General features: G+C 37.3%; 1 long non-coding RNA gene across 1 annotated transcript; it reads right to left on the bottom strand.

The window, feature by feature from the left end:
- Positions 1-86,843: 86,843 nt before the first annotated feature.
- Positions 86,844-142,361, bottom strand: LOC141419240 (uncharacterized). The gene is made up of 3 exons (XR_012443992.1): positions 142,261-142,361; positions 88,494-88,606; positions 86,844-87,322 (listed from the first exon to the last, which is right to left on the bottom strand). It is a non-coding gene; the product is annotated as an uncharacterized lncRNA (long non-coding RNA).
- Positions 142,362-144,179: the final 1,818 nt, after the last annotated feature.

Raw genomic sequence — 144,179 nt, 5'->3', positions numbered from 1 at the left:
CAGAAGGAGGTACATGATGAAAAAATAGATGCTGATAACATTAAGCTACTAAGATATGGGAGTTATTACTAAAAAATAATTTTTCCCAGATAATACAATAACTGTTCAAAGCTGAACAACATTCCAACGTATTAGACAATAAGTAGAATACTCAAGATTGAATTAAAAACATGAAACTTTGCTTAAACCTAAAGATTTAATAAATGGAAAATCACACCACACAATTAGAAGGGAAGATAATTTTATAAACCTGTCTAGCTACTTTTAAGGATCATTGATGAGTTTAATCATTTCTTGTTAAAGCTCCAAATAACTTTTTCTAAATTTTAACTTCAGAATTCATCTGAAGAAATAAATAGTTGAGAAGAAATGATAAACCTTTGAAAATAATGATGACTTGAGCTACTAAATTCTCGGAGAAGACATTTGTTACGTATATATATAACAAAGAACACATACCCAGAATTTATATTTTTAAAAAAACTTCTTATGACTCAATAGTAAAAAGACAATACCATTGCATCAAAAAAAAAAAAGGCAAAATTTTGAACAGATATGTCACAAAAACAATGGAACAATGTTCAACTTGGTACATTGTAGATGCAGAGGTAGAACTTGTATCTACAAGCCATAAGATATCACTACACACACTAAAACATTTCTAGTTTTAAAAGCAAATCTTCCCACAGTACAAATGGCACTGATGTATAAAATGATAAAAATCACCTGGAAAAGAGACAGTGATATCTTAGAAAGTTAAAAACACACTTAACATGAAACCCTGCAATCTTCTCCACCCAAAACTTCTATACAGTAACGTTTATGATAGCTCTTTTTATGACAACCGAAAATAAGTCAAATGCCCACCAACAGATGAAAGGATAAACAGATTGCACTTCAACCATTCAATGGAATAGCGTTCAGCAATAAAAAGGAATGAACTCCTGACAAATGCAACATGAATGAGTCACAGGACCATAAGCTGAGGCAAAGATATCAGACACAAAAGAGCACTGGGTATTAAATGCCATTTACAGCAAACGCCAGGGAGGTGTATGAATCCAACTGTTGAGGTCATTGAAATGTTATCTGTCTTTACTGTTTACATTGTCACAATGCATCAAAGCATACACTTAAAATGATTACATTTAATGCATAAGTTATCATATGTAAATATGAAGTTGAGTGTTTTTTAGTGTGAAAGTCTACTGAGATGATGTCAGCTGTCTCAACCCTACCATACTATAATATATGGCCAATAAATTATAATAAGTAAACAAAGGTTGAAAAAAAGTTACCCTGCCCAGGATTCCCTCCATTCTCCCTGATTTTACAAGGAACAAGACACTTTCTTGAGTCAAATGAGAAACATATCCTATGGTGGACCTATGAACTAGAAGGGCAGAAATGCTTTCTGGGACTGCAAACAGCCCACCCAAAAGAGATGAGGCTCTCACTGACCCAACACAAGAAGAACCCAGCTCTACTCTTCCCTCTGTTGATTCTTTGAGACTTAAAATTTTCTAACTGAAAGAAAAGTAAATGAATGTGACCAAGACAGGGCAATCGGAATCAGATATCAAGCGAAAAAATGAGGAAGAAGATAGAGAGTGGAAGAGGAGTAGAGGAGAAGGGAGGAAAAGTTTGAAAAAGATAAGACATCAAAAAAAGGAGAATCTTTTTCAAGAACTATTCTGTTTGGTTAGTTTAAGGTCACACTTGGCCATCCATCATTGTTTATCTGAGAACTTTAATGATGACATCAGTCAGAGGCCAGTGGGAGAAGCCAATTCTTTGCAGATACAGAATTGATGACTGCTTTCTTTGAAGTTTAATATTTAGAAAGAACAAATTAGGGCCGGATATTGTGATGCTCATCTGTAATTCCAGCTACGTGGGATGTAGGGATAGGATTCTTTATGTTTATTTTTATTTTTGGTGGAACTGGGGTTTGAACTCCAGGCTTCAAACTTTCAAAGCAGGTACTCTACCACTTGAGTCACACATCCAGTCCAAGACTGGGCTGGACAAAAATGTGAGACCCTATCTGAAAAATAAATTAACAGTAAAAGGGCTAGGTGCATGGATTAAGTGATAGAGTGCTTGCCTAGCAAGTCTGAGGCCCTGAGTTGAAACTCCAGGACCACTCCCTCTAAAATTTTTTAATTAATTAATTAAAAGCAGAATTAGGGAGCAGGAAGCCCATTCTCTAAGGGTCAGATTATCTTAAGGTTTTCCTAACTCTCTCCTAACTACATTTTTACATTGAACAAATTGAATAGGACACCATTTATAAGAAAGTCTCTTTTAATTAAAAAAAAAATTCAAATGTTTTAAATGTTATTTATTAGCTATAGTCAAGTTGAATGGTAACTGCAAGACATGCACAGGTCACCCTCCCCTTGTTCTTTGTGCAAACTAAAGATGAACCGAAACTATTCTCCTAGATTTGGGGGAATTTTCTGCTATAGTAGAAGCACTGCGAAGTCCAAGGAGGCCATAAGGAAGAAGTTAAGGGTAGGGGTGGAGAGGATTTCAGGTGAATGCTCTTGATAGACAGGTCAGAATTAAGTTTCTTGTAATACTCAAGTACCTGTTTCTAATGGCATTGCTAGATTCTGGTGTACATCACACCACAGCCCAGGCGGAGGCCTGCAGCATCATAAACCTGTGTATGTCTTGAGGCAATTAGAAGATCAAACACAGGAGAGAGGCAAGGGGCTCTGGCTGGGTCTGCAATTGAAACATAGGCCATAAAGATCTGGAAATGAAGGTTTCTCGGCTATCAAGTCAATGATTGCCACATGCCAAAACATAAACCAGATTGCATAATGAGTAGGTTTTTCATAATTTCCTCAAATTAGGTTTTTATTAATGCCTGTCAACAGCAAATGATAGGCATGTGTTGTATTAACAGCTGCCATCAGTCATGCCGGCTCTGATATCACAGCTAATCTAATCGAAAGCTTACAATAAGCTGAGGGCCCTTGGCCCCATCTGCATGAAACTTCAAATAGTTTGTAATAAAGAAGAAATAGCCCAGTTAGCATTTCACCAATAGTGGCGAGTAATTGTTTATGAATGTGGTTTAAAATACATGAAAATTAATTTTCATCCCCACATGAACAACCTCTCTTTTCTCCATTGTTTGCAGACAAGTTGATTTAGTGCAAAGCGTGTTGCTGGGATATTTCAAGGGTTCTGGTCTATTTAAGTTCCACCCTTCTTTAGCTTCTCACACATAATCATGAAAGACTTGTTGCCTCCAAAGGAGGATGTTGATGATGTCATTGGTTTCAGAGACGCAACCCAGTGGAGGACTTATAGAGGAAAGAGATAGAATGTAACCATGTTTTTTTAAGAGCAAGACATTAGTTGAACAATCAATGTATTTAATGATTACTGGAGAACAGAATGAAAGGAAGACAAAGATAATATATTTACTAAAAACTAAACATTTTTTTTATTTGTACCATAAATTTAAGATTTCTCATGATAGGAAACATTTTCCTTAGAGAAAAGAGTTCCATCCTAAGGATTCAACTTAGTAAAACCTAGATCTCTCTGGGATGAAGGATTTGAGGAAGCCAGGCCTCTAGGCAAAAGGATCCAGTTCATAGGATGTGATCAGGCCAAGAAATGGAAAAAACTATGGAAGCCGGAGTACTGATGGTGAATTTAATACAATGGAAAACGTCCAAGGTAAATTCCTAACTGTCCCAAAGTCATGGTGGTAATGGAATTTTTAGCTGATAACTTGAAAGTATGACAAAAATGGAGAAGATGAAAACAGGACAAGGTGTCTGGGAAGTAAATCTGATAATGTAGAGAGGTAGGGAAGGAGGGAATGAATTAGGGTAAGGTTCTGAAAAGAGAGGGGATAAAATAAATCTATGTGACCTTTTCAAAGGATTATGATATATATTGATAAACTAACAAGGGATTATGGGCCAAGATGGATTCAAATCACTGGGATCTTAAACTTGAGAATGGAGGACGTTCTGCTGTTTATTGCTGATTTATTTTTTCTTTTCGTAGAAATGAGAAAGGTGGACAGAATTGTCTGTTGAAGGTACAAAGATGGTAAATTCCATCCATATTGATTATAACACAGTTTACTCTTGATAATCTGCACAAGATTAAGCCTAAGGACCACCCCCTTGAATTCCAAAAATCACAGATCCTCAAGTTCCTTATATAAAATGGCTTAGTATTTTCATATCACCCACACACATCCTCTTTACTTTAAATCATCTGCTGAGTACTTATACTACTAATAAAATGAAAATACAGTATAAATAATTGTACTATACTATTTTGAGAAAATGAAAATATGTTCAGTACAGACATTTTTTTTCAATGAATATTTTCAATCTACAGTTGGTTAAATTCATGGGTCTGGAACCCCTGGAAAAAGAGGGCTGACTATATTTTAATACTTGAATATGGGTGAAAGAGCTAACTTTGGGATGTTTGAGACGTTCATTTTGATGGTATACTCAGGTTAGCAATCTCCTCTATCACACGGAAGGCCTCCTAGCAGATGTCTCTGTAATGCACTTAATTCACAGCACTGGTCACAGTGGACTGAGTCATCCAAGGGCTTAGATTTGGGGGTCCAGCAATGCAAGTTAATATCTGTGGTTGGCCTGAACTGAGGATAGGTAAATTCAAAACCACACCAAACTCCACAAAACAAACTCACAGAAACAGAAGCGTGGTAAGGGATGGATGGATACCTAGAAATTAGACAATGAAGTCGATCCTCAGAGAGGGGTCTCAGTAAGTGATAGAGCTCAGAAAGAGGCCATCTTGGGTCCTGTTCTCATTCCCAGCTCTTACATCAAACCCGTATCCTAAGAGCTACCACTTCTCTCCACTTTTTTCTCCTCTTTCTCCTCCTTCTTCCTTTTGGTTGAAGTGGTTTCCATTTGTTACTATTTCTGGTTAGAAGAGAATCTTGATTGAGACAAGCTTAGAGTTATCAAGGTTTGAGATGTCATCAGCTTATGAGCAATGAGTAAAGATGTAAATAATGCCAGAAAGAAAAAGAGAAAAGCACTCTTGAGAGAACAACAAAAAAAAAATAATAGCTATAATAGCCATAGTTAGAATGCCTAGAGAGAAAAGAGGCTGTGTTTTATGAACCTAAAAAAGTAGTAATTATAACAAAGAGGCAGGTAAGATTCCGATGGGAAAAGTATCTAGGCATATGAACCAGGGCCTCTCTTTTTCTTTTTGGTGCTGGTAGAAGACATGTACAGGATCAGAAGAATGACATTATTCCCCAAGTACTGCAGAATTGCAAGTGCTGGCAGAAGTCCCCATTCTCCATCAGAGTGGAATACTCAAGGGGGCTGTATTGCTTTACAACCAGATTTCTTCTCTTTCACAGTCAATGTCTGTATGTCTCATTATTACTTAGAGAACATTTCTCAGGTAGGTCCTTATTTCCCTCCATCCCTTTTGCCTTCTACATTGCTGACCATCATAGAAGTCAAAAATCCATCAGACCTTTAAAACTTTTGGTAGGGAAAGACATTGAAATGAATGGCTGAACAAACTTATTTAATCACTCTCCTGTTTTCCAGTAATACAGAAAATCATGAGTTGGCTATAATAGGCTTGACATCATTTAAAATATATAGAAAAACATATTTGTATGCACTAAATAACTTGGATTCAACATCAAATTTAATTTTTTTTATACTGAATGAAGCTGATATATTTTCAACTGCCAGATATTCATATAAACACATTCTTACCTCACTTTAAAGCAGAATAAAATTTTCTGAAGCAGGAATGGTTCATCTTTATAGATCCGATATGTTGATCATTTAAGGGCTCAATCAGCAGTTGCTAGATTGAAAGAGACATACTAACATCCCTCACTTCATCAAATGGCCACCACACTATAACATCCAAATATTTTTCAAATATTTTAAAATGCTAACATTTCCAAAGGTGGATGAGTTAATTTTCAAGCCATGTAAGCAAAGTTAAAAAAAAAAAAAGTATATTATCCAAATTAATTTCTTCTCTTTTTTGTTAGCTTTTGCTGGAAACCTTGCAACTTTTGCTATGCTAAACCAGTATTTATAACAATGGTTAATTTTATGTCTATGATTACAGCTCTTTTAACTGATAAAAGTAATCCAAATTACTAACAAGTAAAGAAACTCGGAGGGATGGGGGAGGTAGGTAATAAGTTTTTAAGTGCCTGGAAAATGGAGTTACTTTTTAAATAGAGCTTCTTTTTAAATGTGCAAAGCGTGTATGGCATTTGGATGTAATAACAAATTAGACTTGAAATGCAGGTAGTTTAGAATGTTTGGGGAAATAAGTGAGTTTAGGAAGCACAAGGCCTCTTTATAGATTAGAAACTATCCAGTTGAAAAGCTTTTAAAATGCTGAAATACTCATCCCAGCTTCATGTACTAGTAGGAAAGTAAGCTTCCCAGAATCCTCAAACCTTTCCAAATTCCCTTGCAATTTTTTTTTCAAAGGAAAATCTCAAAGTGAGATTTTGATACCAGCTGTATCATTCTTCTACACTTGATCACCTCTCACTTTCATGTTTCATGACGGCTGTGGCCATAAGAAGTCTAATGAGGCAACAAAAATGGTGAATGGTGATCTGGCATAAATTGTATCTAAGGATTGGATCATATCTAGCAAAAATTAAAAGGTCAAGGTTTTAAATGGTCACACACATGCACACACACATGCATGTACTCACCCACAGAGCAGAAACGGTCTCTTCCAAGAGCACCATCAAGCTGTCCTGGTTGTGTGGGAACTTGTGTTCTTGTATGGGAGGGAGTATGTGTGGTACCACAGCTAACTGACAGGAAGTACCTTTCCTCAGCACCCTTGGGAGAATGTAACTCACTTATCTACTATGCTGCTAGGAAATTTCAGCAGATTTGAGTTTTTCTCTAGAGAACCTTGTATTGCAACTTGACTCCACTGAGCTCCGTGTGCACAACAGAATGTTCTCCAGGGAATACACAACTGTGCCTTTAAATACTTATTGATATCTACAATCAACTCAGCAGATTTTGCATGAAGACCCCCAGTGTGAAATAATAGTGTATTTTAACAAATGACAGTATGGATGGATATCTCATCACAACAAACCTTGAATCAAGTTAAAAATGAAAAACGGTGGAGCCTGGCACATGGCACATGCCTGTAACTCCAGCTACTCAGGAGGTACAGGTAGGACCATCATGGTCTGAGGCCAGTACCAAGCAGAAGCAGGAGAATTCACCAGAAAATAGCTAAAGCAAAAAGAACTGGAGTTGTAGCTCAAGTTGTAGAACACCTGCCCAGCAAACTTGAGGTACAGAGTTCAAACCCCAGTACTGCTAAAAACAAAAACAAAATGTCTAGCTCTTCCTTATATCTGGTGCCATGACAGAAAATGTACAGTCCATTTCCAGTGCTCATTTCAATGATGAATGAAGGTGGCATTGCTCTAATTTATAATAGGAAATGGAGGTTAAGATAAATAGCTATGCACAAGTGGTACTCAGCCAGCAAACAGGCAAATTGGACCCAGGGTCCTACTGGTGAGAAAAGCTGCCCTGTTCTCCCTAACCAGTGCCACCTTCCATACATAACCTGGATGCACTTACTCCCTACAACAAACCCATCTCAGAGAACCACAGCATTTCAGACGTTGCAGAGAAATTCACGGTCATCTCATCATCCTCTTTGGTAAATACAATTCTCTTCGAAACTCTTGCACCCTGAACCAAGTTCATGATTATTTCCCAGAAATCTTGTCCTTTTCCAGTGTTCCTGCCCTGAGAGTGGTGTGACCATCAATCAAATCATGTCAGCCACAAAACAAGGAATGTGATCTCCTGTCATCCTAAGCCCAACTCATCTCCAAGAGCTGTCTTCTGCCTCCTCCCTCCAACTCATCCTCCATCCATGGTTCTAGTGCAGGGAACCATCAGACTGGACCTGTCTACTACTTTAACTGCCCCCAGCTTGACCCATTTCCCACACTCCGTCTTCTCTACCAAGTTCTCTGCTAATCTGTGTCTCCATTCAGATCTGATTGCCCACTCCCTTACCTCTACCTACCTCTGCAAACTTCTCTCAGCCTAAGCTTCCCTTTGCTCATTTCTCTGCACTTCCATCCCTATTCCCATACCTTGCTGCCTCCCCTACCCATTCCCTCCCTTCTGCATGGCACATGAATTTGTCATATCTCTAGACAGGAACAGTGGCTCATGCCTGTTTAATCCCAGCTACTTGGGAGGTGGTGATCAAAGGAATCTCAGTTCAAGACCAACCAGGCAAAAAGTTAGGAAGACTCCATCTCAACAAATAAATTGGCCATGGTGTCAGGCATCTGTGGTCTCACCTATGTAGGAGGATCACAGTTCAAAACTGTTCTGGCAAAAAGTGTGAGACCCTACCTGAAAAATACTGAAAAACCAAAAAGGGCTAGGGCGTGACTCAAGAGGTATAGCATCTGCCTAGCAAATGTGAAGCCCTGAGTTCAAACCCCAGTGCTGCCAAAAAAATTGTCACATCTCAGCTCACCTTTTTTTTTTCCCCCTCACTTTTAAATTCTCAGAACTACCACAATGGTGGTGGTATACAGTGAATATGTTCAATAAATATTTACTGAGTCAATGAGAAAATTGGATCCCTTTGAGAATAAGAAAGTCTTCCAAGGTATCCTCTGATTGATAGCAGAACGGGCACTCCAACCCACACCTCTTCACTCCAGGTTAAGTGTTCCCTCCCCTTTGTGCCCACTCCCCTCTCACCAGTGCACACACAGACACTCTGCCAGCCCCTATTCTTCTCATGCCTCCTCCTCACCCACTGAAGCGCGTACTGGCTAAATTTAGAAGACACAGTGCAGCCAACTCTGCAGAGCGAAGGTGGCAATGACTGAAGGACTCCATCTTCAAAGTCACAAGTACAATAAACAACTCCAGCTCGAAAATAAATCGTCAATGACCTCCTTGATCCAGACTTTCCCTCATCTTGGCAGGAGGAGGATCTTAACCAACCGGCCACTAGCCAATCAATTATTGGCCTCAGCAGGGAGGGGGATGATAAGTGTGTCCCTCTAACACACAATGGAAATTGAAATTAATCTAATTAGTTTGAAGGAGCACTTCAATGCCATAGTGATCAGCCCTAGATGTAGAGATGAAAGATAGAAATACAGATGAAAATTGATGGTTATTTTCTGTCTAGTTTTAGGCTAGAGGTAATTTTTGAACATTTGTTTAATCATTAAAATTCTATACAGTGATGAGACCCAACTGCTTAACTCTTTAAACACTTCTGAAGAAACTGGTGCATACACACACATACCACACACACACACCCACACACACATACACAACTATATAAGAGGTAGATGAAAGGTCACAAACATTGCAAATACCCAGTTTAACATTTATGGTCCTTCTTCAGTTTTGGTGACCATTCAAGGCGGTTTTTTTTGTTGTTGTTGTTTTGTTTTGTTTTTTTAACCAATGTAAAATATTTAACCAGAAAAGTGAAGATTTTTTTTTGGTGGCTTGTGATGAATACTTGGGGTTAGAAGAATATGGTTTCTGTCAAAGGCTAACTTTTTCAAAGAATTATCAAATCTGGTTTATGGGTCTCTTTTCAATGTGTTAAAAATACAATAAGTACTCAACCTCTGTTTCTAACTAACAAGGTACTTCCAAATATTTCAGAAAGACGCTATCAGGACATTATTAAGAAACTGACTGTATTTCAAACAGCCGGAGCTCAAGAGACAATATAGCAGAGCTGCTTAATAATAGTTTATATAATGAAATATTCATATTATCATATACTTCCCATCATGGAGGATGGATCTCAATGTCATTTTAATATTTTTCCTTCTAAAATAAAATTTTAATTAAGGCAAAAGATATATTGCCTGAGGTAAGCTAAACTGTTTAAAATTATTAACTGCTTGAATACTTGTTGCTGTACTACAAGCCGGCATAAAAGAAAAGAAATTAAGTACTCCAGGGATTAGCGCAATTTTGAAAGCCGGACTCCTCCTCCCTTGGCCTTTTAGATACGCCTAACTGAACTATAACTATTTTTCTCCACTCAGCCAGACTCCAGCTTTGTGGCTTTTTTAATAACCTGGCTTTTCAAGGCCTTGTTCCTGAGAGCCTTCTCATTTCTACCACACTACCTACAAGCAAAATTTCTTCCAGTTGCTCAACAGTGGAATGCCTCCTTCTTTTCTTCGTTGCTGAAGCATTTCATTGCGGGTTCATTGACAGGGTGGTGTTTTGTTACAGTGGAATCAATAGCTCAGCCCTTCCCAGCACACCGATTAGCTTGTCAGTCAGGGCCTGGGGGAGGTAGTGTAAATCCCAGAATACCAGGGGCCAGGAGTTTGAAAACAGAAGAATGTACCCAGGCCCTGTGGTTGTCCACCACCTGTTGCTCTGTGACATGTGCAAAGTGAATTAACTTTTCTGCTACAACATGCCTTCCAGGTCAACTGCAATGGAACCCCTAGGCTTTTGGAATATTTTAACTCATTCCAAAAATCCTCCTCTCCTGATTTGTTACTGCTTCTGGGACAGAAAGGGAGGAATTGACTCTTGGAGAGACAAATTTGGACAAAAAGGTTGGTGATGGAGCCAGGGAGAGCAGGCTTAATTGGGGAGAAACTGGTTTCTTATTTTATTTTTCAAAGTAAATGGTCTGCCTGCCTCTGGATTACACATTAATAGAAAACACTTTCCAGAGTTAATGTAGGCATGCTGTGGGTTGTGTGTATGTGTGTGTGTGTGTGTGTGTGTGTGTGTGTGTTTCTCAAACTCTTTGCAAGACTTTTTGTGACATCTGAGGACTAATAAGATTGGATTTTCCCTATCCAAAAGTTAAAAACACAGATGATGATGAAAAAGTAAGAAAGAAATGCAAATTTATGCAGAGGACACTATTCACACCACACACATCCAGCAAACTTGTAAGTATTAGAGTTAATAAGATGAGATGAAAAATTGTCTATTAGAAGATGATTGCAAAAGCCATTGTGTAGATATATATACAGATGCATCTATATATATATAGATATAGATATATATGTATATATATACATTTTTAAAGTGCTCCAGTTCCACTACGGAAAGCTGTGAAAGCAGCCACTTACAGCATCAATGGTGCCTTCCTGTCAACCTCAGGAAAACTTTTTACAGATATTTATTATCCAAAACCACATTGCCCCAGACCACAGAAGGAAATTCTGTGCTTAATACATGAAGGCACTATGGTCTGAGCCACATTTGCTTTCAGCGCTTGGAGTTTTCTCACAAAACCTCCATAAACTCACCACAAACCACAATGTAAACTAGGCCACTTCAGTTATGATTTGTTAACCTGATTCCACCAAATTAATCTGCCCATCTTAAAAGGGATGTCTACTGATGCAAACGAAAGCTCCAAAGACGTCAGAACAACCCATTTGAATTCAAAAGTTGGCAGAGAAAATGTTAATCTTTTGGAAAAAAATAAACACACCTAAGGAAAACATTGAATCTTACAGTGGCAAATACAATTTGGCCCATGAACAGTTGTTTAACCTAATTTGATCTGAGAAATAAAGTTAGAGTTCATCCCCCAACTTGATTTCCCTGTTGTGATAAAAAGATGTGTATTCTGTTCTAAGTGGCTTGGTAGCTTGTCTTTCTACTATTCTATAAAAATGACAGTGAAGTTTAATTTCGATAGACTGTGTAAGTCAGCTTTCTGTTACTATAGCTAATTAAGCTAATCAATTTAATATGCAAAAGTTTTCTTTTGGCTCATAGTTTTAGAGATTTCAGTCCATTGTCAGTTGGCTCGTTGCTTTAAGGCATATGGTGAGACAGCATACAACTAAGGAAACATACGATGAAGGAAGCTACTCACCTCATGACCAGGCAGTAATAAGACAGAGAAGAAGAGACCAGCATCCCATAATCCCCTTCATGGCAATCCCCTAGTGACCTAACTTCCTTTCACTAGGCTCTGACTCTTAAAGATTCTACCATCTTCCAATAACACCACAATCTAGGGGCAAGTCTTCAATATGGAATGCCCTTTGGGAGGACATTCTTGATCTAAACTATAGCATAGGTATTTTTAAATGTGAGTGTGTCTTTCTGCCCTTCTGCCCTTAGTTTTGTCAGGATGGGATTTTTTTCCCCTACCAACAGCATACTTACCCCCCCCCACCCCGCCACCCAGCTGACCTCCTTCCAAAATAATTCCTCTTCTACTTCCAGGTCTTTTTTATTTTAATTTAGATTCCACATATGAGAGAAAACATATGTCCTTTTGAGTCTACCTTATTTAGGTTAACATGATAATTTTCAGTTCCATCCATTTTCCTGTAGATGACATAATTTCGTTGTTTTTTATGGCTAAATAACACTGTGTTGTGTATCTATGTAACCTTGTCTTTCTCCATTCTGTTGATGGGCATCTACACAGATAACGTCTGTGTTGCTGGTGTCTCTGTTGTATGCTGACATTGACTCCTTGGGTATATTCCCAGAAGTGGTATAGCTGGATCATACGATAGTTCTATTTTTAGTTTTTTGAGGAACCTCCATACTGCTTTCAGTAGTAGTTACACTAATTTACACTCTCACCACAGAGTATAAGCTTTCCTTTTATCTCTGCATCCTCTCCAGCATTTGTTTTTGTTCGTATTCTTGATGATAGCCATTCGTACTGGGGTGACATGGAATCTTGATGCAATTTGGATTTGCATTTCCTTGATGGCTGAGAAGGTAGAACGTTTTTTCTTCTTGTATTTATTGGACATTTGTGCTTTTTTTAAGAACTGTCCAATTCATTTGTGCATTTATGGATTGGATCATTTGTCTTTTAGCGTTTAAATTTTTAGGTTCTTTATATAGTCTAGATATTAATCCCTTGTTCAGTGAATAGCTGCAAAGATTTTCTCCAGTTCTGTAGAATGTCTCTCTGGTAATTGTTTCCTTTGCTGCGCAGAAGCTTTTTAATTTGATGTGATCCCCTTTGTCAGTTCTTGCTCTTATTTCCTCAGTTACTAGAGTCCTATTCAGAAAGTCTTTGCCTGTACATGTATCTTGAAGTGTTTCCCCTATGTTTTCCTTCAGGTTTCAAGGTTTCAGGTCTTATGTTAAGGTCTTTAATCCATTTTGGATTGATTTTTTATACAGGATGAGAGATAGAGAACTAGCTTCAATCTTCTATATGTGGATATCCAGTACATTTGTTGAAGAGACATTCTTTTCTCAAATGTATGCTTTTGGCACCTTTGTTGAGAATGAAGTTCCTGTAGCTCCACTGGTTTATTTCTATTCTATTCCATTGGTGATTGTGTCTGTTTTTAGACCAGTACAATGCTGTTTTTATAACTCTGGCTTTGTAGTATAATTTGAAATTAGATATTGTGATACCTCCAGCATTGCTCCTTTTTGCTCAGGATTGCTTTGGCTATTTGTTGACTTTGGCTTATTCCTGTTTTTCTAGGACCCTGAGGTACATCTTTGGGTATTTGTTTGTGACCTCTCTTATTTTTTTTTTTTAATGTAGGCACTCATAGCTATAAACTTTCCTCTTAGAATGGTCTTTGCTGTATTCCAAAGGTTCTGCTGTTATGTTTTCATTCTCTTTTGATGCTAGGAATTTTTACATTTCTCCCTGATTTCTTCAATGACTTAATGATCATTCAAGCATTCAATCTCCATGTGTTTGTATAGTTTCTATAGTTTCTCTTGCTATTGATTTATAATTTTGTTCTGTCATACTCTGATAAGATATAAGATATTGTTTCAGTTTTGTATGTGTGTTTGTTAATTGTTGCCTTTTGGCACAAAATACCTATTTTGGAGAAAATTTCATAGGCTGCTATGAACAATGTATGTTCTTCATCTGTTGGATGGAATAGTCTACAGATATCTAAATCCATGTGATTTGATCTATGGAATAGTTTAACTCTGAAGTTTCTTTGTTGATTTTTTTGGTGTGGATGATCTATCTGCTGATGAGAGTGGAGTATTGAAGTCATACACCATTACTGTATTGGGATCTATCTGTTCCTTTATGTCCAGTAGTGTTTGTTTTATAAAATTGGGTACACTGACATACAGTGAATACATATTTACAATTATATCTTCTTGATGGATTTATCTCTTTATTAATATGCAGTAACCTTCTTATCTCTTCTGATTAATTTTGGCTTGTTGGCTATTTTGTCAGATATGAATATAGCTATTCCTTATTCCTTTCTGCTTCCATTTTCTTAGTGAATTATTTTCTATCCTTTCACTTTCAGTCTGTGTATGTCTTTGCCAGTGAGGTATGTTTCTTGTAGACAATAAACAGATCTTGTTTCTAATCCAATCAGCCAGTGTGAATCTCTTACATTTACATTTAGGGTTGTTATTGAGAGATATTTTCTGATTCCTATGATTTTGTTGGATTTTTTTGTCCTGGTTGATTTAATTACTGCTAGTTCTTTTTTTCCTCCCTTATTAACCTATGGAGTTTTCTAGTTTCCTGTGTTGAACAAAATTGATTCTTTCCTAATTTTCATTTGTTCATCCATTTCTCTCATGATATTTATTCTTTCCTGAGCTCTTGTGTTTTTGACTACCTTTTTTCTTCATCTCTTTGTAAAATTCTGCAATTATGGCTTAATAGTCATGAATTGGTTCAGTTTGTGCTTATCAAAAATCTTTATTTCTTCATCAATTTTAAAGGATAATTTTGCTGGATATAGTAATCTTGTTTGGCAGTTATTAACTCTCAGGACTTGAAAGTTATCGTTCCATGCTTTTCTTACTTTTAGCGTTTCTGTGCAGAGGTCCAAGTGAATTCTGGTAAGTCTGTATTTGTAAGTAACTTGTGTTTTTCTCTGTCAGATTTCAATATTCTTTATTTGTTCTGCATTTTAACTATACTGTGATATGGATTGTTTTTGATTTGTTTTTCCTAGTTATATCTATTTGGGATTCTAAGTGCCTCCTGTACTTGCAGGTCAATTTTTTTTCCCTAGATTTGGGAAAATTTTTGCAACAATTTCATTGAATAAGTTTTCTATGCCTTTAATTTGTATTTAAGTTCCTTCCTTGCTCCAAAGGACTCTTAGATTTGGTCTTTTGATCATGTCTTAAAAGTTATGGTCATGCTTGGGATTTTTCATCTTTATTGCTGTCTGAATACATTTCTTTGACCTTGTCTTCAATCCCTGATATTATTTCCTCTGCTTGATCTAATCAGTTGGTGATTCTTTTCACTGCATTTTAATCGATATACTAAGATTTTCATTTCCAACATTTCTGGGTTTTTTTTTTCTTTTTTACAATTTCATTTTTCTTGATGAATTTCTCATCCATGTTGCTAACTTTCTTATCCAGGTATTGAATTGACTTCTTTACTTCATTTGTCTGTCTGTTTGAGTCCCCTTTGAGGTCATTGATCATTTTTAAAGCTAGACTTTTGAATTCTTTGGCATGTTAACCATTTCAGTATCTTTCAATTTGGTTATCAAGTAGCTATGAGCTTTTGAAGAAGGTATATTGCCTTGCTATTTCATGTTTCTTATGTTTCTACATTGCAATTTGCACATCAGAGATGAGGCTGCAGCTCCCCTTATGTGTTCACCCTTGGCTTGGCTTCCCACCTATCCCACTCACACTTCCCACCTAAGTAGATTTGTGTTCTTGAACCTAAGTCCAACTCACAACTAGTTTTCTGGGGCTATACTGATTCTTGGGGTGGCCACTTGCTTGCCAATAGGGTGGGAGGCTCTGGGGTTTGGAGATATAAAAATGTAGTCTTTTCTGCTCTCCCTGGGAGAAAGGTTTGAGGGTAAGTCCTCTCAGAAATGACTCCCCTCCATAGCACTAGTTAGCAAGCTATGATGCTCAGGGGGCATTTCTCCTGTGTATCCTTGCTGCATGGCACATGATTCTCCCATTTTCAATACTCGCTAATTTGACACATGCTTTCAGAAACAGATTTGGTGATCTGAATTCAAAGGAAATTTCTCACTTGAATAAATTCACAAGCACTGGAAAACTGAGCATCGTTTCCCCTGCAAGTGTTCGACTTGTCGATAGCTGCTTTTCTCAAATCCTGTATCTACCTTTAGCAGCAAATGACTTTAGGAGCTAGAAGTAGAGACCCCTTAAAACTTCTACCACAAAAACAAGTGATTCATTGGAGCATTGTGATTCCATCTCTCATAATTTTGCCTAGCAGTCCCACATCAGTCCGCATCTCTCTGTGTCTCCAAAGTTGACAAGTGACATGTATTACATAGACATATTTATGAATCTGACAAGTGAAAACCACACTGAGAGGAAATGGAGAATAATATTTTAAATTGCTCTATTGGTGGCCTCTTCAAATTTCTACTTTAATTAAAAATTTCCAGCTGTGTACATTTCACACTTTGTCCTCTATTGTCTTTACTGCTCTGAGTGAGTGTAACTTTGCTTTATTTCATAAGGATGTATGAATAGCAGCTCCTGACATCTCCTAACTGCAATAGGAAACCTCTGAAGTCATAGCATCTTATTGAGCTCATAAAAGATTTTATTTCACTGGATCATTACTCCTTGCTGCCTAGCACTTGCTTATTGTGCATGTCAGCCAAAGTTTCTCAGTACCTGTGCTCATGGTGGCCCACCTTGTAGCAGCCCCCCTCAAACACACACAAAGAATGCTCATTTGAAGGCAGGCAGATTTCTCCATGAATGTCCAGGTGGGCCCTGCAAGATCAAATATACTTACAAAAAGCTTTGAAAGAATGGTTCTAATGAAGCTTCTATCAACTAAACTTGAGATACTGCAAGGATTCACCAGATGGTTATACAGAGGATTTGCTTTCCCAGATCCTGGAAACCATGAACTTGGGCCTAATTGACTGTTATATTTATTTATTTAATTTTAATTTATTCTGGTGCTGAGAAATCAAATCTGGGGCCTTCTGCATGCTAAGCACATGCTGTACCACTGAACCACACCCTTATCTTCCAACTGGCCATTTTAAATGGGAACAGCTACAGAGAAATACACCTGGAATATGATCAATGGATATATATGTGTGTGCTCATTTACATGATGATACCAGAACATAAGAAATTCAATAAATGAGGTAGTTAAACTCAATCATCTTTTGTGGATGGGATTAAAATCTTGTCCAGCTCTTTGGTTATCCATGAAGACTTGGACACAAAAGGGGTATTCAATACTTAGAAATTTGGCTTCTGCCTTTCCCCAAGACCCTTGCTTACCCCAGCTTGTAAGATTCCTTCTGATCTGTAGTAAAAATAACTGAAAGAACAACTAAAGTATGGAGGATGGAGGCTGGGACCCCTCACTATGCCTGCCCTTGCTCACCGTCGAGGAGGAATGCAACTCTCAATGTAAATATATTGCAAGTCTCTAAGACTTCTGGAACACAAGTTCTATCACAGTACCTATTAAGTTATATTTTTATTTTATTTTACTCTATTATATTCTTAAAGGAGTCAATAGTAGTTATAGTAATAATGCAAAAAGATAACATAACAATTAGAATAAATAGGAAAGAGCAAGTGAAAAAGAGAACATGTTCAGATGTTTTCGTGCACCAAGTGGAAGGTAGAGCTTTGAGTTCAGATCCAAGTGACTACAGAGTTCTCTCAACTGCCACCCACCAAGATCTGAGGAGGATATTGCCAGTAATTAAAAAATAATAAATAAATGATTACTTGGGGGTTGTAGCAAATACCTGAGGTAAAAATTTATTTTGCCACCCCAAGCCCATATTGAAAGAAAACAGGCAGTACTTTTTCCTTCTTCTTCTTTAAAAATTGACATATAAAAACATGCTAATTGTCTGATTAAATATAAATTATGTTTATCCAATTATCTGAATGACTTAAGGCTGAATTAATTTTAACTTCAATGTTATAATTGGCTTTACATTAAGCATTGCAAATGTGAATTTCTTATCCTCTGTAACATTCTTCTTGTCATTAATGAATTTTCAAAACATTTGTTATATAGGCTAGATTTTCAGGAGCAAGATATAAATATATATTATGATCATAATTCTGTAAGTTCTAATCAATAAGGTAAAGATTTCTTAACTCTTGAAGAATCTTCTCCAAATTCTTCTAGTAGCCAACACATTCAATTCCTATTTCTTTGTATAAACTAGAACTTCATGTTTTATTATTTTCTTTAGTCATCTGTGGTCAGGAAGAGAGAGAGCAGGAAGAATGATAGGACAAAAGAGTGGGAAAGGATAGGAGAAGGAATTAAGTTTATTAATGGTGCCCGTTGGTCCTAGCAGAATTTCCTGTTTACATATCAAACATTTGAGCTAACAAGTATAGCAATTCCTTGCATTTTAGAGGTAATGTGATGAGGAAGAAACAAAAAGAGAAGCAGAAGTCAGGTTGACCTGGTGTTAAATTCTGTCTTTGCTCCTAAATCTCCTTGAGAACTTATATCAATCAATTACTATCTCTGGGCTTCAATTTTGCTTCATCTCTAAAATAGAAATAATAGTTTCAACTTTTGGGTTATCATTAGGATTAGAAAAAAAATATGTGTCCAATAATAAGTGTCTGAGATATGTTAGGCTCTCGTTAAAAAGTAAGAGATATTATTACAAGTCCAGTTCAAAAATGTGGATCCTTAGGAAATTATTATACAGCTATTCATAGAATTTGAGTTTCACAGGGATATTTGTTAAACTAAAACCATACCATTCATGGGAAGCTATATACTTGATTCCTCTTAATTACCAGTTTAAAGGCTAGGGTCAAGACTTCCCACTGGAATCTGTTTAACACAGTTTTGTTTTATTTTCTGAAAAATTGTGGTCTTATGTATATACATATGTTATATAGAATAATACCACATATTACTATACAAATATACAATTATATATTGATATTTAATAGTATAAAATATATAATATTAATATATGGAATATATCAATATTTTATTATAATATATAAGGTATACACTTAATACATTGAGTATACCTGTAAGGGCATACCTGTATAATATATATGTATATAGTATATATGGTATTATACATAGTAATATAACATAGAATATTATATCATATATTATAATAGTAATAGTATACTATATATAATATCATATATACATTCCCAGAATTCAATTTACAGCATAACAAATAAATAAATTAGCTAATTCACATGATTTTCAGAAGCTGTGAATTGATTCCCAATGCCTTTAAAGATCTTCCTGCTGATAGTATTTTAAGGATACTGAGAATGAAATTGTCTAGAACTTAACAGGATACCTAGATGGGATGACCATATTGTCAGTCTAAGAAGAATATCATTCAAAGAAAGAGACAAGACATTTTAAAGCACTTTACAATAAGCCCTAAACATTAGGTTAAATAACTAATGTGTTACCTTATTTAATACAACTATAATATATGTATGTACATACAATACATCTAAGAGACAAAAAAATATAGACATAGCCATTCAACAAATAAGAAACCCAGGCATGGGGAGGTAAATTTCCCAAGGTTCTACAGCTGCTAAGTGGAGTTGAAGAGATTCTTCACCTCCTAGTGCAACTCAGAAGCATGGACTGTTAACTTTTATGGAGGGTTGATTATAGGAACAAAGCTACAGAACAGTCTGTAAACCTGGAACCTCACGTGCTCATTCTGTAGACATTGGCATCTGGAAAAATGTGTGCTGTTCGTTTCAAGACCAAGGACAGCTCTCAAAGACACCAGACTGGGCTAGAAAGATTTTTGTAACTTAAACATGATTATAATCCCTTTTTCTTTGAAACTTTGAAAACTTTTCCCCAAAAGAAAAGATAATAAAAATGGTCAAGCAGCACATTTAAAAGAGGTTCACCATAATTACCCCTTGGGAAAGTACAAATCAATGTTATAGTGAGATATTGTTTCACACACAATAGGATAGCATTAAAAAGATGAACAATAACAAATCTTGGCAAGGATGTGGGAAAATTGGGACTGTATTGCATTGATGGCAGGAATGTAAAATGGTGTAACCACCATGGAAAGTAGTCTGGCTATTCCTGAATGACTTCAACAGAGAATTACCATAAGACCCAGAAAATCTACACCTGGCTATTGAAACCATTATGGAAGGTGAAAGAACACAGACGCTTAATATATAATTTCAATTATATAACAAATAAAATCCAGGATTGGCAATCCCATAATGACAGAATGCAGACTGGTGGCTACCAAAGTGTGGGGGTAAACGGGAGAGAGAGTGACTGCTTAATGTAAGTGGAGTTTCCTTTTGGAATAAAGAAAATATTTAGCACTAATAATGGAACTATAACTTTGTAAATGTACTAAATGTCATCAATGAAAATTTTGTTATGTATATTTTACTACAATTTGAAAAAAGAAAATATTTCAATATTGAAACAGATAAACAAAAAGGGTATCCCTGGTGAAATCTGTCCTAGATGGTAGCCCAGCCATGCTACCTCTACTTCCCTAACTACAGCACCATTACAGCAGAGAAGGTCAAATATATTCCCCTAACCCCATCATGAAACTCTTAGGAGAAGAAGAACTGAATTTTGTCTGTGGCCTACACAGAAGTACCATCAACACTTTGACCTAATGCTGAAGGAGAATTTTCACAATATAGAGCTTATAGAAGCTACACTTCCATTTTAATTTGCATGAAAAAAATTCAAACCCCTCAAAAACAAAAACAAGTTAATATTCGTCCAACTTTCTGGTTAATCCCCTGGGGAAAACATCCAAGTGTCTTATGTTATAACAGCACAAATTGCCATTCTCTATCATTTTTGCCAAGCTAAGCAAAATTAGGATGATAAAAATGTTCATATTATTTAATTTTGGGGTATGTCTCTCAAGTGGAATCTAGCATTCCATTGGTGACCTTTAAAGTTCTGTCAAGTGATGGAATCATCTTTTTGTCTATTTGGTTGATGAAAAGCGATGCTCTTGGTGTCCTGAGCCAAGATATAGCATCCCTCCCGGCCCTACAAATGTCTATATGGTTGTGGCCTGAGCACTCCAGATCTGGTATGGAGAGCACTGGCTTCTTTCAGTCTGAATCTCTTCTGTCTTTCACCCTCAGAGCAGTGGCCTGCAGCTAGAGTTGAATGTCCATGTGCTGTAGCCCAACATGGTGAAGGAGGTGTGGATTAAGGTTCTTTCTTCTTCTCTAAGGAACAGATTTTCTCAAGAGCAACATGGGAAATACTAAATGAATTCTGAAGCTAGACTTTCTTGGCACTGTTTGTATGGGGGAGGCAAGAAAGAGGCTCTCCACATGTTGGTAAAAAGTCTTAAATCCAGATTACAGCACCTCTCTCTCCAGATGGAGTGCTCTTTGGAGGTAAAAGGTGAAAGGTCATCCTCTTAGACTGGATAGTTGTACTCAACCAATTGTAAGCTCCTCATGTTTCTATAAAAGTGATCTTTGAAACTACATCAAAAGATTTTATGAAAGATGACTTGATGGAAGAGGTAGCATATTAAAACTTTAGAGTGATTATTAGCAGCAAAAAATCAATTTAAAAATTATAAATAAACCATGAATTATCTAACCTACTCTAATAGACTACATATTATCTCCATTTATTCTATCAAAGCCCAAAAATAAACACAGTACTGTTGAAATTCTAGACCTGATGAACTCTGACCACATACCTAGTCAATGCTCAGCTGAAAAGCAATGGATGGCCTTGTACTCACAATTATACTTCATTTTCTCTGTTTTAAATTGGAGAAGTAAAACTGTTTACATGAAAAAGGAGTTCAGTTTTTAACATTTTTTTTGTTTGTTGTTTGTTTTCTTTCCTTTTCTCTGTGTCATTCAACCAAACATCTTGATTTGCTGGAATTTTCCCCACCCTTGAAGGACAATTGTCAAATATGACCCTTCAGCATAAAAAGGAGATGAGTCGGTGTGTTTCTATGTCAAAGACTGCAGAGCCAATTACAGGTCTAAAATGCCCTCCTTTGGTCTTAAGACAATCAGAGGTGATGTAGGTCAACCCTTGTGTCATAATGAGTAAGCTTATCCAGAGCTAATAATGGGTTTCGCAGAGTTTCTTTAGAGCACTGTGTGTAGTTTTTAAGAGATTGCTGCTTTCTTCTACCCAGAAATACATATCATGTTGAGAGGAAAATGATTTTAAGAAAAAGAATTTCAAAATTGGAAACAAATGGTCTATTATAGGAAATATATTCACTCTATCATTTTTGTTATTTCATCATACAGCAAAACAATCATTTTCTTCTAAGACATATTCTATTATCTTGCAAGATGTTCCAAATAGTTTTTAGCAATGTGTTACCATACTCTAGATTTTGACTTGGAAGTTAAGAAGTTTAGACTATTATGCTGTAAAATTGGGGCCCAGATAATCACTCATCTTGTTTACACATATTGATTGAAAACTTACTTGAAGTTTTCTGTGACCTCATGAGAAAGCAGAGCAGTGCAGAACTGGCCTAAAAGAAACCATAAAATGTAACCACAAAGTGCAAAGGTAAGAATATTGCAATAAAAGAAAAGTGAAAAGAGTCAAATGATTTAAATTATTTGCATATTTTTTAATTAAACCTAAAAGAGACAAAATTTTAAAAATAATATTTAAATGAAAAACTTTCCAGGAAAGATTCCAAGTATCTACTGTCACCTAGATCTGGAAAGGCAAATAAGTAGAGTTGAAGTGGGGGCAGAAATGTCCTCATGTAAGTTCAGCTCTTGAGCAAATCAAAGTGCATTTAAGTATCACTTCGGACAACAGGGATGTAGCATCTCCATTAATCATTTCTTCCTAATGCAATGACTAGCTGAAAGCCTATTTTATTCATTTTAAAGTAGTGGCAAGAGACTGGTGCATGGTGGCTCAAGCCTGAAATTTTAGCTCCATGGGAGACAGAGATTAGAAGCATCCTGGTTTGAGACCAGCACAGTTAAAAAGTTAGCAAGCTCAAAGCCCTGAGTTCAATCCCCAGTACCAGCAAAAATGAAAAAAACAAAACAGAAGAAGCAAGAAAACAAAATCCTTGTCTTGTTCTGATCATGACTGTTTGCTATGAAAACATATGCTAATAGCTTGGTTACTCCATTCTCACCTAATTCTATAGGAAAGTAGATATTGTGAACAGAAAACTAAGATTCTCAACAATATCCATACAATATGAGCACATCTTTTATAAGCCACATAAGAACATAAGCAAAAATAGTAATTGTGTTTGCTCATCCAAGCATTTGTTGAGTCAGTGTTCAACTTGTGTTAGGTAAGGTTCTAGGCCCTGGATCGATGGAAAGAAAGAAAACAGACACAGCCCCTACCCTCATGGAGTTTTAGATTCTCTTAGGAAAGACAGAGAAGATCAATTAAGCAAATAATTATTTGGTATGCCAGGGGAGTAATTAAAATGGTAACCCAAGAGAAAAATAAATCAGGAATTTGTTAGGCTATTGATAATTTTACCTAAAGTGGGGGAAAAAAAAGATTTTTCCAAAGCATTAACTCTTGGGAATGTGTGAGAGTCATGGGAATATGTAGGGAAGAACATTTTGGATAAAAAGAACAAAAGAGGCAACGATCTCACCCACTCAACCACCTGCCTGCTCATTCAAGCGGATGAATGCAAACCATATTTGAGTAGAATGGAGAAAGTGTGGTTGGAGCACAGTGAGCTAATTAGGAGAGCAAGACAGCAGCCCAGAAAGGTGAAAAAAACTGAATCAGAGTTAAGCAAGAAAAGATTATGACACTAATGAAAAGATTTGTTTTTGTAAAATTCCTTGCTCTAAGCAAAATGAGAAAACATTTCAGGTTTAGTAGCACGCAGCAGGATTCCAGAGCAAACACTTAAGAGAAGAGAACAGGAGTTCAAATGTGAAATGGAGGGTGTGGTATTGGTGGCTTGGACAGAATTACAAGGTAACACCTCCAGAAAGACCCACAGTTTCCTCCTGTACTAACTCATCTTTAAGAGAATAGAAAGAGTTGCATTAGGCTAATCAGAAACTGTGGTAGGTATTTTGGAACTCAGCATGTTCTACATAAAATCCCAGCCAAAATGTTCCCCACTGCCCCACCTCAGTTAGGTGACCCCACACATAACCAGGATAGTGGGCAAACAGCTTAGTCCCCATTTCCTAGTGAAAGAAAATCAGGATTCTATGAGTCAATTATTCTTCACGTCTTGAAATTGCCAGGAATGAAAGAACTTCCTCTGCCCCCTCAAAACATCTGGATGTGGCCTACCAAGGCCTCACATCTGGGTATCATTGAAGAGGGAGAAATGGGTGGCATCTTCGTTGAGTAAAAGAATTGCAAAAAGAAGAATTTTTTTTTTTAAGTTTAGCCATAAGTTGATAATAAAAAAATGTAACTTTGTGATGAAGTAAGTTTTTCCCAGCTCCTTGAATGCTCACGGCGGCTGAATGTATAGTCCTTTTTTGTTCTTTGCACTGGGGAAGTTAGGTTCCCCTCTGTGACTCTTAAAATCTGGAATCTGTGGGTGATTTTGGCCCTGCCCAATTGGAACTCCTACTCAGCATGCTTTTTGAATGACTCCCTTTCACCCTAGAGGTTCGCTAAATAGGAGGAGTGTGTTTGAAAGGGAGAAGTGTGTGCATTTGTCATTTTGTTCAGTGCATACTACATTGTCATCACTGTCAAACATAATAAAAGTGCGACTAAAACACTTGACCACATATTAGTCTGCTCTGACACCTCACGTGGTGTATGTAAAGTACAATCCCCTCCTCATTCCCCTCACGCTTTAATGAACAGGGCACCCAGCTTCCTGTAAGTGTTTATGTTGGAAGCAATCAAAGAAGCCTAGACCTCAAACTTTTCCATTGTTCAGCTATTGCATATAATCCTTTGTGTGAGCTGAAATGTCTTATAAGAAACATTAAGATGAACTTGGGTGACTTGGATCGATTCTGGTTTATTAGGAGGACTATTATTATTATTATTGGCATTATGACTTTTGTTCATAAGTGGCTTATTTTTCTTTCTCAGACCATATACTTTCAGTTTTATTTCTAGTAACTGGAATGAAAGTCTGCCTATATTGAATGCTCACTACAGTGTAAAAGCATCATGCCAAGGGTTTTACACATATGCTTGTTCAAATTCTTGTCACATACCTCTATGGTATGTAATATTATTTGAATTTCACAGATAAGAAAGTTCAAGTACAGTTAAGAAAGAAAATGAGGAGAAGTGACTTGCCCACAGTAACTCAGAGAGCAACATGAATCCATGCCTGATTCATTCTGCAGTGCATGTTCTTAACCCCTCTCTGGGTTGCAAGTTCACGTCTAGAACTAGAAAGGCATTTTGCAGCTGAATGAATGTACGTGGGAGAAACGAAGATAGGAAATCTATACTATACCCATAAGACACAATAAGAGTCAATGGAGAAATCAAAACTCCAGTTTCCAGCTTCCCTTGCATTTCCCAAGGTGCCAAATGCATGAGACATACTGCTTGAAAACTGGATTTAGACTCCTCCTGGACCTTCCATTTTGCTGGTCTGTGTGGGGATGTACATCTCTGGCTTTGATTTGCAATGCTAAGCTTCCCGTGGAGGCTTAGCACCCATTAGTGCAGGCAGCAACGGTGGTTGCAGGAAATTCCCAGAGTCTTTTGCTCAGTTACGGAGCAATGGCAACTCCTTGCTCCTGTGCAGTTTTGTGGCATGTTCTGAAGCTTAGCCTCAAATCTGTTTGTCCAGTCCCCTAATGGTTCTGTGAGCCACCTAATTTCCTTCATTAAGTCCATTTTCTGCAAACTAGCTAAAGCAGGGTCTGTTGTTTGCAATTTATAACCCTGAATGATACAGACAGGAAAGACAAATAAAGGGAATTCATATACTCCCCCTTTCCTTGGAGTTGTTTCTCTTTTTGAGCCATGTATTAGTTAGATTTCTGTCTCTGTGGAAAAATGCCTGTGATATTCCATTTAATAAAGGAAAAGTCTTATTTTACTTCACAGTTGCAGAAGTTTAAATCCATGACCAGTTGACTCAGTTGCTTTTGGGCCTGTGGTGAATGAACACATGGTTGAAGCAAAACTATTCACTTCATGGTGGCCAAGAAGCAAAGAAAGAATGAAGAAGGATCCAGGATCCCAATATCCCCTTCATGGGCATGCCCCCTAATGACTTAGCTTCCTCCAAGTAGGCCCCTCCTCGAAAGGTTCCACCACCTCCCAATAGCACCACAGCCTGGGAATAAGCCTTTTCACAAGGGTCTTTGGGAGACATTTTAAATCCAAACTATAAAAGGCTATAATTTTATGCTACCATCCTCCATCATAAGAACTGTTTGATGCCCTACAGAAGGGGTGAAACTATTCTGGGTGAACTCTGTCCACCATTTCCCAGGATGGTAGGGGAGAAGGTAGCAATACTTGAAGCTGTAAAAAACTTCTTTATGTGGGCAAAAAGGAGCTTCAACTTTCTCAAAGGAATTCCAGTTCACAGTAAATACAGATCTGTTCTGTGATTGGCAGGCTTCACAACATCATTCTTTACACTAATGTCCCATATCCCTGGGAGTGAAAAAGCTCAATGTGACACAGTGGTTTTCCATTTCCCCAAAGTTGTGATTACTTCTACAGATAAATTCAGATTCCTTCTACTTCATCTCATTAGAGCAAGATCTGTTCAACTATGTCATCATTAAGCAGAGAAATATTCCACTCAAATGTTGTTTTTGTCCAGGAGCACAGGATTAGGTCAAGAACCGAAGAAGTGAAGTGTGCAGTGACCTTGAGCAGGTCCAGGCAATCTGAAAAAACCCAATCACAGCTAATGCAAAGAGGTATAGGCAGGCAGCACAGGGTATTAGGGTTAATGGTGAGCAACCTGAAGACCAAGGTCTAGGTAGGTAGTTGGGGTAACAGGTAGGCATATTTGATTGAGATCTCAATCAAATACAGGTAAGCAGGTAGGTAGTTGGGGGGTGGGAGGTGATCCAAATATTCTGAAAACAGGAGGTACCCTTTTATACCCACCATAGAAAAAGTCATATTGAATATTGTCAAATGTAACTGCAATTTCAAGTAGTGATACAAATTCATTCAAACATTAAACAAGAGAAAGCTGGATGCCTTAGAAATTCATATGTGTCTTTTGGGCCACCATATTATATACTACACACCCTTATTACTCCAGAATTTAAAATTTTTGTAAAAGTTTTATAATCTTCTGCTCTTTTTAGCTTGTGTTCTTGAAAAATAAGTCTGGATATTTCACAAACAGGAACTTCTAAATTCCCTTACAACAATTTCAAGCCACAGTAAAAAGTATATTAAGTTCTATCAACCCCACCATGTACCTTTTTCCTTCCTTACAGACAGAAATCAAATCATAGCAGCAGCAACCTGGAAGCTTCAGAGTGAAATGAAGAAAATGTTTCAGCAAAATTTTCAGTTTTTAACAAAAAAGTATACTTTATTTTTATTTACATATAAAATTTTACATTAATTAATGATAATAAGCCAAAATTTCAGCAGCTCAACTTTTCAATCTCCTCCTAACCCACTCAGGCTATAGATGTTCAGTGTCTTAATGTAACTACAAGAATTAATGTTTTTGATTCAATAACTGTACTTCTAAGGAACTGACCAAAGAACAATCACATGGGTATGAAAAGTATATACAAAAGATTATTTATAATAGCAACATGTACAGATAACCTTCATGTACAAGAAAAGGATGATTAATAAACCTCTGTCATGTAACACTATAAAAATACTTATAATAAAATTATATCAGCATTAAAAATAAATTTTTTAAAGAATATTTGTAATAGTGGAACTATTCTATGGAACTCGGGGGAGGAAGAAGAGAAAAGAGAATGATAGAGCATCAACAATGTTGAACTACATTACATCTGTGTAAGTAGAGGATATAATGATATGTACTGAAAACGGTTAAATAATGGGGAGTGAGAGGGAAGGGTTGAACTGACCAAAGTAAAGTATACTCACAGTGGGAATACATTGAGAAACTCCTTTTAACATTGACTTTGGAATTAATAATGAAAGGCTATTAATAATGAAAGCTATTGTAAAATAGCTACAGTGTGTGGGGAAGTTACTTGTGGAAGTGAGGAGGGTGAATGGAGGAGATGAAGGAGAAGGAATACGGTTGATGGACGTCATATACAAATATGAACTAGAACAACAAAATTTCCTACAATTGCTTTAAGTGGGGCAGAGAGAAGGTTGAGGGTGAGGAAATGATGGAGGCAATGTAAAACAATGTACAATGTAAGGCTATCAGGAATTATCACAATGAGTCTCCCCTGTACAAAGAAGACATCAGAATAAAATTGGGGAAAAATAAGTTCATTACAAGCAAAAATTGTATGACAGATAGGTATGGTGGCATACCTATGAATGCTGTAATCCTAGCATTCAGGAGAATGAGGCTGTAGGCTCAAAAATTCAAGACCAGCCTGAGATACATGGTGGAACTCAATCAGAAAGAAAAGAAAGGAAGGAAGGAGAGTGGAAAGAAGGAAGGAAAGAAGGAAGGAATGGACAAAGAGAGAGAGAGAAAGAAGGAGAGCGAGAGAGAGAGAGAGAGAGAGAGAAAGAGAAACCAGAGGTTAAAAAAAAAACCACTGCATGATAATGATCCTAAATCATTGGGATGGTTAATTTTGACTGTCAATTTGATTGGGTTAAGAAGCATGAAGGAAATTCATAATGCACACATCGCTGTGCATCTGTGAGAGGTTTCCAGAGACAAGTTAATTAAGGGGAGAAGACTCACTCTGAATGTGGATGACACCACCCAACAGACTGAAGGCCTTGGTGGAATAAGCAGGTTAGAAGGAGGAAGCCCTTAGTGCAGACATTCTTTTCTCCCTCTGCTTCCTGGCCACCATGATGTGAGCTGCTCTTTGTTGTCACCCAGTGCATGCTGTGATAGTTTGAAACATCTAAAGCTGTGAGCCAAAATAAATCCTCCCTCCTTTAGGTTATTTTGCTCAAGTATATTACCTCAATGGTGAAAACCTGACTAAAAACCATGTATGTATTTAGGCAGAGTTTCCCCTTAAAATTCATGTGTTAATTAAAAACTGAAGAAAAAAAATAGTGCCCAAAACATTTGCATTAATGTAGTGTTCAGGGACTTTTAATAGTTTTCCCAATTTTCTTTATTATTATTATTTATTATACTTTATATAGTTCAGTATAATATTATACATATTATATAACAAGAAGGTTTTATAAAATAATATATTATTATAAAATTCATATTATATATGATATTAACATTATATAATCAGAAACATCAGTAGATATAACTTATAAAAAAAAGAAACAAAACCTAACAGTGACCAGACAACACCTCTTACGTCTTTCCTTGGTTCAGGTTCTCAGAAGCAGTTTGACCTTTGATCCCAAGATGTGTTTATTGGTGTTGAGGTGGGTGGACGATATACTTGCAGCTAAGGACAAAGTAGAAATCGGGAGTGCAAAGTGGAGAATACCTTAAGAAAAAAATTTTCTGTTGTGAAGCAGTTTGCCCCATATTCTGAAAGCAGCTACCAGAAGGTAACAGAAACCTCCTTGCTCTGAAGAAGGCCTGCTACAGGATTAGCTAGAAATTACCTCTTGATTTAATGATTCTTCTGTGTTGCAATCTCTGTAAAATCTCTGTGTTCGGTAAAGATATCCATTTCATTATTGGCCTGTCTTACTCGCTGTGTACTTTCCACCTCAGCATCTGTGTCTTCTAGTTCCAAACAAAAACCTTGGGAATTTATTCTTTGCTGTAGAAAAGACAATTTGAATTCTTTACTACCCTAGAACATCTGATACCTCTAAAGATTTAATTTCAATCAGTGTATTTAATATAATGAAGAGAAAGTTGATGGTCCTGCTGACACAATGGTGACAATGACAATGAATGGCCCTGTTTGGGTACCTATAGCATGAGTAGTACTAGGGGAGAAGATAGGGAGATGATTGTAAAGGAAGCCCATAAAACTATCTGACTATGGGTAACTTTTAAATGTCTGTGTTCCTCTGGGATGATCAGAACCTAAACAACAGGGTGTTGGGAAAAAGAAAAGTCATCTATGGCTACACCAGTCCACAACAGCCTGGGATTGAGTCACATTGCTTGGGTTTGAATTTCTTCTTTGTGAAATCTTGGCCAGTATCTCAGTTTCCCCACATGTCAAGTGGAGAGCATCACAGTTCTAGCTTCATTGGGTTATTACATTTATGCATTTAGGACAAACCTAGTCTGATAGTAATCACTATATGTAAGCAAAGCTAACTGTCTTTCTATCCTGACTTGTTTCACAACACAAACAATTGCCTAGGATGCACTTGCCTTCGAAGTCACCCATGGTGCCTCCTACCCTATAATCCATTTACCCATAGTGGGTCCTTAACTAATCTCCTTCCCGATCATGTCTTATCCATCTTCAAGTCCCTAAAAGCTAGCGCTCTGGATATCTACACTAAATATTTCATGTACTATCCATGAGAAACAGATTTTATTAATGCTAGGTTATTTGGGGTTTCCCCCAACAAAATGTACCCTTTAGGTAGATTTTAGAAGGAAGGAAATATTTTACCTAAAGCATTAAAAAGTGTTAAGTAACAAATCCATATTTGAACATATTTTAATAAAATTGATATAAAAATGTTAGGATTTTAGTAATTAAACTATACTGATTACTGGTATTATTTTACTCTGCTTATTTATAGAGACATTTCCATTATTTCCATTTGAGCTGCTAAGAAAAGCCTGGGAATGAGGAGTTACTTTAGGAGGATTTCCATGCTGCTAAGAGTTAAGACAACTTTCTTGCACCTGTAGCTCATGTGTGCTATCTGGGTAGATAGAGGACTCCATAGGAAACCAGCAATAGCAGCATCCACAGACGACTTTAAAGGGCCTGGAGATTCAGACCCTGAGGGTGTCACTTAACCTCTGCAGGTCCCACTTCCTTATTTGCATAGCAACAGGGTTGACAATCCCTCCAGTTTAGGTAACACAAAGAAGACTCCAGAATAATTTTGCCCTCTTCCGGCATGACAGATAGCAAAGACAGGGTGAGTCCAGCTCTCATTTATACCTTCATTAAATGAGTAACTGACCTGTGTTTCGTTTGAAGTTGTTAGATGAAGTTTCTAGATGCTTCCAAAGCAGGACTATGTACCTAAATTTTCCTCAGCAATACCAAACTATCCCTAAAGTGTTTTCCAAGTGGCCATTCAAAGGCAGAGTCATTTGCAAGCCTGTATAACTCTGCTTCTCATATCAAAGGGGACTTCCTGCTGAGCTGGTTTACACCACTCAATTTCCTCACTTGGAAAGCCAGAAGGATTTTTCCAGGTGTCACATTCTTAGAGGGTGGGTAAAAAAAAAAAAAAAACAGGCCCTATATATTAAAGCAATACCACCTAGAATAAAACACACACACAAATCTTTTTTTTTTTTTCATTTTACTATGTTGCCTCTTCTGGAGATCTCTATTTTGGGGGCAGCTTTGGCAGAGCTCACAAGACCTTCTGTCACTCTGCTGGGACAAACCAGCTACCCATGCAGGGCAGTCCCTGGGGCTCCTGGTCTTGGCAGCAGACCCACTGTCCCTGGTCACAAACTCCAGCTGACTTGAACAATGGGAAAGGTGGTCAGACAGGGGACATCTAGTACTTCCATCAGTTCTTGTCCCCCTTTGGTGGGAAGGGGTCACAGGGCAAGGAACCAATCAACTCCTCCAGAAGCTCTATTTAAATGAGAAGCGAAAGAGAATCCTAGGAGAGCCTTGGCTCTTGCCAGCCAGGTGAAGAGAGCTGGCAAGGTCACCCATTCAGTCACCAGGTGGTGCATTTAATTTAAAAGGAGTTTTAACCTTGTTTATACAAAATAACACCAATATGCAGAGAAGCAGTAAATCCATTGTCGTTAAACACCGGGGAGCCGCTGGCGCTGGCAGCCTGCCCACCAGTGACGTGAACTCGGTTGGCACCGAGCTTGCAAACCTGGCCAGCCTCGCAAGAGAAGGTCCAAGCTGCACCCTCTCTGCCCACCGAATGACTCTTTGCGTTCCTGTCAAATATATTTAGAACAAGAGGTGTCTGCTTAAAGAGAAACATTTGTTAATCACTTAAATGCAGGCGCTTGGCGGCTCTCCAGTTTCACCTTTATAAATATGTACGATCGGTTTCCAGCTAAGCAGAGAAGACCCGGGCAAGTTCCCTGTCTCTGCGCAGTGTCCCCTCAAATTGACCTCAGATGAATGTCCCTAGCACCTTATTAATTTTCCCTCCCTGCGGGGTTCCCTAAGTCAGTGCCAGTCTTCTATCTGAAAGCTGACGGAGATAAATAAATGATACCCAGTGGAGAGAGAGAGGAGAGTGGTGTATCTTTAAGTAAGGGGCAGATTAAAGTTGAATTCCTGTTGACTGAGGCGCTGGTGTCGACATCTTTCTTGTTTACCAGCAGCTGTCCCGTTAATGACACTCTGATAACTTGTGGGCTGCCCTACTGCTAGGGGGTGAGGCAGATAAAGAGGCCTCTGTTTAAATAGTCCAGGCCTCCACCCCACTCTTTCACTCTCCTTCATTAAGAACCAGTGGAAACTGTTCAAAAAGAGGCAAATCCTGGGTGCAGAGGGGCTTGCTCCCCAACTTTCGAGTTCATGGTATAAACTCTCTGGCTGTTCCTGGCGGCTGAAGCAGAGCTGATGAAAATTCCAGAAGTGGGAGACTGGAGGAGGGGCGAGGAGGAGGAAGAAGGAAGGAGGAGAAAGGGCAGCTGCTGGGCCAGGTCAGAAGGTCAGCTGTAGGCATCTTGAAGAACTCTTCCTCTGGCTTTAAAAGCACTGTCACTTCCCTGCCCCCAACAAGTCTTAGGGAGGTAGCTAAATGGGTTGCAGAACTGCAGAATTACAGAATTACAGTTCTTCCAACTCATCGTTAGCATTAACCACACGAAAATCACTTTTAATGCTGGGAACTTAATGTCGTGGGGGACCTTGCCAGGCAGCTAGGCTAATACCCTGACTGCACAGCTGAGAAAGCAGATGCTCAGGGTAAGACACTTGCCTAAAGTCACTTAGCAAGTTTAGTGGCAGGATGGGGGCTGGACACCCACTCACTGCCTACCATTCTTTTCAGACAGGCAGATACACTGTAGCTTTAAATTTCTTCTTCCTATCCTGATGTAGCAGGCAGACAGCTACACTGTCTCTTCCTGGAGAAGAAACCAAAGCCCTCACTTGGCCCAACTCCCAGCCTGGTAGATCCTTGGGTTTCCCTCTACACCCACCTCCACCCTGATTAATTCCTGAATACAATCCATTTAAAGACCAACAAAGCTAGAATCCCATAATCTCTTTCATGTTCTAACCAGTCAAGCAGACATGCCTCCAATAAACAGGTAGAAAACAAATTTATTTCTGCTTGTTTGAAAGCATAGATGGTGTGAGACAAATGATCTGACTTCCTTTCACCTCACTGTTGGCACAAGAAGCCAACATAATTTAATTAGATTATTATCTCTTTATGGCAATTTTTAAATTACCCACTGTTATGGGTTGAATTGTGTCCCCAAAATTGATATGTGTAAATCCTAAACTCACATCCTCAGAGTGGAATCTTATTTGGAATAGGGCTATTACAAAGGTTATCAAATTAAGGTGAGTTTATTAGGATGGGCTCTACTCCAAAATAATTGAAGTCCTCATAAAAGGGAAATTTGGACACAGACCTGCCTGGGAAGAGATGTAAGGGAAAAACAGCTATCTCCAAGCCAAAGAGGCCTGGAACAGAGTCTCCCTAAACCTTCAGAAGATGCCAGTGCTACTGTAGGCACTCTGACTTTGAACTTTCAGCCTCCAGAAGTGTGATAAACAGATTTCTGTTCTTTAAGTCATCTACCGTATGGCAGCATGTTAAGGGAGCCAGCCATTCTTAACCATTTTAGTAATTTTAAATATTACCTGTTATCAATACTTCAAAACTTACTAAATCAATGTAAGTGCATTAAAATTATTTTTAGTTTTCCACATAATGGAAAGACAAGAAGAACTAATATTTATTACATATCTATGTTCTGAACAGTGCTTGGAGAAATTTATACATTTTTGCTCACTTTACATATGTAAACCATTCTCTCAACAATAAAATTTCTCTAATTTCACAGAAGCACATTTTCTACAGTAAGAACATTTACAATAAACATGAGTAATTTAAATGACTACCAATTTAGGGATTGTACTTTGCTTAGCATCTTTCATCTAATTACATAGCATAGGAGGTAGAATCACCTTCACATTTTGAGCAATGGTACTTGTCGAATTCTTCTCCATTGTTTTACCCACATTTTTTATGTATAGTATAATTGATGGTTGAAAAGTTTATGGTAGGTTTTGTCAAGGATCCAATGGGGAACAGAGATTATAAATAAGTATATTCAGTCAAGAAGTTTTATCTAGCAGGTACACTGTATAAAGTACTAGAAGGTGGAAGGAAAAATTTAAAAGTCACACTAATCACCTTTGGTGGTTAAGAATATATAAGTGGTAGGAAAGGCTATAGCAAGTCAAGAAGGCAAATTAAAACTACACTTATGGGCAATATTTCAGCAGTCCAAAAGAAAACACATTCAAGATAGGGGACTATAGATCCTGCATGTCAATAATGGTCCCAATTTATACTTATAAGTCTTAGATTAATTATTAAGCATGCTTGCTTTGACTCTTCATGATGTCTAGGATTGACTGAAAAATTCCAGCTCAAATTTTTCCAAGTTGGCAGCATGAACAGCCAAGTTGATGGATGAATGATTTTTGTTATGGGAGCTGTCCTATACATTTCAGGATATTTTGCAGTATCCCTGGCCACTATTCACTGCATACTCTTAACAATGCCCCCATCCAGTTGTGTTGACCAAAAAATGTCTCCAAACATTGTCAAATGTCCCCTGGAAAGAAAAAAAAATCCCATTTGAAAACCACTATACAAGAATGGTGATTAAATGATGCAAAACTATGTTGAAAATGCTAGCTTTCACCATCTGTAGATAAGGAAGCTGAACTGGCTGAAGAAGAATGAGGATATTGTGATATAAAGATGAAAATGGGAAATGACAAGTTGCAAGTCTAATGTCAGAAATACAAGGAAAGGCAACAATCCTAAGTAAAGACAAAGCTATAATCTCCTACCCCTTAAGAAGGTTTAAAGAGGTAAGTTACTGAAATCTCTAATTTCTGTGTATCTGCCATGCTTGGCTTAAGTATGTAAGAATTAGGCCAGTTACATTTCTTAGCTCTTTAAATATAAACATGGAGGCAAAAGGTGGAAGGTTCCCCTCAATCTTTGAGAAAAGAACAATTAAGACCATGATAACAACAACATAAGCAGCTGCTTGCTATTTATTTGGTGACTCCTATGTCTCAGATCTTCTGTGGACATCATGTAGTTTAATGCCCTCAAACCTTTTCAAGGTCAGAAGTTTATACCAGCCTTGTTTCCTAAAATATAATATGAATGATGGTATGCATCAACAGAGTGACAAGATCATGATACAATCCAAGTCCAGCTTCTCCAATCCCCTGGGAGTTCTCCTTACCCTGTGGTATGAGGAAATTCTATGTAAGAGAGTCAACTAAGAATGTAGGAAATGTGGCCTTTATTTGTACAGAGACTCAAGAATGGGAGGAGTGGGGATAAGATTTATTCTTTCTTACTTTCAAATTAAACTTTGATTATTATAGTCCTTATTTATCAAAATGACAGGGAATTTGGTGTCCTTCATTTAGATGTTAGGTGATCATTTGGGATTAAGATTCTAGACTGGTTGGAATTCAACAGAAGGATCACAATATGGTTCTGACTACTGGTGTGTGGGAAAAATCATTTATTTATAGTTTTGCATCATTTGTACAAAAGAAAATTATGAATACCTCCACGGAGAGAGGTAGGATTTAAGCTGCGCCAAAAAGTATGCTGTTTGCCTATCTATCTTGGAGCAAGCAGCATGGTGCCTTACATCTACAAAGCCATTGTAAAAAAACAAAACAAAACAAAACAAAAAACCCAAACCCAGATGTACAAGAGATATTATAAACTCCTGTGATTTGGGTGAAATTAAGGAGAACCAGGAGAAATTTCGCAACTTACCAAAGTTTCATGGCTGGGAAGTAATGTGGCCACAATTCAAATCCAGGTCTATCTGAACTCAAAACCCGTATTCTTTCCACTAGCACAGATAAAGAAAAAATTATCTATTTAAACTTAAGGAAATGAGATCAAATTTCCAACCTACCCCAGAGAAGACAAGTTGAACCCTAAGTCATAAGACAGGTACCCAAGGACTTTGGGCTCCAAGGAGCCATTTCCCATCAGCACCCTGCAGTGAACTAAGTATCACCCCCTCTTAGAAGAACAGTGGTTGAACATTGCCTTGTTTTCTGAAAGACTTAATGACCCTCCATTTCAACCCTTGGGATGTAAACACTGTGCTAGACTGTGGCTTTAAATGATCTTCTCCAGCATAGATGATAGTGCAAAAAGTTCACAGAGTAGCAGATGAGTTCAGTGGGAACTGAGTGCAGGCTTTCTCTATTGTCAAGCTATTGTGCCATTTACCAGGCCTCTCGGAGAAGGGCACCTCCAGTACTCCCCAGCTAGACAGAGTCTTAGTCCTGGATAGTTTGTGGCCACTGTAGTTTCATAGTAGTACTTAGGAGAGCAACCCATGAAGGAGTCACAACTGGCAGGCTGACCTCATGCCCTTCATCTCACCTACTCATTTAATATTGGGAGAAGATTCACAATAGGGAGGATCCACTGGGTCTTGCCTCTGCAAGAAAACAGACTGCAAGGAAGACTGGGATATTGTGAAGTGAGCTTCATAAACTTTCACATACTTGTAGATAACTTTGCTTGTTTTGTTTTAAAAAAAAAATAGATGTCTAACATCCATCATCTGAGTGCCAAATGTTTTTCTAGAGCTGAGAATGCAGTCATAAACACAGTAAGCACTGCCCCATGCATTATATCTCCTTGGAGGGTAAAAAGGATACCAGAAAGCAGATACAGAAGGTTGGAAGATGATGAGGGTAGCAAGGTGCAGTGTTCTATGGTGTTTGTACACAAGTTCTTTCCAAAGTGGTGAAATGAAAGCAGAAAAGAAAATAAAGCTAAAAAATGAACCACAAGGATCTCTGAGGAAAAGAATGTTCCAAAGAAATACCCTAAAGGAGGCCAGGGTAGTGGGGGAATGGAGAATATAGAAGACCAGGGAACTACTGGGAGACCTACTTCATTAATTTTAGTAGCTGTGTAGTAGTCCTTATAAGAATCTACTATACACATTGGTTCTTCTATTAACAAACATTTGGGTTATTTTCAGTTATTCACTGTCACAAGCAATGGTGCATGCAGTAAGGTTTTCTCTAACGTGTTCACATGGAGGTAAAGTTTCTTGTCTTAGTGGATGAGCAGTCTCATCTTTGTTACATGTTTTCAAGTTATTCTCCAGAGTGATTGCTGTAATTTACCTATGGTAAATTATAATACCTATAGAAGTTTATGGGAGCTCCCTATTCCTCACATTTTCTCCAATATTTGGTGTCTTGAGGGGTTTTTTTTTCTCTAATCTGATGTGTTGAAAACTATTCATCCTCATTATTCTAATCTCTATTTCCCTGATCACAAAGCAGGGAGGTATGCATGGTTTTTTTTTCTAACATTTATTATTGACTCAAGTTTCCTCTTTTATGACTGGTCTTTCATAACTTTTGTTCATTTTTCTACTGGACAATTTGTCTTTGGCCAACTTGTAGGCCTTTTTACATATTTTTTATATGAACTCTACTGTAAGTAGTAAAATATGTTATCTTGGAATGTAAGATTTTAAAAATATTTTAAGTTAGATGTAAGCAAGGGAGATAATTTCAATGGAAGAATCTTAATTTGGTTTAATCAAATATATTAATCTATGATTTGCACTTTTGTATATTAAAAAAGTTTTCTTACAATTATGTCATTAACATTTTCTCCTCCCTTTTTTGTCAAAGAATTTTAAAGTTTTTCTTCTTGATTTAGTATTGGAAGTTCATAAACACACACATTAGATACAGTAATAAAGGAACTGGTCTTATTGCTTGCTTTTTGGGGTGTTTACACATGGAAGATGGATTTTCTCCCACAATTTTTAAGACCACATCATGGCCACTCCTCACATCTGTGTAGGACTCTTTCTGGGATTTTTATACTGCCACCAATGCACCACCAACACACTGTTTTGGATATGATAGCTTTAAAATAGCTCAGTGTCTTGGTGGGCATGTGTATCTTCACTCTTCCTTTGCAAAATCACCTGAGCTCTTTTGAGCCCTTGATTCTTCCAGATGAATTAACTAGTTCAGAGTGGGGAGGATGTTTTGAGGTGTTAATTAAAAATTTTAGATTAGTTTGGGGAGAACTGAACTCTTTAAGAATATAAATCTTACCATTATGAAATTTATCCATTATGTAAGTCTTTTGGGGTCCTTTTGATACTATTATGCAATATTCTCCATCCAGGTCATCCACTTCTTAGATTTCTTCTTAGTACCTGATGAGAACTGACATGGAATTCTTTGAAGATTACATTTCTCCTTGGTCATTATGATAGTTAGGGACACAATCAGTTACATGTATTGACACATACATATTGACCTTGCATCAATAAAATTTCCATAATCCCTTGAAATTTTCTGTCAAAAATTATCCTGTCTATAATTATGGAATTTTCTTATTTAAATAAGTTTAGCTCATATTTCTTTATATATATATATATATATTGCACTGTCTAAGATCTAGATACAGTAATAAAGGAACTGGTCTTATTGCTCACTTTTTAGGAAAGTTTCTAAAATTTTAGCACCAAATATTTTTTTTTAATTCTCATAAATGCTTTATCAAATTAAGAAATGTCCCTTTTATTTCCAAAGAGCCCAAAGAATTCTGATATTTCTTTAGAAATCCAATTGCTGTTCCTGGCTTGATACCAAGCATGTATGAATGTAGTCCATCCTACATGAGTAGAATGGTGTGTTAATCACATAAATGTCTAAGTGTACATAGAGTTTATAGTGGGCCTCCCTGCAATTGCACTCTTGTGGGTTAGAATGTGGGTCTTAAGGGGTAGGAAAATGTAGCATTTTCTATAAAAACAGGTTCTTTGCATTTAAGATAATCTCTCTTCTTCAGCATTGCAAGCATTTGGTTTTAGCTCTCTAGAGTGATAGGATCCTACCTCTTGCTTCACAAGAGAAAAAATATGCTGAAAGCTCAAAATGTAGGAAATTACATATTAGGAAATTCTTACAAAAGTATGAAACTAGAAGACTACACTAAGTTCAATTTTCAAATCTCTTATTCTGGTAGAATTTTAGAAATAATTTGGTGGTTAAGATGGTTTATCAAGGTGACATCCACTTTTTAGATTAATTTACTTGAATGTTTTGAATTAAATGAATGTATTTTTCAAGAACTTTGTTAATTTAATAGACATGTAGATGAATGGATTAAGAAAATATGGTATCTATACACAATGGAATTTTATGCTGCCATGAAGAAGAACGAAATGTTATCATTCACTGGTAAATGGATGGAGTTGGAGAACATCATTCTGAGTGAGGTTAGCCTGGCCCAAAAGACCAAAAATCATATGTTCTCCCTCATATGTGGACATTAGATCAAGGGAAAACACAACAAGGGGATTGGACTTTGAGCATATGATAAAAGCGAGAGCATACAAGGGAGGGGTGAGGATAGGTAAGACACCTAAAAAATTAGTTAGCATTTGTTGCCCTTAATGCAGAGAAACTAAAGCAGATACCTTAAAAGCAACTGAGGCCAATAGGAAAAGGGGACCAGGAACTAGAGAAAAGGTTAGATCAAAAAGAATTAACCTAGAAGGTAACACACACGCACAGGAAATTAATGTGAGTCAACTCCCTGTTTGGCTATCCTTATCTCAACCAGCAAAAACACATATAAAAAATATATTATTGATTATATTCTCTCTTCAATAAAATTAGAGATAAGGGCAAAATAGTTTCTGCTGGGTATTGAGGGGGTGGGGAGGAGAGGGAGGGGGTGGTGTGGGTGGTAAGGGAGGGGGTGGGGGCAGGAGGGAGAAATGACCCAAGCCTTGTCTGCACATATGAATAATAAAACAATAAAAATAAAAAAAAATTTAAAAAGTAAAAAGACTAAGAAAAAAAAGAACTTTGTTAATTTAGTACAAAAATATTTACAAGGATTTATTTTATTAGAGTTTTACTCTAATTACATCTACTTCTTAAGACCAAAGAATATATTTTTCTAACTAAATATAAATGAAATTGAAAAATGATATGTAATAATTGAAAGCCTTTCATGAATACAAGGTGGACAATCTGAAGGAGAGAGAAAGGAAGAGAAAGAATTATTGGAACTATTCCTGGGTAATTCATAAATTCAAAGCTATAACTAAAGGAGTAATGCATCATCAGAGGTCTCAAGGATAAAGAGTTAGACACAATGTTAGTCTTGCTCTCCATCTGTCTTTCTCTTCTTCCACCCATCTATCCTCTCTCTTGCTCTCTGATTCTCTCTCTAAGCCTTTTGTAGAAGTAGAGGAACAGGTGTCTAGTATAATGCTCAGAAAGTCCTTAAGCCCATCCCATGTCAATAATTCACTAGTAAGACTCACAGAACTCAGACTCAACATTGTACTTCTGTATGGTTTGTCCTGGTGAAAGGTAAAAATGCAAATCAGCAAGGGGGTAAAGTGCAAAGGACAGAATCCAGAAGAGAAGCTGATATGGAGCTTCCAGTTATCTGTCCCTAATAGAATAATGTGGATGGCACATATTCCTCCCAGCAACACACTAAGAATATTGACAACTATGAGATTTTTTTTTAATGGGAACTGACCATATTGAAACACTGATCACTCATGTGATTAACCTTAATCTTTAGTCCCCCACAACTTGAGTGGTACCATGTGACACATGCCCCCACCAAAAATTGTTAGCATAGACTCAAGACCCCCAGTCCTATAAGCAGGATATCCCCAGGGCTGAGCAATTACCATCCTGGATCTATTTATAAGCAAAGATCCAAACTTTTTCTTGCACAAAGAAAGATAATCCTCTCCTGCATATGTAGAGTTCTGGGGTCACATCCTCATCAACTTGAGAAGGAAGAATTGTATTTCCTGTTAGATGCAGTAGAAATAAAACCCAGAAAAGAATTTTAGCACCTAGTTTGGACCAATGGCTATCTCCGAATCAACCACCCACCATGCTCCTGGTGATGTAATTGGTCCAACCAGCATCATAAGCTCAGCTTCAAGGTCAGAGAACTCAGCAATTACTAGAGAACTCTCATGATTGTCTTTTAAAACAACTGCAACAGTAGTAACAAATACACTACTACAACCTTAGATGCTAAAAAGAAGAAAACACGATGAAAGTTCTGATTCTAGATCAGGGTACGTATAGCTCTAAGAAAGTTAATCTTAAGTTGAATGATTATATCTGCATGAGTTGGAAACATCAGTGCTTTAATATTTAGGTAATCACTGGGAAAAATAAAAGTCAAAACAATCAAGTGAGTGAGATTTTTATTTAGTTATTTTGAGAGTTTTAAAAAATTTTATTTCTAATTGATATATAGAAACTTTAAAATTATACAATTTGTAGGATACTATGTAATGTTTTGATACATGCATATATGTATAATAATGTTCAAGCTAGAGTTAACATATCATTTCCTCAAACATTTATCATTTCTTTATGGTAAAAACATTCAAAGTTCTTTCTTTTAGCTTTTTAACATATACAGTACATTATTGTTGTCTATAATCATCCCATTGCACAATAATATACCAGAAAGTTCTACTCTTCTCTAAGTATATTGTAATACCCATTGATCAACCTCTTCTTATCCTTCCCTACCCCCTTATCTCCCCAGTCTCTGGTAACCACCATGTTACTCCTAACTTCTATGAGAACATAGAACATTTTCAGATTTCAAATGCTTTTCAGAATCTGGCTTATTTAATTTACAATGATCCATGTCCACCCATGTTACAAATGACAGGATTTCATTCTTCTTTATGGCTGAGTATTATTCTATCGCATATAGGTGCCACAATTTTTTTTGTCTGCTCATCAGCTGATAGACTCTTAGGTTATTTCCTTTTCTTGGTTATTGTCAGGATTTTTGTGAATGATATTTGCCACTTTGAATATAATCTAAACAAAATTTTAAAAAATGTTGCTCTGTGTATGATGATTCCTACTTCAACTGTGATTACTTGTAGTGAGAAACAAACTTCCAGCTTCATTATTATAACTCAAAAATATTGTAAGCTTTAAGACAATAGGAAATTATTAGAAGTGGAAAATTTTTTTTTTAAATTGTTATCCCAAATGTAATTTCATAAGTCAGTTAAATTATTATACTGTGGTTCCTCTTCATTTTCTTATACTTTTATAGGAAATAACTCTTCATATGAAAAATACTAGATACTGGAAAGTTGTATAAAATTTAAAAGAAATATGTCCTTAAAAACATTTTCTAAAACCCATTTGCTGTAAACAAAACAGTCACAATAATATAATATTTCTCAAATTGAGTCTCCCAATTAAATTCTAGTATTAGAGGTTACTGGGATTTTTATTAAAAAAATGTTTCTGACTGTCCTAGATTTAATAGACTGTATTAGGAGACATGGAGCTATGTCATTTATGATATTCATTGCTTATTGTTTTTTTGGCAGTACTTGGGATTGAACTCAGGACCCCAAGCTTGCTAAGCAAGTGCTTTACCACTTGACCCAGGCCCCCAGGCTTTCTTTTAGTTTGTTTTTTAGATAGAGTCTAGCTAACATTTTGCCTGGACCTTCCTCATACCTCCACCTCCCAAGTAGCTGGGATTACAGATAAACACCAACATGACTGTCCCACACCTATGGTTTTTTAGTAGAGCTCACTAGAAAATGAGGCATGAAATAAGTATTAGTACATAAAGATAATATTAGTACCTAAACACCTGTCAGGGTAATGTTCTTGACATACTGCACACTAAAAAAAATGAAAGTTATAGTTATTTCAGGGAGGCTCAAAAAATTTAATTGATATATGCTTATTTTACAACTATCAAAGATGCATGACAAGGAGTAACATACATGACCCCAATTCCAGAGATGACTTCAAGTCTAATTCCAGAACTCTATATTACTGAACATTTAATCACTCAATAGCACACAAGACATCCAGAAGCAGACCAGGTCAACTCACAAACTCATTATTAGTCTCAGTCTCCCCCTTAGGTATACTTGTTTTGCTCTGCTCACTCTTTCAATGCTGTTCATCAGAATTTTCTCATGATCACTGGTCCTATGTGATTTCCCTTGGCTTCCTAACTTATGGAAACTGATGTCATGGAGAAGATGGAAAGGAGAAAAGAAAGAAGTCATTTTGCCTATAGGGGATAGTATAGTATAATCCCATCTGTGATGGTTAACCTTGTTTGTGAACAAGGAAAGACACCTGGAAAATTGGTAAAGCACACTACTGGGTGTATCTGTAAGGGGTGTTTCCAGAGACAATTGGCCTGTGGGTCAGTGGATTGAATGGGGAAGACCCACCCCGGATGTGGTGGCACTGTCCCACAGGCTTGGGGGCAAGGAAATAGAAAGTGGAAGAAGGGGGAAACTTCAACACTGAGCACATGCTCAACTCTTCTTGCTGTTCCCATGTCCCAGAGACATCAGACTCCAGATTCTTTAGTCTTTGAATGCAGACTTGTAACTCTATAGTGGGCAACTCCGTAGAGGGCTTCAAGGCCTTCAGCCTTGGGCTGGGACTGCATCATTGGTTACCATTGTTTTGAGGCTCCCAGCTTCTTGGACTGAGTAGCTAATAGTTTCCCTGGCTTTCCAGCTTACAGATAATCATTGGGGGACAATTTAGCCTCTGATCATGTGAACCAGTGTAATAAATCCCCTCTAATAATTTTGTGTGCATTTGATAAGTTCTGCTCCTTTGGAGAATCCTAATACACCATCCAAACCCATCCAAACATTCTCTAAGGCTCTGTTCAAACTTTACCTGCTCCCCAAGCCATTCTGATTGTACGCATATGCTCTTAACCTGCTTGTCAAAGACCTGCCAAGTTTTAGACACCAAATATCCAAATTATGGGTCTCTCCATAACTTGCTCCCAACTGCTTGTAGATGCTAAGCCTCATCTACCCCCAAACTAGACAGTCCTCTGGACTGTTGTGTGGTCACACCACTAGAAATAAATTTAATATATGGGTACCATCTAATTTAAAACTTATTGACAATAAAGATATTTCTGGTAACATTTTGTAAAACCATCTAGCTATTTGTATGTTTTCAAGAAGTTGTGTTTATTTTAGTTTAGTTTTTGCTTGCTTAAATTCAAGTATTCCTATTTATCTTGGAATAAGACTAAATATTTTTAAATTTAGAATGACAAAGCTATATGGCCCAAATTATTTTTAAAAAATAAGGATACACTTTATAAATTTATTTTGGAAAGGCCAGTTGCCTCAGAAAATAATTTTTAAACAAAGTGGATTTACAAAGCCTACATTATTTTTAGACAGCCTTATCCTTTTTCCAATTCCCTTATAGTCAAATGTATAAAAAAAAACCCCTGCAAAATAAATGGGCCCAAGATATGTCAAAAGTAACAAGCAAAGGGTTCGATTTTTTAGAAACCATCTACCTTCTTACTAGTGTCGTTTTAAAAAGTTTTAATTTAAGGAAGGAAAATAATTCTATCACCAATGATACTTTGAATTCATAAAGCAACTTTATAAAGTACTCAAATAACTTTTCATTTAGTTTCAAAACAAGGAAATAAAATGGATGATAATAATAGCAAGTGTGTCTCACTCAGTATGTGCAAGACATTTTGTATGTAACTCATTTAAATCCTCACAAAGCTATTTTAAATAACTACTAGGAAAAGAAGATTTATATACGTGGAATAACTGATTAACACTGCACAGCAATGAAGAGAGTTAGCCTAGCTATGAACTCTAACCTACAGCACTGTGCTCTGCTGATTCTGACACAAGGACTTATGATCCTCACTGAAGGATGCAGCCTGAAGCAAAGCCTCAGGCTCCTTTTCCAACTGACCTCACACCATCAAAGGCAAAGGGTCACCACACTGTAGCTCTCCTGCTCATGTTCACCTGGGAGAGTAGTAGAATGTGTTGCTGTTCACGTAAATCTTTCTTTGTCTGCTAGATACACTTGTAATAGCAATGCAACTGTACTCATTATTTCATTTCCAGTAGTTCGAATTAGAACTTCTTTTTCAAAACATGAATTGAACATGAAACACTGTGTCTTAAGGCCAAAATGGATTCACTCCTAACAAGGACTACACCACTCATCTACTCCCAATATAACATTCGCTTAATTTGCTTGACACAGAATCATAGTGTATAGTTTTGAAAAAAAAAAAAGCTATTAGATTCATACTGCTGGTTCCTGCAGAAGTGATCCAACTAGTTAAAATCTACTATTCCCTTTTGAAGGCATTTTTAGACTAGATATAAACTGGTTTATATTTACCAAGCTCTATGTAACCAATGTCATTCTTAACCTACACACAAATTTATCACCTGTGATCAATTTTCCCCATATACATGGTATACTCACTCACAATGTATTTCAACCCCAAAGAAAAAGAAAGATAGCATACATTAAGCATACTGTCTCCATAACTCAGCTTTTCAAGCTTGTGTATTTCTCTGACTGCTGGCAGGAGACATGCTTAGGTGAAATCTCTTCCTTCAGTTCAGACTTATAAACAAGTGGGAGAATTATCGGCTTCACCACTAAACACCAGCTTTGTGGCTCACAGATGCCACCTGCTCTCTAAACACAAGTTTGTTGAAATGATGGAAGCCACCAGGGAGTATCAAGATCTATTGTTTCCAAAATATCTTTGGAATGTAACATGGTTTTAGTTCAATAACAACCAAGAAAAACCCTTGGACTCAATACCATGTTTTCAGAAATAGTTAAGTCATGATAACAGGTATCATAGACCTACAACATAGTCCCACACCCTGATTTGTTTGCCTTTGATGTACCTATTTGAAAAGCCATTTAATCATGAAGAGCTGTACTCAGGGTAAGTGTGAGTTGCTAGTCATGAACACTTCTCACAGGTTCTCCATGTTGGCAGAGCCCAGAGAGCTGATTCAATTAAAGAGAAAATGGCTTTATGTTGCAAAGAAGATTTTAGTTCTAGTCCTGGCTTCCCTCCTACATAACTCTGGCATCTCCTTTGGGGTTTTCCAGGGCTCTTCTGGTCTGTACTCCTAGGATGGGAAGCAATGAGAAAAGAGCTACATATGCACAGCAGAGGAAAAAGCTACATGCTCACTCTAACCAAGATCATACATAGATAGTTATCCTAGATAGATATCCAAGAGATGCAAAAGGAAGACTCCAGAAGCAGCCTTGGACTTCAATTCATTCTTGTACTGCACTTTACAGAGAAGGAAATAGAGGTTCTCAGAGCAGGGTCTCTGCTGTGGCTGCCCCATCATCCAGATCCCTGGGTTTCTTTGCCAGCTCACGGTCATCCATAACAGTAGCCAACAAAACAGGTCCTCATATCTCCTTAGAATTCCCAAAGAGAGCAACAGAAATACTACGATTAATTCTCACATTTCAAAAAGTCAAAGAAACCCCACATTAACTATCGGCCAAGCCATACAATGTACTTACTAAGTGCAGTCGGGTAGTCTTCAATTATGATCTTCATGGGGTTTTAGAAGCACATAATTAAAGGGACTTTAAGAGCTGTAGGAGAACACATGGTTCCATGCACGTGTTCAACATGGCCACACTGGGAGATGCCCGTGTGTATTGCCAATTTCACAGGGTCAATAACTGCAGGTCTGTGTGGCTTCAGGCACTCCCCTCCAGGGAAAGCGTGCATTTAATGAAGGCCCAATGGCTCTCAGATTTCCATTATACAACCTCAAGAGAAATAAAAGGCAAAGGAGAAGATGAGAAAAAGAAGAGACAAAGGAAAAAAAAAAAGAAGACCTGAGAATTCTTCAGGTACTCCCTGCTTCTCTTTAGCTTTATGACACCAGACCCACTATTCCTCTAACCCAGTGAGACATGAAGGTTCAGTTACAAATCGGGGTTTTTGGGGAACCCACAACCCACATGTTGGGGAACCAGAGAAAGTGCTTCCCCTCCTATGCAAATGAAGAAGAAATGGAAACCATTTGTTCTTTTTCAAATTAGGATATAAGCAAGTAGGGAATTCCCTAGCAACTCCTAGTCAGACAGGCTATGTGATCAGAAGGGAGATGAATTGGGAAATGGAGCACGTGACCTGGATGTTTGCTGATTATTTTTTATCCACAAATGTGATCTCTTATAACCACCATGTGTTCCCACTCAGTGACTTCTTGGCACAGGGGGGAAATCTTCATGTTGACTCCCCGTGCCACTGGCTCTCAGTGAGGCCCCATTCATTTGGCATGGTGCTCCTGAACAGATGAGCACGAAACCATCCTGCCAGGAAAACAGTATGTGCATCATGTTAGTAGTTTAGGGGGTGGATTACCATCCCAGAATTCCAGCTGAGAAGTTTGGATCAAATAGTTTCACAGTCTAGGGGAAGAAAATACTTGCCTTCTTAAACCTTCCCATTTTTTTATCTTCTCTGAGTAAGAAAAACCCTACAACTTATTGTAGGAAATTCAGAAAAAATAATAGATGCTTTTAAAAAATGACTTAGAATTTAATTTTTCCAAATATCTTCCTTATTTCAACAGAATTCTCCCCCTTAAAAAAAAAAAAAAAGAAGTATTTAGAGCCTCCAGTATAAGACAAACAGCAAAGGAGGCTGTTGAGACATGGTAGGTAGAGGAACGGTGTTTCCCCATTGAGAGCTCAGAAGTGCGTCTCTCAAAGCTACTGAAAGACCCTAACCACTGTCAAAATGAAAATACTCTTTCCAAGGTGGCCACTTACATTATTATCAAGCATTGATAGAGGAATACCTATATTCATAGGAAAGCTTGAAGATACTACATAAATAATTGGAGCTGGGTCCTGTGCTCCAGAGTGGCACAGGGACAAGAAGAGAATCAAGTGACTCCCATTTCCCTGACTGCAGGTCTAGCTCACTATTCAGTTTTATCAGCATTGATGAAGAGCTGGGGTGCAGCTCAGTGTTACAGTGTTTGATTAGCATGCAGAAGGTTCCAGCTTCAATTCACAGCACTAAAAATGTCTTTTTTAAAAACATTAAATAACAGCATTGATTGGCTCCCTAATTTTTCAATAAACCCTAGTTATGCACAGCTAAAGCACAAAGGAGCATTGTTTAGCTGATAGTGTACCGCTAGCCACTATCACAACCCAGGACCTGATGTGACAATGAAATGAATAGCCAGTTGTCCTGTCAGGCAATAGCTCCTCAAACTCTGGACTGTCTTCACCAACCCTGATTAGACTGTGGACTTCAGAGATTGTTCACTGAGCCCAGAAGTTGCAACCAGCTCACACTGTATGATATAATTATAATATGATATACTTAATATAATGTATATAAATAAGTATATATATTATGTATACATACATATATTGTACTGTACTGCATTATATATATACATTAAATAGATAGATAGATAGATAGATAGATAGATAGATAGATATAGATATATGCCTCATATATATGTATTTCCACGTAGAAACTTGTAGACTGGAACATGGCTACTTCTTCAGTTGTTCAAATGTTTATATTTGCCTCACCAAGGCTGTTATACCAGTTGCTTTTGTGAGGATTAAATTAAGTCACATATTGGAAATTTTAAAATATTCTTGTCAACACCAACAATAAATGTTGGTGAGGATGTGGGGGGAAAAAGGAACCCTCATACACTGCTGGTGGGAACATAAGCTAGTACAACCACTATGGCTCCTTAAAAAAACTAGAAATAGATCTGCCATACAATACAGCAATACCACTCCTAGGCATACACCAGAAAGAATGTGGGTCAGGTTACAGCAAAGGCACCTGCATGCCCTTGTTTATTACAGCATTATTCACAATAGCTAAGCTGTTTCTGTAGCTAAAATGCCCTACTACTGATGAATGGATTAAGAAAATGTGGTATTTATACACAATGGAATTCTATTCAGCCACAAAGAAGAATGAAATGTTGTCATTCACAGGTACATGGATGGAACTGGAGAATGTCATCTTAAGTGAAGTTAGCCAGGTTCAGAAGGCCAAAGGCAGCATGTTCTCCCTCAGATGCAGATTAAGGAGAGGCTGTGCAAGGGAGGGATAGGGCAAGAGAAGGAAACAAACTTGAATGAGGTTGATATGCTTACTATACAGGAATGAATAGAGAAATTTTAAACTGGTCAAGGCCACCAGGGGAAGCGGACTAGGGACAAGTGAAGAGAACTGGAAGAAGTGAATCAATTGGGGCTGTAATACATATATGCACGGAAACAAGGAAACTACCTGCGTAGCCATCTTTATCTGAAACTAGCAAAATGTCATGTTTCTTGTTTTATCTTTTGTTTTTTCTCCTACGAAAACAGAGCTTGGCGGGGGGACGGGAAGGGGATAGGAGGATGAATATGGTACAAACAATGTATATACATGTATGTAAATGCAAAAATGATACCTGTTGAAACTTTTCCAAGAATCAGGGGAGGGAAGATAGGGGAGAAGAGTAGAGGGTGGGAATTCAAATATGATATATTTGACACATTGCAAGAAACTTTGTAAATGCTACAATGTTCCCACACCCAGCACAACAATAAAAAAATAAACTATTCTTGTCAAATAGTAGGGGTGCATAAAAGGGTAGCTAGTATAATTTATTTACTTGCCTAGCCAGTATCTTTTAAAGAACCTCTTTATAATACGCATGTGGAAAGCACCATCCAGGGTCTGGGTATGTTTAAAATGATCTTTCATCATAAGAAAGTGGAACACACATGAACTATAACCAGAAAAAATGTGTGCTCCTGCTAGAGATAAGCGTAGGAGCTGGGCCTACTTCCAGACCTTTCAATAGCTTTGCCTCCACCCTCAGAGAACAGATGTTCAGGAGTCTCTTAGTACCAATAACCAAACTCAATGATGAAGGTCCAAAACGTACCCAAACCACCCTGTCAACCATGCATGTAGTCACCAAAAGGTATCGCCAGTGTTATGGAAGAAATACAGTAAAAACCATCCAGTGAAGAGTTTGTCACCTTGCCCATGTCTAATCAGCCAACTCAAATACTTTTGGAGTACAGACAAGGACGAGATAAAAAGATAAATCTAAATGCCTATGAAAAATATCTCCACCTGTGACAAAAATGTCCCAAGTAAAGCAACACAACGAGCTTAGCTTATAAATTAAATCTAGGAAATACCAGGGTATGAATATCAGTTTTCATACCTATGAATATATTCAGTATTTAGTAACTGTAGAAAGATCAAGCATTATAAACACAAAACTCGGCAGGTATGATTTCCTTATGGACCCTTAAAATCTGTTCCTAAAAAATAAGACACTCAGTAGTGGGACTGTCTGATTGAAGACAAATGTGAAGTGAATTTCCCATGTTGTTTTCCCAAACAGTGGTAAAGTCCCTAAAAGAATCATCCTGGAGGACCTGAGGGGGAACGTAGGGGAGAAATAGAGCTGCAGGGTGTGGGTGTGGTGGTGGTATTGACCCAGTAAAAAGGAAGTTGGAAAAACCTCAAAGTTCTTAGGAAACTCGATGGTAAGTCTAACTAGGACTAAATTAAGATTCCCTTCTCTCTTCCCTTCCACCATTCCAGGGTCTCTGTCTCCCCCCACAACACACACACACACAAGTGCCTTTATACCAACAAAATCACCTTCCCATCAACCAGGGGCATGGTCTGAAGCAATTTCTTTCATTTTGTTCCTGAAGCACATTAAGTATGAGCATGGCTTTTTATAGGTTCTCAAGTTATGCACCCCTCAAGTCCATGGTAGAAAGTAGTCAACGTGGTGACTCCCAGGGGAAGGGAATCAACAGGATTGAGAAATCAATCCACCAGTCTGGGTTGCTTTGCTGAGACATTAGATCACAGATTGCAGTATTGAAAGTCTAGAGAAGAAAAGAAAATCAAGCTACAAAATTGCATCATAAACATTTACATTTCTTTTTTTCCCACAGTAGATGGTGAGTCTTCATTATATATATAGCTCCACCACAATGCTTTTCCAGAATATGTACTCAATTAGATGTTTCTGTGATTGGACAAATACAACGTGGAGATCCTGGGTCCCTCATAAATAGTGCCCAGCCATTCCATACCTGTTGTTCCTTCCCAACTCCCTTTTCTAGATGCACTTTTCTTGTTTCACCTCTACTTGTTGGACTATCCCTGGCCCTTCTATAGAAGTCTTCTATGACTTCTTATTTACACTAAATGGTATAACTCAGTTTCTTGGTTATAAACACTGTCCATCTGCATCTGACTCACATGGTTCTAGCTCTAAACTTTGCCTTTCTCCTGAGCTCCAGACTTACATATCTAAATATCTGCAGGTCACTTTTTACTTATATCAGATATATAGCCTAAATTTAATATGCCCAAATCAGAGCTCATGATTTCCCCACATAACGAACCTCCACCCTCCCTCATCTTAGCTTTAAGAAAGCATACTCAATATATTTAGTATTTAGTAAATGACTTTAGCAAAGATCTAGAAGTGTCCTTGGTTCTTCTTTTTCCTACACCACCACCATTAAATCCTTCAAAAGTCTTTCTGTTGTCATCATCTCTTCTATCTGTTTCTACTTAACTCCATCTCCCCCTGAACTCACAGAGTTGCCTACTAACTGGTTTTCCTGCTGCCACTATTGTTATTTTAGAAGCCATGGTATTCAGTGTCATCTTTAAACCACATAGTAAGACCATGTCATTCCCCAGCTTAGAAATCTATCTCAACTTCCATGAAATGAAAATTTATCATGAAATTCAATCTTTTGCTTATTCCATTACTTTGATCCTTCTGCCATAGTTGTTCCTATTTTTCCTTAAACATGGCATCTGAGTGTCTGTGATGGTTAATCTTTAATCTTTTTTTTTTTTTTTTTGGTTCACAATTGCAAAGGAAGCACTCTACCACTTGGGTCACACCTCCCATATGTTTAGGAGATGGGGGTCTCACAAACCACTTGTCTAGGCTGACCTCAAACTGAGATCCTCCTGATCTCAGCATCCCAAGAAGTCAGGATTATAGGCGTGAGTCACTGCCTGTGATAGTTAGTCTTGATTGTCAACTTGATTGTGTTGAGAGACTTAGGAGATCAGTAAATAAAGCACACCTCAGAGTATATTTGAGAGGGTATTTCCAGAGAGTAATTAAGAGGGAGAAACCTGGCTTGCATGTGGACAGCACCATCTCTTAGGCTGAGGATCTAGATACAATAAAATGGAAGAAAGGAGAAAGCCACCTAGTGCAGTCATTTTTGTTCTCTCTGCTTCCTGCCCTCCGTGAGGTGAGTAGTATCTGCCATATAATTCTTCACCGCGATGTTTTGTCTCACCACAGGCCCAGAATCAGTGGAGCCAAGGATTGTGGACTGAAACTTCTGTAACTATGAGCCAAAATAAATTCTTCCTTCCTTAAGTCAGTTATTTGTCACAGTGGCTAAAAAGCTGACTAATACAGAATACTAGAACTACTCTGAAATTCTCTGTTCTATATTTTCAACTGGAGTACTTTATACAACTCCACTTTTTACTCAAATACTACATCTTCAGAGATACTTGTTTTGCATCATTTCCCTTTAGAATATGACTTTCCATTCTACTAGCGCTTGTCTATCTTATTTACCAGTGAGTCCTCACAACCTAGGATAATGCCTCTTCAAGAAGTGGTAACTCCCCGGTCCCCTGTGGAATGAGTACTCTGCATATCACCACCACACTGGACCTAATGTGAAGATGGTGTCCATGACAGAGGAAACATAAACTTTTATCCTGTTCATCCCGGTCTCCTTGACGTGTGCAAATTACTTTGATTTTTCCTGACTTTGAACTTGGAATTCAGGAAACTGAGTATAGTACCTTTGATGACATTGAAAAGCAAACACCTCAAATAAAAGAAATAACACAGAGAAAAGAATAGAGTTTTGGAAATGGGAATGGGGGAGGAAAAAAGGATACTCTATCTTGGGAGTAAAGCTTTGGTATGTAGGTGATAGGAATGATAAGTGAAGATGAAAGTCACTACATCTTAAGAAATGGTAAAACTCTATAGTTGTGTGAGAAAGATTTACTCTTTAGTATTTAGAAGTGCTTTCTGTGTCCTAACCATTCCATTAGCATAGAATACCCTGGTCTGTCACATCTATGAAGCAGTCCACAATGACTCTGAAGAACAGGCAAGAGTTCACCCAGTGGGGGAACACCAAAACAAGACTAGAATGACAATTAATAGTTTTTACCTTTTTTTAATAGCTATTTTGTCTATATTTTATGCATATAATATTTTATTATAGTAACACATCCATAGCACATAAATGCATTACACAGAGCAAGAATACATGCAGCTCCTTTTTTGTTTTTCTAACTGGAGGGGTTTTCTGCCAAAGTTTTAGGTATGTGTCACATTAATGACATGTGACTCTATACTCAACTTTGTATTTCCATCACATTTCTTAACTGGATACATTATATTTCCAGCATCTGATCATGTGCTTGTTAAAGTTAGAGCCCATGCCTCACACAGCTTTGCAGACAGACAACTGCTTGATGAGTTCTGGTTGTCTGAAAAGAGAGAATAAACCAGTCCTTCACAGTCCACACCACAGAGGAAGACATAGAACTGGAGGGTTTGTTCTCGTTCAACTGCCTTCACAAAAAAAAAAAAAAGGAAGAAAAGTATCTTTTTAAGTTAAGATTTGAAAATGTTTCTTAGTTTCAAAGATCTCATGATGAGGGCTGAACGTGTGGCTCAAGTATACACATGACACTGAGTTCACCAGTACCGCCGACAACTACAAAAATCTTAGGACAAAATTGTACAGTTTGAGTCTTTTAAACTGAAGAGAACTAAGAATGAGTCCAAAAAGAACTACAGTTCTTTTTTTTATAACTTATTTTTTTCATTAACTTTTTTACGATATATTCATTGTACAGGGGAATTCATTGTGACATTTCCAAATAAGTTTATATTGTACATTAGTTAGATCACCCCCCCACTCTCTCTCCCTCTCAACCCCCTCCCTACCCACTTAAAACTATTGCCTGAGGTTTCTTTGTTCTATTTTGTGTAAGTATATGAAATACATCAGCCATATTTCCTCACCTTAATCTCCTTTGTCCATGCTCCCTCCACCAACAACGACCCCTCATACACAGTGTACCTATTTTACAGTGCTATCTCTCATTATTAATATCTGAGTCAATGTTCAAATGGTTTTTCAATATATCCCCACTCTTTGTATACTTTACTTCTGTTCATTCAACCCCTTCTATTACTCTCCCTTACCCCTTTACCTCCCACCCCCCAGTTTTCAACAGCTTTCAATATACATTCTTATATCTTCTACCATCACAGATGTTATGTTTTTATGATGCTGTTGATGTTTTCATTCTTTTCCTTTCTCTCCTTCCCTGAGTTCCATAGAGTGAAAAAATAAAATTCTTATAAACTATGAAATCATCATTTTACCATCATTATACACATATGTGTGATACATGCATATATGTGTGTTTTATGTATCTCTTTATATATAATCTATGTATCATATATATAAACACATATGTATGTTTTACTGTGTGTGTATTATGTACATGCAGAGGTAATCTGCATTACACACACACACACAAAAGACAAATGACTGAGAGTTTGCTATCTTTTAGTCTGACAATAAATAAATTTGTAATTCAGCAGGAAAGGCCTATGTGACATCACTGTAGGTCTGATAATGTCCCAGGTTTTTTCTATTAAAACACTTTGATCTACTTACATTGTACTCCAGGTAGTGCTAATTTAATTACTCTAATGTAAATATAATTTAATGAGTGGTTTTTCCAATGGTCATTTTAAGGATTACAAAAATGTTATAGCATTTCTTCTGCACATCCATAATTATTTAATGATAGCTACATAAAGGCTTTTAATTATATGGGAATGGGGATAATAATTATAAAGGTCCATTCTCAGCTGATAAAAGATATATGGCTCCAGAAAAATATATTACACCTATTAAAAATGAATTGTTTCTACCAGTGAATGGTTCAAATGACATTTTCAACAATTAAAACATATGGTTTTTTCTGTTTTTATACTTATTGGGGGGAAATTGCTAGTTTGTACAATAAGAAAGATTTTTTTCTGCTCTACTGTTTAATCCCTCTAAGACTTTTACTTATTATTTTTTAGTGCAAAGTATGTGCCTACAGAGTTGAAAGAGAAGTATAAAGAAAAGTCAGAGTTTATTTTCCATGTTGAAATTTAGGTAAAATTGATATTGCAGAAGAGTTGATTTAAGTACTAATCTCATGTTTTTGTCACTGTGCCTTTACCAACAACCAAATTATACCTATCTGTGTACAGACTTGTCAAATCTTTTCATGACTTATCTAAAACATCAACAACCAGGTTTCTATAATTTTTCATATATATTCACCAATATTTGTAAAATCAAGATGAAATGAAACTCCAGTATTTATACTTGTGATACTTGTAAAATAGTGCTCTGGTGTCTAACATGCACTAAAATTATAATAAATCATTCAACAAAGATCATTTTTTAAAAAGCTGGCAACTAACTAAACTATCTTTGGGACATTATTGCAATGTCAATAACATAGTCTTACCATAATTTCTTTTTTTTCTGAAAACTTAAAAGGTAGCATGAGTTTTCACAAACCATTTACCTTTTTTTGGTTTTGCATAAGGAAATAATACTGTGATACCTCCTAAAATTGGAATACTTCTATAATCCATTTTAAAGTTTGAATTGAGGGTATGGAGATAGAGGAATTTAAGGCTGGTCAATGAGATTAGTGTTTCAAAAATAAAAGACACAGAATGTAAGAGAGAGAGAGAGAGAGAGAGAGAGACTCCAATTAGAAGTATCCTGGGGTTATTAGCGATAACAGTGCTCATATCCAATTAAGATGAAAACCATTTTACCAGCTTAATGTGCCACCTCTGGCAGTGCACGTTTATTAGTTTTATCAGACTTGAGAACTGAAACTTGAAATGCTACGTATCCTGGGTACCAAAGAGACACTGTTAAAGACTTAGAGATAATTTGTATAAAATGAGATGCCTAGAAAGTTGTTGATTAACAAGCAGTGTGGATTTTGGTGAAAGAAAGAGACTGGTCATCTCAGAAAATATTTGCAAAGGAAAGACTCATTGAGTCATTCAATGGCATTCTGAAGTCAAGAAGTTACAACATCATTCTTTGATATCCAAAATGCAGTTATTTGATGTATTCATGTAGAACATGACAAACTTCAAAATTCCTACTGTGTCTTCTCTATGAAACAAAAGTGAACAAATAAAATCATTTATGATGACTGTCAGGAGTTTTTGCTAGTTTGTTTTCCCTTCCAGATCAAAGGATATAATGAATAATGTTTGGTATTATAATTAATAAGAAAATCTCTTATATTACATCCAAGTCTTTCAAGATAGGCTGTATAATTGGTAAACTTTTTTTTTATTGTTTTTTATTTTTGGCCATACTAGAGTTGAACTCAGGGCCTTATGCTTGCTAAGCAGGTGTTCTACCACTTGAACCATTCTGTAAGCTCCTTTTTGTTGTTTTAAAAAAAATGTTTTTAAACAATCATTTCAAAGTTTCAAAATTTATGTTTATATTTTCATACAATCCATATGAGTACTACAAATGATTAAGAAACAAGCAAATTCATAAATAATGCCTCCTACTCAGGCAGAAACAAAATCACTGTTGTATTTGCTCAGTAGCTATCTCCTATAAAATTCTTGTCACCAATCCCTGAAGTGGCTGGAGAAAACCTTCAGCCTGCAGGCACAGTGTTCTGGATGCTTCTCTTGGTGTTCACTGCATGGCCAGTAACGTGACTGGTATCCTGATATAAGTCATTCTCCTAGGAGGCACACGGGTATTTTCCCTGCTGAAGAGATTAAGCTTACATATATGGGCCCCATTCCATGAGTCTAAGGAGACAAGTGTGATCTACTCTGGTTGTGGGAAATGGCATGGTCCAATCTGGTAAAGCAGTACAGGCCATGTCAGTGGCATCATGAAATAGATAGAATATTCTCAGTCGTAGACATCAGGCTCATCAGATGAGCTTTGTGTTGGTAAAGGCTTTAGGATCAAATTTCGATCATGTCTGTTTCATGTGAGTTTCAACTCTGTGAAGGAGTGAATTGCATTGGCAGTATGTTTGGTTCAGCCAAATAGATAAACAAGATTTGCTTAAGGATAAATCTTAAACTAGCAGTGTTCACATGAAATCCTTCTGAAAAGCAAAGTAAAAATTAGGATTTAAAAAAGTTCATAGTTTTTTTTCAAGTGTGTATATATATATTTCGTGGACTTTTCTGAACAATGAATTATAAAGTCAAAAGCAATGATTTGTCAATTGATAATTTGGAAAGGACGCTGGGAATATGGTTTATTGGATAGAATGTTTAACAGTTTCTAAAGGTACATATATTTGGTGGGTACAGCAGACAGATTGCGTAACTAGTATATGTCACCTTGTGGGTAGAGATCAAGATCAAGATGGTATTTGCATTACTGAAGACACATCTTGAATGAGTAAGTGGAGTAACCATACTTAAACACAATTAAATTATATAAAGCAAGCATATACCTTTGGATTTCCCACATATAACTTTTATTTCCAGAAAAATACTTCAAGTTAGCCACAGGTTAAATTCTTCTAGTTGAATTCTAGAAGAATACTAGTTTAATTCTTCCAGATAGCTACATCACAGAAAGGATAATAGCATAATAGATAATACACAATAATTCCAAGATTATTTGATGCCATCAGTAAATTTAAACTGGAATACATGTAAGCTTTCAATAAATTAAGGAAGTTACATGTGCAAAAAACGTCATTGTAAGAAACAGGGACTAATGATAGAGGTCATATTAAGTGATAAATCTTCTAATTACTATCAATCTCCTATTTCATACCAGCTTTATACTATTTTTCCTATTTTACAATGCTTTTGGATTCCCACAGCTGAAAGTCCATCCCTACAAAGATATAACCTGGGGTTGCATAGCAGATGGAGCTTAAGGATGTCACCTTCCCCAAATTGCCCTTTAATTGACATAATCAACAAATTTAATTATTGATCTAATAGAAATGTGTTCTGTCTCCTAACCAATCAGTGTCTTCCCATTTTGCTTTCTTTTTTTTTAAGAAGCTAAAACCATGATAAATTAGTGACTTCTAAAAAAGGCTATGCAGAAACTGAAACATTTGTGAGTAAATGGAACTTAAGATAGAGTACAGACTGCTTCATTCTCATTAGAGAGGAAAGTATTTATGTACCTAGTAAAGGTTTAAAAATAACTAAGCAGCCAGGAGTACAGACTGAGAGTTGGGAATAATGAATCTGCAAATCATTATTGATTAAGCTGTGAATTCAAGATTGCTTCTTAACCTAAGAAAATTCTGTGACCCATACCTTTTTATTTTATTTTATTTTCTCAAATGGATTCAATTCAATTAGTAGTTATCAAACACTTATCCAATGCACAGTACTCTGCAAAAGTGAAAAATACTCAGACTCAATCTTTGGCCTGTGTGTCAGGGAGCAGTTTCCCTAAGCATTGCCAAAGCACTCTTCCCACACCACCATGCTCTCTCTTGAAGGTAGAAGCCAAGGTTATTCACTTGTAGAACATTTTGCTCTGTGGCATGTGAATGTAGAGTAGGTAGAGGTCCTTTGTGACACTCCTGGACCCCTTCAGGAGGGTGGTTCTCAATCAAGTAGTAAGAATAGCTCCCAGCCCTGATGGCAGAGCCAGACTGATAGAACAGGGGAAGAAGGCAGAAGTCTCCATTCATAAAGTAACTACAAGAGCAGAGGGCCTTGCCCTTAAGCAACTGCTAGGAATTCTGGGATGTCATACTCTGGAAAAATCAAATGCAAGAAAACCCTAGGGTACCTTGTACACATGGAGAAGACACCCAGAGCAGGGACCTTCAGGTTTAAATTCTGGCTTTGCCTCTTGTTCACAAGTTCTATGTCCTTGGGCACATTTTTAATGTTTCTTCACTTCCTCAGATAAAAACTGGGAATGATATTTTACATAGCCATTGAGAGGATAAAATGAGATGACAATAAACAAAATCCAAATTGCATGTGAACCCTGATTTGTTTTCTTAATAAATGTAGTTTAATAAATATATAGCCCTCTTTTTGAAGTTACTTGAATTTTCTCAGAGTGAAAAGACAGAGAGGTTGGATCCTATCTAAACCCTAAGGAAGTAGGGACAAGGTGGAATATGAGCCATTTCTTTTCTTTTGTTTTGTTTTCATTTGTATGGTTCTGGGGATTGAACCCAGGTCCTCAGACATACTAGACAAGTGCTCTACCACTAAGTCACATTCCCTAGCCACTTGGCTGTAATTTTCATAGTTCCCAGGATCCAAAATTCTAGAAAATGACTATTTGCTTTAACTACCCAATGGCTTGCTCTTTTCAATACTATAAATGTGAAGAAGACCATCAGTCTATATTAATTCTTTAAATCTTTTCAGTAAACTATAGCTGTAGGTATATGGACTAGGAAAAATGCTTTTTGACTAAAAATGTCAAAATCTTCAGCAACAGTTGCATACCTTGTATTAGCCTTATACATATTACTTTGTTTACAAGAAGGAAAATCTATTTTTTTCTTGCACATTTGCTACATGTCTGACATCTGGTGATACACATTTTTATTGTTAAAATTAATTAAGGGCTTATATGGGCCAGGCATTGGTGCTATTTACAGACCATATCATTTCACATTCCCAGCAACTCTGTGACTAGATACCAATCTTGCTTTGCAAATGACAAGAAAAATCTACAGTAGGAAGACAAGGGCTCTTGCTCAAAGTTATACAAAGTGTATGAGTAAGATCCACCAAACATCATGGCCTCCCTTCCTCACCACCAGGGTGTTGAAATAACAACGACTGTACTATACTCTCTCTGGATCTTCCTACTAACCCACGTGTCAGAAGCAGTTATTTCCATACAAAACAAAAAAGGAAACAGAAGCAAAGTCTTACCCAGGTAAGTGCAAAAAAATCTGACTTCAACGATCATTTTCCTTCCACCATCCACTTCATGGAAATAAGATATTCCTAAAACTCTTTACAATATTGGCTTTAAAACTTCTCCATATAATATTAGGTCTTTGACCAAGTTTCAAAGACTTCTGTGTATGTACTAAATACTCTTTTAGTCCAACCCAATACAAACCATAGCAGTCTTTCCCTCTGTCTCTTCTAAACAGTTCCTCTAGTACCAGGAATTTGCTGCCATTTCATCACATGCCCAGCTGACCTTCTAGAACTACCCTTGTCCACCTGTAGGTCCTTGAATACTCTCCAACCACAATCCCTGGAACATCCTAGGAGCAAAATGGCGGCCATGTGAGGCACAGCAGGAAAACATATGCTTCAGAGTTTCACTTGATTCCACTTGAAAAACACTTCAGAAAAAAAAAAAAATCCCCCTCTTGATTTAATATTGGGAAGAATGAAGTTCTTTAAAAACAAACATGCCTTTCAAAAAAGCAAATTTATACTTTGAATAAAATTTTATAAAAAACAAAAAGAAAACATTTCCCATAGTCACCATCCTTATTTACATAAAATGTAGGAAGGTTTTTATAGGAATCTTTTTAATTTTTAAAACCACGACCTACCAGAACCTATGGGACACAGCAAAGGCAGTCCTAAGAGGAAAGTTTATAGCCGTGAGTGCATATATGAAAAGGACAGAAAGATCTCAACTCAATGACCTAATTCTACAGCTCAAACTCTTAGAAAAACAAGAACAAGTAAATCCCAAAACAAGCAGAAGGAAAGAAATAATTAAAATAAGGGCTGAAATCAATGAAACAGAAACAAACAAACAAACAAAAAAATACAAAGAATCAGTGAAGCAAAAAGCTGGTTCTTTGAAAAAATAAGACTGACAGACCCCTGGCAAACCTGACTAAAATGAGGAGAGAAAAAAACCCAAATCAGTAAAATCAGAAATGCAAAAAGGGAGATAACAACAAACACTACAGAAATCCAGGAAATTATCAGAGACTACTTTGAGAACCTATATTCTAATAAATTTGAAAATCTTGAACAAATGGACAGATGTCTAGAAACTTACAACCACCCAAAACTGAACCTAGAGGATATTTATCATCTGAATAGATCTATAACACAAAAAGAAATTGAAGCAGCTATCAAGAGCCTCCCAAAAAAGAAAAGAACAGGACCTGATGGATTCACAGCTGAATTCTATCAGATGTTTAAAGAAGAACTAATACTAACTCTCCTTAAACTGTTCCACAAAATAGAAAGGGAAGGAAAACTGCCTAACTCATTTTATGAAGACAATATTACTCTCATCCCAAAACCAGACAAAGATACCTCCAAAAAGGAGAACTACAGGGCAATTTCCTTAATGAATATCAATGCAAAAATCCTTAATAAAATAATGGCAAACCAAATCCAACAACCCATCAGAAAGATCATATACCATGATCAAGTCGGCTTCATCCCAGGGATGCAGGGGTGGTTCAACATACGCAAATCTATAAATGTAATATGGCTCATTAATAGGAGCAAAGACAAAAACCACTTTGCATCTCAATAGATGCAGAAAAAGGCTTTGATAAGATCCAACACCACTTCATGATAAAAGCTCTAAGAAAACTAGGAATAGAAGGAATGCACCTCAACTTTATAAAGGTTATATGTGACAAACCTACAGCCAACATCATACTTAATGGTGAAAAACTGAAACCATTTCCCTTAAAATCAGCAATAAGACAAGGGTGCCCACTATCCCCACTCTTATTCAACATAGTACTGGAATTCCTAGCCAGAGCAATTAGGCAAGAAGAAGGAATAAAAGGAATACAAATAGGTAAAGAAACTGTCAAAATATCCTTATTTGCAGACAATATGATCCAATACCTTAAAGACCCAAAAAACTCTGCCCCAAAACTCTTAGACACCATAAACAGCTGTAGTAAGGTGGCAGGATACAAAATCAACTTACAAAAATCATTAGCTTTTCTATCCACCAACAATGAACAAACTGAGAGGAATAAATGGAAACAATTCCATTCACAATAGCCTCAAAAAAAATCAAATACCTAGGAGTAAACTTAACAAAAGATGTGAAAGACCTCTACAAGGAGAATTACAAACCCCTGAAGAAAGAGATCAAGGAAGACTACAGAAGATGGAAAGATCTCCTGTGCACATGGATCAGTAGAATCAACATAGTAAAAATGGCTATACTACCGAAAGCAGTCTACATGTTTAATGCAATTCCCATCAAAATCCCAATGACTTTCATCACAGAGATTGAAAAATCTACCCTAAAGTTCATTTGGAAACACAAAATATGGCGACCAGCCAAGCCAATACTCAGCAAAAAGAGCAATGCTGGAGGTATCACAATACCTGACTTCAAACTATATTACAAAGAGACAGCAATAAAAACAGCATGGTACTGGCACAAAAATAGACATGAAGACCAGTGGAACAGAATAGAGGACCAGGATATGAATCCACACAACTATACCCATCTCATTTTTGACAAAGATGTCAAAAATATACAATGGAGAAAAGACAGCCTCTTCAACAAATGTTGCTGGGAAAAGTGGTTATTCATCTACAAGAAACTGAAACTAGATCCATGTCTATCACCCTGTACTAGTATCAACTCAAAATGGATCAAGGACCTTAATATCAGACCTGAAACTCTGAAATTACTACAGGAAGGAGCAGGAACACTCTGGAACAAATAGGTATAGGCAAAGACTTCCTCAATACAACCCCAGCAGTTCAGCAACTAAGAGAAAGAATGGACAAATGGGACTTCATAAAATTAAAAAGCTTCTGCACAACAAAAGAAATGGTCTCTAAACTGAAAAGACCACCCACAGAGTGGGAGAAAATATTTGCTAGCTATACATCAGACAAGGGACTGATAACCAGAATATACAGGAAACTTAAGAAACTAAACTCTCTTAAAATCAATGAACCAATTAAGAAATGGGCAACTGAACAAAACAGAACTTTTTTAAAAGAAAAAATTCAAATGGCCAAAAAACACATGAAAAAAATGCTCACCATTTCTAGCCATAAAGGAATGCAAATCAAAACCACACTAAGATTCCACCTCATCCGTTAGAATAGCCATCATTAGCAACACCACTAACAACAGGTGTTGGCGAGGATGTGGGGAAAAAGGAACCCTTATCCACTGCTGATGGGAATGCAAGCTGGTGCAACCGCTCTGGAAAAAAATTTGGAGACTTCTTAAAAATCTAAACACAGACCTGCCACATGATCCAGCAATCCCACTCCTGGGGATATACCCAAAAGAATGCGACACAGGTTACTCCAGAGGCACCTGCACACCCATGTTTATTGCAGTGCTATTCACAATAGCCAAGTTATGGAAACAACCAAAATGCCCCACTATTAATGAATGGATCAAGAAAATGTGGTATTTATACACAATGGAATTTTACTTAGCCATGAAGAAGAATGAAATCTTATTATTCTCAAGTAAATGGATGGAACTAGAGAACATCATTCTGAGCAAAGTCAGCCAGGCTCAGAAGACCAAAAATCGTATATTCTCCCTCATATGCGGACTTTAGATCTAGGACAAATGCAGCAATGTGGTTGGACTTGGATCACATGACAAGGGGAGAGCACATACGGAAGACATAGGAATAGGTAGAAAACCCAAAACATGAAAGCATTTGATGTCCCCACTCCAGAGGAACTAATACAGAAATCTTAAAGCGACAGAGGTTATCATGAGCAGGGGATCAGTAACCAGTGCAAAGATCAGTTAGAGATGAATCAACATGGGTCGTAACACACGGGTACACGAAAGCAATGTTAGGAATCTCTCTGTATAGCTGTCCTTAACTCAACTAGCAAAAACTCTTTGTCTTCCTTATTATGCTTATGTCTTTTCTTCAACAAAGTGATAAGGGCAGAACAAGACCTGCCTGGAACTGAGGGGTGGAAGGGGGAGAGGGTGGGGAGGGGGTCAGGGTGGAGAAATGACCCAAACAATGTATGCACTTGTGAATAAATGAATAATAAAACAAAATCTTCTTATAAAAATATTTTAACAATAGCAATATTCAAATCTCTCAAGGGGGAAACTGTATGACCAATACAATGAAAATGTCCTCAGATATGGTTAAAAAAAAACAGAATTTTAAATCAGGTGTTTTAGACTAATTCTCTTATAAATGAAATACTTTGTCTTATTACCTATGGGAAATGATTAAGAATCTTTGAAAATTAAAGCCAGACTATAAATGTAAAACTGTGACTGAATAACTGTAGCACCTAACTGTGGAGAAAATTTGCGGTAAATTCTGTGTGCATTGAACATATTATGAGGGAGAGATAATTGAATACACCCTTCATCAACAAATTCATTTTTCTGTGAAATCAAGTGATTTCAAATTGTATAATTATTGAGTCACAGGGTTATTTCTCTCATGACAGTAAACCATTTTTTTTAAATCAAAAGGATTAGTAAACTGTCCAATGAGGAATTTAGTTAATATGGTAGATCTTCCGTCCTTCCATCTGAATATTTAATTTCAGAGAATAGTCCTGCTCTATTTTTCAGCTAGAGTCACAGCAGTTTCTGTTTCTAACCTGGGAAGAATGTGGTTGGGACTGAAAAGCCCCTGTCCTTTTGTTAAGACTCCCGGGCAGTGATCCCTGCTTTTAACATCATAATGAAGGATGGTCTTTAGTGGATTATCTTGAGAAGGGATTAACTCCTTCAAGTCTTCTTAGGGGGCAAGGTGTTTTGAGCCCTAAATACACACCAATTGCCTGCTTAACTTTTCATCTTATTTTGAAAACTGCCCAGCTGGAATTCAAATTCTTTTCCATAGAGCTGAATTTTATTAGTAGCAAAGTTGGAGTTGGGGGCAGCAGATGCTAACTATAAGCACTGTTCTTTTAATCTCGTGGGGCCAAATGTTTCAGATATTTCACTGAGACAGGCACGTCAGGATAAGACTCAATCTAAACTGCTGTAAACTCTGCAATCCTTGCCCCCTCTCCCAGGCGCAGGACTTAAGCCTCCTACAATTCCCCCACTTTTTTTTTTTAACCGTGACTCTACCTTTAAACTCCACTTGTCTATATGGCTCTTCTACTAAAGCTTTTAACGTTATTATCGGCATTGTTTTAAGTCACACTCCAAGGAGATTCTGACGCCTAATAAACACACAGGCACTCTTGAAAAGAGGACTAATTGCTCTATAATTTATAATCAAGTAGTTTCCTTCTCCTCTGCTTCTTTATCTTAATAACCATTTACTTCTGTCTGCCTCGTACATTAATACTGAAACCTTGTGTTTCTTTCATGTTCATCTAACTCTTCTCAACCTCTTTCCTATTAACCAGTATAGCCAGGAAACTAGATATTTCCAAATTTGTCCCTTCTCCTTTTCTGTTAATTCAAACTTCTTAATAGATTACGGCAACTTTCCTTTTGCTCAACCCCCAAAATACTTTAGCCCCTGAAAACATTCATTAAAAAAAGTCTGATAGATATAGAAAATTACTTTTACACACACATACTGCACAGACAACTTTTGCTGAGAACTTTGTCTTTCAGGATTATTATTATTTTTTTAATCAAACAGCCAAAACACACTTCACTTGCAGCTTTTTAATAAAAAGTTATAAGCTAATCAGAGAATTCTATGCTGTGTATGTTTTACATATGTGTAACAAAAACTACAGTAAAAAGATTTTTCATAATTTCTTTTTTGTACATCGATGGAATCCAGGTGCAATTTTCTGGTGAACAAAATCAAATGAACTCTCACTCTTTTGATATCTATCTCTTTCTCTATATATAATAACTATCCTAGAGGGCTACACTTTAATTGTAAATAATCCTACACATTCTTTCAGTGTAAACTCTTTAAGGAGTCATGAATTTTATTTATACTCTCTCTCTCTTTGAGAGTCTTTTGTTTATTTGCTGTTTCGTTCTTTGTGAAATAACACTCCCAGAGGAAAATCCCCCTCTCTGCTTAAGGAATTAGGCCAGAGACAAAAGCAGAGAATTCTTTAAGCCTTGTTTTGTACTAAGAGAAATGTTTGACATTTCTGTGGAGAGGTGTTTAGTTTGCATTCATTAGGTCTTAGGGACTCTTTTCTGGCCTTTCCGTTTCTGTCACTGTTTTTTGGGTGTTTTTTTTTTTTCCCCTGAGTTTGGTACACTGAAGAGAATTTACCAGAGTGTAATTAGGTTTCCTACATGCAAAAAGTAAAAATCCAGTTGTTTTAAATAGATGGACTACTAAGTCCTCTTGCTCAGGGGTCCAAACCCAAGTCCTGTTTTCTTATACCCATGTGGTCAAGAGGAGGCTCAGCGGCAGAAGTAAGGAAGAGAAGAGTGTCCTGGGAAGTTTGTGTCCTGATTAAAATAAATACCATTCATTAGCATCTTTACTACTCTCAATTACTTGACAACCCACCATGTCCACTTTCATTCCTTAAGGACAAGACTTTTGGTTTCCCTGTGTTGCCTCTAGGAACAATAAATAAATATAGCTTTAACATAATTTTTTTTAACACAAAGGGAAAATTTTTAAATATTTTTATTTTCCAACATACTGGCTGGCCTCTTTCTTCCCACAGTCACTTAAAGGGTGTTTGTTGCTGACCTAGGAATGGCACACTCTTGACCGGGCATGATCATGGTGGAAGCATTTCTTTTTCACTAAATAACTAAGGTACGTTGCTAGATTTTTAGGTTCACTGACTGAAATAGGAGAAACATAAATATTTGGTAATTCCCCAAGTTCTCAGGCCAGAAACAAAGCTTGGTCAGATTCTTCCTTTTCTTCTTGGATGTGACATTAAATCAGGAGGATTTGCTCCTTGCTTTTCCTACTGCTGGTATCAAAGCATGGGAGGAGTAGGGCTAGAAAACTTTGAAGGTCGTGCTAAACGTACTTTGGAGATTAGCAAACACTGGCCAAGCAGTCTGGACAGGCTGCTTCCCAGCTAAGCCCAGTAGATGTTCCCAAGCTTGGCTGGCTCAGCCTGTGGGCCTCTGACTTTGAGCTTAAAAATATGCCCCCCAGGACTGCTGGGTTGTGAGTTCATGTCACATTTCAGAGAGGAATGAAGTTAACAGGGTGTCCAGGGAGAGCCTGGACACCAGTGACATCCTTATTGGGACACAAGCTTTCTTAGGCTAGCTGACAATAACTTTGGCAGATATGGCTGGGGAGGAATTAATAAGAAAAAAGAATGAATAGGAGGAGAAGGAGAAGAGAAGAAGGGAAGAAGAAGGAGGAGGAGGAAGAGAGAGAGAGTGAGGGAGGAAGGAGAGAGAGGGTGGGAAAGAGAGAGAGAAAGAGAAACAAACAAACTAGGGTCCATGATTAAATGTGGAGAGGGCTGATTATAAAATCTTCAACTACTGAATTGTGTCCTTGTCAAATGTGCCTCCCCAGTTCTCCCTCCCTCTTTCCAAAATACTGACTTGTCTTTATTTAAATTGTTATGACCCGGATGCTTTCTTTGTCAGTCCATCTCTATGAATAACGATATGACTAAAGTGCTGTCTTCCTTCAGCCTTCCATCTCTAGGGTAAAGTTTTCAGTGTGTACCTCTGTGGCTCTTTTGTCACTGGATGCTGAACCCTATCATGCTTGTAACAATTCTTTCTAAACAAAATATCACTTAATAGAGTGAAAAATTCAGGCTATTGTTTTTTTCCCTTCTTTTTAAAACCCTGTATTGTAAATTGTAGTTCAAATTCTATGAGGATCTAGAGGTGCACATCAAAAATCATTTTGTGTTTCTACATTATTTAGAGGCCTTTGAGGAAAAAATAATGTAAAGGTAAAAAAAAATCACTGATTCTTTAAGAATGGTAAAAGGTAAGTCCATTAGATTTTGTTCACTGATGAATAAGTGGGAAGGTATAATAAAGTAAACTTCTGAAAAAGTAGGAATGCCAAGAAATGAAATTACTTATTTAGGGCATCAGAAGAAAAACTAATAATCTAAATTAAATTAATGAACTTTGGGTTAAATTTTAAATTTTCTCTTTTCCTAAAAGAAAGACTATCATAATCCCTGGGCATGAAAGAGGAATAGAAAGAAAAGGGGAAGGCCATGAACCAAATATCAACTTTTAATTAAGAATTGAAAAATAGTATCTGCTGGGTATTGAGGGGGTTGGGGGGAGAGGGAGGGGGCGGAGTGGGTGGTAAGGGAGGGGATGAGGGCATGGGGGAGAAATGACCCAAGCATTGTATGCACATACGAATAATAAAAGAAAAAAAAAAGAATTGAAAAACCTGTCAGGCAGGGAATTGCAATAATGGAAAATATCCCCAGTCCCTGAGACAAAGATGGCACATTATTTAGTCCCCTTGGGTAAAATCTATCACTTTTAACTATGAGCCCTGTGTTTCAGTTTTGGATCTCCATCCCTGGCACTGTTCCTGAAGAGAAGAGGCAGGAAAGGTAGTCAAGGAAGAAATTTCAACCTCCTCCGTTTGACAGGGCCAAGAAGAAGAAAACCAGTGCCATTGTCCTTACAGCAAGTCTACTTTGAGTAATAACAGATAAACTTTTGTGAGAACTCAATTTGGGGTTTCACTATACAGAATAAATTTGAGTTGACCAGAAGTATTTAAGGAATCTTATTTTCTCTTTTATTTTTTTTTCTGTTAAAAACTCAAAGATAGTAGAAAGGAACTCTTCTTGAGTACTTAAAAAACACTTAAAATATGCCTTGGTATATTAATAATTCAATGGAAAGTAGATTGGGCTGTTTGCCACTGGAATGCCATTAAACAAAAAGCCAATGATAAGGACATAGCGATGATGGAATTGGTTTTGCAAATATGCATCTAATCATACCATATAAAATCAATTACTATAAGTCCCACATGACTTTTTTCCCTAAATCCACCAACTATAATGTGTTCTAGTGTGCAAAGAATGTTATAAAGAACAATTTCTATTCTAAACCCAGAACCTTGACCCCTAACACCTCAAGGTGAAGATTCCACTTCTTCATTAATTATAATTACTTAAAACCAAACATGTTTCTGTATTTTAAATCTTTGTGTAAATACCCTTCTTATATCCTAAACATAAAAAGGCTACTACCCCTGCATAACATTCCTGTTATTTATTCATTACTGTGCAGATTATAACTTTAAATAAACATGACCCTTAAACTTCTTAATAAAGACAAATTGCCTTCTTCAGCCATTATTAAAAGAGACATATTTTGTGATTACACGGGCATGTATAGTTCTGAAACACTGTAAAAATTAACATTTCTTTTCGACAGTGGCTCATATCTTTCTTAGAGTGACCAAATCGTGTCTCATCCTCCCCTACCCTTTCTTGCAGATAAGGGAAAATGACTTGAGGCATTAAAGATGTGATTATGTCCCATATATATTCAGTTGCTTCCTAACTCTTGTCTCTGTGTGAGGTCTAAGATGCTCATCCAAATTATAAGAAAATGTGATTGATTCCAAAGGGAATTGTTGCAGCAAAAGGAGATGCATTTATTTTTGCGATGTTATTTTGTTGAGCCATTTCTAGAAATAAGCAAACATCCTCAGAAAATTGCTATAAGTACATTATGGTTCTTTACATAATGAATTTCATTTAGACCTTTCAACATTTTGTGTCATAGTATTTAACAGGATAGCACGAAAGCTAATGGCATTTTTCTAACAACTACAAACACTGCTATTTCCCCCAATAAAAGCACATTATCCATCAACTTTTGAAAAGATTTTTTTCATTTTTCTCACAGATTTCAACAAAATGTAAAAACTAATGTCTCCTAAGAGGCATTAGCAGGAAGTTTTGATACAATATAAAGGCAAACAAAACCCCAATATAAGACAATTTTCCATATTTGATGTGAATTTTCAGGGTTACATTGTTTTAAATGTAATTATCTCTCCTCCTTTTTTTTCTTGCTACAAAATAAAGACTTTTTTCCCTTAGGTTGCCTGTCACTTTTGAAATGGGAACCATGATGAATTATGGCACATTTGCCTTGCTATGCTTTATCAAGCTCATTAGAAATGATGTATGATCTGAACTTTACAGAAGGTAAAAAAAAAAAAAAAGATGGACATCCTCTTTCTTATCTTCTCTGTTTACCTCTGGAACCATTTTGGTGAACTTGTTGCACAAACTGACCACCTATTAAGAAAACAAAAAGTCTTGTCTATAAAATGCATGGTTTTCTTCATGAATAGCCCTAAATTTCAGTTGTAAATTCTCAAAGAACGATAGCATCTTTAAACTTTTAGTACAGAATGCTTGATTTTATTTTTCCTTTGTCATGCTATGCAAACAACTTCATGTGTATGAACAGATACAGTGGAAAAGGTTATTTTTAATTCAATTTTCCAATGAGATAGCCTTACAATAAAAATCTTCAGTGAAAAAAAAAAACCTTCAGTTTAATAAAGCCAACTTTTATCCATAAACTTAAGCAAATCTTATTTTGCCTTAGAATTAAAATGGTATACTGAATATTCATTTTTAAAGAATATTTAAAGGTAAAGTTTTAAACTGACTTACACCACATATGTTTTAAACAAGTCCTGAAAATCCAAAAATTATTACAGAGATAGCTATAATCTTTGTAGTCATAGCTTCTTACACCTCTTTCGACAGTACTTTGATCATTTGATTTGAATGGAAACCTAGACAAACTCAACAGGACGAAGGTCATCAGACAAAAAATGTATCTCCAAATTTAATTCAATACTTTTCAGTTAGACCCATGCCACCCTAATGTTTCAGATGTGAAAGGAAAATGCAAATGAATATTGTCTTTAATACTGAGTTGGAAAAAACATTTGGTTATGAAATAAGGAAGGTGACTACCTTGATAGCAAATAAACATTTCACTTGAATTTCTGTTTCATTAATAAATCTTTCATTTCTGCACTTATGTTAAAAAGACAACCAAGCCGGTGCCTGGTGGCTGTGATCTTAGCTACTTGGGAGGCTGAGATCAGGAGGATCATGCCTGGGCAAATAGTGAGACCCCTTCTCTACAGCAAAACAGACTCGAGGTGTAGCTCAAGCAGTAGAGTGCCTGCTTTGCAAGTGCCAAGTCCTGAGTTCAAACCTCAGTCCCATCAACAGAAAAAAGAAAAATAAAGCCAACCAAATTCCAAATTTGTACAGAATTGTGCATTAATGTATTACCTCTGAAACTCTTCTAGGTGGTGCATAAGTCAATCTCCATTTATAGAGATGTTTTTAAAAATGGCATCTATATTTTTGCTTTTGTGATCAATTGGTTCAGGTGCATAAAATTAATGTTTTGTGCATAAGCAGTGCACAAAAACTGGGTATTGTCAGTGTCGTCTTACTCTTTTCTGTTACTCACTTAAGAAACATTCTGTGTCAGGCACAGTAATCTATCCTTCTGTGCTTTCGGTTTTCTGTGGTCAAACATGGTCCAAAAATATTAAGAGGAAAATTTCAGAAATAAACTGCTGATGAAATTTCACACAGTTCTGCTCCATCCCACCTGAGAAGTAAAATCATCCCTTTCCCAGAGTGCGTATGCTGTGTAGGTTATTCTCTTGTTAGTCACCTAGCAGCCAACCTGGTTATCAGATTGACTGTCACATTATCACAGTGCTTATTTTAGTAAATAATGACCCCAAAATGCACGAGGAGCGATGCTGGGAATTTGGATATACCAAAGAGAAACCATATGGTGTTTAAGTGAAAAAGTTAATGTTTTTTATTTCCTCATAAGCATATATGTATAGGGAAAAATATATTATATATATGGTTCAATATTATCCACGATTTGAGGTATCCACTGGGAGTCTGGAAACACATTTCCCATGGATCAGAAGGGACTAGTGTACTCTGCTGAGTTCTACAGGACAGTGGTCAATGAATCAGATCTAAGCCTGGCCCTGGTAGAGATGACAGTCTGCAGAAAAGTCAATCTTAATCTAATATCATTTAATCAGGCAAAGAATTAAGCTATAATTGAGATGAGTTCTGTGAATGAGGGCAGCAGGAAGCTCTTCTAGCACATGTCAAGGGAGATGGGACTTAGGGTACGATGTTTAGAGAACAGGCCTAACATAGAACTGGGGTAGTGAGGGAGCATGAACCTAGAGTGGAATGCCAAGGAGCCTCTCATAGAAAGTTTTGATAAGGCAAATTCATATTTCTTAAAGAAGCTAGTGGGGTTGAAAGAAAGTAGTTACCAAGAAGATTTGTAAGATAGGAGACCAGCTAGGAAGAAGACAGATCAAAGACTTACAGAGAGCCAAAAAAGAGACTCAGGGAAGACATCAATGCAAGGGAGGGGATGCTACCTGACTTGTATTATTTACAAATGATCCACACAGAACTATGAGGTACATAAAGAAAGTGCCATAAACTCCATTAAATAAACACAGAAACTAAAGTCCCAAAATGGAGTTCATTGACAAACAAGGGATGTGCAAGAAAAATTTAGTATATCCATGTACATGCTTTGTGTGCAAGTGTGTGTACAATTCTATTCTTTCTAGTTTCATCTTTAATCTCTGTCCACTACTACATACAGTCAAAATCATTGCAATACTTCTTATTTCATGTTAAGGCCAAGTTGCAAGTGTTAAGCTATGCATTTTATGAACCAAAAATGTCTAAGAGAAAAGTTACTTTAACATTTCTCTTTCATGTGTGTCTATTGGTTTGTCTAAGAAATTCACTGGGTAAGTTCTCTTTTTTTGTATAATTTTGTAAGCATTTCAGCTCAAGGACTAAAATGGCATGAAATAGTAGCAACATCATCCATTCTAAAACACAGATTAAATAGACTATTACAGCCACATCATAGTCACCATATCACATAACATTTATTGCATACTAAACAATAATTAAAAGTAGGTTTTCTAACAGTGAAGTAGTATAAACCTGAGATCTGAGAAAAATATGGTTTATAATATTCTGCTCAGTGTTGACAAGTGAGCAAGTACTAGTTGAAAGAAGAAAGCCAGAGAGTTGTAGAATCACCTCTCATATTTTATAGCAAGAACCATAAATGAATTTTGTGCTTTCTTAAAAAATCTCAATTTTGCCTCTATATGATTCTATTCTTTGTACAATCATTTCTTTCCATTCTGTTTTTTTAGTAAAAAGAAATTCTTTGAATATTTTCAGATTTTCAGATAATAAACATTCCTCAACCCCCACCCAAAAAAAAGAAGAAAGAAAGCCCATTACAGTAGAGAAAAGCCCCTCTGCTGCTTTTTTTTTTGGAGGGGAGCATATTGGGGGCTTCTTGTTGTTTAGACTCATATACTGGATAAGAAGCCAGCTCTGGGTCTTTTTTTCTTCAAGATTTGGTTTCACATCTAAGAATTAGAAGGAAACATTTGGACATCCCCCTCCCCCCCAAAAAAAAGAAGAATGAAGAGGTCAGAGAAAGGACATCACATTTTGTAAGTAGAATCAGTGAAAAGAGCAACCCAGCATTAAGGCCTCTGCAGTGATTCAGCAGACAATTTCTACCTTGTATTATAAGCTTCATCAAAAGCACTTTGGCTAAGTTAACTTGTTAAGATACAGCAGCAGACAAAAGCTGGAACACCTACAGCCACATTTGCAAACAGACTGACTTAGGTGAAAGCCAAATGGCCCCAGAAGTGTGGTAACCCCTATTATCTCATAGCACAGAGTAAGAAAGAAAAATCTAGCACAACAGTTTGGGCCTTCATAGATTCTTGAGTTCAAGATGGTACTGATTAGTATACTAGTATATAAAAGAATATCAAGATCAAGGGAAAGAAGTCTGAACAATTACACAGATTTTAGAAGCCAATGAAAAGTTATAAAAGGAGGAGAACCAAGTGCCACACACAGGTTCTAGGGAGCAATAACTCTTCTTTGTTCTGCTTTAGCATCAAATTGTGCATCATCTTGAATTGTTAATTCCTTTTACAGACAACTTTTACCTTGAAAACTAGACAGGAGAGTATAATGTAAAACTCTTATATCTCATTATTGGCCTAAAATAGAAGCCAGGAATTGAGGAATTTATCCAAGTTTTACTACCAATATCCAACCCAATCAAACCACATTGATCTAAATATTTCATTATACACATCACTCTATTTCATTTTGTTGAGAGAACTGTCTGAATCATTGTCCATTTCTTAACATAGGTGAGGTATTCTTCATTGGAGTAGGGGCAGGGCAAGGCAATGAGGGGATAACAGGTAACACCAAGAGGTTCGCTTGGATGCTCCAGAATTCAGGTCCCCAAATGGAATGGGCTACTTGGGTGAAAACTGGCCTTTCCAAGACATAGTGAATCATTGCAAGTTTGAAAAATCCTCTGGAGGCATGAACTACCACAGGTGTAGAGGATTTTCCCTGTTACCTCATAGAGTGATGCAGTAATGTGTAATTGATGCTGAAATGTACTTTTAGTTGTACTTATCATTCCAAAAAAAACTGCATTTCCAAGACCATATTCACATCCTGGTTTTGTTTATTTTTTAAACCATTCTCTCTCTGATAGAAACTGTCATTGTCCTAGTGTAGATGTCTATGAGCAGACCAAACAATGCTACAAAACAAAGTTCACTTTAAACTATTTTTATATTTGAAGTTGATGAGAGCATCTAATATGGGACATTTAAAATATTTGATCACTTGGAGTAATTTAGAAGAGTTTACATGACATCATTAATGAACATATTCCTTAATAGTCAAATTAATTTCATAGGAATTCTGCTTTTCTTGGTGATGCAACTTAATTTTCAAGATATTATCCTATAACTTAGTTGAAGAAATTTTGTGTCTGATATAAATATATAGATTTCTCTGATTAAAACAAATGCTACACCAAGACTATCATATGGTATTATGTCTATTCTATTAAAAAATTCTACACCAAGACTATCATATGGTATTATACCTTCTCTATTAAAAAATTAAATGTTTCCAATTTGGAAGATGAACTAATTATAAATTCCTGAAATTTTAAAGTTGGTTTCATATCCAGATTCTTGTTGGGATACCTGGTATAGTCCCCTGAAGTCTGTCTACATCAGAGTATTGGTACAACTGTTTCTTTAGTAAATCTACTTGGAAACACAGAAGAGGTTGTTATTTAAAAGCTGGTGAAAGGTGATTGCTAGCCTTGAAATAAAAAAGCCTAGTTTCATTTTTTAAAAAAGACAAGAGCCTTCTCGGTTTGACTGAAATACTTATGCAAGACAGAGAGGTGATCTCTTGTAATTGTCAGCAGTTTGGCAATCTGACATATAATTCTGGCAAACCTGAACTTAATTGCTAAAATATGACTTCCTAGCAACTACAAGGATGTTCTGGCAATGTCAAGTTATCCCAAGCCACATGACTTGACTTCTGCTTGAGAATTAAAATTGAAGATTTATCCCAGGCTGAAACTGCGCCCTGTGCATTCTGCAGGAGCTCTATAGACTGCAGACAGGAAAACGGGATATCTTGAAAGCATTGCAGTGCCCCAGGGGTCAATGTCAGATACAATCTAATTTAACATCTTTATTAAGGATCTCGAAGAGGGAGTAAGCCACATATTAATGAAATGTGCAAATGATATTAAACTGGGAGCTGGTGTAACCACCAGTAAGGACAAAGAAATAATAGAAATGCACCAAAAGAGGTTAAAACTATGCACAGAAAATTATTACATGAAAATCACCTTCTAGGGTTCATCGCTTTGGAGATGAGCCCTGGGAGTCAGAAATCTCCAAGTTTTCTGGGCTGCATTCACCTGGGAACCAAGAGAAAGAAAAAGAGGGCAAGCCCGAGTCAAGATCTAATTTAGACACTAACATAAACAGTTTACATTATGTAAATATATACAATCTTGAAAATCAGAAAGATGACCAACTCTAAAATTTTATATATGAATCAATTCAAATATAGTAGTTTAACTAACATAATACAGATAGCTATTAAAAATGATTAGTACGTGAACAGCATTCCCAAAAAATGAATGTACTGCTATAGGATGAAATGAAGGCAGAACGTAATGTTATCTGCACACAGATAGCACATCAAATATATACAGGTACATTAATAAATGTGCGGTCTCCACCCCCAAACCACTTTTCAAATGTACACTAATTTAGAAAAACAGATTTTTTTAAAGAAAAAAAAAGTAGTGAAACAATTTAGAAGTCCTGATCCTTTAACCTCTTCTGTTTTACCATGTCTCCCTTTTTCCCACCCAAAAACTGTTGAGGCAATTCTAAAACAGACTCTGCCACACTGTTACTAAAATAAGAGACCCTTAAGGCAGCATCTGATAACTTTTCAGGTGACAAGTAGGAGTTCTCTGGCTGCTAGAAATTTCTGGGTTTTTTTATTTTTTTATTTTTTTCTGGTTGGACTGGGATTTGAATTCAGGGTTTCACACTTAGAAAGCAGGCACTCTAACTGCTTTAACCACACCTCCAGCCCTGCTTGTAACTTCTTGAGACCTTCTAACCTTCTTCTCTTTCCTCTCACCTCTGCTTCTACTTCCTTGCCAACAACCTTGGTCACCTATAGTTATCCAACAGTTTGGACAAGAAATTTTAAACTAGCAAGCCCCTTGCATTTTAGGATTGCTGCCACTTATCCTTGGAATTGCTCATGGGACTGATCTTAGCTGAACTACACACAGTGGCATGCCACCTGGAAAAGGAGACCTTACTTAACCAAGATGTCCGTGGAATACCTGACTCCACCATTTTCTACGGTGCCTATGTAATAAAAGGTAGCTTCCACTTGTCTAATTCCTGTAGTGGTCCTTTACCTCCTTTCAGAGCCCAGGAGGCAAAGAAACAAGGAAAACTGTCTGATACTCTAGATGCACCAAAAGGCAATCCACAAACCAAGCACATAACTCATCAGTGGTCTCTTCTACACAGCATGACTTTAGCAGTAACCCCTCTAAAATGCAGGTATAAATAGATTCAAAGTTTCTAAAGTGAGGCGTGGTGGTGCACGCTGTAATCCCAGCTACCAAGGAGACAGAGACCCAGAGGATCACATTTTGAGGCTAAACTAGCCAAAAAGTTAGCAAGATTCTGTCTCAACAAACAAGCTGGGTGTGGTGCTTCATATCTGAAATCCCACCTACACAGGAAGAATAAGTAGGATTGTGATCCAAGACCAGCCCAGCCAAAAGTATGAGACCCTGCCAGAAAAATAAGTGAAGCAAAAATAACTAGGAACATGGCTCCAGTGGGAGAGTGCCTGCTTAGCAAGACCAAGGCTCTGAGTTCAAACTCTAGAACTTCCAAAAAACAAAAAAGACAGATTTCAACTAATAGGGATAGACATTTAAATGCTTTCTAAGAGTACCCTTAGCAATGAGGAAGAGGAATTAGTTTAAAAGTGCTAAAAGAAATGAGTAGAACGCTGAGAAAAAAAAAATTTAAGGAGAACACAGTGGACTCCATCTTAAGCATTTTATTAATGAAACTTTTTTTGACAGTACTGGGATTTGAACTCAGGGTGTCCAGCTCTCTAAGCAGGTGCTCTACTGCTTGAGCCCCACGCCCAGCCCAGGATTAATGAACCTTAAATATACTGAAAGATAGTTTCATTAATGTTTCCTGAGAAACAATAAATTAGAATCTACTCCACATGAAATATAAGGTTCCTAGAGTTGGTTAGTTGAGTTAATTTGCAAAGTAGGATTTCCATGTAACCTCCCACAATAAGCCCGATGAACTTCACTCCCCCCCACACACTAAAGCAACCTTTCAAAAACTTCCTATTTTGATTCCTTCCTGTTTTTTTCCGGTACTAGAAATTGAGCCTGGAGTCTTGTGCATTCCAAATGAAATTTCTCCCACTGAACTATCTCCCCAGCCCATGTGCTGGGATTACAGTTGTGTGCCATCACACCTGGCAACTTTTTCTTAATGTATAATTAAAAAACATATCAAAAGTCCAACTATGTAAAATTTTTAAGTACTTTCTAAGGTGATAAAATAGGACTAAAATAAGACATGTTTCTTTTTTTGGGGGAAAATCCACTTAGCTTACCCTCCTATCCTTTTTTCTGAGTGCATACAAAGTAAAAACTATTGCTATCACAATATAAAAGATTTTTATTACCTGCACTGTGTCTGCCTTTTTTAGGTAGTAAGATTGCAGAAAAAAAGAAAACCTAGTCCCTACCCTTAAATAGTTCACCACTAGGGCTGGCGGAGTGGCTCAAGTGGTAGAGCACCTGCCTACCAAGTGAGACCCTCAGTTCAAACCCTGGTACTGCAAAAAAAGAAAAAAAAATCACCATTAAATAAAAGACACTAACCAGTAACAGTTTCATATTGCAGTGCACAGTTAAGCAATAGCATTAATAATATCACAAATACCCAAAGAATAAATTACTTGATTTTCCAATATTAACATACAAGTTTCCTAAATGGTAATAATGTGTGTGTGTGGGGGGGGGTGGTTTCCAATGGATAACATATTAGCTTTTAACAGCTTATAAAAGCCTGCATGAAACATTATATTGTAGACTAATAAATGGTTCTCCTTGTAGGCACAAGGAAGAATTATAATTGATGTTCCCTCAAAATTAAGCATGACTGTGTGACTTGCTTTGGTCAACGAAACGTGAGTAGACATGATGAGGGGAAGTTCTCGGAAGCTTTTCATTGCCACCACGTGAATTCTCTCTAACTCCACTTTAGCAATCAATCACTGAAGTGCATGTTGAGAGGAAAGTGAGTTTAGAGCTGTGGCCTAGGGGTCGGCACTCTGGAAAATCACTCAGATCTGCCATGAACTTTCCATGAGCCAGAATTAAACCTTTATCACTCAAGCCATTGATGCCCAGAGATGTTTCTTACTGCAGCATAACCTTGCCTATCCTAATTTATACACACATTGTACTTAAGAACAAATAAGATATATTCTGTATAATACCAGTGTTGCTCAGAAAATATATACATTTAAAATGAATCAATTGCCAGATAGTAAGGAAGTGTTTACTGTATGTCAAAAAGGCACGGAATTGTTGAACCAGCCATGTGTCAGGATTTAAATTGTGCAGAATATTTTGGATTTGTGACTTTTCTCAACTCACTGACTTCCAGGAATAGTAAAGATAAGGGGATTTGTACAAAATAGCCATCATTCTGACACCAAGTGCACCCACCTCTTCCATTCCACCAGTAGCCTGTGAATCTGTATCCCCTCACATCTGAAAAACATTTTGAGAACTTTTAATACAGCAAAGTGAATTTTCTTTTTTCTCTGTCAGACACTTAAAAGTCATTTTGACAAGAAAAAAAAAAGTACAAGCGATCAGAAAACCATTCTTAAAATTTATTCTGTAGTTATAAGCATGGGTAAAAATAAAAATAAATATGTCTAATCACAGAATAATTAACCACGTGAAATAAAAATGAACACTCTTTTGCATTGAAGATCATTCTCTTGTATCTAATTTGAAGAGATACTTAATAAACACTGCAACAAAAGCTTACTTTCTATTATAATAAGTAATTGATGTAGGCTTAACTGTTTTGCCTAATGGATTCCAAAGCAGAAGACTGACAGTCACTCACAGTACTATCATTGAAAAGCTGGGTTGTAGAGCAATTGTTTTCTGATTTTTTTTAAGACAGTTGTATGCTTCTTGTAATAAGAAAACATACTAGCCATGAAAGGGCACGCTTATAGCTGTTTTCTTGAAGTTCCACTTGTAGAATTACAAACAACATTGAATTATAAAACAACATTCTTCTCTAAAACTACTGAGAAGAATGACCCAGGGACTGGTATGGATTTTGAGTCAGGAAACTGTTCTCCTGGTTTCTGAACTGGCTCACTTCTACATCAAAACCTTCTCATACTCAGCCACCAGAGCTAATTTTCTCAATGTGCAGTAGGCTTCCTTTTTCCCTGGGGAACACATTATAAAACACCTCCCCCAAGGAAGTCTAAAACTAAAGATAGTACCCTAAGGGATCAATAGCAAAAACTAATAATAAATAGAAAACTTGTAACCATATACTTTGTATGTTTTTTTTCTTTTTCTCTCAAAATATCTCATTATACTATATTCACCCTTCTTCTTGTGATAGCAGATGATCCTTAAAAGAAAATACTTTCTGGCCTCTTTTGGACATACCCACATGACAAATGTCAGTACTCATGTGCTTTGGGGCCACTATTAAATAATAATAAATCCTTGAACACAACAGCGCAATATCATCATAACCAAGATAGCCACCAAGAGACCAATGGGCAGGTAGTGTATATACAGCATGGCTACTCTAGGCAAAGAGATTACGCATTTCCCTCATGGGACAGAGCAGGATGGTGCAAAGTTTCATCACACTATTCAGAAAGTCATGCAACGTAAAGCATGAGTTATTTCTGGAATTTTCCATTTACTATTTTCAAACCACAATTGACAACATATACTGGAAACCATAGAAAGTAAAACTTTAAATAAGGGAAGACTACTGTAAAGGTAAAGCTGACCTCATTCTTTCTCCTTGACCAACCTCCAATGTTTCTCAACTGCCTTGCACACATAAGGTTCAAATTTCTTAGGTCCTTCTTTTTCTTAAAAGCCCTTTGGTCACACCCTGCCAAGTAGGTCTCTCTCCCCAGATTTATCATGCTCCCTCATTCCTTTATTTGAGATATGTTTCTTCAACTTGTTTTCTATTGGAGAACTCGTCACTCACCTGATATCTCTTTGATTAAAGCCAAATTACTACTTTCTTTCTTTTTACCTCCTTTGAATGCATGCTTGCTCCTATAAGGTGATTGCTGTATTTTATTATCATTACTTATTTACCAGTTCAGGTGGACAAATTTAATCTCTTCAATGGTAGAGAATGCATTTTGCTTAGTTTTTCATCATGTCCTCCCTTATGCAACAGCACAAGTGTCTGGACTGTAATCATGAGTAAATAGTGGGTGATTATGTGACTCAATTAATGAATGGATCAGATCTGAATTCAGTAGATGTTTTTACCAATGACATGCTGTGTGTCCTTATCCAGGTCATTTTACCTCTCTGTATTCCAAATACTTGATAGGACAATAATTACTACCTGCTATAGAGGGATGCTGTGAGGATTAATGAAATAATTGCTATAAAGCAGTTTGAGCTCCTTGGAAGAAAGACACTATGTAAGAACAAAGTGTTTTTGTAATTACTATGTAGCAGCTTTCATCTGAGAATCTCAAAGTACTTCACTAAACACTAACTCATTAATCTTTCCAACATTTCTGCAAGAGAATTCCATTATTTCTAGTCTAGAAAAGGGAAAAAGCATTAGACAGCAAAAGGTTAAATGTCCTGCCCATGTTGACATTCTATTTGAATGCCAGGTCAAAACCAAGTTTCTGTACTCCCAGTTCAAAGATAGCCCTTGAACATGGAGGCACTGCATCTTCCCTGTTTTACACACACAGAGGAAGCTATAGAGCAGCCCCAGCAAGCTGGCAAGGATCCAGTTGGAAGGAGGGACCAGATTAATACCTTCCATAGAAGAAGGGCTTGGATGGGGCAATGAGGTGATGACCACAACCCTTCCCTCAACTGTAACAGTAAGAGGAAAATGTAAGCAACCCCTGCCACCACTCCCTCACCCTCCTCCAACGACTTTGGCTCAAATCTTTTCCTCAGTCTTCTTTTAACTTGATACCTTTCTGAGATGTCTCTGTCTCTCTGCCAGAAAATGTCTTATCACCTTTGAATACAAAGGTAGCAGTTTAGCAACCAAAGAAATTAATCCTAAAATACTGCATTCAAAGGAGCTTTCCCTTCCTAATACTGTTTTTCCTGCTGAATCCCATGAATGTTAGCTGAGACAGGTGGTATTAATCCTCCTTTTAAGAGGAAAAGGAAGAATGTTAGCTATTCTACAAATACTTGGGTGGGGGCTGCTGAGTTTGGATTGAGATACGTTACATTGGGAACATCAGGGAAAGTGGATACATTTCTATTTATGGCTAACCAGAAATGTGACATTTGTGTTTTTCTCACAAATGTTAAGTTGATACTTCCTGGAGGTTTGTGGTCAAGATTACTGGTCCAATGATATGGGCAAATCTGGTACCAACACGTACAGCATGTGTGGAAATAACAGGATTGTGTCTAGAGGTCAGTGGAATACAGTAATCATCAGTCTATTGATAACTCTCTCCCAACAGCCACTTCCAAAGGAAGCATTATTTATTACCTCTGGTTTTAAACCCAGAAAAGCAGTTCCCTCTGATCTGTGTCATGCTGATGACTCCTCTGAAACCTCCAAGAGAATGCCCCTCCACTTCCTTCATCCTGGTGACCTTTTTCTCCACTCCGTCTTTAGCAAGTCTTCCCCCTCCACTCTGGAGTGACTCATGCCTATAAAGATCTTAAACTCCTGGCCTACGTTTCCTGACCACATTTGTCTTCACCTTTCTAACTTCCTCATACCTTGGAAGCCACCTATAATCATGGAAAGAGAGTGTGCTTTAGAACCAAACCTGTGTGACAGTTAATCCTAGCACCTGCCACCTTTTGTTCTGTGGCCTTAGGCAAGTTGCTGAACCTGTCTGAGCCTTCTTTTGTAGCCTATTAAATAAGAATTACAAGTCTACTTTGAACCTTTTTGAGAGATAACACCCCACACACAGTAGTTTTCAGCAAAAATCAGTACCCTTGACCAAACACTAAGAAGACTGAGTATAAATTCATGTAGCAAGAACTAGAAGATGACACACACGCGTAGCACCAGGAGAGCCATTCCAGTGGATTTCCCAGAAGCAGAAATTAGGCCTGAGTATCACAGTGGAGATCCAACAGATGGGAATAAGCAGGGAATTTGAGAACATAGCTTAGAACAAGGTCAAAGCTAATCTAGCAGGCATTAACTGTTAGGAAAAGCTAGAAAGGAAGCAGAAGAAAGATCAGAGTTTCTCAATCTTGATCCCTAATCCCTGGAGGAAACTGAGATATGGGGGAGTCAAGGAACTAGGGGCTTGGGTTAAGAATTAGGCCAAGAATGTTGCTTATTTGTTTATGGTGCTGGAAATCGAACCCAAGGCTGTGTGCATTGTAGACAAGCGCTCTACCATGGATCACTCTACTCACAGCCCTTAGGCCAGGATCTAAGCAAGAATGTCAGTGTCAGAGTGACTCCAGGCCATCTGACCGAAAAGGCACATAAAGAGCTACCTCCATAGAGCATGCTCCTCTCCTATGCTCAGCCTCTCAACTATACCTCAGATCCCTCAACTCTGAGCCCTCTGGCATTTGCCTTTTGCCCCTCTTCTGCCATCTGGTCTTATACAGACAAGATTGGATATCAAGCTTGAGAGGCTTCATTTGTGATTGACTTGGAAATCCCATTAGTTACCAGATTGGTGTGTGCTCCCAGGCACCATGGTTACCTTGCTCCTCAGTCATCCAGTAGTTACCAGGGCACCACTGGGCACTTTCCAAGTGACTTTCCACTCCACAGTGGAAAAACAGCAGACAAGAATTATAAGAGTGGAGATGAATTGCTGGAACTCTAGTAAACCACTTCACCATGAACAAGAGGCTATCCAAGAGCGTGAGTATGGGAAAACACTCTCATTCCTCCTGATGTGATGGAATTACAGAATCAGGAGAAGGTTAAACTTATACATGATGACTCCCTCCACCGTAGATCCTGGAAGATCATCGCCCCACCATCCACCATCTAACACACCAGTAGTGTTCTCTGCTAGGAAAAATGCCACTCATAAAGAAAGCTCACGAGAAAATCTCACATCTAAGATCAGGGTTTAATGACAGGCACGAGCCACCTGGCTGACCTGGGAAAGATGGAGCAGGAAGAGAGCAGTCCAGGCCAGGCATGGCTTTTTATAGAAGAGGGAGGGTAAGAGGTTGGCACAAAGCAGAGGTCCCTGATAGGGGTGGAGCTTGGGTGGAGCTTGTCTTGGAGCCAAAGAAATTTTGCTAAAGGGCGGGGCTGTTATTGGGAATGGCTCCATTTTCCAAGAGGTGAGACCTGAGGATAAAATGGCCAATGATTTATAAAATGGCGGCATTATTGTTCTATCAATCTCTCCTGGCCTCAAAACTTCAGATAGTACCACTGAACAGATTGATTCCTATAATAGTTTGGATAACTGTTCCCCTAAACCTTCATGTGTTAAAGGCTTGGTTCTTATCCACAGTGCTACTGGGAGGTGATAGAATCTTTAAGAGGTGGAGCCTAGTGTGAGGTCTTCTGGTTATTGAAAGTATGATCTTGAAGCCATTAAAATGCCAGCACATTCCTTGTCCTCTCTTCTGTGTCCCACCCATGAGATGAACAGTTTTGGCACCATGATATGCTACCTTACCACAGACCCAAAAGCAGTGGGCGGACCAATCACAGACTGAAACCTCCAAGACTGTGAGCCGAAAAATCCTTTCCTTTTTATAAGCTGATTATCTCAGGTATTGCTATAGTATGAAAAAACTGACTAACACACTTCCCAAGTGTTCACTTCACATTTTAGAAGACCACCATGCAAATATACCTAAATATTCAATAAACATCTCAAATCCATTATTAGCCCTTCCCACTTTTATTAATGACATCAAACATTTCCTATGTACAACACCCCAGAAGATACCTTTTCCTTCCAGGTTGAGGACTGAATTGTTCACAGCCTGACCTCAAGAGAAGTGAATTACTGTGAAGTAGTGGTGCTGGAAGGAGAGTGCTTTACCTCAACCAAAGATGATTATGCAGAGTATGCAATCAGGGCCAATGCCTTCATACAAAGACCACATAGGAGCAAGATTTCAGTGGGCTCTGTGAGGATCTGAGTCTATTCCCATGAATCTGAGCAATGGCTCCTGCTCAGAACCTGGGTAAAGTAGAAGTGACTTAACAAAACAGAAATGACTAAGTTAGCCATAGGTCCAAGCCACCTTTAACACATTAAATTGGTTTCAAAATTTAAATATCCCACACACTTTGTAGCTACTGAGAAGAAATGAGGGCTTCTTAGTTATCTGGTATAGTTAAAGAGAAGAAAAAAAGCATATTTGTGAAGACTGTAACTCTTAAATCCACTATATATCTCCCACAGGATCTAGCAAATGTTAAGTAATTAAATATCTGCAGAATGAAAGAATGCGTCTTTGGTTTTAGATCCAGCCTCTTCTTCTCTCAGGTATTTTATTATTTGCAAAACCTTGTTTTCTAGTTCCTTTTCTCCTCCCCACCCCCACTATTTAGAATTCTAAACAGCACTGGACTTTCCAAATGGAAAATATATTTCATCCAGTGTCCCAGTACTGTGAATCAGCAAGCACTGACTTAAAGGGTGGGTTTTATGGCCATTTGTTTCTTAACACAGAAATTACAATAACCCCAGGTGAATCAGACAAGTTTGCCAATGAGAGGTAATAATAATTGCTTCCTTTTATCCAGCCTTTCAATGGGCCAGGCACTGTGCTAAACCTTCCCTATACTATAATCTTCACACAACAAGTAGAAATACCATACAATCTCCCCTTTTTCAGAGAGGTAGGTTCCAAGCACAGGTCCACTGACTTCCCAAGTAGGGCTCTCCCTACCAATACAACTCACCCCCCAAAAAGGAATGTTAGTAATTCATTCAATCTCCTTTTGGTGTGTGCCTTGGTGGGATAAGTATGATATATTTGATATATTGTAAGAACTTTTGTAGATGCCACAATATACCTCTACCCTGCACAATAATAAAAAAAAAATTCATTTCTAACTCAGGAGCAATAGAAAGCACATTTTCCATTGCAGTTTACAAATGCTCAAAGTAGAAAATAAAAGTCTACACAATAAGATAAAAGTAAAAAGAAAGCACCCTCCTTGGCTGGACAGAGGAACCCTATGGAAAAAACATAGTTTTAACTTTTACATCAATTTCTTAAGATTGAATTGATTCACTAGAATGAGCATGTCAAAATAGAGAAGTCTCCACGGCCCAGATTTTGAGACTCAAAAATGTCATTGAAAATTAAGATGATTCTGACTGAAATGACTCTTCTGGTAAGTTATGTTTGAACATGACCACTGGAATTTCAGAAGTGACGGCAGGGAGATAAAAAATGCAAATGAGCTTTGCCTGGAGGATCCCAGGCTGCAAGGTTTTCTGGAAAGCATGATAGGAAGTTGAACCATCTATGGTTTCATCCCAAGTAAATTAACCTTGCATGAAGGGCCAAACTTCTCATTAATGTCAAAAAGTACCCCCAGATCCTGTGGTGACTCACCTATTTCCAGAGAGTATGATTTTACTTAAAAAAAAGTAATCAAACACCAAACTAAATTAAAGAACATCTTCTTTAACACTATTCTTTTTAGATTACAAATTTCTTTAGAAAATTGAAAAAAAGAACAATTACTTGACCATCCAGACACTTTGTACTCAACAGCTTTTATTGGCCTTTGAAATTCTCACCTCCACTTAGAGACACTTTTAATTAGACCCTAGACCACTCCATGTCTTTCTGCCCTTTGTTTCAGAAGAAGTGAGGAGGGCTGAAAATCCAGACGTCTTCACAAGGATGGCTGGTAGGTGAATTTCTAGATGGCTGCCATAGGCCCCCACCAGTGCTGGTATCACTACACAGGTTTGGATTTATGCCAACGTCAAGAAAGCACCACCACCATTCCCCCCACACACACTCTGACCAGTTGAGTCAAGAGAAAAATCTAGATTGAGCAGGAAGTGGGCAAAAGCAATGAATTCTTAGCTAATACTAGACATTGAAGAGTAAAGTCCAAAGTCAATATATATTGTGTTTCTGTACAAGATGGAGCCTCGAGGTGCTAAATTTTCATCTCTTCAATCTCATCCCATCTCATGCATGGCAATCACTTGTTTAGCTGTTGGTATTCTTTGCTGAAATATAGAAAAGTCAGTAAATCAGTGAATTTCCTCTACTAGCATATCTGTAATACATAGCATAGTCCCCACCAAATGGTAGGAAAATGAAATATTTTTTAAAATATCAGATGTCAAACAACCAATGACCAAGTTTTGTCTCCTGGACAGTATTTATTCCTTTTACAAATGTGTACTTAAGCTGCCTACCCAACTCAGTGTGTGGGGTTAAACACACATGAATTCTAATGAGGCTGGCCAGGCTCTGCCTCCAAGCCTGGATCAAGTGGTCCAGGCTTTAAGGTAATAGACTTAGCATCAAGACACAGAAAGGCAGAGAAAGGAGGGAGTCATCAGATGACAGGCAACACAGGTCATCACCCAATGAGGAAGGAAGAAATGAGGGATAGGTACCCAGGTGAGTGGCAGGACCCTAGGACAACCTCTCTCTGTACTCTGCTCTGGTTCTCTGCCTAGATCTGAGTGTGGAAAGATAACTGACAGGTGCACAGGCTCCCGGGGTGAGGTGGGGCTCCAGAGGTGTTTAAAGCTCTTGATTGCAGCTCCCAGAGAGAACTGGGTCCTTGGGAAGTTCTCAGAGTCCTGACAGCTGATTCTTACTTTTTATTGGGCCAGATCAGTAGTGAAAAGACAGATGCTCCTTTCTTATAACTCTTTGTCTCTTTGGCATCAGGGCAAAGACATCATGCAGTGAGGAACACATAATCCCTGATACTGCAGAGCCTTGGTTAGGCCTTACTCCATGACTTAAGATTCAATGGTATAGGAGCACCATTCTCAGAGCCCATTCTTCTGTCCAATAGGGACAGTGATCATTGCTCTTCCTTGCCTCCAAAAGCTTCCAGGGAATAAACGCACCCACCAAGAACTTACAGAAAAGTTAACTATAAGGTAAAGGATGATGTGAAGAAAATGATCTTCTCCAGTCAAAATGGAGATGGTGTTGATAGTGGTCAGAGTGGTAGCAAGAAGCTGTAATATATGAATCTCAAAGGACATAATTCCTTTTTGTGTATTCATTCAGCAAATTATGAAGTGTTTGTTCCATACTTGTCCTATAATATCTTAAACAGAACATCCTCCTGCTGTTTGACATGCTGGATCATCACCCATATTTTCCCAAGTGAGGCATTCACAGATATGGCTGAATATCAATCAAATCACTTACCATAAGTGACATAGATCCAGAATTTGTAACTTCACTGAGAAAATGGAAACCTTCATGAGTGGCCATCATTTCTTCTTTCTGCTTGTCAGCTTAATCTTAAAACTATAAAGTTGCTATACATACATGTGAATAAAAGAAAGCAGGTAAAAGAAAAACATAATGAAACTGACTTTTTAAAGTGTCACCCCAGCAACTTGCAACATCAACATCCCCAGAGCCCTTGCTAGAAAGGCAAATTCTAAGCCACCTGAAATCAGGGACTCTGGGGCTGGCACAGAGTTTTTATTTTAATGCTTATTTTAAAATGTATATATTTACAAAGTATACTGTGATAATTCAATACATACATACAAAGTATAATGATCAAAGCAATGTAATTCATATTTCCAGTTCCTTATCATTTATATTTGGGGCCTTTGAACATTTCTCTTCTTGTTCATTTTATAAAATGTACAGTAGGTGCTGTGAGCTACAGTCATCCTATGTTGTTGTAGAAAACTAGAACTTATGCTCCTATCTAACTACATTTTGGTATTGTTATCCAACCTCCTCCTTTTCTAGCTCCCTCCTGTACATTCTAGTCTTTAGTAATTACTATTCTACTCTCTTCTTTTCATTTTTTATTTTTGGTAGTACTGTGACTTGAACTCAGGGCCTTGCACTTGCTAGGCAAGCACTCTACCAGTTGAGCCACACTCTCAACCCTTTTTAGATAGGCTCTTTCACCTTTTCCTTGGGACTAGCCTTGTACCACAATCCTTCTACCTATGTCTCCTATGTAGCTGGGATTACAGTGTAAACCACCATGCCTGACTTCTTGTTGAATGGGGGTCTCACTAACTTTTTCCCCTGGGCTGGTTTTGAACAATGATCCTCTTAATCTCTGCCTACAAGGTAGCTGGGATTACAAGCATAAGACACAAAGGCCAGTATTACTTTTCCTTCTTTGAGGTCAGACTTTAGCTTCCATATATGAGTGAGAGCATGTGCTATCACCAAGCCCCCAGAGATTTTTGCCTGACCACTGCTACAACACTTCCTGATGCTGTTAAAATATAGCAAAAACAAAGTAGCTGAGGCAGGTGAGGCCAATTGCCCTGAGATGGATGACTCGAAAGGTGGACTTCCTCATTCCATTACAAAGAAAGTTTTTGTGATTACTCAGAATACTTTACACACTGCCTGTGTTGGTCAGCTTTCCATTACTAATACCTGAGAGCAATCAACTTAAGGGAGAATAGATTTGCTTTGGTTCATGATTTCAGAAGTTTTTGTCCATTGTCAGCTGTCTACATCACTTTTAGTCCTGGGCAAGAAGGAAATATTATGGTGGAAGGGCATGGAGAGGAGAGCTGCTCACCTCATGGCAGCCAGGAAGCAGAGAGAAGGAGGAAGAGGAAGGCATGCACACAGCAACCCACCTGCAACAACATTCTTCTTCCTATTGACTCATTCAGCTATGAACTGGATTAATCCATTGATGATGTTAGCATCTTCAAGATCCAACAATCTCTCAAGAGGGCCACCAACTGGCAATCAAACCTTAAACATATGAGCCTTTTTTTGGAGGGGGGGAGGAAACCTTCATATCTAAGTCATAATACAACCTTAAATAAAATACTTCTGTTTATCGAAAGGTTCTACTTTATGTCTCTGAATTTTGATGTGATATCAAAAACTCAAGAAAGAGTGGTTAAATGGAAAAGAAAAAAGTAACTATTTGCAAAAGAATTTTCTTTTTTGCCTCTCTCCATAATGCCTAAGTCAGAGATGATCAAAAGCAATTTGATCCACAGTTGTCATATTAATATTATTAATGAGGAAACAGAAAGATAAATGACTTAGAAAATACAAACTTTATCATTTCCAAGTTCTTTATCCAAAAATTACCCATATTTATTGGTATTGCTAATTTTTATTGCTTCATAAACATTGTAAATAACAATCTCAAGTAATAAATTTGTTGGCTGTGGGAACATATATGATAAATAGAAGTCATTTTAAATAGTTAGGTACAAGTTTTAGTAACCAAAAACTCCATAGCTTCCATTAAAGCCAAAATACCAAACTTGGTTCTCTGGAGATTTTGCACTTTAAGTGCAAGAATATGATAAAGACCTTTTTGTTTCTTTGTTTGGATATGAACTCAGGGCCTTATGCTTGCCGAGCAGGCACTCTACCACTTGAACCATGTTCCCTGGCCTTTCTGTCTTTCTTATTTCTCAAATAGGGTCTCATATGTTTTTGCCTGGACTATGATCCTCCTATTTATGCTTCCCAAGTAGCTGGAATGACAGGTGTATGCAACCACACCCAGCTTTTTATTGGTTGAGATAGGTTCTTGCAAACTCTCCTCCCCCAACATTGGCCTCAAAACACGATTCTCCTGATATCTACATCCCAAGTATTTGAGATTACAGGCCTGAGCCACCAGGTACAGCCCTTAAAGACCCACTCAGTGAAGTGTTTTCTCTTTGTTTTAGTCAATACCGCCATGAAATCACACCCAGAAGTACTGCTCAGAAGCAATCATGCTGGTTATAGACCCAGGACTCAGAAGTAAAACATGGTAAGCAGTCACTGCTTAGATTCAGTCACAGCTACATCGTATTCATCCTGAAATTGTTCTACACTCCTAAAGCTATTTTTTTAACTACTAAAAACCCATAGCGAGGACAACTTTTAGTTGTGAATATGGTACATTAGCCTTCCATGTTCCCATTTAAGAACACATCTCTAAAATGATGCACAGTCAAAATCAACTGATGTTAATATCTCTAATTCAACAGGTGCTAATGTGAAAATAATAATGGCTACAAATTAAATAGCTGGCACCATGTCTGCTTTTTTTTTTTCCTGCCTTAATGTGAATATAAACAGATCTGTGCTGTGTATAGATTCACACCTAATCAGATAAGGTCTATACAAAGCCATCCTTTTGAGTATCTGTGAACATTAATACACAAGCTTGGATTATAATAACTCACATCACCTTTTTATATTCCCATTCACTAATTTTTTTAGTTTGTAAATCTGTCTTGACAATGATCACATGGATGACAGAAGGATCCAAAAACTCAACATGTTTGGAAGCTAAATTAGCCAAATTAATGATATTAGTTCTGATACTGCTGTTTTATTAGTTTTCTCTTGCTTCCATAAAGATTTCAATTTATTTTCAATGCCTCTCACCAAATTTCCATTGCTCATCTACTGTAGATAATATATTGGTTTCTATCTCTACAAATGTTGTGTCTGATGACTTATCAATGAGGATAACAGAAGTCCCAACTAGTTTAACTCTTAATGGACTTTACTGTAAAAATAACAGAGAACTGTTAGCTTTACTAAAAAAAAAAATACTGTAAGGAATTCTTTTCCATTGGCATCTGAGAAATGGCAGGATGCTGTAGACCTCACTCTTCTGTCAGCACGTTCTGTGTCATATAAGGTAGGAAGAGATTGCAAGTCATCCTAAGAATTTTGATGTGTCTTCCCACATAAGAGGGGGAAAAAAGATAACATCACGCCCCGGATTGACCAGTTGTTTCTTCCAATTGACTGAAATAATCAGGTGTTCCTGAACAGCATCAGTTGACATCTCCAGAACACACAGGCCACAGTGTGAAACCCATAGTCTTAGAAAACTTGCCCCACAAAACTTACTAAATATCATTTGCATATCTGATAAATTTCATATCCTCAAGAAATAAATATGCTGAAGGACAACAATGTTTATTTAATAATATATATGTGACATATTTATACCTGTTCCCTACAATAGTAAAAGAAGCTGTTTAAGTGCTGAGGAGGTAGCTCAGTGGTACAGTGCTTGCCTAGCATGTGCAAAGCCCTGGGTGCCAGCCCCAGCCCTGCGAATAAATAAATAAAGAAATAAATATCCTTTTCTTCATTGTTTCTTTTGTTGTTATTGTTTTAAATTTTTTATTACAATATATTCATTATGCAGGAGGATATTCATAATGACAATTCCAATTAGGCTTATATTATACATTAGTTTCATTGCCCCCATCACCTCTCTCACCACTCCATCCCCGCCCCATTTTAAGCAATTGTAAGAGGTTTCTTTATGCTATGTCACATAAGTTTATGAAATCCATTAACCATATACTCTCACCTTAACCTCATTCATTCACCCCCCCTCCCACTAGTATCCCCCTGCACATACATACTGCACCTATTTTATAGTCCCGTTTTTCATTATTAATACTTGTGTTGGTGTTCAGAGGGGTGTCTCAATGCATCTCCACTGTGAGTATACTTTACTTTAGTCAGTTCAACCCTTACAATTACTGTCCCTTACCCCCAGCCCCCATTTATCAACAGCTTTCAATACACATCCTTATATCCTCTATCTTCACAGATCTTATGCTTTATTATATTACCTTTGTTCTATCACTCTCTTTTCCTTTCCTTCTTTCCCCATGTTCCATAGAGTAGTTTCACTGATACAAACATGTTCTACATCTGAATTTGTATATGGTCATGCTTATTTTTGTGCATATGTTTGCCTTTTGGATCTATCTTCCACATACCACTTTATTTTTCTAATATTTCCTCTCTTATTCTATATAATTATTTAACAAAAATATGTCAATACACTTTAAGATGATATTTTTTGTGAGATACATTTTTCAGGACATATGGTTAAAATTTTTGACACAGCCAAAGAAAAGTTCCCTAAGAGTGATCCATTGTTTCTCAGGAGCCAAGCTTCATATGTGAGACATTCCCTAAATATTTCGCACTTTGCTGGTTGTTGTCCTCACAAGGTTTGCTGCTTTTATGGTACCAGAAAGATTGCTGTAGTTTCCAGGGTGTTCCTCGCTTTTTCTTGCTCTTCTTCAATGGGATATCAATATTTCTGCTTATGGGATTACAAGACTACACAGGTAAGAGAGAGTCTTCAAGTTGTGAACAGGGTTAAGTCCTGATCATGTGTTATTAAATTGGTAGTTTTAATCTTAGAATGTCTTTAATTCCCATAAAAATTATTTCTCATAGTTATTATACCCCAAGACCCATACCAATGTATTTGGAGACTATTGCTCTGCTTGACACAGAGTCAGTATTATGGATATTCATAGAATTGATTTGGACAATCAAAAATGGGGGTTTCTCCCCTACCTTTTTCTCCCCCAATTTCTTCTGTGTTTCTGATAAACACTTGGGAGAATGGCCCAATGATCTCCTGTAAAGAATGTCCCCAAACAGTGCAGGGCAAGGGGCTGGGGAGGGAGCTGTGAAAAAAGGCTCAGTGGGGAGTGTCCATCAGTGGAGAAACAGGCAAAAGAGAGGACTTTTCAGGTCAGAATGAAGCTCTCAGAGCTGGACATGGCATGTATTGGCGCAGAACTAAAGATAGGACCTTGATTCCTCACTGACCCCTTAGCAGCTGGCCACTAGAAGCCTCACCTTCCTGAGACCTACCATGGTACTCCAACCACTTTAACACCCTTCTCTAGGTCTCCCAGTATGAAAGATCCTAAATACCCTTTTAAAATTTTTCCTAGAATTGTCTCTACTCACAAAACAGGAATAATGATGACAACAGCAAAAATTCCTGATTATCTCCTATAGATTACAAAGCATTTGTCCTAGACCCAGAAATTATGTAAGTTTCTGATCCTCCTTGTCAATTTTAGAAACGACAACATCACAGATATGAGGAATACAATGTAAGATTGTATTCCTTTGTGTCTGCAGTATTTCATTTCCATGGCAAACCATCTTCAGACTTTTTTCATTTAGTATTTTATCCAAGGACATGGAGAACTACAGAGTGTCTCTGTGAGTTTTTTCTATGATGCTTCTGAGGGTGGAAGTGAGAGATGAGATGAAAGAGGGAAAAGACAGGGAGCAGTTCTCGAGTACAGCTAGAGGTGTCTATGTTAGCCTTCTTCATCCCCATGGGCAGACTTCCTCTAATGGAAGGACTAGAGGAAAAGAATACATAGAAAACAGGGTTCTTGGTCACCTGACTAGTAGACCTAAATCCAGGTGACCTTTAAGTATATGAAAGAAAACATAAAGTTTGTATATAATGGAGTATATTTGCTTAGAGGTGGCTGGAAATACTTCCTCACCACAGACCCCTGCCACTGCTTAGTAAGTGACTCTAGACTCTGTTGTCTAGAGTCTCCAAGGTATTAGTTTCTTTATATGAATGTAGAAAAGCCAGGTGTCAGTAAGCTCATTCTTATAATTTTAGCTACTTGGGAGACTGAGATTGGGAGGATCATGGCTCCAGGCTAGTTCAGAAAGGGAGTTTGCAAGACCCCATATCAACAAATAGCTGGATGCAGTGGTGTATGCCTGTCATCCCAAGCTATGTGGAAGGCTGAGATTGGCAGGATTGTGGGCCCAGGGAAGCCAGGGTAAAGAAGTTTGTGAGACATCATCTCACTGGAAAAAAGCTGAGCATAGTGGTACACACCTGACATCCCAGCACCTGTGAGAAGCTTAAAGTAAGAGAATTATGGTCCAGTTTGACCTAAGCAAAATGTGAGACCTTGTCTCCAAAACAACCAGAGCAGAAAGGGCTAGAGATATGGTTCAATCAGTAAAGTGTCTGTCTCTCAAGTACAGAGCCCTGAGTTCAAACACCAGTACCACCCCCCCAAAAAAGCAGAAATTATGTTGAATATAGTTACAAAGTCACAAATATGCTGTTAGCATGTAGTGATACCATTTATTGCAGTAACACTCCCAACATTTAAGGAATCAGGGTTGACATACATCAACTTCCAGAAGTTGAACTTGAAATAATTTATGTGTACAGGTGGGCGTGCACTCATGGGCCCTCATGCAATCCAGAGGTGCTCCAAAGGCTCTGTATAGACAACTAGAATATTGTTTAAGGTGAATAACAAAGACAGAAAACAAAATTAGAAAAACAGACTCGAAAGTGGCCTCCAATTCCTTCTTCCTTGTGCTTAAATATTGGATATTAGAAGAATGTGTACCCTTTGTTTGCATCTAAAATGAGAATGTATCTGACATATTCTAGACAAGCATCTCAAGGTATAGTCAAAAGAATGGGCTGCAGTGCTTATAAATAATAACTGGGCCTCACGTCAAACTTTCTGAGTCAGACTCTCTCTGAGGGTGGCACCCAAAATTCTACCCAAAATCTCTATTACTAATAACACCATGAGTAAATTTAATGTGCACCAAAACTTGAAAAACACCGATTCTTTGTCTTGGCACCAGAAAGACTGCTGTAGTTTCTATGATGTTTCTTATTGCATCTTGCTCTTCAATTATAAATAATTGCAACTATGTGGACTATAAACGTCTATTGGTATGAATTATTAAATACTTCTGTGCCTACCTAGGTGAATTTCTACATATCATTATATTTATTTTCTCACTATGTAAAATTAAAACAAAATCCTTAGGTACATTAATATTCTGAAAATTATGCAACGATACTTAAATTAAGCAAGTGTCAATGTAATGTGTACCTGCTTTATGTAATATATAGTATCATATAAAACCATCTTAAGAATTACATAATCATGATCCTTTAAGATTCATTAAGAGACCACTCAGTTAGACACATGCATGGAAACATAGCTTATATAACATATATATATATATGTGTGTGTATATGTGTGTGTGTGTGTGTGTGTGTGTCTGTGCATGTACACACGAATGCAATGGACTGTTATTCAGCCTTATAAAAATAGGGAATCCTGTCACTTGTGACAACATAGATGAGCCTGAAAAACATTATTCTAGATGAAATAATCCAGACACCAAAAGGTACATACTGCACGATGTCACTTATATGTGGAATCTATGAAAGTTGACCTCATAGAAGCAAAGAATAGGATGGTAGTTACCAGGGATAGGGGCAAATAGGGAGACATTGAATAAAGGGTACAAAGTTTTTCTCTAAGAAACTTCTGAAGACCTCATGTAGCTTGGAGACCATAGTTAATAACCTTGCATTCCTTATTTGGAATTTGCTAAAGGAATTGATCTTTTTTGTTTGTTAGTTTCTTTGGTTGGCTGGTTGTTTTTTTGGGGGGGTGGTAAGGATAGGGTCTCACTATGTAGCCCAGGCAAGCTGCAAACTTGTGATCCTCCTGCCTCTGCCTCTTGAAGACTAGGAGACTCAATTTTAAGGGTTCTCACAACACACAAAAATAAGTAATGACATGAGGTGACAGATAGCCTCATTGTGGTGACCATTTCACAATGTAGACCTCTGAAAATACCATGTTGTACAACTTAAATGTATGTAATTTTTATTTGTTAATTATGCCCCAGTATTGCTGGGGCAAAAAGCCAATAAAGCAGAATGTAAATATGCACATTTATATATTTGAAGATATTATAGATTTTCTAACTTTGTGAATAAAGAGATGATAAAGATCAAAGAAAGATAGAAGGAAAGCTATAGCAGGTAGATGTCCAGTTCAGAGACCTTAATAATAAATCACAATTCAAGGCAGCAAAAGCCCAGAATGCCCAGAGGTTCCTGTCTAAACTCCCAGTGGGCTCATGAAAACCTGTCATCAGTTTGTCACTTCCAGAAAGTTCTAAACTTGGCACCTTGTTTAGTCTCAATTTTTGTTCTCTCCTCTAGTTCCCTGAAGGTATAGCTCCAAAAACATGTGTTTTTAAAGTGATATGAGTGACATAACCCAGGGTTTCAAGCTGACTTGGCACTTGTCACATCTGCGAGAGCTCAGTGAAGTACACTCTGCCTTCATTGTCACTTTAACCCTTATGTTCTCAGGGCTCACCCGGTCCCTCAGTCAGTAACAGAGGTGGAGTCGACGGGATGAGCTGCTAGTTAACAATTTGGGCAGAGAATGTTTGGCCACATCTGATGTAACCTTCTGAAGGGGGCTCCCTCAGCATGACAGAATGAGAAAACCATATGTTCTGCAAAAGAAAACTACCTACAGACATCACCAACATCAGACTTGTAAAATAGTATTTCCCAATTTACTTCTTGAACACTTTGCTACATATTAGGTCCTGTAGTGGTTTTCATGTGATCAATACTAGAAATTTTTGTCAGAGCCTGGTTAGTCAGATGTCATTCCCCTAATATTAAAGTTGACAAACCCAGGGCTCCAATCTGTTGAAGAATACGCCCATATTTACAAAGCTGGTAAGTACACAAATCTCGGATTCAAGTGTATATCCATTTATCACAAGAGGTTTTAAATTCTCCTGAACATCTCATTGTTTTTTATAAAAATACTGACACTTACAGCCATACCAGTTGCCATTTTGTATTGCAATCAGCCTAAAGTCTTTGCCCAAACTAGACCATCCCCCTTTTTATTGCTTGAGACTCATTCAGGTAACTTATCAGTCCCTCTCCTAGGACTTATCTGTGGTAGCTCATTTTTATCTACTATATTTTATTAATTATTTCATCAGATTTTTATTGAACCCCTAGCATATGTCATTCTGTGTCCTTGCAGTGGTCTTAAGTCCACTCAGTTTATGAATACATATTTTTGTGAAAGCTTATTCATTTATTTGCTACATTCATCAAAAATGTAGACTGGCTATAACTGTTAAATCACTGTTCTGCAAACTGTGAGTCATCTTCTCTAGGGATATCAATTTCATGGTTTGCAACTAGCGTTTATTCTTGAAGGGAAAAGGAATACAAAGAAAAATATCAGTATACATTTTGTATAGCAAACTAAGCATTACTTTAGAAATCTTTGTCTGGGGTATACATGTACACTTGCATTTGTGTTTCAATGCAACATCTCTTTCTTATTGGAGGTCTTAATTGACAAAGTCAAATAAGGTTGGGCTAAAGGTTCTTGAGAGCAAAGGGGATGTTTTTTGTTTTTCTATCTCCAGTGGAGCACTTTACTGTTGTTCAGTTGTGTGGGCTACCACCTCTAATTTCAAGAGAAAGTTCATTGCTTGTTGATTCTGCATACTGACTTTGAGAATTGCAAATGATGTTCTGATGTTCTTAATGTGATTGTCTATTCCTCCATTTATCAATGCATTATCGGACAGTGGGCTGTCGGGATAACATAATTCAGTGACTTTTTGTAAAGGAAAAAAATCATTCATTAGTAATGCACTCATTTATTCCTTTCCAAAACACTTTTCATCATGTGGACATAGTCTCAGCACCTTGAATGTTAATTATCCACTTAGAGACTACGGGATATTCCTGTGGGGAAGATATATTTGATGAGTAAGTCTGGAAAAGAAACTTCAGAAATATACCTTTTCAGTATGATTTATGCAAGGCCAACCTTGCAAGGGCACAAGGAATAAAGGGATCCAGATCTGATCCCAGATTCATGAATCCAATTTATGATTCTACCCAAGTTCCCTGAGTCTGGGTCTTAGTTGGACCTTTATGGAAATTATGATTCTGAATTATGTCAAATCAGAAAAAAAGAATGATATACAGTATGGACACTGCACCCTTTTTCCACAATGTAAGTCTAAGAAATTTTATTGTCAAGCTCATGTGTACATTCAGTAGAAAAGTGGCTTGGAAATAAGGGAATTCTGAATTGGTTGGAGTTGGGAGTAGCATGGAGAGAATTCATAAACAATGAAGGAAATCACAGTTTAAAGAGGAAATTAATGCTAGAAATTAGGACATTGCTATTCTCCAGTGTTAATGCAGAATGTTAAAGATTAGATAAAGGATAAAAGTTCACAAATCTTCTGTTTGATAAGACAAACCTTAGGTGTTAGATTAAAAATCATCTTTAAGCAGGCACTGGAGGCTACTTCAAAGGCTGAGATCGGGAAGATCACAGTTCAAGGCTAGCCTAGGCAAATGGCTTTCAAGACCCCATCTCCAAAAATAACCAGAGCACAGCAAAATGGACTGGTTCAAGCAGTAGAGCACTGCTTTTTAAGAATGAAGCCCTGAGTTCAAACCCCAGTCCCACAATGTCTTGTTCCTAGGCATAAATTGGTTTGGCCCAGAATATAGTCAAGCAGCATGAATGGAAAACAACTAAAAACCCAATGCCAAATGTTTTGTTCATTTGGAAATACTTGCCTCCTGTAGAAAGACTGAGTTTGCTTAGGTTGATTATTATTCATCATTTCCTTTTGCCTTTCCACTCATTTGATTTGTGTGAAAGAACTCTGAAAGACTCAAGTTGAAAGTGTCCATGCCTTCCAAACTGTTGGACTTGAATGTGTGATCAGAAGGAGAAACTTGGTTTTTGAGTTGTATGAACTACCATTATGACTAGATGCAACAGCAAATTTGGAGTTAGGTGAGTGATCAGATCAGAGACAGAAGTACTATTCAAAGTACAATGATTTGGCCCCAAACCTTCCAGGATTGCATATTTTATGTGAACTATGTAAGTGCAGAATTTTAAGGTTATAAATATAAAGCTGTTTCCAAAAGCCCCCAAAATATGGTGGCTGATGCTTTCCCACCTACTCATAAGCAGTGATTGAAACTCAAGGGACAGGAGGAGGAGAGTAGAGATAGATCTGAATCCAAAATTCACCCTCTCTCTGGGTTCCCACAATATATAAAATATCCAAATCTTTGTTTCACATGCAACCCCCTATCCAATCCTCAGTAATTAAAAAAAAAGACCTGGAAAAGAATAAAGATTTATCAGTTTCCATTACAATTTTTCTTTGGCAAGGCAATTCTGTTCATGACTTTATGGCACATTGAATAAGTCATCTTCCACTTGGTAACTATGGACAGAACTCTTGGTATAATTTATTGTTCTTTTGCCTAGCCACCTGGTCTCACCGAATTTCAGACAGTGGCATGAAGTACCTCTGGTCACCTCAATCATCTCTAAGACAGTATATGTGTGTGCACATATCACATACACACACACATACACATACATATATACACACAAGATGAAAACTGCAAAGCTAGTTTTATCATTAAAATTTATTTGACTCTAAGAAAGATATTCTTCCTTAGAATCCTACTTTAAGTTTCTCTCTTAGAGTACTACCATTGTCAACATTTGAAAAGACATCCAGTTATTCACCTAAAACCACAGCCTACAAATCCTTGCTAGATCACTCAACTACCACACACCACACCAGATTCAGCTCAAATTCTCATCAAAGCTCATATGATTCTCACCAAAACATGATCTCATCATGATAGCACACCAGGTAAACAGTCCCTGAACTTTCAGGTGACCTTCCTAGGCCCACTTTGGCCTCTGATGAGATAATACATGCCACAAGACTGTACATGTTTGGGTAATTTGTTTATTGAAACATTAGATGGTTTTAACTCTTTGCCATCCAAAGGAAAAGCAAAGCAATCAAGTAACTCCTGACCCCAGCTTATCAGATGACAAGTGTCATACTGTCAAGGCCTCTTCACTGACCATGGAAGGAAAGCCGCATTTTAGACATTTTATTATATATTTACAACAGTTTAAGGTTCAGCCTGCTGATCTGTGTCAACACCAGGTGATGCAGAGCAACCGGCCTGGTTGGTTGGGTTGGGCCCAAGAAACAAAGGTAATGGAGATAAATTCTTATCTAATTAAAGATCATATCTTTTTAAAGCATATTTTTAAGTCAAAAGGAACAAACAAAGCAGAGAAGAGCAGTTTTCCCTTGTACATTTCCCTAAATAGTATCAGTAGTTGGGCAGCAATAGCTTCAAATATTTAAAGCACTATCAAGGTGTCAACTACATGGCCTGAGCTCCATGGGTTCCTTGAGAAATTTGTCCCAACTGTTTCCTAAAACAGTAAACTTTTTAGAAGTAATGACTACCATTTTGTTCTAGAGAAAAGTTTAGTGAAGATATTGTACTAGTTTAGTGGAGTGTTCATGCAGTAATAGAGTGCTTTCCGGTAAACGTATTGCATATCTGAGCGTGTGCGTGTATGTGTATATGTGTGTGTATGTGTGGTGTACGTGCATGTGTTCCACGTGTACCCTTGCTTTATCTAAATTGCAGGCAATAGCAATATGTTATCCCCACTTAATTGCTCTCTGTCTGGAGTCAGTAAGTCTATGTTTAATTTAGTGTTAGTAAAAAAAAAAGTTCTTTTGGTCACTGCAGAAATCACCAAGCCTGAAGTACATTTAAATAGTCTGGTTGGTGAAGAGAGATAACTGAAATGCCTGATGTTCCATGCCTACATTTTTTAATTTATTATTTTCCAAGTGGGTATGAAAGCATTTGTGTGAATACTATATACCTGCATACCTAGGAAACACCTGATTTGTGGAAGGCTCATTCTCACAACCACCCAACTTTATCTTTTCTGAATTCAACTTTGTATAAAATTATCACTGCTAACAAGATCTGTATAAATGGTATATCTCTAAAGTAATGTCTGTAGTCTGCTATACCACTAAATTCCACATTTCTACTCTGGATCTAAAAAAATCTCTAATTTGTATTTTATTTTGTTCATTTTTACTCCTATGAGGATAAATGCCAAAGCAAATGAATACTGTGTCCACTATTTTTCTGTTGTCCCAAGAGAATAACTGCCATCCTCCCCAAGCAACTGAATATTTCAGACAAAATGGGTGGTGGTAATTGGGAAATTGTGTGCCAAGGAAAGAGGAAAGTAAGGACCTAATGATATTTAAGAAACATCCTCCATCACTTACGCATGCATGCTGTGTGTGTACATACACACAGCCATAAATGTGTGAGTGTTTGTATGTACATATACAGTGTATACTCAATAATTTCTGCCCAATTAACCTATAAGCACAAATAAATGCATTAGCTTTACTTTTTTCAGGTTCAAAGCACCTCCTATCTTTCCCTACCCAACTCCCAAACTCCTCTCTCCCCAAACTATTCTAGTGCTGCAACTTACTGGCCTAAAGCCTTAGTGAGCGCATCAAGGAAACCCACATCTGGTCCCTTGTCATGGCGCAGACTTGGAGCATCAAGATTGCCGGATTGCAGCTTCCCCACCACCACTCCTACCCCATTTTGATTACCTTTTTCTAGTATGCACACTACATTACTGTGCCTTACGGCCTGCAGCCTAGAAATCCCATACAGGTAATGCCACTCCAGGATGTTTATTGGTTTTGGTGGCACTGGGGTTCAAACTCAGGGTCTTGTGCTTGCTAGGCAGACACTCTACCACTTGAGCCATGCCTCCAGCCTAAGAGATGCCTCTCCATTGTAGAAGGTTCTCAATAACTTAGAGATGTTCTTCTACTCCTACCTCGTTAACATAAAAACAACAACAACAACAAAAAGCTATTGACCGTTCAATGAAAGTCAGAAATAAGATGAAGTTCAGAAATAATAAAGGAAAGGAAGTTCGGTCACCTGGTACCCATGGATTCCCCTACCCCCCTCACATGCTTTTCCTCTTTGTGCAGGCTCAAGTTCCTGGGACATCTCCGATTTCTTCCCAATCCAACTCTTCTTTTCAAACTTTTAAAGAGACTAAACTGTCTCATAATGGAGACCTTTTAAAATAGGCATTAAAGGATAGAAGTTAAGAGAAGTCAGAAACTTAGTAGAGAAAAATAGCACATCCTGTGACTAATCCAAGTTACCCACACTTAGGCTCTGGAAAGAGAAGCTTTGGAAGCTTTTTACATTAATAAAACTACCCAAGGCCAAAAATCTTCCTTCCTCTTCTCCTAAGCTTTGGAATAAAACAACTCTAAATTTAAACTTATACCAAATCACATAAATTCTCCATCTGGAGCCCAATTCTGATACTATGTCTTTTGGGATCCATTTTCCTCTCTGTCTTTACTTGATGTAAAGTTATAAATTCTTAATACAATCGTCTTACTTTCTCACTGGAGACATTTCCATGCTAAAGCAAAAGTCATTGATGTCATTAAACACTCATGCCCATACTCCTAAAGAGATAAGAGCATTCTATCCCCTAAGAAACAGTTCTGCAAAATGTTGGTGGGCTCCAGGACAGAGAGGAAGGAGGTTGATATTAAAGACTTGGACTCAGTAGTTCGAGCTAAACTTACATGAGAGTTAAGATGTGCCGGACATTGTTTTGAGCACTTTACATGTATGAACATATTTAACCTCTCAAGATCTTGAAAGTTAATGATTGTTATGATCCATACTTAACAGTTGAGAAAACCAGAATGAAAAGAAGTTAAGTAACATTGCTTGGTAGCGTATGCTAGTAAGTATGGAGCTAGAATTCAAACCCAGTGTTCTGGCTCCAAATTTTACACAACTACAACAGCTCAGCAAGCATAGGAAGGAGATGAAATCTCCCAACTACAGCACTGCCGAAAGGATAAGTTTCTTTGATTAACTGTCACCTTGAATTACCTCAACTGGTGACTCTGTAGAATCCAGGGACCACACACATCAGAAGGCCTTTGGCATTGTTCAGAACAGATTCCTAGAACCTTTCTTTCCCAGACCTGAAAAGTGCCTCTACCACACAAGCTGAGGCATACTTGGGACCCAGAGCCTAAGACATATCTGTCCTATACGGATGCTGAAGGAAACCCTGGACCCTAATCCAACCACATTCTTGTCCTTGGCTACACAGCAATGGGTGCTTCAGCAGAAGGAACAGAATCTCTGGCTGGTTGGCTCTTGGTCTGCCTCCATCTACCATGATGCAAATGAAGAATGAAATGATCTTAAAAAATAGTCCACTGTGGGGGAAGGTGAGGCTTTTAGCCTAGAAATTGACATACTGAAAAATGTCTTCTCAATAACAAAGGGTTGTTATTTGTTTACATTTTTATGCAATTTCAATAGAATGTCTTACTGACATTCTATGCAAGCTCAGTCAGATAGGAACAAAATACTTGATGTTGCCAACTTGCAACTATGTGGACATCAACATACAGATACCACTGCAAATACAACTTGGAGAGAACTTGCTTATAATTAAGGAGAGATCCACATTAATGCCTTTTTCAAAAAATTTACCATTTAAAAAAGAAGTCTATTTTGTTGTAGGGTAAGCCTGATCTGTGTCCCAAATACTTAGTATTGTGTATCCCTCATTGCCCAGATACTGTGAAAATAAACATAATTAACATTTGTAAGGACATTTTCACTTGCCAAATATTTATAAAGCCCAGATTATGAGTGCAAACTCTTGTACTACAAGTAAGAAAGATGCCACAGATAAATGAGTTTGCTACCAGTGGACTCAGTGTAACAAGGGGAAGACATCACACTATATTTTAATTATGTTAAGGTTAGGAATAGTAAAATCACTCTTTTTGCAGATCCTGTAAATTATCCATAACAACAAAAAACAGGTATTATCATTCAGGTTTTTTTTATTGGTTACTCTTATTTACAAACATGTTGGAGAATGAATAAAAATCATAGGACTAAAAACAAAGTCTATGGCTGGTGGTATAATTTAGAGATAAAGTGCTTGCCTAGTCCCTGGGTTCAATCCCCAGTAAAACAAAAAAAGAAAGGGGGAAGATGAGAAAGAGAGGGAGGGGGAGGGGGAGGAGAATAGGGGAGGGAGAAGAGATAAAAGAAAGGAAGGAAAGAAGGAAGGAAGGAGGGGAGAAGAAAGACAGAGAGAGAAAGAGAAAGAAAGAAAAAGAGGAAAGGCAAGAAAAAGGAAAGAAAGAAAGAAAGTTTATAAAATAGTTGTCTAGATAATCAAACCTTTCTTCCTTAAAGACATATCAAATGCTCAGCAATGAGTAGAAATCCTTTAAATATCATCTACAAGGATTAATCAATTCTGTATTAAAATTCAACTTTTAAAACATTTATAACCTTCATAAACTCATGTAAAGTTTAATAGATTTATTATTTGAGCTAATATGAGTGAAAATATAAATAATATGATTGAAATGTAATAGCATGAATGAAATGGATGATGCTTAATATATGGTTTGAAATTAAATCTATCTGAACAAGATGTACTTACATCTTGTCTTGGAAATGTGAACAAGGAAAGCTGCTTAGCTCTACATTTCCTGCTGTGGACTGCTAACCAGTAGATTTTCCATTTCCCTTATGAAGCATTATCAAAAATATTTAAGGTGAATCTCTCTTAAATAGAGTACTTCCTGATTTGAGTTATATCTCAAATTACTCCTTTATATAATAAATGCAGTTAACATTTTTGGAAAGTTTGAAAACATACAACACAAATTCAAAATAAGTCTATTCTTTTACCAAATTAAAAAAAATTCATAGCTGGGATATGAAGAAACAAGAAATGAAGAACAGACCAAATGAGAGAAACTGTGTAGTGGACTTGGCCAAGCCAAATAATGTAATCTCATACCAGACCCTACAACTGAATCAAATGCAATAATATAAAACCCAGGAGGTTAAGTTAATTCCAAGAAGAATGTTACTATTTAGAATTTCTATTTCCTCTGTGTTAAAATCTGGGGACTTTATTCTATTTCTTTAGTATAGCTTAGATGAAAGAAGGTACTATTATATAAAAGGCCATATTTTCCAAATTAGAGTAACTATAGATTCCATGGTGGCAGGTCATTTAAAAATTTTATAAAATGCAAATGACATCTTATCAAATCTTTCTAATCTTTCTACTGTCACAAATTACCTGTGGTTCCTTTTATGCTATTATCTCCCTCTATTCTTTGTCTATGAAACTTCAGTTTTCTTAAATGTACCTAAATCTTTCAGGAGAGTTTGGGTTCCACAGCTCTGGGGGTGAAACAATCATAGCCATCCTGCTTCCATGCCAGAGATTGATTTTTGGCCAATGAAGAAATTCTGGCCAAAGGACATGAAGGCAAAAAAAAAAAGTCAAGGCCTTCTGGATAAAGTCCTATTTTCTCTACCCCTGACCCAATTTTAATTCAGCTAACTAAAGTGATAATACTTGGGACGTGGAGGGAACAAGACCATCACACTCAAAGTGACAAAGAAGAAAAATGGAGTCTTAAACTTTTGGTGGTACCATGGAACTCCTAAAGAAACCAAACTCAGAGCTGTCCTCTTACCTCCTAATTTTTTTTTTTACATTAGACATAGTATTCTAACCATTTAAGCCCATTGATTAGCATTTCTATTGGCTGCCAAACACATCCTGATTAACTTCCTATATTCACTTATACATGTCTCTGTCAATGGTGCTCTCACTCCCACTTAGTTCTTCTTTCTCATCTGATTATGTCATCCAAAGCAAGCCTTACCTCCCATTAGTAGTGTTGGCTATCCTGTGCCTCTTTGATAAATAAGTTTTCCTCAGCTTTTTTCCTAATTTATTTCTACGAAAACTGTATGTTAAGTTACATATCCAATTGTCTAATATTGAACAAGACAGAAAAGTATACCAATTGTGACTATGCCTCAATATCCAGGAAAATCAAAAAATAAGTTATTCCAATTCCTCTGTTGAACTTCTCCAGGAGAAAATAAGGTGAGATATCCGTGCATATTCTTGCCATTTTTTGCAAAAGACTATTTATAAGTTCTGGTGCTGTTTTGTAGGTTTAATAGAGGGAAATTATGAATTCCATTATGTGGATCCTCCAGCTGAAATCCAGAAAGGTGGATGAATTTATTTTAAAGCTAAAAAATAGTATCCTTTCAATGTGAACATTTCCCAATAGACTATATTATCTAGAAGAATGACAAATTGCACTATTTTGGCTATATTGCCTATAGACATTATTACTGACAGAACATGCATTTTAAAATATTAGCAATGTCAATGCTCTGAGTTAGATGTGGTTTCCCTGTCTTTTTTCAGCCAACCTTCATATGTACCTAGTAAACAAAGTTTCATATTAAAGGTAGGTTAGGTTGAGTGTTCTCCAACTATAAAAAATCTGAGTCTTCTGTAAGACTCAAAGCTATCACTTGAGACACACCTTCAGCACAGACTCAAACTATCAATGCCACAAGGCTAGCAAACCCATGTAAATCTGAGGATGCAGGCTGCTTAATTACTTGCTACCAATCGGGACACACTTCAGTCTTCAGAGTCACAACAACAAAAAACTTTTTCAAAAAAAATTGTTTCAGATAAAGGATTACAGATGGAATGGTAAAGGATTATTCTATCAAAATAAGAATACAGCTACCATGAATTAAATTAACAGAATGGGAATAGATTGGAAAGAATTTATCTTCATTCCAATAGCAGTTAGGATTTTTGATAATGAGCAACAGGATCAACTACCAAAAGGCACTGGGCCTCAGAAACAAATGGATTCAGGCGTGCCCACAAGACCTACTTTCCATTCCACATCTCTGCAACTGTCTTTATGCCTGCCCACTTTGGCCTTTTTATTCCATGTTGAAACCAGTTTTCTATTCCTTTGGAACCCATATAGTGAAAAATGTTGGCAACTGACAGTCCTGGTAGCTTCGTTATCCATTCCAAGTTTCAGCATTCCCAAAGATTGTCTCCACTTTTACCAAGGAAAGGGGTTATGATTAGACCATCTAGAGGAAGTTGTCCTGTTCTGAACCAATCAGCCCCAACCAAGAAGAAAGTTCACATTGAGCAAAATGGCTTCCTGTGGTCCTGAGTAGTAGGAAAGAAGAAGAACAATACTCAGGAAACAGTAGAAAATCTTGAAACTCATATAGTAATATTTATCTTTAGAGTTGGCTGTATAATTTGCAGAATCCCATGCAAAATGAGCATGTGGGGCCATTTGTTCAAAAACTATTGAGAATTTTAAGCAGCAGAGCAGTGAGCCAAGTGTGAGGCCTTGCTGAGCATGGAAGTTATGTGGCTGCACAGGTCCTAATTGTCTTCCATGATCTCCTTTTGAAGATCAGAAAAACTTATAATTGATAGTTTATCAGGCTAGCAAGTCAATAACTGATACACATTTGAGAGTGTGTGTATGGGGCACCAGGGATAAAACCCAGAGCCTTACAAAGCCTCACTGAGCTATGTCCCCTGGCCCAACAATACATGTTTATTGAAGGCCAACTATTTTCTTCCTTACAATGCCATGATATACATATTCCACCACGCATATGAAAAAAATACATATTTGGAGAGAAGAGAGTCTTCACCTAATTTTTATAGATTCATCAATTTCAGGTCTTTTGAGTTGAGGTTGGGAGATGTTCTTATTTATATAACAAAAACATAAACTTTATCACTTATTTGAATAATGATTTTAGATTTCCCTCCCTTTCAATAGATTTTCAATTTAATTAAATGGTGGTAGCAAATCCATAGTGGAGCTGGAGAAGTATCCTTTTCTGTCTTGATTAGAATCATTATAATACATGAAAATATTATAAGACTATTAAGAATGGAAGTAGCAAAGGCCTCTAATGTTAGAACCACATTATATTTAATATTATCTACCTAAACAGTATAATTATAGCCTAAATATCAGCTAGGTCATCTTGACCAATACCCTTGCTGTAGTTAAGATGCTGAGTGTTCCCCAAAGGCCCATGTGTAAAAGGCTAGGTCCCCAGAATACAGTATTAGAGGGCAAGGAAATGCTTAGGAGGTGGGGCGCTTTGGGTCATTGAGGGTGTGACTCAAATGTGATTGTGGGATCCAACATCTTCCCCTTTACTCTTTGCTCCCTTGTCAGTTTTGCTCAACTGTATTATTCTGCCATGGTGTGCTGCCTCATCACAGGCCCAAAACAATGGATCCAATCAACTGTGACTGGAACCTCAAAAACTGTGCCAAAATGAACTTCTCTAATTATCTCTGGTATTTTGTGATAGTGATGGATAACTGACTAATATAACCTTTTTCAATATTTCTACAAATGCCTATGTACTTGGATACTCATGTGAGATTTTATTTCTGCAAACATCCACTACAGACAGTACCCAAACACCCACATCTTATCCACTATAGGCATTCCTTTTCCATTTGTACTATGCCAACCCAACATTAAAACCTAGCTCCTTTACCTTGATTTCCATGAAACCAGTCATACAAGTACTGGCACATGTCACATTTTATTAAGTATTTCAGTCTTACATTGAAGCAGCACAAGTCAACAATCCATGTGAAAAGCTCTTCAGCTGTGAGGCCACTGGGATCATCCCTTCTCAGGCAGGAACTTGCCTCTCACATGACTTGGTCTCCTCTTTCCCTGAGGACCATTCTCTTGTTTCACCTTCCCTCAAGGTGTCAAAGAAAATGTTGGAGTTTTAGCCTATTTAGCTGCTGGCCTGTCCTTAGCTAGCCAATGACTCATGACTGTCTTTGCTAAACTGTCTGTCACTATGTGAATAATACAGAGAGCAGTGGCTTGGGTTTTTCCTTTTAAGACACTCTTAGTTTTTCTCCCCCATCTCTCCAAACTACCAACAGCATTTTCTCTAATTGGAAGGAAACAGCAAAGAAATTGGATTTTCTATTGATATGAATCTTGCCACTTACCACAATATCAACTCCCTTGTCCCCCCCCACCCCGCCCCACCAGTCCATGGGAACTTTTCCTCCAAAAGCAGAAGTGCCCACAGACAGTTTGAATTTTAAATAAAAAACTTATTTTATCATACTACACTGCAAACAAGTAAAATAAGCTTCTTTATCTCTTTCATAAAACATAATTCCATTTTAGCTTATTTTAATCTCAATTTTCTTTTGTTTCTATAGAAACAAAGAAATCAAATCCCAGCATTTAGTGTTCACACATGTGAATTTTCAATTTATAAAATGGTCTTTCTCTATTGTTTTAATGTCTAACAAACTCAAAAGTGCTGTAGAAGCCAAGTTATTTATCATAAAATCTATAATAAAAAATACCTCCGCCCCTAAGAAAAGCAACAATAAAGAAAATTGAACTATATTTTATAATGTTGCTGGAACTACCAATGCCATGAAGTAACAAAGCAAGGTGAAAATATGCTTTAGTTAAAAGTTCAGAAAGATGTATCTACATAGAACAAATCTGTCATATGTCCCCAGTCATCTGAAAAGAAAGTGAAGATTCAGAAGGTGTAAGTAATTTGTTTAAGCATTAAGTGGCAAAACTGGAATTCAAGCCCAAGACTCTGAGTCTACATCTTATACTTTTAGAGTTCTGTGTTCTTCCTACCACAGCAAGACAGAGACTCATTTGTGTTGACTGAATTTTCCTCACTTTTGAAAAGCTATGGTTCTCAAGTTTGGTCCTCACACACCATCACTACCACCACCACCAGTACCTGGGAAGTTGTCAAAAATGCATTTTCATGCCCCACCACAGGTGCATTGCACTAGAAACAGTAAGGATGGGACCCTAAACTCTGCTTTCGCAAACCCTTACACAACTAAGATACATGCCAGCATTTGAGAAGCACTCTATAAAGATCACAAAAGATGACATCATTTGAAGGGCTAAAAATCAATACAGGAGTAATCATGATACAAGTAAAATCCTAATATAAAAGAATGGATAAAGTAGAAAGAGGAATTAAAGAGAGTAAAGATTAATTCACATGAACCTCCTGGTAATTTAGGAGGTAGAGACAGGAGGATTACAGTTTGAGGCTAGTCCAGAGAAAAAGTTTGTTAGACCCTGTCTCAAAAAACAAAGTTGGCATTGTGGTACATGATTGCAATCCAAGCTACACAGGAAGCAGAGACAGGAGGATTGTGATCTAAGGCTAGCCCCAAGCAAAAAAATGTGAGATCCTATCTGAAAAATAACTAAAGCAAAAGGGGCTGGGTATAGCTCAAGTGGTAGAGCACTTGCTTAGTAAGTGCAAAGCCCTGAGTTCAAATCCCAGTTTAAAAAAAGAAAAGCAATGAATGAAGAGAAAGAGAGAAGGAAAGAAGGAAGGAAGGAGAAAGAGAGAAAAAGAAAGAAAGAAGAGAGAAAGAAAGAAAGAGATAGAGAAAGAAAGAAAGAAAGAAAAAGAAGACAAGCACAACATGAGGATTAAAGTGGTGGGGAAGGCAGGGGAAGTGTGTCATGAAGGCAACTGGGTGCCTTTTGTCTGGAGAGTAGGAAAATGAGGAGCCTTGAAGGGTGCCTGACTGAAGACATGAGCTGGAGCCCTGCAGAGGCCTGATAAGTGTAGTCTCTGAGCAGTTAGGAGGGCCTTAGGGATACTTCAAGAGAGTGAACAACCTAACAACTGGGCCTTGGAAAGAAGAATTTGATGACAGTGTAGAGGATAATATGGTGAAGGGTGGCAGGGAATCACACTCAGAGCCAGGAGCACTCACCCTGACCTGAGTCTGAACTGAACTCCTTACTGAAATTCACCTGAAAATGTATGCAAGTCTGAGAATTACCAGTGTCAACAGCATGCATAATCCCTGTTTAAGTTTTCCTTTTAAGATTCCTTTCTTTTCCTGATTATGAAGCGCACATTCCCAGATGTAGAACTTTACAAAATTTAGAAAACCCTAACAGTAATAGAAATCACTTAAACTTAGAACATTTTCACATTCAGATGTAAGTCATTTGAAGGATATGTGTGTGTCCCTACATAACACATACCCACATACACAAGGATGAGACCTTAATACAATTATTTTTTGTCCACATCACTGAACATAGCATTTTTCATGTGATCAAAAATTATTTGAAGACTCAAATTTCAATGACTACATAATGGTCTAGCTCCTGGATATTTTGCAGTTTACTTAATGCTCTGGTAGCCATCCTTCTCCATTAACTCTTGCCTATAATTCTAAATTTGTAAACATTTTCATAGGTAGAATATTGCAGATAGGATTAAGGGTCATATTTTAGAGACAGACCCCAGACTATCTTAATCTCATGATAGTAGCTACAACAATTTTACTCTCAAATGAAGTCGTGAATTTATCAATCTCTGCATCATCTCATAAATATCAGGGTTGTTTTATCTTGATGTATGCTTTTTGTAACAAAATATTACATTCAGAATAGATAAAACTCAACTTTTGCATTGCCTTGTTAGCATAACCTGATAGTAGCATGGCTGACATTTTCAGAATATAAATAATCTCCCCAAAAAAGGACTTTTCTGATCTAGCCATTGTTGGCCTATGAGTACCAACACATGCTGTCAGTAGCTATCAATAAATAGCCAAAACTATGAGAAACTGCAGAGTGATATGTCTCAAAAACCAAAGAAAAATCCCATGAGAATCAAGAAGCAACAAATACATCTGGCTTCTGAACCTACAGCAGGTTCATTTATTAATTCATTCATTCTAGCAATATACAGGGTGATAAATTTGAAATAACATACATAAAGGGCTCCATTGATTATGAACAGAACATTGGGTGCAGACAAGATTTTCTTAATGCATGAGAGGTTAAGAATAATCGCTTTTGATGTTAATTGGAAGAATTCTCTGTAGGGTAGGTGCACTCTTGACAAATGAGTTCTCAGTTAATTTCAGGGCATGGAAAGTGAGTGGTACATTCTTTAAGAACCAGTCTTCCTCTCATTTAACAGTCCCAAGCCCTATAATGTTATATTTTAAATTGCTTTCACTTATGATTACTTTCTTAAAAAATTAAATTCAGAGTGAGATCAAGTACATAACCACTTTGTTTTTCATTGGTAATACTTTATAAACACAGGAAATTTATTATTTCTCTCTGTTGGCCTGAGAAACCTATACTAACACACAACTCAGTGACAGCAGCCCCCTCCTCTGTAAAGTCCTCTTAGCCATTCCCAGGTCAAATTGGTCAGGATTTTCTCTCTATTTCTGCAGTTCCTTTCATCTATCTATTACGTCATTTACAATGTCACAGGGGGAAAAGTTAATGACCTATTGGCTTCCCCAACTGAAGTGTGAAACCCTGAAGATAAAATTCATGATTTTATTTATTTTTAATTGACACATAATAATTATACATAATTATGGGGCACAGTGTGACCATGTGATATGTGGAGACAACATGTAATGATCCAGTCAGGACAAAGTCATGCTTTTGCTTGGTCCTCCCAGGTAACAAGGTACCCATCATTAATATGTTCTAGTTGAATAAGTGTCTTGATGAAATAGTAGCAGTGAAGTAGGGATACACATGTGGCTTTGCCATAGTCTAAGCCAAGCGATAATTAGGATGTGAAGTAAGATGAAGAGTCTCCCACCACCATGATCATACCAAACTCAGAGGGAGACTATTTAAAGAAAAAACAGGGAAGTGCAGAGAACAGGTTTGTAGAGCTTGTGTACTTCTCATCCAAGGTCCCTTTGCACTTTCTCCCTTCTCAAGAGAACTGTAACTAATTGGAGAAACACTGAGACTGGTTTGAGCGACATTTCCCAGCCTCCCTGGTAGTTTAGGGTAGACACGCAGTACTGCCTTGGGAAATTTAGTGTGGGCAAAGATTGTGGGGTAAAGCTCTCCAGAATGTTCCCTGAGAAGGGTGGCAGCCTTAGTTGGCTGGATGCCCTATCTGTGATCTTCCCCTTTCTTCCTCCTGAAGTGCAGAAGCAATGGTTAGGATGGTAGCAACTACCTTGAGAATACAGAATGATCATCACCAGAGTCCTACAGGCCTGCACATCAGTCTGTCTTGTGTGTAAGTGTGGCAGACATGGTTAGATAAAACTGACAGACCTTGCAATGAAACTTGGTAATTTCCTGTATCTGAAGCTTAAACAAGGGCATGGGGACCAAAATAATGCTGAAGTTTTGAGGCATTAACACCAGAAAAAATGTTTATTCCTATATACAAACAAAATGTCTGAAACAAAGGAGAGAACAGGAGAGGAGAGGTGGCTTCCAGGGACAGTTGATGAGCTTTGACTTGTATACTGAGCTTGAGGAAATCCAGGTGGAGATAACAAGCTTAGAAGAGAAATGATGGTGGCCCAGACATTTGGGTAGAGGAGATAACTAGAGAAGCCAAGATAGATGAGTTGGCTTAAAGATAAAATATCAGGCAAAAGGTAAACCATAAAGGACAGGATCTTGAACACATATCTTCAGGCAACAGAAAGGGATTCATCAAAATTGGGAGGAGGCCAGGCACGGGTAGCTCACGCCTATAATCCTAGCTACTTGGGAGACAGAGATCAAGACTGAAATTAGAAGACAACCCAGGCAAATAACTCATGAAACTCTATTTCAAAAATATCCAAAACAAAAAGGGCTGGTGGGGTGGCTCAAGTGGTAGAGCACCTGCCTAGCAAGCATGAGGCCCTGAGTTCAAACCCCACTACTGCCAAAAATAAAAAATAGGAGAAAAGTATATCAGAATGCAAGTGAGGAGATTTTCAAGATAGTCATTCACAAGCTACCACTGGATGTGGTCCTTATCAGAAGTATCTAAAAATACAGTCTCAGTAGCTGAGGGTGGGAAAAAGCCAGGGATTCAAAACCCAAAAGAACATTTTGTCAAGAATGTTGAGTATGAAGGGAGGAAGAGAGAATACCATATACCCAACCCCTTATAGGGGTAGCAAGCTAGTCATTCCTGTAGGACAGATTAAAATGAACTTTTTTCATTGGGTGAGGAATATGACATTTTAATATTTAATCATAGCTAATATTTACTAAATTCCTGTATTTAATATGTATAGGGAATATAACCTAAACTATCAGTCATATTTTGGGCTGACTGGGTTTTTTTCTTTTTCTTTTGTTTTTTTTTTCATTAACATACATTAATTGTACAAAGGAGTTTTGTTGTGATATTTTCATAGATGGACACAATGTACTTAGATCAAATTTACCCCCTCCATTTTACTCCCTTAACCTCCCTCTTCCTCCCTTTTTCAAACAGTATTTAGTGGGTTTCATTATGCTATCCTTATATATGTATATGTATGTATATTTCAAAAATGTCTGTATCCTGTGCCCTCCCCTTTGCCCTGCTCCCATGATTCCGAAGATGGTCCTTTATATACATATCCCATTATCATTTTAAGTCTAGATTTCACATATGAGTAAAAACATATGCTTTTTGAGCTTGGCTAATCTCACTCAACATGATAATAACAGTTCCATCCATTTTCCTGCAAGTAGCATAATACCATTCTTCTTTTAGCTAAATAAAACTCTGTTATGCATATATACCACATTTTATCAGTTGCAGGGCACCTAGGCTGTTTCCATTGGTTGGCTATTGTGAATACTCCAGCTGGGCTTTGTCACCAGTGAATATTTATTTTTAAGACAACAGGCACCCTAGCGCTCATATAAGAATAAGTATTAGAAACAGTACACTGCTACTTTGGAATTAAGAGACCATGGGTTTAGTGTTCTAACTCCATGACAATTTTATTATGGCTGGTGTCTGCATTTACACCTTTTCATCTGCCTCTCTTTCACTGATGAGAACTTGCCAAGATCAGCATTATCTCATACTTGGTATTACTCAGCAAGAGTTTTCCACCTTCTCCTTTAGATCACTGCATTGAGCCCAGTTCTGTGGGGTTTGACCTAGTGAGCTATCCTGGGGCTCACACTGGCACCGCCCCTGTGTCAAATCATCCAGTAAGATTCTGAAGAGTAAGGAACTTTATGGAAGAAAGATTCCAAGGACTTTTAGATACTCTGTATGTATTTTGACTTCACCTAGAATTATGAGTATATAAAATAACCATCCTAGTTGGACTCATGCCTGCAATCTTAGAAACTTGTGAAGCTGAAAATGAGAGAATCCCAGGTCCAGGCCAATCCAGGAAAAAATATTTGGGAGCAAAAAGGGCTGAAAGTGTGGTTCAAGGGATATGGCACCTGCCACTCAAGTAGGAAACCCTGATTTCAAACCCCAGTACCACCAAAATATATAACTAATAAATATATAAATTAATTAAATAACCATCTTCATCCTCAATATCACTTAATACATGTATCAATAGCCAGCAATTTTTCTATCATTATGAATGTGTCAAATATTTTATGTGCATTATTTTATATGCATTATTTCAGCTACTTCTCTCAACAACTCTATTCCCATTCCACAGATGAAAAATTGGTGGTCAAAGATTTTCAGCGGCAAGCTTGGGTCACAGAACCAGAAGGCAGAGGAGCATAGACTTCAATCCAGATATATCTGATAGTCACATTCAAACTACAAGTCCCTATGATTTACTGTCTTTCATATTATCATGGGCACTATAATTTTTAAAGTATGTTAAGAAAGTTGCTCTTGGTAATGACCCAATTAAAATGGGTATAATTATTTTTCATTTTTCTTATTAATTTTAATAATAGGAAACTGAGCCTCAGAAATAGATACTACCCACTCAGCTACTAAGAGACCAAGTCAGGATTCAAGTCCAGATATCTGACTCTAAATTCCAAGGCCCTTCTTCACACTGAAACATAAAGCATAATCCTAAACTCTAAGCCTTTGTTGTAGTGACCAGATACCTGCATTACAAGAATTTTGATTGAATAACTATTTTTAGCTCTCTGTTTTTTAAAAAAAGTTCTCCAAATGTCTCTAAAATCCAGTAATCCTCACTAGAGATGGATCAAACAGATCGTTTGGAGCAAGGCTCTTAGGTCAATCATTTTTAGAACCAAAAGCAGAGCGAACCATTTTTGGTTTACTATTTTGAGGTTCCGAAATGTTCAGTTGCGTTTGTTCCCTTTGGTCTGCAGCCAGGAACAGAGGCATAAGGGCTCAAATACCAAATGAAAGGGTGTATGAAAGGGTGTTCTCACAGTGTTTCTGGCCAGGCCCAGAGTGGAAATATCTGAAAGCTCACAAGCAAAGCTGTTCTTCTGAGATTTTCATATCAACCCTGAAAAAGCACAATGCTTGCAAAAAATATTTTTGGGTTTGTTATCTGAAGCAAATTTTTACTGTGAACTCTGCTCAATATGAATTCAAACTATACACATTGCATCTGTCCATCCTCAACTTGGTCACTCATCCATCCGAAGACCACACGTTCATGCAGGTGCAGTCTGTTTGGCTTCTGCTAGATTGAGTAGGTAATTCCTTTACAAATACAGCTCAACCACAGTTATACTTCACCATCCCCAAGAAGATGTACTAGGAGCCAAATATTCTACTTCTCTAAGAGTACAGACCAGGCAAATGATGTCACCCCAAAATCAACATAATTATATTCTGTTTCCCAAAAGCTCTTAAATTGTTGACTTCAAGGCAATAGTGGTAACCTCCAATATCCACTTTATTCACTTTAGTGTGACTACATAAATTTCCACCGAGTTTATTTTTTACTATTTGATTAAGTTAGCATTAAGCATAACTTACTTTTCTAATCTTTTCTCATCACTTTGTTCCAAAGTAAGGCACAGTTTCTCAAAATGCCAGTGTTTTTCTTTTGTTTAACAACCACGGACTTACATATTTCTACTGCTTAGTTACTAATTTCATTTCTAAGTTGATAGTTTAATTCTCTCTAGATTATCTGTGTTGTGCCTTCATAAGTTTGAGCAGTTAAAAGCAATGGTAGTGAAATGTGCTCATTTCTAATATGTGAGTCCATTTAAAGTAGCACTTCAGAAAAGAGAAGGTATCATTCAGGATGATCAGAAAGGCTAGGTCTTTATCTGACCAAAACAAGCAGTAAATTCCCTGAGAGAGTTGACAGAAAGATAGGACAGTAGTTAGAGTTTGTAGTAAGAGCTGCCCAATAAAGCATGTTCCATGGACCATCAATTTAATAGTTATATTTGGCCAAAAGATAGTCAATAACTTTGAGAAACAGTGTGTTCAACAAATTTAGTCAGTTCATTTTCTTCTTATTCTTTCAGAAACTTTCAAGTTCTAATGGTCCTATTAACAGTCAGGAAGGAAGCCAAAAATGACTGACCCATGCACAACTTATCCATAGAGCATCCCATGGGGCTACTGTTCCTTAGAATCCACTTTGGAAAGCCCTGACCGAAAGCAACCAAGACTCACTGGAAATAAAAATAAGTGAACCTCCTCTGAGTGCATGATGGTATTTAATCTTCATAACAATCCTGCATGATGGATAGAAAATGCTATTCCTGCTTTGCAAATGAGGACTCTAAAATTTCAATGAATTTATCAGTAGTTTTTTTCTCCAGCTGCTTATAAATAATAGGAACCCATCTCTGATCAGTTGAACCAAAATCTCAGGAATATAGATCAGGTATGTGTAGTGAGATTGCCAGATGACTTTATTGTAAGTTATGTTTGGGAACCACTGGAATAAGCTATTTCTCTATGACCATATATATTTTTTAAGTGAAAGAGCGGACACTTTGAACTCTATCTTCTCACTCCCAAGTGCAGTGATCTTTCTAGTGTAATATACCACCCACAGATGATGTTCTGCTTTGGGTTGTCTCTCAGTATAAAATCTGGAACTTATCAGAAGGTTCACACTGGCTGGTTGGTACCCTTTCATGTTCATGGTTCAAGGTAGTATAATAACCACTAAGACAGCCAGATAAACAACATAAGTCTTTAGAAATAAAAATCAATACATTACATTATACATTGAGTTCTTGCAAAATCACCCAGATAAATGTCTTATAAACACTGTCTAAGGTATTGTCAAATATGAATACTTTGCTTTCTATTATCAACTAGAGGCTTTGTTGTATCTCTCCAGAGCACTACATGTAAAGTCTGAATATTTGATGACTTGTCCTTAAGAATCTAAATTAAACTATGTTCTCAAAGATAAAATAAGTCCTTTCCTTTGGCCTCTCTAAAAGCCATGAAAACTTTCCCTTTTACATGCAATAGTGAATTTTCCAGATCTGCCTGCATGCCTTTTCATTCTGATTGTGTATGTTCCAGTTCAACTCCCATTTCTGCAATAAAATTGCTTGTTAAAAAAATTGTCAGCAATTATTAACTCCTTTGCTTCTGCTTCCTCTGTTAACAGATAGCACTTGGACAGACTCCCAATCTAAATACTGAGTTTGTAAAATTAAAGTGCCTCAAACTCGAACTGATGGGGGAGAGAGAGTTGTATGCTTTGTTTTCTCAATTTCTCCATTCTGTAGATATGTTTATGGTTTACATTAATCTTCTTGGGCTTGTTGCACTTTGTTAATAAGGAAAATATAGCAGGTCTTAACCTGGTAGAACGTCCCTCACTTGCACCACTCATCAACAGATGAATGCACTTCTCAGTTATCCCTTGAACTTTGGAACAGAGCAAATGAACACCTGAACCTTGGAAAAATGTGTCCCTTTTCTACAAAATGAGCCAAGAAAATAACTTGGCAAAAGGAATAAAGAATACAAAGAGAAATTAGCTTGTCCTGTTATATCTACAGGTCAAGTGCCTGTCTGGGATACACTCTGCATATTTATTAATGCAAGTAATACTCACTCAGCTGAGCCTAATGGCTCTTTCAAAGCCATTAAGGTATACTGAGTCAATATAGTTTTTAGTATGTCTGCTAATTTGAAAAACACATTGCTTTACTTACAATACATTCTTTCACCTCAGAACCTTCTGGTCCAGAAGTGGTTCACTGTTTTGATTGGGTCATTTACCCAGTAGGGAAAGAAGTAAAGATTTGTGGACTTATCCTACACCTAAGGGAAGCTCTATTTAAGAGCTGATGTTTGTTTCCAAACAATGAACTTCAGTGTCACGATTTTTCTTTGAACTATTCACATCACCTAAGAGTTGAAAGCAAACCTGACAAGAAAGAGCTGAGAATATTTGCAAGAGTGCAGAAAACCTAGTTTATGGCATCAAATATCAAATGCCTCATAATTAGGAAAAGAAATATTTTGCACATTGAGGGGAACTTAATTACCAAAAAATGGGAGGGGAGTGGAACCACATTGTGATTTCTAATGAATCATATTAGAATAATTTTATAACTTAGAATTTATTTGTCAAATCTATTCATTCTGTAAATGAATGACAAGAAGTCCAAAGAACTAAAATTATTAACCTATGATCCCAAATCTACTGTGTTAGTCAGCTTTCTGTCACTGTGATAAAATACCTGAGATAATCAACTTATAAAAAGGAAAGATTTATTTTGGCTCAAAATGTCAAAGATTCCAGTTCATGATCACTTGGCCCCATTGTCTCTGTGCCTGTGGCAAGACAGCACAACATAATGGTAGTCTATGGTGGAGCACAGCTCTTTACCTCATGGAAACCAAGAAGCAAAGAGACAGAAGGGCCAGAATCCCATCCTTCCCTTTAAGGTAGATCCCCTATGACCTAATTTCCTTTCACTAAGACCCACTTTTGCAAAGTTCTAATACCTTTAGCTCCATGAACTTGGGACAAAGCCTTCAACATATGGCCTTTGGGGAACATCCAATTTCTAATCTATAATGACTACTAAGGAACAAAGTGAAAGCTGACCCAGTTCTTACCACCTCCAAGATCTCTCCTTGGTAGACCTTCTCCATGCTCTACAAGAAGTGGTAAATCTCTCTCATGCCAACATAAATTTTTCTGAGCTCTTCAAAATCCATAGCCAGGGTCCCCAGTACATAAGGAGCACTGTGTATTTGGTAATACACACCTTATGTGTATTACATCATTGAATGAAGAAAATCAAACCCTAAGCCTCATTTAGACTTATGTATTCCCCTACTTTAAGTAGTGGTACCACCTTAGGTACCCACACTTCAAAGCTGGGAGTCACCCTGTGTTCTTCCCTCTTCTTCATGTCCCAAACTCACTCTCAACACCTCCCACTGCTCTGTGTCCCATTGAGCTGACCTTGTTCAAGACATCACAGTCTGTCCATGGGCCACGGCATTAATTTCCTAATGGTCTGTACTTCCCTAATTTCTGTTCTCCACACAGGTTTGAACAGAGGCATTTTAGCTCTGCCATGCCTTCGTTTGTTCTCCTGCATAAAGCTTAAGCAACTTGACTTGGAAAAGAAATCTGGCCCCTGCTTGATTCTGCAATAATATCACTCTTCTTACCCCTCTCTCCTAGCTCTGGGCACTACACACACAGGGCATATGAAGCCATCTCCCTAACCCTGTGATGTATGTCCCTCTGCCTGGAATGTCATCTTACTCACTCCAGTCTCCCCTATCTTGTCCCCACAGAGCATTCAAATGCATGTTCTTAGGCTTAATGTAGCTATGACCACCACCTCCCTTGGAAGGTGTTCCCTGTAACCTTCCACCCCACCAATAAGGTTCCCCTTTTCCATGCTCTTATAAGGCACTCCTCCTACAGCCTTACCTATAAGTATTCATCACACTGGACTCTAACTCTTTGAAGTTCGAAATCATATCTAATTGAACTTTGTTTTAAAAATGCCTAGCACAGATCAAGCGCGTAATAGGTACTCAGTGCTTAGTGGATAAATGGAGACGTAAGGCATTCATATCCAAGATGACTCCCTTTCCTAAAAGGATGCCGTAGTATGGATTCTTGTGCTAACACAAGTGTAAGAATGTCACCTTTTTCAGGAGTTGCCAGCATGTAATTTTTCTTTACTAAATTGATATACAATATCTAACGATTTTAAGCAGTACTGTTAATTAATAATTCTATAATTGCTTCTATTCACATTTAAGCTGTTTTCTTTCCTGGAATCAAAGATGGAGGTGAGGGAAGGGAACTGTAGTATCTTGAGTATCTACTACTTCCCAGGAATGGTAAACACTGCTTTGCTTTAGTGTCACAGGGCCGCAAATATGTGGCAGAATCAGGGGTAGCACTCAGATTCACAGAATGGAAACTTATATCCCTTTCCACAGCACCATTCTGCCCCTTGCAAAAACACCATGTTAATGTAGTTAGAGAGGGATACAGCCATCCAAGAATCTATGAAAAATTTTAAAACATGTAATATATGTGAGATGCATAACTCTGCTTATGAAGTATTATATTGAAGTGAATTTCATTATTTCAAATGGCTTGTGCTTGATTTCTTTAGCGAAAAGAAACAAATAATCAAAATAAAGATATAAAAATCCTTGGCTCTGAGCATTGCTCACCCCTTTAAAGGCTATGGACCATGGCCTGTGGCTCAGAGAAAGCCCAGATGAATTCTATTTTCCCATCTTCTTTATCCAACAGAGCACAGTTTTGCAATCCTCCTACCATTAACTACCCGTTGTTTCTTTTACCAACCCCATCTCATTTTAAAATATCATTTTTTATGAAGGATAATGTTACATGCTAGAAAACTGTAAAAAATTAATGGATAGATTTGGTATGAAGAAGACCTATTGTTTCAACAGTTTTATTTTTTTGCCCATCACACATTTACAAGTTTTGTTGTTTATAGGGATATGTTTTATAGATGGCTCTATTCAAAACATATTATTTTAACACTTCCATCACTGAGAAATTTAAACCAACACTCTACTTGCTTTTCCACAGGAAGAATTATTTTCTAAAATGTTTACCTAGATTATTATTAATATTCTTATTCTTTTTTATGAAAAAGTAACTATTGGAAGTTCTCACAGAAGATAAGAGAACATTGTCTTAAAAGTTAAATGAATGTCATTAGCTTGTTAATTTAGTTTCTGAAAGTCTCACACTGATACTGATAAAGAAGCTGTTGTTCTCAATATTTTCTTTTGTGTGTCAATGACTACCTGTCTAGGACAGTACATGGCACTTAGTATATTGCTTTCAAAATATATGTTCAATGAGAAAACACATTTGAGATTACTCATCTATTGATAGCCCCCCTGCATTTGCATTTTTAATCTGTTCCTTGATCTATCAGCTAGATTCTATCTAAATTAAACAAAAGTAAAAGGAGGGGAATTATAGAAGATTACAGAGCACCTTATAGAACCAAAACACTAGGAAGAACCAGAGAGCTTCAGGGCTTCAGGTAACAAGAATCAATAAACAGCCTCTTTGAGGCCCTGTTCACAGGAATAACTGGGTCCAGACATACCCTCATTTGAAATCTTGCTACTCAAAATTCAGCTTCACAGTAGAGAAAGAGACTACAAGGTTGAGCTTGAGCTCTATCCCTTGCATGGATTAAAAGGGTTTAGGGAGTGGATTTTACAAAGCACCTAATTACGTGGACTGAGACCAAGCAGAGGTGACTCCCCAAGAAGAAACTCAGGTGTCCTTCCTAAATGACAACATTCAAGACCAACAGATCCTTCCTAAGTCTCTATAGCAAAGCAGATGCTCTGATTCCCATTACAAACAAAGTAGAGGAATTTTGCATATTGACTTTGCATCCTGAGGTCTCAAATTTCATGAGATCAGTAGTTCTCTACAATATTTTCTAATTACATACTTTTTTTCTCATTCTTCTGCCCATTTTTCATGCCCACATAGTCAAAAACTAGAGAACTTAATAAGAAATTAAACAGAAAGAATAGGCTAATAATAAGGAATGCCAGAGTGGTTGATTTTAGATGAAAAGTTTAAACTCAGTATATCATAAGCATAAGATACAAAATTATCAGTCATTTTAAGTAATAAATACTGATGTTAGAGCTTTTGTTCATATATGTATCTCTATAAAGAAAATGCAAATGGCAGATCATAGAGTCCAGTAATCATAAAAATGGGCAAATAGTTTGAAGAATCAATAAAACCAGATATTGGGCAAATAGAAAAACATTATAGTCTATAGGATTTGGGAAGAAAGCAACTGGTTTGCTTTCATGGTTCAAAACATTACTTGTGCAATTTTCCCCTAACCAGTTCTCTCTGGCTTTTAATGGTTAGTTCGAATGCCACCTACTTTTGAGTCATTTCATTTAATATACTCTTCAGTTAACCAAGCCTTCTGTCCTATGCCTCTATAATTTGTATATGCAAGTATTATAGCTTTGCTTTCTCAATTTTTATCTTACTCTATAATAGTAACTGATTATATTTATACTTGGGACTTACTATATCCTGGGCAAGTGTTTAGTAGTATTAGTGTTATAATAAGTTAAAATATCATGTAACTATAAATCTATATTTATAAACACCACAAGTATTTTATAAATACTCTATTATTTTTAGTATTACAAATATTATATTATTACCCCAACAATTCTTTATGTCAGGTCTTCTGGTTGTCATGCATTAGAGAGGTGAAGTACTTGCCTTTGTCACACATCTTTTTATTCTCAGTAACATTTGGGGCCTCGATGTTCACATAAATATTTGCTGTGTTGTTTGGGTCTTTAAGGAGTCCACAGAGACTCCCACAAATGAGTGAAGAGAAAGAGTAGACTTTGCCAAGGATGGGGAGAGGAACTGATGGGGGCAGGAAATATAACACAGCAGGGAGTTTAAGATTTTTGCCTAGGGAAAACTGGATTCACCCTGACAGATATCAAGCAGCAAAATGACCATATTCTTTTCCTGGAGACTCCAAAGAGAAGATAAATATGCATTTATCAAAAAATGATGTTCTGGGCTGGTAGACTGGACTTGAGTTCAAAACCTCAGTACAACAAACATACAAACAAAAAAATCTGAGTAGTTCCTGACCTACTAAAGTGCTTTAACTCAATTGGCTTCTTGCTTACCCATAAGTGGCTGACACAGATCCAGAGCAAGTATGTTCCTAGGCAAACACATTAATGTGGACATCTCAGGAGATCATTTTCTCAGCATTTACTGTAATCCCCTTAGGTTTCAAATCTGTAGCCAGCCCTACTCAGCTAGTCAAATATCTTGAAATCCTAAACTCTCTTCCCGAATCTGAAGATTTGTAGAACATTTTTTTGTAACAAAAAACATCCAATCAAGATTTATTTTTGTAGCTTGTGTTGAGAAAAATGTTTTCTATTTTTTATCTGAAATCTGTTATATTTGTATGTCTGTAGAAACTACACACACACTCACACACACACACACAAGCACTTTTCAAAATGGGTCCTCCTTTGTCCTTGGAGATTATGATATGTCTTGCTCTCCTTCCCTCCTCCTACCCTAGCCATTGGTATAGATTTTGTATGGGAAGCAGGGTAAGTTTCACCTTGAAACAGCCACATAATTAATTTAAAACAAGCCTTAGGGCCATTTTTATTTAGAATGAAACTTCAGAATCTGAATATGTGCCTTTTAAGACACAAGTGAGCAATCAGAAGATAAGCAGGTGCATTTCTTCTATTTTCTCAAGAGACTGAGGATAAATCAGAGATGACTGTCAGTAGTTCCTGGTCTGTCAGGGGCAGGTATCCTGATGCAACTGAAGTTGACTGTGTCATACATGACCTGATCATCTTCATAAAAGGCAGAAAATTCTCTGATATTTTGCTTGCATCCAAATGTCATAGCTCAAATGGTTTTATTGGATTAGCTCCTCTAAATATCGCCATGAGTAGGATGTGCAGATGGATGCATCTTGGTGATCAGTGCCATGCTGTGTATAGCCTAGAACCAAAACCCATGCACTCAGACCCTCACACTGTGAACCAGAGAGGGTGGGGGGACATTGTTAAGAGTAACTGAGGGATAGTCAGATTGAAACCTTCATTCCAACTTCTGTCTCAAAGCAAAATTTGTGGAATGAAATGAAGGCAGAATTTAGTTGCCATATTTAAATTTTTATATTCATCTTTTTCTATTGTGGAGTCTAGGGAAAATAAACTAATTTTTTGACTTTAAAGAAACTAGGAATATAATTCCACTGTATACATAGGAAGAAACCAAGACTATTTGGATCCAAGATGATCATTTATTTCACTTTCTAACAACATATAAATCCTCGATAAATTCCTACCTCCTCTCTCAGTTATATAAATATAAACCCCTTCTGAATGAAGGAGGTAGAGATAACTGATTATCCTATGGAGACATTGCCTGTTTTAACAGACTGAATTAAATCATTAAATTTTTCCAATGCAAACTTGCTATCTCCAAAAAATCCAATCTTGCTAACTTTTTCCTGGGCTGGCCTCAAATCATTATCCTCCTGATCTCTGCCTCCCAAGTTGAAGATTTATTTTTAAGTAGTGATTTTATATTTTGATTGGGTCAGCCAAACATCAGCGACACTTAGTATATGCTCAAAAAAGGTTTGTCAGATGAATATTTGACGGATCAGAAGGGTTTTGCAAGAATGTTTTAAACTCAACTACAAATGTAATGCAAAAGTACACTCAAATTCTCAATGCTACTGTCAACATTCCCCATGATGCTTCACCTCCAAAACTGACCAATACTGAAAATAAAGTACCTCAAATAAGAACTTTTAATTTTAGCTCTCTGCAAGTTGCATAAGAAATATTATTGGCCATTTCACTCCAGTACATTAAAAATAGAATTATTTGACATGACATATCTTCTGTCACTCCCATGACCTCTTACCTTTACCATGGTCTTGTCATTCTTAGGTGACACCTGCTTAGTTTGCAACCAACAGCTTGGTGTGCACCATGCTGCAGCAGATGGCTTGAGGAATGGTGTGTTAATGGCAGTGATTACTTTATGAATAGTGACAGCTGATCAGGGACATAATAAAACAATAGTGGCTGCCATCCTGGAAAAGGTGCTAAATAGGGGTGACATGCTTAGTGAGGGCTGTACCTCATTATCAATTCCAAAGGGACACAGGCCAGCCAGGCAATGGCAGGTACAGACACAGAGGAGAGAACCCAACCAGTTTGAAGATTCCCCTCCATGTTAATTGGATTGGGGGAGGGCATCCAGCTTTATTGCACCAGCCATTTGGGTAAATAATTGTTCATGTGTGACTCCTTGTGATCTCATGACCTAATACTCATCACTTCTAAAAGATGTGGTTCCCACTGTTCTTCTTGAATCAGTCTTGAGCATGGTAGAAATTACCATGAGAGCGGATGAAGAGCTCATGCATATAATATTTATCTTGTGAAACTATATTTCCGAGGACCAGCAACATTCTTGCATATTTGTATATTCTTGTATATTTGATTTATGCTTCTAGGAAAAGTTAGCAGTGAAAGGAATGAAGGATCAGCCTCTCTTCAGGCTTATTCTTTCACTCTACACACCAGACACTGGGAAACAAAGCAAAAAAGGTGAAGTCTTTATCTTCAAGATATAGACTCTGACAAGAAAGACATACATGTAAACAGTCAATTGTAATCAAGAGAGAGGAGCTCTGATTATCTTCCATGCTGAGTTGAAGATTTAGTTCCAGACTCTGAGAACAAAGCCATCAATTTAACTACATACACGTATATAAAATTACCTAATAAAATAAATACTCAGTGTTCTCATGAGCCAACCCAATCCCTGCACCTTGTTCTTGTTATCAACAGTACCCCTCAAAAGTGCTTTCCAGTAATTCAAAGAAACACGAAATCTTCCACAGTACGTCTGTTCTTCTTAGGCACCTGGTAGGTTTTGCTCTTGCTGTTAAGTTTTTGTTACCCACATGCAAAAACAGGTCCTACACCAGAGCACCTGAATAACCTAAAATAAAAAGTACTATATACAAAATATTTTCCGCTCCCTTCTATAAAGATAGTGAGAAAAAAATACTAAAATAGATTTTAAGATTGATTTACATCAGTTACAGGCTGGGGATGCAGTTCAATAGTTGAGGGTTTGCCTGGCATGTATGAGGCCTAAATTCAATCCTCAGCAGTATAAAAAATTTGCATATATATTCATGTGTGTATTTTTTTTGTGTATATATACACACATGATATATGTGTGTGTGTTTATATAAATCTGAGCAGAGTAAATGAGCATGTTTTTTTCATCTGGGTTTCTTTGAGTTCATGACATGACCCAAAGGCCAGGTAGTATCCTGTGAAATTAATAGGCATCTCTTCTGAGCTATGATCTGTCACCAGTGTTCTCTTTATAAGTCTCGGGATCCAAACTAAGTGAGGCTATTACAATGACTTCATCCTGCCCATTACTATATCTTCCCAGAGTGACTATTAGAGAATTATTGTATTATGTCTGCCCTGGAGACATAAGAAGGTCCTGGTGTATTCCAGTGATTTTACTTAACCTGGTAATTAGTTTATGCAGTTTTATAGAGATTTTATTGCTCTACAAGAGACAGTTTTTCTTTTCAAAATTAGTTCTGATAGCCAGTCATTTCATTTCATGGTTTACAAAATATCTGATATATTGGTTTAAAGGTCTTCATTTAAGAATATAGAAAAAGCATAGCTTTTCACTATTCCAATGCTGTTTTGTATAATGTGTCTTTTTTGTTAAATATTTTTTGGCCCGTATTATACTGAGATTGTTTACGAGGAAAAGAAAAAGACAGTTTCAATACCAGGCTGAGTCTTATTAAGAATAGCAAGAGTTTTACATAAAAATGCAGAAAATGAATTAACAATTCCCAGTGCTTTAAAATGCTGTTCATGGATGTTTATGAAATAACAAAAACATCACAGGTTTGTTAATTCTGTGAACAAATTATTTATTGGGCACCTTCAATAGTCATCATACAATCCTAGGTTCTGAGGTCCAGCAGTGCAAACAAAAAAACTGCCCTTCCTCTCGAAATGTACATCTTACAAGAGCAGAGAAGAAATAAATGAACAGACAAAAGCAAATAACTGCAAACAGAAGAAAGGGAATGATAAACAGATGAAAGGAAACTTCAGGAATAGGGAAAATTGAAAAGAACCATGCAAAAATTGGAAGAAGAATATTCCAGCAAGAAGAACTAGCATTTGTAAAGGTACTGAAGAAAGAGCTGATGAGCTCCAGACAATGCAGAATGGGTACCTCAACACTGCTTTAAGAACTGAATTTCATAGTTCAGCACCAGGGGCTCACACCTATAATCCTAGCTCTTTGAGAGGTTGAGATTGGAAGGATTGTGGTTTGAGGCCAGTCTGGGCAAATAGTTTGCAGGACCCCATCTCCAAAAATAATTAGAGCAAAATGGACCGGAGATATGGTCCAAGTGGTAGAGTGTCTGCTTTGCAAGTGCAAAGCCCTGAGTTCAAACCCCAGTCCTATCAAAAAAAAAAAAAAAAAAGAACTTCCTTGATTTATTGTTATTAAAAATGAGAGTAGTTTCCAACCTAGAGGCAGGTACTTTCAGCTAATGTGTAAAATTTCTGTAACCCAGCGGTGGAAGACACACTGATAGGAATTTTTAAAAAGACTTCTGTGACACAGATAGAATAATCTGTGCACGAATTACCCCCAAAAGCATGGCAGATGTTCTACCACCAGTTTGCAATGTAAGATCCAAGATAAAGTGCTTTGATACTGGATTTTAGCTAACAACTTCATCACCATTCACGTTTTCTTTTTTTTTTCCTTTTCCAAGTAGTTCTTAACTTTCAAAGTAGAAAATGAATATTTACTCTTTAAAAGCATATACTATTAAAGATAAAAGATTCTTCTTCACCTTTTTGCCTATCTTAATTCCTTTCTCTAACTCTTCAGAAACGGGACAATTTTGGATACACTGCTTTCCAAAATGTATGAGAAATTCTCATATACATTTAACGTAAGGATTCTTGCATACTCCCTGGAAAATGTATATCAGTGTTTGATTGTATTTTAATCAAATGACATCATAATTTATCTTATACCCTGGAATGTAATTATTTCCCCTTATGATACATGTTATTAAGACCTGACCACATCCTTATAGATGTGTCTTAATTCCTTCCTTTCATTGCTCTAGAGTATACCAGGTTACAATGTATTTCTCCATTCCCTTGCCATGGATATTTAGATTGCTCCGACTTTTTGCTAATGTTTAAATGAACATACTTGTACTTGATTCCTTGTGTACACTGGGCAAATAGTTCTGTAACTCAGTACCTTAACATAGCTCTATGTTTGTTATACTTTGCATCTTCTTCCCTTGGCTTCTCCACCAAGACAGAAGTAAACATAGCTGATATGAAATTTTTAAAAACAGATTTTCTCTTATTAGGTTAAAAATCTGATTTACACTTAACAACAACAACAAAAACCCCACAAAAGTACCTAAAGTTATTTTTTGTTGTTGGATGTGTTTGTTCTTGAACTTCATGTGAGATTCTTACAAGAATCATAATTTCTACATTTGTCTTTGAGATAGAGAGTTCAGTTTATGATGCATATGTTCCAACCAGCTTAACTCCAGACTTTTTTTTTTTCATTTTTCTTTTATTATTCATATGTGCATACAAGGCTTGGTTCATTTCTCCCCCCTGCCCCCACCCCCTCCCTTACCACCCACTCCGCCCCCTCCTTCTCCCCCCCCTCAATACCCAGCAGAAACTATTTTGTCCTTATTTCTAATTTTGTTGTAGAGAGAGTATAAGCAATAATAGGAAGGAACAAGGGTTTTTGCTGGTTGAAATAAGGATAGCTATACAGGGCATTGACTCACATTGATTTCCTGTGCGTGGGTGTTACCTTCTAGGTTAATTCTTTTTGATCTAACCTTTTCTCTAGTACCTGTTCCCCTTTTCCTATTGGCCTCAGTTGCTTTAAGGTATCTGCTTTAGTTTCTCTGCGTTAAGGGCAACAAATGCTAGCTAGTTTTTTAGGTGTCTTACCTATAAAGAAACTTGAATGAACCATCCTGGGCCATCCACAGGCAGTATTCCTGATTCGTGCTCTTGGCATATTTTGGATATCACCAACTGGAAAGTCAAAATTTTCTAACAATTTAAGTACTTTAAAGACTTATGCTGTTTTTAACCCAGTTCAGGAAGTAACTTCCCTCTTTCAAATGTTGTTGCTGGAGGAGCATTTGGTAGGATGTACAGAGTGTGTGAGAAGCAGTACGATGTGCTTGAACCTGTTAAGTTTCATCACAGTATTAAGAATGAGACCGTAATGCATTGTTTTGTGCTTGAATTATATTTTGTATTTAAAGCATTTCAGTTGAAGTATGTTTTATAAGCATTTCATGTCTCTCTCTGTAGAACAAAGTTAAAAACAAATGAGGCAATCTCATTAAACTAATTTCAGCTAACAAAAAGAAAATATAATTGAGAGAGTGCTGTCATAGCTTGTTGAAACCCACTTCCTACTGAGGGTTAAACTGAGTATGATGGTTAAGACCACTTATTACCACCAAGCAACACAGTTCCAAAATCAAAGGGCATCTTCCTTCAACTTTTGTCTTCCACCTGGAGTTGGAGATGACCCTTCAGGAAAACATGTGGTAAAAGTGGTTTTGCTCTGTGAGCCAACAAAAAATTTGGCCCTTGAGATGTCTTGTAAAGGGATTTTGTAACCCATGAGCAGAATGGCTTGGTTTCTAACTAGGCATGGGATTCAGAGTTGTAATAGAAAACATTTATTTGGCTACAACTAAACATCCTAACACATGTTAGCATTTGTTGCCAATATACTTCCTAATTAAGAACAACATAAAATCATAGGAAATCCTGTATCCTGTCTTCATACACTTTTCTTGTACCTTTAGTGCCCTGGCTTTATTTCTCAAGTATAACTATGAAAAAAGAAAAAAAAAAGCCAGGTTGATTCAAAAGTCCTGTTTTGCCAACCATGAATTGTGGTGTCATTAACAAGATTAATGTACATTCCAGAAGGCACCACCAAGTGTTTTTCTTACTTCTTAAACAAATGCTGCTATTAAAAGCCAATTAAAAAAAAAACTAATAAGCATGCCCCCCAATGAAAGGTCAGTACCATCATGTTGGTAAAACTTTAAACAGTTGAAAAAAAAATACCTTCTTTCTAGGTTTGCCTGGACTATTGGTCGTGTTTGTATATTTTATTGTGTTGAACAGATTTTAGGATGAATGATAGGCTAGGATCTGTCTTTCTTCTTAAGTCCTCCTTAAGTACATGCTAATTTCATGAGAAAATATTTAGAGGTGTTACCTGTGAGTCCTGAGTCATCACCTCTCATGACAAAGGGACATTAGATAACTATGACACAAACAAAATGTAAACGAGATTTCTAATTAGAAATAGAACGAAGAAATTACTCTTAGAAAGCCCTGTTTTATCAGTTTGGATGTAGTATTTGAACCTACAGAGCCGAACTAATTGTTTTCTTGCCCTTCCACCATTAGGAAGAAATTAATTTAAAAGAAAAAAGCTGGGTGTGGTGGCATGTGCCTGCCACCACAGCCACAGCAGGAAGCATAAGAAAGGAGGACCAAGGTATAGACTGGCTTAGCAAATAGAGAGACTCTATGTCCAAAATAACCAGAACAGAAAGAACTGAGGGCATGGCTCAAGCATTAGAGTACCTGTCTAGTAAGTGCAAAATCCTGAGTTCAAACCCCAGTACCACCAAAAGAAAAAAAATAAGACTAGTGGAAAGAAACCAACCACCCTGAGACAATATACATTAAATTTCTCTCTCTCGTTCCATTTGGGTTTTTGGTTGTTTTTGGTTTTTCATGCACTGAAATGACACAAAGAATTAAAGTTTGGGTCTGAAGAGTTTATCTCGAAACATGCCTGTGGGACTTTGTAGTGATTTTTCATTTTAAAAGTTTTCCCAATGAAATGAACATGATTTTGCTGCCCCTTTCCTGATCATGACTTTGCATTCCTCTTCGTCTCTGCCCCCTTCCAGATCTATTTATTGCTTGTTGTTTTTGGCTCTTTCTTGCTTTCCATTTTTCATGATTAGTTCTTTATGATCATGTGTTTCCTTTGCTTCTTCCTGGCATGGTTGCCAACTCAGTTGTTCTCTCTGGGCCCTTGGTTTCCCTTTGCTAATAATGAAACAAGAGCTGCCTCCCCATTTGGCTTTGGCCATCCAGCTGTTTCCGTTTTAAAACATAAACTCATCTGTATTCACTGAAGTTCCTGGGCAAACCTGCCTCCTTGTTTGGAAGAGTCAAAGAGTTGATAAGAACATAAGCTGCTAAAAAAGTCTTAAGACGTATCTGGAAAAGGTGGGAGTTGAGGAAGGGATGATAAGCAGAAAAGTAAACTCTTTTCTGAAACATCATGAAAAAAACAGAATAGAAAAAATGCTTTGCCTTAATGTTGATGCTTCTTGATAGATCTTGATGGTCCTGCCCTCACAGGCTCTTTCACCTCCCACTATGCCTGCTTAAGATTTCTTGGCCTCTGTGAAAATAGACCAGCTAACACTATAAACCTGCATTGCATATGATTATGTAGTGAAAAAGTGCCAATTTGAGGTGTAGCCTGCCAAGTCAAGTCAATTTGCTGTGATGCTTGGACTGTGCAGCAGGTCTTAATCCCTTTTAATCTCCAGTGTGCCCTTGACATCATGGAAATTACTGGTAAAGGGAATGTCATCAGATGAACCCAGCCACCTCTTTCAGAGAAGTATCCCCAAATAAAACAACCTGTTTACTTCCTAAGCCTTCAAATCCCCCAAAATTTTTTTTTAAAGTGAATGAGCCCACAGCTACCTTCTCACCAAAACAGAGTAGCTAATTGCTACTGATAGGACCTCATGTGACTGGGAGTTTATAGTCTACCCAAGTGTCAGTTGAGTGATATATTAAAGACCTACTTGATAGACAAAGAAGTTGACCTAGTAGCTCTTAACAGCTGAATTTCAAAGAAAGGAACTCATTTTAAATCTGAGGAATGCTCCCTTCTCTGAAACCAGTTTTTCTCATATAAAATCGCCAGTAAAATAATTTGTCACTCCAAAGCAGAAAACAAAAAACAAATAAATAAAAAAAACAGAAGATCAAATGTCAGATGAGAGAATCTCACTTGAGAACCATTTTTCAGGTAACATAAAAATCAGGACCTCCATTAGAAAGAAAGAGAATTTTATTAACCTGGGGTATGGTGGTTCTTCATCACTCCCAAAATATGTGTATATATCTGTATGTCTGTGTGTATGAATGAACATATTTACATTTGTATAATCTCACTTGAAATCACAGTAACTCCATAAGATAGGGAGTTAGAAAATTAGGAGACTTTGATGACAAGACTCAAAATATTCCAACTTTTTCCTGAACAAAGCTCCAATGAGAATATACATCTTGATGCCTACACCATTGCAGATTCTTTCTAGAGAGACATCTCAGAACACGCTCCTATCCTAAAGGAAGAGAGCCCAAGAGGAGAGGTTAGATCATGATTGTAATAATTTAGTTCCCAAATCTACTCTGGTTAAAAAAAAAATATTCCTGTTTCTCCCCAGTAAGGAAAAGCCACAGCCACTTCTTGTCCTCATGCCTGGTTTCAGCCCAAGACAGTCTTGTAGACATGAATCCTACCAGCAAAGGAATGCAGAAAGACCTTGGATCCCAAAGAATTCAACTTGCTGGTTGGTGATATTTATATCTACCTTGCCCTGCCAATTTATATCACAGCTCTGAATTCTTCCTAACCCTGGTTTCTGTTGTCCAAGTGACCTTTCAATATCCTCTGGGCCTGCTCATCGCCTCCCAGCTCTGACTTACAACACACCTGATTGCAACTACTGGACTCTGGGACATTGTCCCTGAAGCAGATGCTGACCTCTGGATTCTATTTGTTCCTCTGGCCCCCAGAGAAAAATTGGCCTGAGGTTCACTTTGGCCCTTCTTGCCCACAGATCCTCCTAATCTTGTCAGTAGGCCAGGAGCCACACTAGGTCATGGTGCCTGTGCCCAAAGTTCCAACTGTGAGAAAGTCAGACAGGTTAGGAAAAGTTGTTCCAGTGAACTGATAACCTCTCTTTTCTACTCCAGATTTTGATATCTCTAAGTACAATTCCTCCTGAGAATCTGTCACGGGAAAAATATTTGGTACAAAAATTTTCTCAATCATCTCTGTGTTATTAATGAAAATATATAATTTTCTGTTTTTATCTTTAAAAGCTGGATGTGGTAGTGCAAACCTGTAATACAACTACTCAGTAGGCAGAGACAGGAGGATCGTGGTTCAAGGCCAACCTGGGTAAAAAGTCAGGGGGACACTATCTTAGAAACAAGCTGGGATGCTGGTGTATGCCTGTGGTCCCAGTTACTTGGGAGAGATCGGTAGGATTGCTGTCTGAGACCTACTAGAGCAAAACAGGAAATCATGTCTGAAAAACATTTTTAACAAAAGAAAGAAGGAAGGAAGGAGGGAAGGGAGGGAGAGAGGGGAAAGTGGAAGGAGGAGGGGGAAAGGGGGGAGGGAAGAGGAAGGAAGAAAGGAATGAATGAATGAAGGGAGGGAGGGAGGAAGAAAGAAAAAAAGGATAATCTTTCAAATTACTAATTTATATTTAAAGTTATAACCTTAAAATGGGAAGAAAATGCTATTCCTCTTTGTGGCCAGACCATACTCCTTTATTGGTACTAAGAAAACAGAGAAGTACTTAATCCACAAACAAGGTGGATTTAGTATGAACCGCATGAAATCTTACCTTCAACATGTCCCCTGTGCAGTTTCCTTCCAATCTGAGAGGGGCTCTACCATTTCTGTTTTCACTATCTTTCATTTTTTTTATTAAAAACAGTCCTCAAAATTATATATACATCAAGCATCACAAACTTGACTCTGTTCCAACAAGTGAATTATGAATTTGGGCCAAGTGAAGGTCAAGTGATGTTCTGGCATTCTCTGTGAACCAAAGCTTTACAGTAGTTTAAGTGTTAGAATTATCTTATGTATCACAAGGAGACATAGGCAAGATAAAATCAAGCATCTTCAGCCTACAGTTGGTATAATACTAAGGCCATGAGTGCAATTGAATATTAGAAAACAGTCCTGCATCATTTTAAATCCATGTTGTTAATTTGAATGTTGAGTTTGTCGTTTTGTTCTAATTGAGTCTGCAAATTTGTTTTGGATTTGCAGTTGAATAAGGGCCACAAGATTCAAGAATATGTGCCTACTGCTAGTTTTTATATACTTAAGGAACAATTAGAATATGAAATAACTTTAATTTTGTAAAATGAAAAAAGAAATGAGGGGAGACAGGGAGGAAGGGATAAAGACAAGGAGGGAGGGAGAGAGGAAGCAGGAGAGAAGGAAGAAAGGAAAGAAGAAAGGGAGGAAGGAAGGAAGGAGGGAAAAGAAAGGAGGGAGACATGGAGGGAGGCAAGCTCCATTGAGAACCCCTATGACAACGATTTTATGGCCTTAAGAATCCAAGATTCCTAAACCACCTCTCACATTTGAATCTAGCCTACTGTATTGCTTCACAGCTACTCAATGAGACCCATCCTAAGCAAGAAAACTTATTTATTCAACAAATATTCTCAACCCCATTAGGTGCCAGACACTTTGCTTGAGTCTGAGAGATTTGGGTTTTTTATTTACTATAGCTGCCAAGAGGGATAAGGATGAGACCAGGACATTCCCAATATAAAAACATGCATATCTAAGCAAAAATAATTTCATTTATGTAATTGTTCTAAATATTTACAGCCTTTTGAGCTATATGGGAAGGCTGGTAAGGTACTCGAGATTATGCTTTTCTTTAAGTTTAAAATAACTTCATGATTTTATTATATTTTGTTTTATTTGCCATATTAGTGCCAGAAAATGTTTCATCTGCCATATTCCAATTGGCATGCTATTGAACCAACTCCCTTCACAGTTTAACTTCAGAGCTACTCTGGGGAAGCCAGCTAATTTTTAATATTGAACTAAGCAAAACATAATTAGGAAGTCAAATTTCTAAGGGGGAAAAAAATCATACAGAATATTCCCAAGCCAATTTATATGGTTTTGCAACATTCATTGTTTGAGTTTTCCCTCCATCTCTCCTTCACAGTAATCATGAGTTGCCAGTAATTAAATAATCCCAGGTAACTGGCAGCAAGAACCTCTCTTGAGAATTGCTTCCCAGGTTTCTGTAATAAGCTTAGATTTTTATATTCACCATGATTTTTGATACTCCTCTTCCTGTGCTTCAAACTCAAACAGATCTAAGCATTCTCTCCCTTTGATCCAAGAGGAGAAGATTCTGTTTTATATCTATCACTACATCTGGGCTCAACAACTGATTTTGGCATCCTTGACCATTTTATCCTTATCCCTCAAGGAATGAGCCCAGAAATGAAAGGAAATGTGACTGTTGTTGATTCATAGAATATTAGAGGTCAGCAGACACCAAGAGAGAATCTTGTCCAAAGAAGTTCAGTGAGATTGAAAATATTCCTTTGTCTACTTTGAGAAAGACCTTGGTATGCCCTCCATACTGAATATTTATTTCTAAATTTGATTTTTCAAACACTTTTATTGAATCTCTGCTTCATACAAAGCATTGAACTAGCAACTGTATCATTCAAAGAAACATATTTCTTGTGCATGTATTAGGATTTTTCCCAAAAAAACATCATTAATGTTCTTACAGGTGCAATCTTTGATTCCCACCTATCTCAGAAAGAGGATAAGAAAGAAAAGAGAAAATCACTCTGCACTAAATGCTCTGAGATTTTAAATTTCACTCATAGAAGAAGAATTTTGTGTTTAGATCAGGTCAAATATTTACTTTTCTATAAATCAGCAGCTTCCATTTGGACTCATTGGCCATTATGGACCTGATTTACCCCGGGTTTAAATTTAAAGATGCCAAATTGAATTATGTCTTAAGTTTGCCATGCAAGATGGAAGAAAAATGACCACCAACAGTCACTTGGTTTCCACTCAGCTGTTTCTTTTCTTAGCACATTTCTGTCTTACTGGTTTCTTCCCCTCCCCCATGATCACATATCTAGGACATGCACACAGCACAACCTCCAGGGATCATCATAAATACAAGAAGGGAAAAGGAATTTTTTAAAAAGAGGAGTTCAAGTAACAGTTCCAGGAAATCACGATATAAATTAAAATGTAAATGCGGGTCCCTCATTATTTTTTTCTTAATGATACTAATGCCATTGAAATGTAGATTTAAATGTAGATTTACACATACACATTTAGGTATGTGTATATTGTGTGTGTGTGTGTGTGTGTGTTTTGCCTTTTCTCTGGGAAAGTCAAAATGCTCTCATATGTGAATTTAAAATCATGAAATTCCAGTGTAGCAGGAAACAGTATAGGAGGCAGGGTAGAGAAGCACAGTCAGAAAGAGAACTAAATCCAATCTATGTCAGCCATTTAGCAGGTGTGTAGTCCTGGGCAAGACTGTCTCCTTGTCTGCTTCTCAGAATACAGTAGTCAGCACCAAATTGTAGAAGGGAAGTAAAGTGCTATGTTTGGTACATAGCAGACACTTGATAACTGGCGATAGCTTATTACTACCGTTACTTTATGGGGTCCTGGAATGTTAGCTATTAGCTAACTCAAAGTCACTCAGCTCTGTCTGTTCCACATCAAAATAAATGCATGCAATGTGAATGTGCAACAGGTGGCCAGTCAACAGACTGTTTCATCTAAGATGACACTGGGTGACTGTTTTGAAAATTTTTGTCCCAAACAGATTCTTTTCTAAGGCCTATATTATCTTCTCCCTACCCGGTCCTCTTCCTGCATCCCACCCTGCACACACACACACACTCACACACACAAACACACATATTAAACATTTAATTGTCTAGTTGCTTTAGCTTCCTGAAGAGACAGAGACACAGCTATATTTAGATCTGTCCTTCCAACTACCAACCCTTTAAAGGAGCTAAATTGCCTTGCTTTTTACTCCCTACCAAAACTTGATCTCCAGCTTTATAAAAGAAAAGAACCATGGGCCTTCTACAGCAGAGTGTTCTGCAATTGACATGTTGTCTATTGCTTGAGAGGTTTTATATACTGGCACTAATCCTTGTTTCGGTTTCAACCCCTGTAGGGAAATCTGAGTCTTGTACACGAGTTCTTCATTTATTTCTGAGCCAAGATAATTCTAGGATTACCACTTAGAAAATTGGGAGAACAGACTTCTGCACAGTTACCAGGCAGACGGTATTGAAAAAACGGGCATGCAGTCTACCTTTTCTGGTGACAAGATTAGGGATAGGTATTGTGGTTAAATCCCATTAGCAAGAACATTACACTCATTAAGTGAATGTTAGAATGTGAACCGAGAAGCCTGCCACCCCCTTTGCCCAGTCCCCAGGGCTCTCCCCTCTTCCTAATGGCTTGTCCCTTCAATACTGAGGACTCCTAGCCCAGGAAATGCCTCTTGGGAGTAAATCACAGAGCATTGCCATGCCAAGTCATTCCCAAGCCAGAACACACTGCAAAGGACACATGCCATTCTCCAAAAATCTACCAGCACACATTTATAATCTGGCTCTCTCTTATTTCGTGGTGACCTTTAGGGTTCAGAAAGTATCCCTTTGTGTTAAAGCAAACACAAACGATTCTGCAAGCATCGTACAAGAATTTAAAGATTCTATTAATCTGATGTCTTAATTGTTATTGAGAAGAGGAAACAGGAATGCCTTTGTTTCCCCAATGACCACATGCTTCTAAAAAGTGGCCCACAGTGTTGGACTTTGCATCTCGAGTTGCAGGCAGCTCTGTGTATAGTGGAACTAATTCCCACACTGAAAAGAAGGCAGGAAAAGAGCAGAAAGCTGAACAAAATTGAAGTGAGTTGTTTCACAGATCCAAACTGAAGGAGTGTTTTCCCCATACTTTGATTTGTCCTGAAGAGTAGTTTAAAATAAGGATTAATAAATGTGTTTTTCAAGATGAAAGGAGCTAAGTGGCTGGTCAATGGGAAAGAGCACACACACACACACACACACAAACACACACATCTTGCAACAATGAGAAAGAAGTAAAAAGTAAATGCAATTCAATGGTAGCATTCTGTGTGCCTACTATGTGTGGGGCATTAGAATCAGCCTCAGAAAAAGAAGTAAGATCTAGAACCTGTCTACCAGTCATTTCTCTTCTACTAGAAAGAATAAACCAAGTATAGAAATATTTATAGAGCAGGCTGAATACAGTAAATGCTCCAACAGGGAGAAAACATACAGATTAAATTAGAAAGATATATGGAACCAAAAGTAACTGTATGGACTGGGTGGCATTTGAGATGGACTTTAAAAAAACAGCAAAATTTCAACTTTAAAGATAGTTAAATAAGTATTCTGGTTGAAGAAATAAAGACAAGTTAAGATGTGGAGGTAGAAAAATATAGAGTTTGGAGGGAAATGAGTAAGGCAGGCACTCCTAGAGTAGGTTACATCTCCAAAAAACCATGGTAAATTGAAAATGAACATCCTAGCTTAGCTTAGCTTACATTAAACATGCTCTGAATACTTACATTTTTAACCTCTAGTTAAAATCATCTAACACAAGGCCTATTTAATAATAAAGTATTGACTATCTCAAATAATTATTTATTGAATAACTGATTAAAAAAAAACACTGGCAACACAGTGTACTGTAGAGTGTCTGGCTGTTTTCCCTCAATATCATGTGGCTGACAGAGAAGTGACTCGTTGCTGTTGCCCAGGATAACAAGACAGTATGGACTACATAGTGCTAGCCTAAGAAAAGACCAAGTATGCTTTCTGCTGAATGTTATCACTTTTGTGCCATTGCGAAACTGAAAAATTGTAAGATAAACCATCCTCAGTCTGAGACCATCTCTAGTTTGTTTTGAGCATAGTATATTTAGGAATTTGGTGAAAGAGCATAGGAAAAATACATTGTGAATGTCTGGGAAAAAAAAAAAAGAGTGGTTTACACTAAACCCAGGAGAAAACCAGATGCTGAAAGTTTCTCAGTTTGGAAATAATATGATCAGAGATGGTTATCAAGAAAGATAATACAGTAGTAGTATGCAAAGACATGGAAGATTATTTCTGTAGCACAGACCCTGATTAAAGGCAAGATCACTCACTTCTTCATTCAATGGACACTGATTGCATATTTATGGTGTGCCAATCTTGGGACCAGTTTATTCTAGTTCAGAGGCCCAAGTTCAGAGGGCATGAACTATGAGTAAAAGAAGCAGAATCAATAAGACTTGGGCACTTACTGGATGTACAAATGAAGGGAGTATAGAAGTAAGGTGAACTCCAGGTTCGGGTGCCAAAACAGTGGGAGAATGGGGTCGAGAAAGGTTATACATAGACATAGGGAAGTCAGGGAGGAGATGGTGGAAAGGGTAACCAAGGACAAGTTCACAGGTGGAGCGAAACCTTGAGTTGCTGCTGGTGTGGCTACATTAATGCAGGCTCTGCCCTCTCTGCAGAGATACAGCCAGTAGCTGGAAGAGATTCAGGGAAGCAGGCAGAGGAAAGAGAAGGAGGAAAGTCAGAGCTTAGAGCACAATCAGGTCCAAAAAGAGGAGCCTTAGGAGAAAGAGGGGACACCAGCTTGAAAGGAGAAGTTTTTGTTTCTTGAATGTTTCAGAAGATACAAAGAGATGAACAGTGAGAAATTTTAATTTTCTAACTATCTCTGATGAAAGTGGAAAAGTACAGAAAATTATCCATTAAGACAGGTTCACAATGTTGGATGTCTATCCATGCAGTCCCACTTTCAACTGGTTGATACGAGGAGTTGGCTAGAATTTTTAAAGTTTTTTCTCCCAGGAGGAGCTACCAGTAGTAGCCTTTATTTTAAATGTGCTGTAGAAATAACTGCCAAATACTAACAGTGCATTTTCCCCGTAGTTCAAACACTGCTCAGAGGTTATAAACCTCACCAGGCTGAGTGTGCATCTTCCCCACTATTTCTAGTTTTGTAAATAAACCAAATTGGTGGATTTTCAATGTCACTCTCTCTCTCTCTCTCTCTCTCTCTCTCTCACACACACACACACACACACACCCCTAAAATTGATAGACATTGTATCTTTCCAAAGCAAAAGTTTTAAATGACAACTATTTAGTATTTGACCTTTAAGTCTTCCCTTCATGAAGGAAAAATGCCAAGCTCTGGGCAGAATAAAAATCACTAAACTTAGTTTGAGACTGGCAGAGGATGTGGTCTGGAATTCACCCAGACAGGCTGGGAGTTGAAAAAAGTTATAATCCAGGTGCCTCACCTCACCTTTCCCCTGGCTGGTTGCTTCCTCCCCCCTCCCCCCCCATTCACTGACGCCTGCGAGCTTATTTACTGAGTCAATTAACAAAAGATAACCTCCCATTGTGCAACCATCAATAAATCAATTGTGTTAATACTATCTTGGAATGTCCCCCACTATTGACTTTCATATTGTTTACATTAGACACTTGAGAAAGCTGAGCCCTTGAGTCTGCTTGTTTCAGCGTTAATGGATTCTAGAGTAGCCATTACTACATATAAGTCTCTTTACAAAATATTGAGGTTTTTCTGAGGTTCACCTGCTTTGCCAACATTGGCAGGGTATTCTCCTCCTGCCCCACAGGATCCCAGCCAGCAGCCCAGAGCTCGATGAAGACTTAGCCAGGAAAGCATTCATGAGCAGTAATGGAACAGTCACTTAAGGCACACCTACTTCTTTGTGATTTGAATAATTGTTTCCACCCACCCCAGCCCCCCACTGTCACCACCCTCCACAATATGGGGAATCAAATTAATCTTCAATTATGTGAAAGAATTTCAGGAACGAGCCCAGCTCAAGTTACCAAGTAACTTGCTGTTGTGAAAAGATTCATATGGAAAGCACCCTAAATACAGGATTTTTCGTGATTCCTCCTCCCTTCCAACAAGGTAAGAGCGGGCTTCCAAACAACAGCATCTCTGCACAGGGTACCCCAAACACTGTGAAGGCTAGCTTTAAATTAAATCAAAGAAAAAAAGAAAAAGGAAAACCTTTCTGCAAGTCATCCAGATATATTAGCCTAGAGCAAATATAATAACCATCATCGTAAAGTTGTGTCTAATGTTTTGCTTTGTGTTCAGTGCTTCCTTTTTAATGACACCAGAAACACCGAAGAGAACAAGTTTTCTCTTAGTAGTGAGACTCAGGCTTCCAGGCCAAGAGAGTTTGCTAAAGCACTAAATGCACAGGATTAAAAAGGAAGGAGGGGAGGGAAAACATCAGCTTGGAACTTCTGAAGTTTCAGATTTCAGAGCTGGCTGCAGACCTGGGCAAAGTTCACTGCACCCTTTTCACGACAAGCTACATACTTTGCAAGTTCCCTCTTGCTTCTTAGAGAGGAAAAAATGTGGCCTCTGAGTTCAGGTTGCTAAGGACCAGCGGAGCCAATTTAACCACGCATTCCTTTCCTAAAAGATAGGCTGGGTTGTTGTTGTTTTTTCGCTGTAAATACCAGAAAGTCTTGATCCTCCCCACTCTAAACAAATACTTTTGGTACAACTTTGAAGTCATCTTTCTTCCACAGTGGGAAACCAGCTATTTCACTCCCTCACCTTCTTCTGCCTAATTCTTGACAAAATGGAATATTATTCTACCGTGTAGCACATCTTCTTATCAGATATTTGGCTCCATTTTTCTCTGATAATGATGAGTATTTAAAATGCACATGAGTACTGGATAATAAAAGAAAGCTCTCATTGTTCTTAGCCTTTTTTTTTTCTTTTCTTTCTTCTTTTTTTTAACCTCATGATATATATGTCTACTTAAGGGTGTTTTGAAGAGGGTGAAGGAAACAGACAGGACTTTGAAAGAAAAAACAGACATTTAATTGGCTGTCTCTTGTAGACCCCTCCATGACCCCGTACTGAATACCTCTAATGGACATGTGTGATCTTGGAGTCTCTACATCGATAAACAAGTTTTATACCTTCAACTTGTTTTCGAAGAATTCTTCATTCTCCTCAAAAAAAGAAATTTTATTTTTCCTTTTAAATGAATGACTAAAGCATTAACATTAGCTTTTACCCCATTTGCAAAGAGTTTCCCAAGTTTATAGACATAATACTTTATTTAAAAGAATTTGGGTGAAGCATGAATTTAGTAGATGTCAGTGTGTCACTTTATATTATAGTTTAAAACCCTTTTTTATATGGAGAGCATTGAAGTGCATTCAAAGTGATATGAATTAAGCACAAGAATTGCAAAAAAAAAAAAAAAACCTAATTAGGAGGCAATCCTCTTTACTCCAAAAAATAATAACTCCCAAGATGTTGTTTATATACAGCCTTGTTAACTCTCATCTTTGGGTAAAATTGGAAAATGGTAAGAATCAACTCAAATCCTTTCATGCTTTAAAAAGCACATGAGACATACGAGAAATCTTTATTAAATGATGAGGGTGGGTATTGGGAACACCCCAATTGTGTTTCTGTTAAAAGGCTGGGAGCCTCCCCCTCACCA

The sequence above is a fragment of the Castor canadensis genome, chromosome 19 (genome assembly GCF_047511655.1).
Source record: "Castor canadensis chromosome 19, mCasCan1.hap1v2, whole genome shotgun sequence".
In the NCBI taxonomy this organism is placed as follows: Eukaryota; Metazoa; Chordata; class Mammalia; order Rodentia; family Castoridae; genus Castor; species Castor canadensis.
This window is presented reverse-complemented; position numbering and strand designations above follow the sequence as displayed.